At 39.1% G+C, this 142,715-nt stretch overlaps 15 protein-coding genes across 22 annotated transcripts in view; 5 read left to right on the top strand and 10 right to left on the bottom strand.

Annotated features, from left to right (window-relative positions):
* Positions 1–4,910: 4,910 nt before the first annotated feature.
* Positions 4,911–5,978, bottom strand: LOC141907074 (mu-type opioid receptor-like). Its single transcript, XM_074796643.1, has one exon. It carries the CDS (start codon positions 5,976–5,978, stop codon positions 4,911–4,913), a length of 1,068 nt encoding a protein of 355 aa, XP_074652744.1.
* A 9,372-nt stretch (positions 5,979–15,350) lies between these two features.
* LOC141907263 (uncharacterized) lies at positions 15,351–16,244 on the bottom strand. Its single transcript, XM_074796859.1, has one exon. The coding sequence runs from the start codon at positions 16,242–16,244 to the stop codon at positions 15,351–15,353; it is 894 nt and encodes a 297-aa protein (XP_074652960.1).
* A 6,767-nt stretch (positions 16,245–23,011) lies between these two features.
* On the bottom strand, positions 23,012–24,756 carry LOC141907262 (uncharacterized). Its single transcript, XM_074796858.1, has 2 exons — positions 24,576–24,756; positions 23,012–23,883 (listed from the first exon to the last, which is right to left on the bottom strand). Exons 1-2 carry the CDS (start codon positions 24,754–24,756, stop codon positions 23,012–23,014), a joined length of 1,053 nt encoding a protein of 350 aa, XP_074652959.1.
* A 4,667-nt stretch (positions 24,757–29,423) lies between these two features.
* Positions 29,424–32,551, top strand: LOC141906647 (myosin-2 essential light chain-like). Its single transcript, XM_074795925.1, has 6 exons — positions 29,424–29,479; positions 29,567–29,594; positions 30,333–30,473; positions 31,093–31,257; positions 31,498–31,575; positions 31,657–32,551. Exons 1-6 carry the CDS (start codon positions 29,477–29,479, stop codon positions 31,683–31,685), a joined length of 444 nt encoding a protein of 147 aa, XP_074652026.1. The 5' UTR covers positions 29,424–29,476; the 3' UTR covers positions 31,686–32,551.
* Positions 32,552–32,775: 224 nt separating this feature from the next.
* LOC141906649 (myosin-2 essential light chain-like) lies at positions 32,776–34,792 on the top strand. Its single transcript, XM_074795926.1, has 6 exons — positions 32,776–32,900; positions 32,993–33,020; positions 33,368–33,508; positions 33,916–34,074; positions 34,148–34,225; positions 34,622–34,792. The coding sequence occupies exons 1-6, from the start codon at positions 32,898–32,900 to the stop codon at positions 34,648–34,650; spliced, it is 438 nt and encodes a 145-aa protein (XP_074652027.1). The 5' UTR covers positions 32,776–32,897; the 3' UTR covers positions 34,651–34,792.
* A 500-nt stretch (positions 34,793–35,292) lies between these two features.
* LOC141906646 (uncharacterized) lies at positions 35,293–55,402 on the bottom strand. 4 transcript variants are annotated; one of them, XM_074795923.1, is made up of 9 exons: positions 46,170–46,805; positions 43,713–44,453; positions 42,970–43,026; positions 42,588–42,700; positions 42,418–42,507; positions 39,926–40,015; positions 37,610–37,699; positions 37,408–37,503; positions 35,293–37,147 (listed from the first exon to the last, which is right to left on the bottom strand). In XM_074795923.1, exons 1-9 carry the CDS (start codon positions 46,558–46,560, stop codon positions 36,995–36,997), a joined length of 1,821 nt encoding a protein of 606 aa, XP_074652024.1. In that variant the 5' UTR covers positions 46,561–46,805; the 3' UTR covers positions 35,293–36,994. The 4 variants fall into 4 exon arrangements, with proteins under 4 accessions (XP_074652024.1, XP_074652025.1, XP_074652022.1 ...); XM_074795924.1 differs by lacking the exons at positions 35,293–37,147; positions 37,408–37,503; positions 37,610–37,699; positions 39,926–40,015; positions 46,170–46,805 and adding exons at positions 40,358–41,713; positions 41,854–41,913; positions 54,968–55,402; XM_074795921.1 differs by lacking the exons at positions 35,293–37,147; positions 37,408–37,503; positions 37,610–37,699; positions 39,926–40,015 and adding exons at positions 40,358–41,713; positions 41,854–41,913.
* A 7,088-nt stretch (positions 55,403–62,490) lies between these two features.
* LOC141907294 (sialin-like) lies at positions 62,491–73,884 on the bottom strand. 2 transcript variants are annotated; one of them, XM_074796897.1, is made up of 10 exons: positions 73,841–73,884; positions 68,958–69,045; positions 66,159–66,304; positions 65,754–65,841; positions 65,291–65,511; positions 64,954–65,103; positions 64,741–64,873; positions 64,462–64,607; positions 64,170–64,262; positions 62,491–63,826 (listed from the first exon to the last, which is right to left on the bottom strand). In XM_074796897.1, the coding sequence occupies exons 2-10, from the start codon at positions 69,016–69,018 to the stop codon at positions 63,632–63,634; spliced, it is 1,233 nt and encodes a 410-aa protein (XP_074652998.1). In that variant the 5' UTR covers positions 69,019–69,045; positions 73,841–73,884; the 3' UTR covers positions 62,491–63,631. The 2 variants fall into 2 exon arrangements, with proteins under 2 accessions (XP_074652998.1, XP_074652997.1); XM_074796896.1 differs by lacking the exon at positions 73,841–73,884 and adding an exon at positions 69,868–69,956.
* A 1,885-nt stretch (positions 73,885–75,769) lies between these two features.
* Positions 75,770–78,273, bottom strand: LOC141907164 (uncharacterized). Its single transcript, XM_074796737.1, has 3 exons — positions 78,152–78,273; positions 76,084–77,025; positions 75,770–75,880 (listed from the first exon to the last, which is right to left on the bottom strand). Exon 2 carries the CDS (start codon positions 77,020–77,022, stop codon positions 76,147–76,149), a length of 876 nt encoding a protein of 291 aa, XP_074652838.1. The 5' UTR covers positions 77,023–77,025; positions 78,152–78,273; the 3' UTR covers positions 75,770–75,880; positions 76,084–76,146.
* Positions 78,274–78,989: 716 nt separating this feature from the next.
* Positions 78,990–86,847, top strand: LOC141907163 (cilia- and flagella-associated protein 91-like). The gene is made up of 16 exons (XM_074796736.1): positions 78,990–79,224; positions 79,646–79,722; positions 79,805–79,962; positions 80,497–80,586; positions 81,063–81,307; positions 81,757–81,934; positions 82,241–82,336; positions 82,448–82,509; positions 83,229–83,740; positions 84,036–84,182; positions 84,375–84,596; positions 84,761–84,909; positions 85,069–85,160; positions 85,430–85,749; positions 86,137–86,188; positions 86,305–86,847. Exons 1-16 carry the CDS (start codon positions 79,152–79,154, stop codon positions 86,631–86,633), a joined length of 2,802 nt encoding a protein of 933 aa, XP_074652837.1. The 5' UTR covers positions 78,990–79,151; the 3' UTR covers positions 86,634–86,847.
* A 362-nt stretch (positions 86,848–87,209) lies between these two features.
* LOC141906804 (homeobox protein PKNOX1-like) lies at positions 87,210–94,796 on the bottom strand. Of its 3 annotated transcripts, none has more exons than XM_074796187.1 (10): positions 94,761–94,796; positions 93,589–93,773; positions 93,081–93,161; positions 92,531–92,702; positions 91,566–91,928; positions 91,050–91,170; positions 90,516–90,643; positions 90,306–90,382; positions 89,488–89,810; positions 87,210–89,151 (listed from the first exon to the last, which is right to left on the bottom strand). In XM_074796187.1, exons 2-10 carry the CDS (start codon positions 93,750–93,752, stop codon positions 88,955–88,957), a joined length of 1,626 nt encoding a protein of 541 aa, XP_074652288.1. In that variant the 5' UTR covers positions 93,753–93,773; positions 94,761–94,796; the 3' UTR covers positions 87,210–88,954. The 3 variants fall into 3 exon arrangements, with proteins under 3 accessions (XP_074652288.1, XP_074652289.1, XP_074652290.1); XM_074796188.1 differs by lacking the exon at positions 94,761–94,796 and adding an exon at positions 94,383–94,479; XM_074796189.1 differs by lacking the exon at positions 94,761–94,796 and adding an exon at positions 94,173–94,183.
* A 188-nt stretch (positions 94,797–94,984) lies between these two features.
* LOC141906923 (origin recognition complex subunit 4-like) lies at positions 94,985–99,351 on the bottom strand. The gene is made up of 12 exons (XM_074796416.1): positions 99,235–99,351; positions 99,035–99,125; positions 98,823–98,898; positions 98,655–98,740; positions 98,276–98,324; positions 97,792–97,940; positions 96,907–97,080; positions 96,487–96,573; positions 95,979–96,087; positions 95,738–95,833; positions 95,540–95,604; positions 94,985–95,234 (listed from the first exon to the last, which is right to left on the bottom strand). Exons 1-12 carry the CDS (start codon positions 99,336–99,338, stop codon positions 95,052–95,054), a joined length of 1,269 nt encoding a protein of 422 aa, XP_074652517.1. The 5' UTR covers positions 99,339–99,351; the 3' UTR covers positions 94,985–95,051.
* Positions 99,352–99,603: 252 nt separating this feature from the next.
* LOC141906935 (sperm-associated antigen 16 protein-like) lies at positions 99,604–104,260 on the top strand. The gene is made up of 15 exons (XM_074796432.1): positions 99,604–99,647; positions 99,914–99,991; positions 100,124–100,313; positions 100,387–100,524; positions 100,774–100,881; positions 101,082–101,269; positions 101,587–101,741; positions 101,840–101,973; positions 102,273–102,416; positions 102,582–102,682; positions 102,774–102,858; positions 102,980–103,106; positions 103,201–103,266; positions 103,467–103,658; positions 103,856–104,260. The coding sequence occupies exons 1-15, from the start codon at positions 99,605–99,607 to the stop codon at positions 103,964–103,966; spliced, it is 1,860 nt and encodes a 619-aa protein (XP_074652533.1). The 5' UTR covers position 99,604; the 3' UTR covers positions 103,967–104,260.
* A 2,715-nt stretch (positions 104,261–106,975) lies between these two features.
* LOC141906851 (CREB/ATF bZIP transcription factor-like) lies at positions 106,976–107,956 on the bottom strand. Its single transcript, XM_074796290.1, has one exon. It carries the CDS (start codon positions 107,939–107,941, stop codon positions 107,318–107,320), a length of 624 nt encoding a protein of 207 aa, XP_074652391.1. The 5' UTR covers positions 107,942–107,956; the 3' UTR covers positions 106,976–107,317.
* An 899-nt stretch (positions 107,957–108,855) lies between these two features.
* Positions 108,856–116,310, top strand: LOC141907879 (acyl-CoA-binding domain-containing protein 5-like). Of its 2 annotated transcripts, XM_074797634.1 has the most exons (11): positions 108,856–108,944; positions 109,730–109,850; positions 110,459–110,531; positions 111,219–111,260; positions 112,223–112,553; positions 113,196–113,452; positions 113,698–113,803; positions 114,315–114,521; positions 115,300–115,550; positions 115,654–115,766; positions 115,865–116,310. In XM_074797634.1, the coding sequence occupies exons 1-11, from the start codon at positions 108,875–108,877 to the stop codon at positions 115,875–115,877; spliced, it is 1,584 nt and encodes a 527-aa protein (XP_074653735.1). In that variant the 5' UTR covers positions 108,856–108,874; the 3' UTR covers positions 115,878–116,310. The 2 variants fall into 2 exon arrangements, with proteins under 2 accessions (XP_074653735.1, XP_074653736.1); XM_074797635.1 differs by lacking the exon at positions 111,219–111,260.
* A 10,630-nt stretch (positions 116,311–126,940) lies between these two features.
* LOC141906793 (uncharacterized) overlaps positions 126,941–142,715 on the bottom strand; it is an 18,496-nt gene continuing 2,721 nt past the window's right edge. The window contains exons 2-3 of the mRNA XM_074796164.1: positions 139,365–139,406; positions 126,941–129,444 (exon numbers count right to left, since the gene is read on the bottom strand). Of these exons, the coding sequence (XP_074652265.1) occupies positions 129,119–129,444; positions 139,365–139,406 (368 nt within the window). The 3' untranslated portion in view covers positions 126,941–129,118. The remainder of the gene's footprint in view (positions 129,445–139,364; positions 139,407–142,715) is intronic.

Below are 142,715 nucleotides of genomic sequence, written 5' to 3'. Positions count from 1 at the left end.
ATCCTTGTCCTAATTATTTGTAACGCTCGGGGCATATTATGTCGAATACACAAAATAGGCAGAAAAAATTATACCGAAGCCCGTTAGAAAGGTTTTTGTGAATTATCAAATGCACTATAAATCTGCTTTTAATTCCACTGTCCTCAATACACCTTTGTAGAAATATTGGTTTAATCATTTGCTGGGATTCTAACAAAAACCATCAACGAAACATGTGTAACATTCACAATCAGACTATGTAGCTCGCCTTGTTGAAACGACTGTCAGATATTTCAGCCAGTGAAAAGTTCGAAAGTTACAACCGCGAGAAATCGATCGTTCGACCACTCGTTTCCATCGGTTGCTTTGCAGTATCGTACATACATGATTAACCGGTTTATACTCATTTGGTTTCGTTTAGGTCGAATGATGAATACAATCTATACGTCAATTAAAATATAATTAGCCACGTATTAAAATCTTGGCACAGTTGTTTCGAAAAGTTAACGTTGTTTCAGCGACCAGCTCAATTTCTTACTGACGGAAGATGTTGCACTAACAGCTTTTTAACGTAGTGCGTAATCTATCTTCTAATATACTATCGTGGTTTTTCTTCACGGCTTTTCTTCATCGTGGGTTCTTCTTCACGTTGCTCGGGTATTGGAGAAAAACCTTTTACAAAAATAAATCTGACATGGCGTGACGTTATCGTATCAATTAAGCTGATTATTTATCAGACGCAGAAATTTGCACATTATGTGATTTTTGGTTTTAGGAAAATCGCTGATATTCTAAATCCAGAACTCGTAGTAAATGTTAAAATGTTAATTCAGTTTAGAAAATCAGTGCATTGCGAGGCGATAGTAACTGTGGATGCGTTGTGGAGCGTGTGGAAAATGCAGGATCATTTTGGGTCAATCCGTATCTTCCCCTGAAAGTAGATGGGCACACGATCTCAATACTTGATCTGCAAATTCTGCCATCTCTATATAGAACGTGTAGCAAAAACGATCGGTAATCAAATAAAGAAATCAGAATAAAGTGAAATTAGAAGGTCCGCATTTAAACATGGACTATGGCGCGTCTCCTTGCTCAATGCTGTTCGGCTATAATAGAAAACACTTGGTTTCACGTCCCTTCGTTTTAGAGTCCATTATTTAAACAAGTGCTCTTTCAAAATTCAGAAATTTAGAATTATATATAGAAATTCGTACACTGTATTGAATTCGCGGAAAACTTTTTGACGTACCTCAATCTCAATATCATCTCCAGAGTCTTTCATGTACGTAAGTTCCAACGGGGTTATATCTACTGAAGGAAACCCACCGATGATTAAAGTACAATTGTCTGGACGCGAAAATCTGAATCCCACACTAGAAATACCTTTTGCTAAAAGGCCTGCAGCGCATTCGAGTATCGTTGACCGGTTCAACTGTTGCGTCCTAGCAGTCACTATGAAAACATTCTTTTCGACGAAATATTCTCCCCTGATTGTCGGCGAATCCTCAGCAGAAACAACAACGGCAGTAAAGACGATCAAAACGTACCAAATGGGTGATGTAAAACTGCCGCTTCGGTGATACACGAATGCCATAGTTGAATGCGTGTGTTTAATTCAAATAACATGAATAAATATCGTCGGGTTGCAGAATAACCCTTCTGATTTTTTCTGTTTGATTTTTACAACAGTATTAAGCAATGATGTTCTAGTTCACATCTATAGTATCCACCAGCCTTTTCTATGTTATGCTAACGTTGTTGGCACCAAGAAAAATGCCTCGTGGATGATAATCGTCTTAATAAAACGATGATCATCCACGAGGCATGTGAACAATAGTGTTGATAATTAGTTTTACAAACTATTGTACATTAGATTAATAATATTTGGAAATGAGTTGAATTGAATCATTTTCCTCGAGGTATTTCGTTTCCAAATTATAAACAGATTCTATTCAACAAAGCACTGGTTTCATATTTGTCAATAGACATTTGAACTGATGATAAAACTTTTATACTTATTGAGAATTAACCCTGGGGGTAAAAAAAACCGTCCAATCGGCTCCGATTTTTGAAAAATATTTCAGTATACAATGCGCAAATTTTTCGATGAGCTTGTTCCAATCAATTTTATTCTGTACGCTTTATAACAACAACAATCTGTGCGGACCAGAATTTCCGAAATCTTTTTCAATTAATGCAACACATCGTTTCTGAATCATATTCGTTAATCAACACATTGAAATTGAATTTAAAATCTTTAGCAAGTACTAAAACATTCGAAGATGTATGTAGTGATAGAAAAATTAGTTTTTAATTTAAACATGAAACATAAACATAAAATTAAATGTTTTTGCTTCGATTTTGTTTCGTAATTAAACAATACAGTTGCTTTAGCTTTGATACACTAAATCCCTATGAATTTAATGATTAAAACTTTAAATCGCGGTATTACGATGTCTATACTTTTCAAAACATATATTTCACCTCGATAACAATGTTGAAGTTATCTCGGTCCTATTGGTAGTATGTCAGGCTCCGTAGTTGCTGAAATCGCCAAAGCTGAAATTAAGAACGGTTGGCTTCAATCACCGAGCTAAAAAGATATTTTAAGGCTAAACGAAAGTGGTACCTTGTTTCTCCTCATTGGCCGGGTCATTTTGTAAAATCGATATGAAGTTTGTGGTCAGTTCATTTCTATAGCAGCCGGGTGCGTATTATGATGAGATTTATCATGATTTAAGTAATTTAGAGGGTAGATAGGCGGCCGGCCGGATCAACAAGCTAAGCAGAAAGGAGAAACAATGTATCAATTTTTTAGCCTAAGTCAAAGCTTTTTTATACTGCGCATTTGAACAAGAACCAATGTACTTATAATAAGGCATAAGTATTAAAACATGAACATACTCAGTATTTTAAACGTAATGATAATGAAATCTGTAAAATTTTCATACCTAATTGTGCGAAAATGTCGTATTTCAAATACACCGATTCCGCAACACCTCCCGGTACCAGTAATGTGACGTCACCACCTACGATTAAAACGCAGTTGTCCGGCTTCGAGAATGTGAAGCCCAAACTGCCAAAAACATTCTGTTTCAAAAACGCCACGGCGCATTCCAAAACCGTAGACCCACTCGATGTAACGTTCACGGCTAATGTTGTGCTGACGTTTGCCTTTACGAAAAACTGGCCTCTATTAGTTATAGTAGGTAAACCATCGAGAATAAGCGGAGAAACAGGAACGATGAGCGCGGAGATACAGATAATGTACCGAAAAAACGTCGAAAAACCGCCGCTTCGGCGGCACGTGGAAAGCATGATCACAGAAACAGCTTATACTGCGATGAATTTCAAAATAATGTCATGACTATGATGCAATTCATCTTATTCATTTTAACAGCAAATGCCGTTAATCGTGCACGTCTATTTGTTCCGAAGGAAATAATAGCAAACATCTATTCGTTTTGCCAAAATGAACTGTTTAATATTTCATATTGCCAACGGGAGGTTTTTGATGAGCAGTGGTACTAATGGAATTTTATTATTATATTTTTCTCATCATATTATATTATATTGATACCAATGTTATTATCTATTATCATTATATTTCGATATGCACAAACGTGATTATCACAATGGTAAAACGACGATCCTCCTGCGTCGTCGCCGTTCACTGCTAAGTCCATTATATCGGCACGATTCGTTCATTGGAAACAACCAACTCAGAACAGTACGGTATGAATCATTGGGTTTTAGAATCTACCAGTCTGTATGAATGAAATTGAATGAGGTTCGTCGTTTGTCTTCTTTTTTATCGTCTTACGGTCGTTTCCTTTCGAATCTTCGCGCTACAAAACTCAAACCTGTTCGCGTGCGCTACGTGTGAAGCTTAGCACCGTGAGTCCCTCGGCGTTCTCGGGCTCCCGTGGGGCCCTTATTGATCTCCATCCTCCTCGGCAGGGATTCGAACCTGATGGCATCGAGATTGCCACGGTACGAAACCCTGCCACGCTAGACCGAGTGCGCAGCTTAGGTGATGTCATTATTAGCCAATCAGATATTCCGTTCCATTTTAGCCCGGGTTCGCCCATTTATAGTTCTTCCGTGAAATTTACCTCAGCGATTATACAACGAGCAATCTGATTGGTGCCGCAAGTTTTCGCGCGGCAAAGCTGCGCATATACCGCGCACCCGGAAACTTGGGTACAATCAAAGTAGAGATCTAATTGTGCAATGCCAAGGACTAGCCCCAGTGCGTCACCTAGTGGCAGAACTATGCACTGAAAACTATGTTTTTCAACAACATGACCTTGAGGTTGACCTCATAACCGAGGAACGGGGTCGAAATTCAAAAAGTTGTCTCAACAAAATCTGGCTATTGGCCATTTTCAACATATGCAAAATGCAATGGGAAGTAATGGTGATTTCGGAGTTTGAGACTGAGCCCGAGCCGTGGTCTCATGTGGCTTGTAATGCTGAGAGTGATAATGAAATACATTGACTACCTGAAAGATTTTCACAGTGCGCACGAAGGCGTTATATCAAACACAAAGATCCAAAACTACAAAGAAGAAATTGTGTTTTTCGTAATATTTCACTATTTTGAAATGCATCGGTATTTTGATGAATGCATAAAGGAATGAATGCTATCTTCTGAAATCTAAAATTTAAAATAATTTTCACATTCAGTTCACTGTTTCACATATTTATTGACAGTTATTTATGCGATGACGTTAACGCAACCAAACATGGCATATTTCAAATAACGTACATGTAACAATAAACTGTTTGTGTGACACATCTTAGGACACCACTTTTTTAGAATTTGATTGACTTTAAAATAATGATGGACGATACTATTAACATTTTTTTTCTAATAACTACTACGATTGTAAATTGTCATCAGCATCAGACACCTGTTACATGTATGTTTAGCTGTGAGAGAAATCCTCCGTTGTACCTGGCTGGCCGTCACAACCCCCGATCGTTGATTGCGCGGCAGGTTCGACTCTAGACGGTTTTATGCGCAGCACGAGACACAACTGCGTTCGAAATCGGCGTCCACTAACACAGTATAGAAAAAAGTTTATCGCGCTGTTCATATAGCTCAACATCAGGAAGAAAGCCCAAGTCAGCTCGTCTTTAGCCCTTTCGTAGCCTTGGGTTGTGTACCACAGAGGTTTTAGATTTTGGAACAGGACACTAGGGAATGTCGTCATGAAAAAAGCGATCGTAACCAAAATCATGATAATCGTATTACTGGACATTTTGCTGTTTTTGCTGTGGCTTCCTTTGATTTTCGTCGCGAATTTCAGTTTTATTATGATCGAGACGTTACAAGCTGTTAGAATAGTCGACGGAAGGATACTGAAGTTGCACATATCCCACCACAACCAGACGTTTTCCCAGTATTCCATATATTGCGGTAACGGGGCGCACGAACCGTCGGGGCCGATACCTTTCAAAACGATCAGTTGACTATTCACTCCACAAAGGATGACAAAAGTCACCACTACAACAATCAGAGCTGATTTGTGCGTACAAACGCGTTTTACAGTAAATGGTTTGAATACGGACAGTAACCGCTCTATCGAGACCGACATTAAAATCCAAGCGGAAGTATCCGTCGTTACGAACTCCACAAAGTGAAGCCATCTACACGTGAAGTTGCTATAATCGTATCTCTGGTAGCCCATGATTGTGAATATCATTTCAGGCAAGCAGGCCAGGTACAAAACTCCGAGATCCATGATGGACAAGGCGCTCAGATAAGTGGACGTTGTGGACTTCCTCATTTCTGGACTCCGCATTACCAAAAACGATAGCACATTCCCTGTTGTTCCCATCAACATAATGACGCTACCCAAAATGACTTTGATTACAAAAGCCGCTTGAAATTCGACGAATGTTTTGTACGATCTTGTGAAATTTGCGGTCACGGTTTCGACAGACGAACCTTCCGTCGATGACAGCATCTCAGTCGGCGATACGGTCGCCATGGGAATTACAATAAACTAAGCGGAACAAGGAACATCTAAATTTGCACCAATACATTCATTTGCATTAGTATCGAACGCTCCTTTGAAATTCTACATAAAACATTAGACTAGATATTGATCATTTCAGTGTTCGTTTGTTTTGAGTCCAAACTCAACATGATACGTGATCATTCACGTTGCGCTCCGCACGAAAACGCACATCGCAAAAACCCGTGTCAACCGATTTATTAGCGTGTTCATCGTTCGGAAAGTTCCACGCGAGCCGTCAATTCATGCGATTTGTCTGGTTTCGTCTGCTATAGTAATTAAGAATTCTCGTTTTGTACGATGACTTGTGATTTCCCTGTCAATAACTGCATATCTGTACGACATTTTCCTGTCACCTGACGTTTAAAGCAGTTCCCGGCGGTGATAATCGATGAAGACTATTGACTTTGAATTGATACAGCGAGTTGAAATCGCCTGATTGTCGAGTGTCATCGCTTTCTAATATTACTGTCAGAGTAACTACTCCGATGCGTGTTTCCGTATTATTATATCACCGTACACGTCACGTCCGGTTGCGCGCACCGATAATCTCGTTCATTATATGGTTTTATGTAATTTATAGATGACACTATCATTATTCCCGATAATTCATGAAAAAAAACATCAACGTAAACTTGAAGTCCTTGCCTCACTGCTGTCTGTGGCGTCAGAAAATCGTTTTTCGCTGTTTGTGTCGTCTCTGCGACCAAGCTTGAGATTCATTAAGCGTAGTACATTTTAGTTTGAGTTTTGTATGAAGTTTACTTCATTTTAACTGATGGACATCCCACAGCGGCGATCACTGATACCAACTAATCTGTAAATGAATATGCGGAAAGGTTAATATTATCATAACATATCACGAAAAACCGGTCTGGTGTACGCGTTAAATAATCTTATCTGAAACCAATAGCCAATTTCGAGGTGTTGTCAATTGGACACCCCGTAGCGTTAATAATATACGATATAGATATTCGTTACAAGCGATCACAATCTATATGTAATCGTCATGTTCGTTTCCTACGTACTAGAGTGAACCCCCAATATACGGCCCTCCCATATACCGCTACGCCCGCCTACCGCCAGGTTTTCTCAATGTACATCTCAATACAAATATAGTAAAACATCCCCGATATTCCGCCATACTCTCTATACCGCCGAATCGTCCTGCACAGATGTGGGCGGCATATCGAGGGCTGACTGTATTTCTATTTTCAAATTTAATTCACAGCATATTCTTTAAATTTGCTGCATCGATGCTAATAAAATCACCCGATTTTATTCTTATCTTCTAATAAATTTCGATATTTATAGCAGCGTTTGTTTGCTCTCCTGAGGCCGTTTCGTGTTGAAGATTTCACGCCACTTAAACTTGCTATTTTGATCCAAAATGTTACTAAATGGGGAAGAAATAGGATGATACACAACACTGCTTTCGAGGATCAACTGGGTGAACAAGGGCGGATCCAGGAGAGGTGCAGGGGGACTATAGTACCCCCTGAATTTTGTTTTGTGCCCCCCCCTCATTTTTCATTTTGATAAGGAAATATGAATTCCCTCATGATAGCCATCAAACAGCCTTGGAGAACATCAATATTTCAAAAATTTCCGGGGGAGGGGCCCCACACCATTTTACGGCTTCGTGCCTTAGGCGCTCGCCACATTGGGGTGCCTTTCGCGATTACTTTTGTGCCCTTCAGTGCCCTGGTCCCCCATCTTTTGAAAATCCTGGCTCCACCCTTGATGTAGCGTGGTGAATGTGTGATGTATACCCATTTCGTGTGGTTTTACGAATCAATTGATTCGTGAGTTGCTTCATATGGCTTCCAACAGCTTTCATCTACCGCGGAATCCCCGGGTTGTTGACACGGATAGCCGGGTTAAAAGCAAGGCACTTCGGCTTTCAAAACCGTGAAAGCCTTTTTCATCCAACGAAACTAATCCGCAGAACTTATATCTCTCAAACATTTCCAAGAAATCGTAGACCTGCTGTAGTCTATGATCGTATTCACTCTTGATGTGAACATGCGTCATATTGACTGTAAAAATAACGGTCAAATGCGACTTTTGATTCAAATAGTTTGTGCTTGACAGACATTAAGACACGATGTGACGTCACATAAATAAGGACTTTCATGTTGCGTAGAAGACAAAGGACATTGGCAAGTATATGATAGAAATTATAGTAATAACCCAGAGGTTCATTGATGCAGATACTAGTTACTATCTGCTAGCTTGAAATTACAATTATTCAAAACAACAGAACGAATCCAGCATAGAAACACCCGTAACCTCCAGAGATAGCTAAGAGCTAGTATACATTTTATGGCCCCGTCGTCAATGTCAGACGAACGACTATTATCGCTTCGGGCGTGCGACGCAGATGAGACAAGAAAATAATCGGGATAGCGGTCTTAAAACAAATGATGACTTATTTCTTTACGTAAGCGCGGCATAAGAAATGAATAGATCAAAAGGCAAAGATTACCAGAAAGACCCTACCGTGTGATAACGACATGAATGTATTTATTCCTCGATTCCTTATTCAGATGACCCTTTGATAGAAAATAAATATTTCTTCCCGTTGATCGTCATAATTTCCGTTATTCTTGGCATTCGCTCTTATCGTTGTGCGTGACCGTCTGACTGTCGAAAAGCTTCATTTTCACATAGTGGCCACGACGCGACGATCGCAACAAAAAAGACTCTTGCTAGAGTGAGCTTTTTAGTTTGAAATGAATTCGCACTTACGATATGCCTGATGATAATCGGATGTAGTTTAAACCCGGGTGCCATCAGTTATCTCTAAGGTAACTAGATTCACGGTTCATATTGAGAGGCGGCTTATCTTTATAACTCGTCGGCGAATATTAATAGAAATTGTCACGAAATTGTCGCATACCCGCACAGATCGATATCAAGAATATCATATAACCATCAACAAAAAGAATAACAGCGAAATGCAACTGAATTATTAAGCATATTTCTTTTGCATACGTTTCCACTCTGCGCCAGTGTTTAACGTCACACCCACCTATTGCCTACGAAGTTTGAACTGAACGTGTTATGAATTTCGTGTGAGGAAGCAATCAACAGTTCGGCGTATTCCGTACAAAACTCTTGTAGAAATGGTGAATTGTAGTGAGAAATACAATGACGTCGATTACATTAAGAAATTATTGACTTGTATTAAATGGAATTACACGCGGCCACACTTTCTATGGAAGTTTACCCCGCTCAAGTCTGCATCGACATTTTTGCCGTATCTAATACATTAGCGATCCATTCTTATTGGTAATAACTGTCTTAAACATTTAGAAATAGCTGCGGTCAGATATTCCACTGAACCATCCTACGATGCATGTGTTCGCAATTAAATCATTAGATTATTGGCCTAAACTCGCCGATAATTCAATATGCCACGATATGCTACGATATCCATTTATTCCTGCCATGGAAAATGAAAAAGTAAATTAGACTTGTTTTGCGAGCTCGCGGATTTCTCCGTTTGTCTCGCAAGTTACTGATTGGATCGATCAGCCTCTAGGGATCCAATCATTCGCGGCAAGAAACCTTACGGTAGAATTCGAAAGATAAATCTATCTATTGTCAATAGATGTGATTGATATTATGAGGACAATACTAACTGCTTAACATACATATTTGATACATATGTCTATTTTCTTTTTACAACATGTTGAGAAGTATCTCCAAGTCCGGGTCTTATAGTTCATATAGAAGTTAATACAAAGATGAAACATTGCTAAATAGTGACATAGATTTTTTTAAAATTGAAAAACGCTTCTGTCTAATGTTTGGATTATAAATATATCTTTTATTATCGTAGACCTGCAAATCGACATCGATCGCTAATTCTCGAATTTCGGCAGGAAAACGAAAACAGCATAAACAGCAATCAGCATTAGAATAGTACAACCGGCGAACGACAATTTATTGATAGTAACTGTGATGCTCGTGTTCGTGTTTTTGTCGAAAAAGTCCTACTTTTATGTCGCTCGCCATAAATCTTTATTGACCAAGTTTATTCATGTTTCAATTGAAGCAGCTTTTGAATTGAAAAAGCTTTTAGAGCTTTTTAAAATAGGATTCGCTAGTACAGAATCGATAATGATGTTGATTGCCACGTGATTAATGGTTTTAACTGGGAAATCCTCATCCCTAACAATCTGCGCGAACAGCTTGTGTGTATTTTCGAATTTTCGCGCTAACAACTCAAAACTTCACTACAGTTAAACGGCTTTTCTCAAGCCGATCGATCATTTAATTGATTCGTGTCAAAAACGCGTCGTCAATAAAATAGCGCATCGCCTGAAAGTCTTACGATATACTTACCGCGCAGAGACCAAATAGCTACCAAATGAGAAAAAACGTTAAATACTACTCCCGATCCATCGATCAAAGTCGAATGATTTCCTTCGAGTTGTTGACTGTGAATATCTCCCTAACGTCGCTGTGCATCCACTTTATATCTTATATTACAGAACGCGTGAATTTCGCGCACTTGTTCCGACGTCACGATATTTCCGGTACATGCTGGTTGTCGATAGGTTGGAAGCGAGTCGCTACGTGAATGACGTCGACGTGCGAGCTCATCCGTTGATGCTAACGGCTCCGATAGCAAAATACCCCGATAAAATGATGTAATCGAAAACTAGATCTTCGATTTTTTTGCGAAATACCTAGATATATATTGATATATGATGAAATAGCGTGATATTCATTCTAGCAAATAATACGATTCGATTTTTGTTATTGATATGAAGATAAATCAATTTTCAAGACCGCTGCAAACACTTCTCGTGGATCCTGTTTTTCGACTGTATATCCTATATTCAATCTATCTACCTCTTACGTAACACGATTTACTTTAATTCCACATGAAATTTTTGAATTAATGAATAAACAGTACAAACATTAAAAATTTAATGATATCAAATGAGAGACCGACTTGAAACAACTGTTTTCTTTTTTGTACAAGAAAGCAGCCCTAGAAAAGAAAGAACGTAGAATAAAGAGAAAGAAACTGAATAAGAAAGTAAAAACAAAATATCACAGATTAGATTACATAGTGCTGTCAAATATATACATTTTTAAAGTGACTCATGACGTTTGGGGGTTGCGAATATTGGTAAACCAGAGAATACACTTTTTGAAATTATTCATTATCTTTTCTAACTTATTCCACCTAAAGGAAGGATAGGGGACCTAGAACTTAGGCTGAAAATTTCTACAACTGGCCCTGGAAATTTGGAATGTTTGAATTATGAAGATTTCTAGTTCAACGACTGTAAATTGTATCAACCACCGATCGCGCGATGAAAATGATGTAATCGAAAAATTGACCTTCGATTTTTAAGCGAGATACATTAGATTCATATTGATGTATGATTAAATAGGTGTGGTATGTATTCTAGAAAATAACGTAATAATAAGATATTTTGTGACTGATTTGAAGATAAATCAATTTTTCAAGACCAATTCAAACACTGGGATCGTGTTTTCCGACTGTATTCAATCTATCCGTCTGTTATGAACGTAACCCTAAATTTACAACAAAACACGACTGCGATGTACAAAAAAAAAACAATTACTCAAGCTTCATTATTCCGTGAATAAATTTGCAATAATCTCGAATGACACTAAATTGCAGATGCGGAAATGAATGAGCTTATTTGGGAGTCGAGAGAGTGAGAGAGAGAAGGAGATGAATTGCGTGAGTAATGTGTTGTCCTCACATCAGGTGATTGTGAAGAAAAAAAATACATTAATATTTCTGTAGTTAAAAAGGTGATTTATAAACGTACCGCAAATTTATCATGCCATTATTTCACCGTCTATCGTTTAGAAGTCTACTACCTGTAGTAGTAGTAGAGTGATTAACATGTCACCAAACGATTGCTCCCATGTTTTACGACGATCGCGCTCGCTGAGAGCTTGTTTACGTTCAGGTATGATCTATCTGCTTACCTTGGAGTAAGTTACCGTACTTATTCCGAGGTGTAGTAACCAACCAGCGAGTTAGGATCGATCTAAGAAGATTTGGATGGGGTGACATCTCTCTCGCGGGTTGTGAGCCGATTTACACATGCAAGAGGTCGTCCGTTTCCGTGAAAATGATTACCGCGCGTTCGTTCGTTCGTGCAATTTTATGAGCCAATTTGTCTGGCTCTTGGTAAACAATTGTCATTTCTTTCGTAGTAATTCTTACGGAAGAGAACTAGATTTTTGAAACGAAAGTTATCGTTATATATAGTAAGAACTCACGCACGAATTCATTGAATGTATTACTGCGATTGAGAAAGATTAATACGAAGGTCATTCCATCCAACTTATCGAGATTAATAATTAGCTTAAAACGAAGTATCACTATTCGTACGGTTGAGTCACGATACCCGTAAAATGGGGTTCGATCGTAACATTATCGCGGCCCGACATAAGCTAGTCTGTAGACTTTCTGGCTACTTGATACTCGATATCTTGGCGCAACAGGCATCGCATTCGTTAATGCCGGATGCAGTCAAACCGAAAATTTGAAATAGACTTAATCATTGTTGCCTTGTCGTACATCACAGTAGACTAGACACAAACCGAGCAGAACATGAAACTTATGTAACGACAAGGACTGCTAAAAACGAACACTTACCCTAAAATATATTCAAACTGATATTGCAATCGTATTCGTTGTGAATTTCGCCAACCAGTTGTGGATTATAGTGATGTGGTATATTTTTTCATTCTCTCAACAATCTGAGTACTGAGCACGAGGTTTTCTTTTTTTCCCGTTGACGGGGAGAGGAGCCAGTGTAGAACCAACCGTTCGCCAAGAAGTTATACCGTCACCAGGGTTTTGTCGATGCGACGGACGCCGAGACACGCCGTATGTACGTTAGGTGACATATTGATCATTGGCTTTCTTCGATGAAAATCAGTGCAGATTTATATATGAATTAATCTGTACGCACTTCGCGAAAAATATCGGTTGATTAGTTTTTCTTGTTATAAGTCCTTAGCGAACAAGACAGAACTAATTTGGTGCTTTCAGTTTGTGCGATCTTGTGTATACGACTGCTTCATATAAATTACGGGATGCCGGCTTTCATATATCGTTTTCGTGTGTGTATTCATAAGCGCAAGCTAATAAAAAATTCCAAATGCACCTATGCTAAATGATCTAATTTTTCGTTTTCGTTCATTATTTATTACTTCACATTTTATTTTTTATTTGTATTAACAAACGCGAGATAATTAGATATTTCCAACGCAACTACGTAGGCTATACCGAACGACGAGGACTTGTACATATTACGTTTACAAAACATAAGGGGAAGTGTATGATTTACACATAAAAGCAGTATGATTTGAGTTCTCCGAACTGCATGTTCGGGAAAAAGCCATGTCGTGGAGTCGTAAAACGACTTAAACCGTAGAATAACTGTTTTTCATTTCAAACAATTACCACGCATACGGCCGCCACAAGTCTCAAATCGTGATAAGACGTTTGTCATCGAATGCGAATATACATGGTGACGGCGGTAATAAAGACAAAAAAATGAATTTTGCTTTGCACATGCTCCCGTTGCGCCGTTAATCAGCTTGTTAAGCACAGTTGCGCATCTAAAAATAGACATTTCCCTGCCTCGTAGTAATTACTGTGGCCGCCGACGTCTTTTGATTTTCTATAGTTAACGTGTTGATGAAAACGTCCCCGTTAATTGGCGTTATCAAAAAAAAAACAATGTCGATTTTACGCCATGTTATGACCTGTTACACTTAACGGTGTCTCGCCGGATGCTTATTATTATTAGTCAATAAGTAATATGAGCTAATATATATGTGACCGTTCCGATGTTTAAGATACGATCACAGTCGTGAGAAGAAATCATACAAACGTACGTTTCTAAAGTTGTTGAAGTTGTTAAAGTCTACGGTGAACAGATTTGCTCAGCCCCTTAAAAATGCTGAAGTTTTCTTTTCAATGTCGGCAACAAAATATATTAGCTTTTCGTCGCGAAATACAATTCTAGAACGAAATACCAAATGTTTTATGGCAATGTGTGTGCAAGGGGCAATCCCTTCCTCTAGTAATGGCAAATCTTTAATCATCGATATTGTTAATCCCCTAAAAATCGAAGCCTGCTAACAAATAAAATGCTAAAATATGCTGTTTGCTACTTCCTAATTCTTTCAGACATTGCAATTGATTTTACCGATTTGCCGTATCTACTTTACCCATCAAAAACGTGTTGAGCTACACATTTTCTCCGTAAACGTTAATTAATTTCAGCTTTTTTCATTTCCTACGCGCGCATTAAGATGCGGCGGCCATGCGCGAAAACAATGACTACCGAGATTGACCGTATCACGCGCTCAGTGACGCGTACTAATCGCTCCAATCGACCAATGACGGATATTCCACGTCAAGAGGGCACAATAGGAAGACTGATAATACGACGCCGTTCGTTATCAATATCGGGCCTCCTTCGAACGTCGAGCGGAATAGATAACGAAACGGCGAACATGTTCATTACCGGTTCGATGGGAAATTATGACTTGGTTGATGGATAGCTTGAATTGGCAAGAAGCACTAATGAAATGAAGTGCTAACGAACAGATTAATAGAACATTTCGTAATGACTTCTACTCGTTAGTTCTCATTTGTGTTGGACAGGGGATAATGACGGACAAAAATAACCTATCTTAATGGTGAAATATGGCTAGTTGATCGAGTGAATGTTATGTATAATATAAGCTTAGTTAGTACGAATGTTTAATTAACTCCGTTTATTCGGAAGAATCTGAGATAGTGAAGTTAATAAACAGCTCGTTCAGCGACTTGAATGACGGTTGCAAACGAACCAATCAAAACGTCGCTTCCAAAAGTAACGGCCGATTTATATTCACCAAGAGCAAACGACACAATTTCCATGTGTCAAAATATCTTAACAGGAAATATATAGATAACATGCGTATGTTAGAATATCAGACATTTTATGTGGGGTTTAGGTATATGAGGAAATGAGAGGCAATATAGAACCTCAAGTTCAACACATAGACCCTAACGTATTACGTTAAAAGAACAATTAAAAACATCCGACATCTCATTTTTAAAAGGCACTTCAATATATATCGCTTGCACGTGATACCGATAAAATCAGATTGATCTTGATTTACAATATATTGCACGATGGAGATTTAATTCAAAACACAATTCTCGCTGGAAGAAACGAATGTCAAATTCGCCAAATCCTAGATTTGAATACTAACCGGAGAAATAGTTCGCCTTCGGGGGACATTCGTTTCTTTTCTTTTTTTACAATTTTGTTCTTACATATATGTTGTTTCCATCGCAAGTGAATCTGATATCTGGTTCCTGACTCTGGCGCCCGATTCGCCGTTTGAACTAATACATCGTTCGTTCGAAATTCTGCGTTTACTACTCCATTTAGGAAAAATAAGCTTGAGAAGAGCTTCGCGCACCTCTCGCCCTGTCAGATATATGTAGAAATTAATGGCGAAGTTGATGCAGTATACCGTGCGACCGTAGTCATATATGACTCCCAGAGTCGCCTTCCAGTCAGATCGGATGGCGAGCAATAAGGCCGCTATTCCGAGTGGTAGAGTCATTACCAAAAACATAACTGATACAGTCGACAATATCAGAGTAGCGTGTAACGCCTCGGACCTCCGGATTCTGCTCGTTCCGAATTTCGACTTTTTCTTTAAGATCGCTATGATCGAAACGTTGAAAATGAACACCAAAGAAGCGGGTACGTGCATCAACAGCGATGAGGCGAATATAAAGTTAAGTTTGTACGAGTGAAGATCGTAATAGCAGCCGAAATCGTCATCGAAATCTATCAGAAAAAGCACGTAACTCGTCGTCATACACGAAAAGGAGACGATCATAAACATAATTAGGTTAGTGATGCGTGGAGTAATGGTGCGTTTCACCGCCAGGGGGCTATTCACAGCGATAAGTCTTTCCAGTGATATAACGCATATGATCCAAGTGCTCAACGTGACAGCTGTGAAGAACACGTATTCGACTAGCAAGCATCCAGTCCTCGACATGAAAATAACTAACAGATCGCCGGTCACCTCGATACCGATGAAGTTTAACCAAACTATCAGCGACGCGCTTAGGACGATTTGGTCGGTTACGGCAAGCATCGCCAAATAACGGCTGTACGACTTCCGGCGCATGTTACTCGACAGCATAACCACGAATGACGTCACATTACCAAAACTACCCAGCAGTAGCAATATTGGAAATCCCCAAAGGAAAAGCCGCCGAGCGCCTTCTGACGTCTCTTTCGTGGGGAAATGTTTCATATATTCCATCCAATAAGTTCGAAAGCGCGTTACATTCGACATTTCGAATATTTGAAATCAGAAATTCCTCAACCGCCGAAACAATATTCTTCTAAGGCTAATTTCGCTCTACGAATATATTTCACAAAAAAAAACATTATTTCTCGGCTCAAATACATTCCTGTGACGAAAACCTGATCGCTGTCTTATTCGATTCAACTTTAAAGCTCATCACGCTGTTGATTGTTTGACGAATGAATCAGATAGGTTGTACTGTTTTGCGCAAGCAAGTTTCGTAGTCAATGGATGCAGATTTTAGACAATTCCACACGCACGAACGATGCATTTGTCGACTTCTAAAATCGCGTATACTTCGATTTAATCAGATCGCCTTGCTTCCTGTCTCACGCGCGCGCGTATATCACTCAGGCATCTGTGTTTGAAATGGCAATTAGCCCCACCTATAGAGTAGAGACATATGTAGTCAGCGTGATCACAGCACGGGGTATCATTTACTTATGTAAATCATACAAGAAATTAAGAAAACTCATGCGAATATTCTCTTGTAGGTTTATCTAGATCAGGCTTTTCATTTTACTAAGTATAATGACTTGAATTGTAATTTGATTATGACGGAAAAGTAAAATGTTTTTTCACTAGCTGAAATTGCTACGAAACCGATCTAACTATGCCTAATTTTCATCCAACGAAGATGATTTCAAAACTAACTAAAAATAAAGCAAAATCAAAAGCGCGCTATATATACACATACCAATCTAAGATTTAAAAACAAAATCTATTATTGGAAGTTTCAAAAGATGTGACGTTTCAGTCTCAGGATGAGACGTTTCAGGCAGGATGATGACGATAGACTCCATCCACTATACGTCAAGTTCGCGTTATATCCCAAGCTTTTATCCCAGGCTTTTATTCACATCTAGATTGCCCGCATGCGACTTACGCGATCCTATCCTTAAACACCAGTTGTTGATAGAGAAATCGTCTCTTTCCGCCCACGTATATATACGGCACCAGCTTCCGCCTTATAATTACAAAATCGTTATGTTACCGGACGTTTGGTCAACAGCCTGTCGGTGCAACTGTTTACGGTTTGCCGTCCGTCAATGTTTAGTTTACCTAAAGTTAATAACTTCTCGTAAGAAATTCATAAATCTACAATGAATTATTTGTTCAGGTGATTATTTTGTAATGGTACGCCATCTCGCCAGTGCGTCAGTACAGTTCGCGTCGAGTTGAAATGAAAGCCGCTGTTAGAACAATTCCTCTTATTTCCAGAGGCGTTTAGTCTATTGTCCATACTCTAGTTCATCGTTAGCATGCTTATTTTGATATCAAGAATAAGTATCTTATTTCAATAAGTGAGATTGATTTATGATTTCTTAGCTCTTAGAATATCTATTTCAAATAGTGTTGCTGGATTGAAATTGTAGTTGGCATCCTTTGGTTGTGGTAATTTGAATTGAAAAAAGCGATTGAAATAGAAAGATCCATTTTACTCTTCTCAAAACATACATTTCAACGAGTATGTCTAGGCTTTTTCAGTTTTTTTATCGTAAGTTCTCATTGTCACCTCTGGTGGCGCTTGATTTTGGCAATGCACGCAGCAGCGCTGTGTTTATTGTCGGAGTGTCGAAGAGAAAAGAGAGTTAACAGAAAAACCTTAGCAGATAAACGTTAGGAATTACATTCTGTTGTCGATTCGCTCCGCTATTGCAATCAGTAAGTAAAACTTTTCATTAACACTTTCAATCGTTCTTGCAATTTTGCACAAATATTTTTGTTATTGCGAATATTTTTTTTTAAAGTTTCATAGGTTTTACAAATATTTTCTCTTGTTTGTCACACTAAGAATATACATTCATTAAGCGTGATACAATCATACAAATCTAATACATACGCATATAATCACAAAAATAAGATCATTAGTGTATAATATCCTGCTTTTATCATACATAGAAAAATTGATGCTGCCAATACATTCATAGCATATGATTTTTTTCGAATACTGATCGCGAATTGAAATAGAATTGAACGATAAAAACAATCGGCACACGAATTTGCCAAGCGATTTCGATCATTGTCATTTGACATTTCTAAACTTATATACGTAAATATGATTAGTTTGTGTCTTACTTATAACTATAACTTCTATGGTTTCGAACTGGCACTGGTATTTTGATTAATAAAAGGGCATCGACATTCCTTGTGAATAATGAAAGTGTTTCAAACCATACAAGTAATTCGTAGTATATATGTTACGTCAAGGAATGGAGGGAACACCGCTCGATCTAGCGTCTTGGAACACACGATTTTCTCTTGCCGGTGGTAGTTTGTTGAGATGATTTTATCCAATTAAATTCCCATTAATGATTTATGACAGCTGCGAAGTGCTAAGAGTATGTTGCTGCTATCGAGGCTTTTTCTTTTTTAAGGCCAGATAAAGTCTGGAATTCGTTTCTTTCGCTCGTATGAAATAAGTTTAAATCATCAGAATGCAAACTCGATATCTTTTTTATGCTTCGTTGATTGGTAAAATGTAGGTCAGAAGCAAACGGAATTAATCATACTTCAATGCTCTTTATAAAATCCTTTTTTCCGCGATCGTTCTTCATTTTGACGACGACGTTTCTAACGAGATTTCCGCGTAGATAGTCCATCAGACAATTAGCGATGGTCCAATAATCTGATTTGACAAGAACCGCTCGTTGGAAAGTGACTAGAAACATTGAAAATACCGTGTAGAAATACTTCGCAAGTTTTTAACATGGGAAAACCAAATGGTGGAAGCAAATGCTTCGAGTAAAACACGTTTCACAATATACCAGCATTTTCGCATTATGGATAGATACGTATATCCAATTGGAAATGTATGTATTGTGACATCGCAAAAAAACAACTGGTACATTGGCACGTATGTAGAGAAGTTAGAATCTGATGATATCGATCATAACCTCTTGTAATTTGAAAATAGCACAACTGCGCAATTTTTCAACACCGTTAAAACCGTTAAAATATTGTTTATATGCATTGATAGCTAGTATGCCTTATCTAAAGGGTTCCGTGTGAGTCTATGTGCACTTGCGTCATTAATATTGTCGTTTCAAAATAACAGTCAAAATTGTGAATTTTGGCGTTTATTCTGTAATTAAACATGTGCACTACGTCATCAATATATCGGGGCTATAGACTGCTTGCCCGTCAATTCAATTCAAATATCGTTATTCCAATCCAAAATAACTTTATTAATCCTAGAATGATTTGATTTCATATAATGTTATTCATTGTCGACAATATGGTACAATGTGTTATTTTTCAAGGTGACAATAAACTTTCTAGTTAGTCTTCCAGTTCAAAATGTCACGAGGTTTTGTGATGAACGTAGCACTGTGCCAATGAACACATGATCAGCTCCTGAAATCACCATAGGCGACCATTATTTACATTATAAACCTTATTTGCGTCAGCGCACAATTTTACTTATCAAATTATGCGTTGCTGTTTTGTATTTATGGCCACCGGGAAAGTCGTGACACCTTACTGTTATCCCCCGGACGTGCCATCATTTCAGCCGTTTTTGTCACTTGAGCCGGGTGAAAATGATTTCGTCGAAAAGCTGTTGACACAATATAATTGAAAGTTAACATAATCGCATCATCGAAGTCAATGTTATCTATTGTTTGTTGGGGTCGGATCGGTGTCAGTGACCTCAGACTTTGTTAAGCGGATCACGCGAAATGTAACATTTTGTCGTCTAGTTTCTAATTTCCCCCGTGAACGAACTAATTGCACTTTGACGCCTCATTCGTAGAAACAAACGTTTTTTCCAATAATTGGAGAGAACGGAATTTTCACTAGAGACTGGGCATCCTGCTGTCATTTAGGGATATAAATTGAAATATATTTGTCTAAACGAGTACGTTTGACAAAACCAGGTCTCTACCATTCCATCGCCGCACAAACTAATCTAATCATACGTTTTATCGGATTAGAACATTTTTTATGACGTAATGGTAGAAACCTGCTTTTTGTCAGACGCACCCGTTCAGACGAATCTATATTTCAATAAGTATACGTAATTTCTGGCGAGGTTTTTATAATTCATAGATGAGGAAAGTCGCTTCCATCAGCAAATGAAATTAAAAATTTCTCTATTTTATAGTTAGCCTTAGATTTATAGTGATCTTCCACTGTATCGACTATTTTTTTCACAGTTTATTTATTTATTCTATCGTTTCCAGTGATTCTAGATGGTAGAACAGTTGTCTTAGCCCTCTGTCTGGTGATCGCTATCACAGAAACAACCGGTTACATGCTCGGCGAACGGCGACCTTGCGAATACGATGACGCCAATGCGTGCTGCCGCCAACAGGAAAACTGCAGTTGTGGTTCGGCAGACCGATGTTCTGGTGAAAAATATTTGTTTGTTAAGCTTTGTCAAAAGTGGACAGCAAAACACGAAATGATGAAAATGATCTTCTCGTAACGCAGACATGCGTTTCAATTTTGGATCGTTTTTCAATCGTCGTATTGCTTACCTAATTAAGGCTGAATATCGTAATTCGACTACTGAAAATTGCTAATTAGTCTCAAATCTGCGAATCATTTTACATCATATCGTTTTTCATTTCAGATGCCGTAATAGAACAGAAACGATTCAACCAATTTCCGCATTGCAGTCTCCGAGCGAAAGGTGGCACTTATTGCTGTAAAACCGGATACGCCTGTTTGTGCCGGTATGGATTCAGACGATGCTAACTTCACGTGCAAAATAAACTACGCTTATTGGCTCAGATCTATTCAGTTATTCAGAGATTATTGTATCCAATTAAATTCCCATTAATGATTTATGACAGCTGCAAAGTGCTAAGAGTATGTTGTTGCTATCGAGGCTTTTTCCTTTAAAGACCGGATAGATTCCGATCTATTCATCGATTTATCAACCTATCTTTGGACAAAATGTGAAAGAACAGTATCTACATTTGATTCCATTAGTTTTGTTTTTAATTACGCCTGTGCGTATACTGCAATGTGTTTATTACACTTAGTACATGGAAAATAAAACGCTTCATTGAAGAACCTCTTGGCCTTTTATTCTTGACGTGGTTTTAAACTTTAAGGAGAATTATCAATCCGATCATACAACTTGCCCAGGTTTGGCGTCGTTATTTCCCTAATTCCACAGCTGTCCAATAAACTAAAGAAAAATGCATGTGGTCTACGCCATGGACATTAATTAATTCATGTATGAAAACCGTTTCGTTACCGATAGTTCATATGAATATGGACACAGCGTGAACTCTCCACACTAAATGAATCCGTGACACGAGCCCAAAAGGTTAAGAAGATTAGTGCGTAACGAGGTTCTTTATGAACCGAATAAGATTTCATATCACATTATCATATATGTACGTAGACACGTTAGTGGTTGTCAACCACGGCTTGTAATCGACTTTGAAAAAATAACACTTATGAAGTCAGCATTTAGAATCAACAAACGGCAGAAGAAAGATTAAGGATTTTACCGATTATCTCAAAAGTTGGATATTAAGATCAGTAGAAGCAATGGCGTTCTATTTGACGTACACGAATATGACGAGAAACGACTTAAAGCATACGTATTTCGGATCAGGTCAGAAAGATCACCATCGATCGGACGGGATGCTTAGTTTTGAACCGTTCGAGTTTATGCGGCGACCCCAACAGGTGGCTACGTGGAAACGGAAAATGCTGCCACCCGGTGACTTCATGGAGCTACCGCCGGCGCCGGCGTTCGATCGCATATTCTCGCGTCACGAGATGGAAGAAGTCCTCGAGCGTCTTCGACGACCGACCTTTGCCACGAAGATGCACGTTGGTACCGAATCGTCGGAAGAAACAACCGAAGAGGAAGAAAAGCAACTACTCGCGACGCCCGAAGATCAAGAACAACTTACTGCTAGGTTAAGCCGGCCCACTGTAGCGAGTCAAATGCGTAGCTCTAGGGACCCGAACGTCATGATTTCAACTTCGAAAAAAGGCCTCACCGTAAAAGTGGATATCACCCAATAAACAGATAGTTTCTACGGTTATGGACTCAAAACGTGTTCAAACTATCGAGAACAACTAATGTTGCTGTCCCCTTTATTTTTGTTTTATGTAATAATGATAAACACTAAAGGATATTCGAATACTCCGTGGAGACATTTTTCAATTAGTTTATTCTGGTGAAGCCTATTGACAACTTGGACATGATCGCAAATTTTTTTAAGTATATAGAATATTTTGTATGTATTTTGTTTTGTTTTGATTAATATAGAAGTTTTACAGTCATTAATTCAACTTTGTGTCGGTCAGACAGTCGTTCCGGTGTTTCGGGGTCGGGACATAAATAGCGTTATTCTGGACTCAGCATGACACCTATACGATTCAAATAGATATATTCATTGATTTACATCGTTCTTTGTTTTTATTTTATACCTAGAAAATATCGACGCCAGTGCGCACAGAGCCGAGGTTAATCTCACAACACTTTTATTACGCGAGCTTATAGCTCTTGTGTACGCTAAGAAATTCCCTAAATCTGCCACCACGAATGATTAAAATGCATTCTACAATCTATCATTCTACGGTAAAAGCATCTTTTTCGATAACTATATCGTCTTGTTTGGCGGCTCTCAAGTTGCTGAGCCCTTGCTGGTTGTAGGTCTCGACATTGTTTTACAAGCGCTAGCTGCTGTTGAGCGAGGGTATATCGATCCGGCCGCGCTGGCGTGAAAGAATTTCAATGATTTGAAATCATCCGGATTGTATTCGTATATCAGAACGTCGTGTTTAAACCCGACGTCATATTGAGTGATGACTATTTGATTGAAAGGAGAAAATGCGATACATTTCGGAGCCGTCAAACCATCCGAGGGTAATATCGCTTCCCACAGCCGACCACTTTCGGCTAAAACGTAAATAGTCGAATTACATATGACAAGTACGTTGTTATCGCCGTCTATGCATACCCCCTGCAACGTTATGTATAGTTCACCTTGAATCTTGAAATCAGCGATGGAATAGAAATTCACGGGGCGACCGTCGAATCGAAATATCTTTATACAACTATTGCCATAGTCCGAGACGACGATTCGTTTGTCCATGGTAACGGCTACGTGGTACGGGTGGTCGAATTCCAGGGGCGAGTCGCCGTACTTCCCGAATTCGTTCGTTTTCGCGCCCGTAATACAGTTGATGATTACCACGGAATGTCGGTATAGGTCCGTACAAACGATTAGATTTTCAGCGACTGCCAATCCGTACGGGTATTCCAGTATCTTTTCTCCATACGCCGATACGAGCTCGCCCGATTGGCTGAATATTTTGACGCGCTGGTTCACGGCATCTGTCACAGCCACGTGATCTTCCGGTGTCATGGCGACGCAGACAGGATAGTGGAGTCGCAGGTCGGGGTCATTCGAGTCGCCGAATTTGCGCACGAATTCTCCGTCGTTGGTAAAGATTTGTATGCGATGGTTTTCCGTATCAGCAATGACGATATCACCTGGAAAATAGAAGCGAAACGAATCGGAAGTGAGAATAGATTATCTGGACATCAATGTGATGTACATCAGGGCTACATTTGCGCATGTTACATCAAGGAGGTGCGAGAGAGGTTTTCCGGGCACCTCTCAAGCTACATAATGTCACCGAACGCTCTGCTTGTTAATCTCATTGCATTCGAGAGATGTCTTGTAGATAACGAACGACATTTTTCCAGTGAGCTTCAATCACGAACCCCATCATAAATGTCAGAAAGTGTCAAACACGCAAAGCAAGCGGAACTCCTTTGTGGATCCCTTCGGTGATCACGTGTCGGGCTTATTAAAGATTGAAACTCAACCACAGAAGATAATGAAAACTAATGAAATCCTTCGACCAAAACACACGCGTTCATATCTTGTTTGAATATCATACAGCCAATTTTACATGAATAATCTCATTATCATTTTCAACATTGCTTCTCAAAACAATTTCAATCATAATTTCGCTGTTTTGGGCTTAATGCGAAATCGTTTGTGTAATTGTACACATAGATAGTGTGATACACTAGAAGTCAATGAGCCGTCAGAAATTGAACTGCAAAGGATATTATATGCGACCGGGTTGTGGTTCGTATCGGGCTCAAAATAATGATTAAGCTAATCCCAAAAGGAAACGATAATCAATGCTAGCGCACTTTCCCAGAACACCTACCAGTTTTTGTAACAGCAATTCCAGTCATCATGTTAAACTCCCCTTTCTTTTTACCGCGCCTTCCGAATTTTTTGATTAGCTTCTGACCCGGTTGGTGGGGCTGGATCTCTTGAGCCCCGAACAATCTTCGCAGAGCAAACATTCCGTTCAGATTTGCCACGCTATCTGGGCTATCTGTCATTGCATTTACGGAGCATTTCGCCACTGTTAGCCATTTTATGGCAGACGTTCTTTCTTTCTTTAGATGGCTTGTGGAAACATCTCTTATACTTTGCTAACAGCATTAGTTTTCTGAAATGGGAAAGTATTCATGAATGTATGATACACGTTTAGAAAATGTTTGTGTACATCCGATACACGTGAAGCTGTGTAATATGCACATTGACACTATGTGTGAAAATAATCATCGGATTCACAGTCGATATCTAGTGGTACTGTCAGCGATACCGGTTTATCAGTAAATGTGTTGTGAAAATTACAATTGCTATGCTACTGTCTCGATATGTGTTATAACCTTGTGTTACGAATCGCCAATCAATTAAGTTGGGGATATAACCGAAGCTTAAACTTGGAAAGCAATTATCTCACACTGATACTGTCATTAGAGTAAACTCTCATTCACACGTATCAAACCGGGTTTAATGAGACTATGTTCGATTTTCATCGCTTAAATGATTGTCTACAAATCCCACACCAAAACAACTTCAGATATTGGATTTCGGAAGCGTGTTTTAAGCTTCGATGTCAATAACTTGAAGGGTTTTTTTTAATTCAATTAGATCGCGTAATGATTTTCGCTAACTACTGATGTCATTTCGTTCGCTAATTGCCTAAATCCATCACGTCGTCCATTACTGATGACATAGAAGTCAATAAATTAGTCTGAAATACCACGTGCTGTTGAAAATACATCATGTTACCGTCGTCGAATGTGATCATTTCGTCGTTTCGAAAAATACCTTGTGGCAAAAAGCACGTTAGCTTACGATCGCTGTGTAGGAAAGAGACTGGGAGACTTTGTGTATGCACAGGGTTGATCGATGACAGTATGGAGAATAGGATATTTGCAGCAACGTCGATGCATGCTGGTGGTAAATACCTCCTCAATAAATGAGCAAACACAGACGTCTAGATCAACCTCATGGACCTTATTAGCGGACGAATACGATAAATCGCGTTTGCGTCTCTATTTGCTATTTGGCATTAGATCCATCACAAAGGCTATACGCATATAGCTTATTTCCGGCGAGAAGATATTATGGAACATGCTCATAATCTAGAAATACTAACCAATAGATCACTTTGATTAGCAGTACAAATGCTGATGGCGCGGTCAAGTGACTTATATAGTCACGCAACCTATCATCGGTATGTACCATAATTAGGCCAATAGGATTAAATTATCAAAAATCATCTTTCGAATAAATTTTCTAGCTTTCGTTTAGGTTAAGGCGTTGTCAACAAAACCGCAATAGTAAAGCCTGCTAGGTAATGCTAAACAAAGATGATATACAGTTATTTGTTATGCAGAATATACATTAGCCTAATGAATTATTTCGAGTATTCAGATTTTTCAGTATTGCAAAAGGATAGTCATAATGCAATGCAATTCATATAACGCTTCTACTAGCCGTATTCAAATCGGCTTACCTGTTTCTATCTTCGACGTCTATTCCAAAGGTGTCTGAATCATGTTTTAATCAACGGTATCACCGTGTTGACGTTGTTGGCATAAAACCACTCGTCGACGAGACTGGTGCCCAGAATCAATGTCGACACCACTACACTCGCATGTACTACTTCGTTCGTTCGTTTGCTGTAACCGATCGATTCAGTCTCCTTCAATATCCACACGCATCTTGCTTCGAGAGCAGCCTCAGACCGATAGATTGTTTTCATTCTGCATCGATGTAGAAGAGAGACAGAACGGAAAGCCGTCGTATTGGGGGAAAAATCAATGGCTACGGAAAAATACAATTTACATCGCATTCATCTAAAAAGGCAAACGTATTTAGCTATTCTTTCACGCCAAGAAATATCTACTAAAAGATTGAACAATGCCAATGTTCTCTTGCATCAGGACACGTTGTCACGTTGTATGACGAAAAAGAATCATCCGAAAATATTGTGGGAAATTCGAGGGTATGGTCTGTTTCGACGAATATTGTTTTAAAATTATCTGGAAAATTTCTTCAAAATAAATTCTGGAACAATGTGAATGCTAACAGGAAAAATCTACACCCAGTCCTTGAAGTGATATGCGGTGCTCTACGGTCCTAGTTAACTCAACCAGACACTAAGGATCTTGGTGAACCTTTTAATTAACCTACATTTTTGCGATGGAAAGAATCGCGTTTAACAATCAAAACTGTTAGCTCCTTCATTAGTAACACAAAATGAAAGATGTTTGTGCGATTCATTTTGCTTTGTACATTTGTCTATCGGTCGTTTCAAGTTTACGACGATCTAGCGGACAAAAGTTGCGGTATTTCTGCATTCCTAAACGAAGGATGGCGGTTCATTTATACGGTTCCCAACAGTTACCGATCTTCGCCCGATGACGCCACTGCAAACGCGTTATTCGATTGCCCATTTGGATTCTCGTCAAAGATTCCCATTAACATAGATTTATGGACAATTTTCGATGTCGACCGGTCATTTCCCGTGAGAAAAGGTATTTGCAATTATAATGTGTGGAATATCGACGATGAAGATTTCAGGTGTCATCCGTACACGAGAAAAAATGACCGATGTCGCTTAACGTTCCCGGATCCACTGGTAGGCTTACACGGCAGGATTATGTATGTATGGGAGAACACGGGAAAAGCTAATATAGTAGTCTCCGGGTTGGACCCGATTACATTAGAATTGTACGGCCCTGAAGGGCAGAAATCAACTGTAGCCGTGGAAAATGTCGGTGACTGGCAGGCGAATGTCGAAATCGACGCAAACACCAATTCCTCAGAAGGGGTATGGTGGATGTTTGGGAAAGATCATACATCGGCGAACGTGTGCGTATTTTCGGTTTACGTAAAGTTCGTCAAAACTCATTTCATTCGTGGTGAAACCTCGTGGTCGCATAAGTGTACAGGTTGCTTCGGCGTAACGAGATGGCGTGAAGAGGTCTGTTTCGATACCCGCGGTTCGGAAGGGGCGTGCGACGATGCTAACATCCCTCATTTGCGCGAAAAATTGGACGAATGCAGCCCGAGGAGCAATTCGAAGTATCTATGCAAAATAGAACCGGTGTGGGAGGATTGGTCAGATTGCATATGCGCTAGCGGAATCGGGTATAAATACAAGCGGGGTACGTGCACCGGTGTGCCGCCGTATGACCCATCCAGATATGTGTGTTCTACGGGAACGATCAGCGCAGTTTGTGAAGGACACTGTAAAATTATCCCGAATTGGAAATCCTGGTCACCGTGTAAGTGTTCGGACGATGGTAATCGAATCAAGGAGCGATTTTATGCCTGCGACGAGAGGGATATCCCAGCCGGATACGTCTGCGATAAGACGTATTTCATTGACATAAATCCACATGAAATAAAACCGTGTAACGATCCGAGCGTATCTTGTGAGATATCGGCATCCTGGGCTGAATGGTCGTCGTGTTCGTGCAAAGGTGGGAAATCCTTCAGAACCCGTCGTAAAAAGTGTCCGGCAAGTTACGAAAGTTATCAAACATGCACTGATCCGAACGAAGACGATATCGCCTTCCAGGAATGCGACAAGTACCAACAGGCAGTGTGCAGACAAACAATCGACGCAAACGATGGCGACGAACTTCTGAACAAAATATTACAGAAAGTCCAACAGCAACAGCAGAAAAGTGGAAATAGTCATCAGTCTAGTAAACAGAATCAGCATAAGAATCAAAATTCTAAAAACCGACAAACTAATCAGCGGGGACAACATAATAAGAATAAATACCACCGCCCTCCGAATCCCAACAATGCAAGGCAACATAACAGCGGGAATATAGGTGAAATCATACCAGCCGGTAGTAGTGACGGAGATGACGACGTCGATGATTTAGACCAGTTCGAATCATCTGCTTCAAGGTCGATACGGTCGTTTTACAATTTCCCAATTTCCATAATTCTTACAATATTTGTTGTGTTGTTTTAAATTGAGTAAATGGAATGTTAATCTCATTCCCGATGTCTTGAGTTTTATCTTTATTTCGAGAAGCGAAACACGTGAATACATATACACCAAGGGAATTTTGACAAACTGTAGTCCGAACTAGTCAACAAAAATTGTTAATCAATAATTCCATACGGTATACGAAGGTATGGGAGCAGTGACCCCGGTCGTCTCTGCCAATAGGGGTGTTTCCCACTGGTGTTTTGTGAACCAGCGTTCCCGTGTACCACTAGTTAACTCAGACAGAGCAGAAATCGTCAGTTTAAGCAATGCTTAAGCTGTGCACAACCTTTGTAGAAAAATATGAAACAAAAATGGGCAGTTATCATTGGAACTGTTCGATCGGCCCAAAAACAATCTCATGTAATTAATCATGTCATTTTAACACAAAAGGAAAATAAACTTCCGGACCAAAAAGTGCCATCCCTACTTTCAAGGTATTTTTCTATTCAGGACTCTGCTTCTGTATATAAAAATCAAACAGATCATCAGTTGACATATCAAATTAGCGGATGGTGAAATGTAAAGAAATATTGCCGAGGAATTTCGAAGGGCGCTATAAATCTTAGACAGTATTGGGCAATACGGCTAATACGGTCTGGATCCGCCCCGTCAATATATAGTTCTATTCTATTCTCTACTGGGTATGCGATATTACCGGAGTCGCCCGCTTGGGTGCTGCCACCTGGTAGTCACACCCACGAACTATAAACCCGGAAGTATTAAACGGAAGTGTCAAATAGAATTTCAGGATGGTAAATATTTGCTTTAGGCCCATATTTGGTATTTGATGGTGACATTTTATCAGTTCAACGCTTATCAGTTCATTCTTCTCATTCCAGGCGAACATGACAGAACAAGATATCCTCGGTAAGTGGTAAATCAAATATCAAAATCGATGGTCAATCATAATTAATTGAAGGAAGTCCACATTCAAATCATCAATCAAATTATTAATAGTCAGTCAGTCCATGATATGAGTCAGTGAAAGCTGACCCGTAGACAAGATTTAGAGAGTAGGGGTTATTTGATGTTAAAGGGGACTTTCTGGTTCCATCATGCATGGAAACTGCTTTTTTGCGTCAATGAAAGTGCCCTTTTTGTGAAAGTCGAGGTGCCCTGTGTCTATGTGAAGTGCCCTTTCATGGAAAGTGTGCCCAAGGTAAAGACGTAAAGGGGTTTAAATCAAATAAGTACATCTCAGAAAAAGGTCACTATCAGCCAAACCCCAGTAACCGGCTCTGGCTACAGGCCTGGACAGGTACTTGACAAATTCATTATGATGGTAAATAGTTTTTGATCCAGTATCTATCTCCAGTAGTAGCACTTTATTGATTCCTCAAGATGCGTTCTATTCGCGAGGGCTGTGCTGTGACACAACCAGGAACTTTTCACAATTAGTGAATGAATAAAACCAGTATCAATGACCAACCCTCATTATTCCCGTATAATAAGAAAACTGGTGCTAGATCCATACTGTCAACAAACAAGTCCCTTTCATGTGGATTCAAAAGTGAGGGTACCTTAACTAAATCATATGAAATACAATAATAAAGAATGATAACAATTAGAAAACTGTCAATCATAGGAAGAACAATTTATTTTCAGAATATTCGGAGGTGTTCAGTCTTTTTGATAACAAAGGTGATGGTAAAATATACGGTAACCAGTTAGGAGACGTGCTCCGAGCCATCGGTGAGAATCCAACTGAAGCTGATGTTCGAAAACACGGATTAGCATCGGAAACAGGTACCGTGAAATAAGTCCGAATTTCTCCCCTGTACAGCTACAGATGTTGATGATAGCTCAATCGTCTAATATTTCAACTTTGCTATAGTCAAAGGACGTCAGTCGGCCTAGCTCAATCAGTTTTTGTAGCACATATCTGATAGATTGACATATTAGAAGATTTAATACGAGTGATAGGCCTAACCTTCGTTACCAGAGGTAGGTAACCGTTTTCGCGTCAACCAACTGCATTTCAATGAAAATCAGTCGGTTTAAGTTTCCAGTAAGCATGTTCTCAAAAACTGGAAACTTGAACCGACGGATTATCATAGAAATGTAGTTGGCTGACGCGAAAACTGATACCTACTTCCAGTAACGAACGTTAGGCCTATAACCCGTATTAGAAAATGAGTAATGCTTGAAGGTCAACGAAATTTATAGGAATCACTAGCTCTCACTACTAGTGTATAGTAACTTCATCAAATAAATGAAACACTACTTTGCGGTTGTAGCGATAATTTCTAACAGAATTCAGTTAACCTACAAGTATTACGGTATTACCTGTTTTCTTATGCAATTAGATACCAGAGTTAACATTGCTATATCTACGAGACTATGAAATATGGATTTATTTTTTCAGATAAAAGAATAAGTTTTGAAGAGTTCATTCCGATTTTAGCGACCGTCTGTAAAAATAGGGACGGATCAAAAATCACGGATTTTATCGAAGGTTTCAGAGTGTTTGACAAGGAACAGAATGGTTTGATCAGTTCGGCCGAACTCCGTCATCTATTAACTCATCTTGGTAAGTAGAATTTAAAGTGTCATTGAAGAAAAAGTCCACAATTTTGATGAAAAACTAAGAACCTGTTGATGTTTCGTCACAATTTTTATGAGCCATTTTGAAAACTGATTTATTATGCAGAGTAGTTACGACGTGTGTTTCCTGTAGTAGAATGTAATATCAGCAGTTGATTGTATGAAGAGAAACCTAGTTTGATACCCTCAATGTATGAAGGCTCTAGCATGTTTCTTCTGTTTACAGGTGAAAGACTGAAAGATGAAGAAGTTGAACAATTATTGAGTGGTATGGAAGATCCACAGGGAAATGTAAACTATGAAGGTAACTGTGACGTAGTTCAGATAAACAAACAATCTGTGAAATTAGCCGAGTTCTAATAATCTTTTCATCTTTGTTTTGTAGAATTTGTGAATACTGTTTATAACGGTTAATTCAACAACGCAGATGTCATGAAAGGACTGAAAAATTCGAAAAACTCCAACAATCCCGAAACTGTGATCACCTCTTTGATAGTAGAATCAGAACGGAAGCCGGTTTTCTAATCTAAAACACATGATAAGATATTGTCGAGATAGATCTGATTGTTTCCCTTGTCAATCAGGTTGTGTCCATACATCGCCAGTTTGAAGTTTTATGTTCATTTCTGATATTCGTTAACCATTTCCCCTGAGCTTAAGTTTTACTGATAAGCATTTTTCTGACGTGTACAGTAGACTCCACCTTACTAAGTTTCATCGCATTTTGCTAGATTTGTGTGGAAAGGCACTGAATTCTTACTCTGTATCTGGTCACATTGGTTTGAATACCGGTATTCAATATCCAAATGCTATTGAATAAGGCAGGGTCTACTGTAATACTGTTTTAATTTCTGTCTCTGTGTTTGAGGATGCTATTCGTAGAAACATGTGATTCAAACATTTTGTGTGTCTCTTTAATTTTATCATATTTAGAATCGGCAACAGCTGAACATTCATGCATTTTCCACATCACCATCACCTGTCATGACTTTTCCCAGTCTACTCCTTCATTGACGCTTAATTGGTTACAGAAATGTATTATCTTCAGTACAATTATGTAAATAGCTTTTGAAATTGCTTTGACATGAGGGGCTGATACCTAATAATGCCCACGCATGCTTATTTTAAATGATGACCATGAAATGGCTTCTTGGAAATGGCATTATACGACCCATACTGCCATAAGAATTTGCCAATAGACAAGACACATACAAAAATATGTATATTATATTATCTTTTATATTATGTATCAATAAACTATATTATGACTAACGGAATCATGTATGTGTTAAGTTTGTTATTCTTACGATTGGAAAAGGTCTTTGAAGCCTTTAAGGTTCGCGGAGTTTGTACAGTGCTTGTACACGTTATGCCTGCGGCTGTGAAAAGAAAGACTACATTTCTAACCGAATTTCTTTTTCTTATCAAGGGGCGGAACAAAACTCGTGAAAAGAAAGTGACTAACTGTGCTTGTAATTATCCACTGCTCGTAGAGGGGCACCAAACATCGTGTATTGTAGGTGGTCGTTGCATTCTCGGAGCCAGCCTGTTTCCGTCTTAACGAACTAATTACCCACTGAAAACTTCAAGATCTGTGACTAGTGACGAAGAAGAAAACCTTTCAGTATGGTAAATATTCAGAAAGAGATTATTTTAACGATTTGCGGCTTTAAATATCACCACTATTATAAACTTATTAATCTCCTTTCTATTTTTCACAGGCAAAGTTGACGGATAAAGATTTAGAGAGTGAGTACTGCGGCGAGGTCAAAAATCGGCCACCCACCAAGACTAAGTCCAATAACAACACAAACTATCCAATTCCAAGCAAGCCAAGGACCATTCACTGACTTAATGCCAGTATACTACCACACACTACCTGTCAAAACTATTAACACCACGACTTGGCTTTGCTATACCTTACACAGCTGTTTTTACTAAGTGAGAAGTCCCATAATTCGCCTTATATCAATATGCCAGAACAAGTATGGGGCATCAGTGACAGTGAACCAACATCATCTGCACCTTACTACGTAGAAAGAGTTACATTCAAATGTTTTGTTTTTATTATAAGCAGATGCTACATTTTCTTGCAGTCCTAGAGGAATCGTTCAACCTGTATGACAGCAAAGGCGATGGCAAAATCTGCGGTTCCCAGCTGGGGGAAGTTTTACGTGGCTTGGGCAAAAATCCAACTGAGGCTGAAGTACGAAAACATGGATTCACAAATCAACCGGGTAAGCTGGGATTGGGAATCAATCATTTCCCAAATCAGCTGAATTCACTTGTGTAAATTTTAGGAAGTCGCAATATTCTTGTAAATGCTATATCGTGTATAGATCATTCTGATTGGACATAGGCATGTGCGCAGAGGTGACAGACTTTTCAAAATATTTAGAAGACAGCCAGTAGAGATTAGTGAAAATATGGGTTTGAGCCGACCTAAATCTTCCCTAAATGCTTAGATTTATAAACCACCCTTATCCTTAGATCCTAATTTAATTTTTCTAACCCTTATTTAACCCTAAGACTTAATATGTACATGTTTGGAGAAAATAGCATAATAGTAGCTAGCATTTACTAGAATAGTGCCATACTGACAAAACATACGCCTCCCTACTTAATGAATGAGCTCTATTTACAGATAAAAGAATATGTTTTGAAGAGTTTATTCCGATTTTTGCGAAGACTAACACAGAGTCACCGGATGCTGTCGGCTTCATCGAAGGTTTCAAAGTATTCGACAAGGAGCAGAACGGTTCGATCACTTCGGCTGAACTCCGTCATCTTTTAACTCATCTCGGTAAGTTGCGAAACAGCGTCGCGTTTGAACAAATTCACGATTCCCATTTGAAAACTCGAAATTCTGTTCACAGGTGAAAGACTTAAAGATGAAGAAGTGGAAATACTGTTGCAGGGTTTAGAAGATGCTCAGGGAAATGTCAACTATGAAGGTAATTGAATTTAACACTCAGCTTGCGATTGGTTAGAACTGAGTCTGATTATTTATGGTTTAATAACGGGTCTTCTAATTGCCACTTTTTTGGAAGAAATTGTTAAGGCCCTGATTTATGCTTACTTCTCACGAAAATCGTCAAAACATGCTGAAAAGTGTTACTTTTTTATCACTTCAAAGCCATCTTAATGAACACGTCCTAGTGCATGAATGACTTTAGCGATTTTTACATAGCTTATTGCTATAGTTTGACAAATCATTATGAGCTTACAATGTCTATCATTGGCGCAAATCACGGTTTAAGTGCTACTTTTTCCGCTTAAAAAGTGCTGAAAAGTTCTTCACTTGCTGCTACAAATGATGTTATTAATACGTTTTTTTTTTTCGATTGTAGAATTGGTGAATACCGTTTGCAATGAATGAGGCCCGAGTACGTGCAAAACCAACTACGATGCTGATCTGTGATCATCTCCTGTTTTTGTAGAATTTAAAAACTTTATTTAGAATTATATAACTCTTGTGTAGCGTAGACTTTTTCGAGTGAACAGAAACAATCATAAAATAAGTAAATTATCTTTTTATATATACATTATATAATGTATGATTGAATAATATATATTATGATAGAATTTGAAGTATTTTGTCGATGTGTATTGGAAAAAGGTCGTTTGAAGTTCAAGGCTTCGCAGTGAAGTCTGTCTACTAATGTCAACGAGGCCCATTGCAACTGGACTAGATTCACGTACCATTCGTTTATCAATGCATTCAAAATGGCAGATCAGGTCTTGCACGAAAACCCTTGTAATATGTCTGACCCCTGTTCATTGATATATTTTATCATGTCGGTCCGAGATTCGGGGAGTAACCCTCGATCACTGTACCTTTCAACGATGGTCTTAACAACGCAACTTTTTCAAAGAAATTCATTACAAATGTTTTTATTTTCCAGTTAAGTTTTCATAATAATAATAATAAATACACGTCAAATGTACACCTATTATTTTCAAGTTAAAACGACAGATATACAGTATATCTATATATATATATATATATATATATATATATATATATATATAGTTCAAAATTGACAAAAATACTCAACATTTTCCGCAAAGAGACCTGTGTAGTTTTAATTTATACAATTTGATACTTGAGCCGCCACCACCATTTACCTAAGGCCTTGTGGCGTTTAAAACGGTAACGTTACTGCATTACTTTTAGTTATCTTAGCTGCTACTATGGAACGTTTTGTTAGTCGATAAAACGGTGTTCATTACAATGAAATGAGAGGAAAACATAACGGGAACAACTATCTAATATATATTTTGTATAACAACGGTAGGTAGAAGAGGTATTGCTTATTTTCATTAACCAACCTGAGAATAATATTATAAAAACGTGTGTGCGGGATATTACATTTGTAAATTCTTAATTTGAATCGATTTAAACTGGATCCGATGAATAATAAATAATTTTGTCTGGCCGGCGTAAAAAAACACCATCGGGAGTTTTTGTGCCCGATTCTGCATCGATGATATTGCTTAGATTGACTAATATATGTTTGTTAGTAAAATAACCGGATTCATACGTGGAGAATAGAAGATATAATGGAAACCCACAGATTAAACGTTGTATTCAATCAAAAACCTGAAATGACAAAACGCCACCTGATGATGATCTCTAGTGAGAGTTCAAAACGCGCGATTCTAAATTTTTGATTTGATAAATTCTTGGTTTTAAAACCTTTAATCTGTACATCGTGGGTTTTTATTATATTATATATGTATGTTTCTTGTGGATTAAATGTATGGGGATAGAAAGACCGTTTGTCACTAGTGACCGTGGAATTATTCACTATAAAAAACAACGAAACTATATATTACGATAGATAGCTCTACTACAAACATTGATGATCCATGCAAGACAGAAAATAGTTGTCCATCATATGAAATTTATGCCCTTCGAAGTGGAATGCCTTGAGATAAACATTTGACTGCTAAGAAAGATTCGCTATACGGGGGACTTATACTAGTTAAATACTACACACTTTCTTTGAATGAGAGTACTTTGCATACACCACAAAATGGTCAATATATATATATATATACTACGTTACGTGCTACCTTAAGAGAGATATTTGACGACTTATTCATTATGTGATGATGCGACGAAAATTCTTGAAAAATTTGTTACGTGGAATTTCGTTCGAAGAATGATTCTCGCAACTTGATGATTGTTTTGTGGTCATCATATCCTACACCACGTAGTAAAGTCTATGAGTTACTATTCTCAAATATAACACAGACCTATATCAAGATACACGCGCTCAAGTAAGAATGACATCAATATATACAATTAAATTGGTATGTGAACGTTAGTAAACTGACTTTATCCTTCAAAAACGATATCCGGTTTACCATTTTTTATTTCGTTTATTTTTCAACCTTTTTTCAGAAAACTAAACTGACTAACTACCCTGCCAAGGGCTTATCTCAGTTAACTATATCTACCGATCTTATCCCGTGTTCGGGTGAAAATAGTACGATCTATGTAACCGGGGTCTGGATGATGTGCCCGGTATTTACAAATTTGTGAACAGAGAATAACCGTTAAATAAACCGGGAAAAGCAAGCAATGTTTAAATTTCAAAAATACGTAAGAATAATTCAAGAATAATTCGCTTTAATCCTGCTGGATGTGGACCATATTCTACGACTGACTGACGTGCGTACAAGATTATCGATAGCTGCCCTTTGAATTTATATTTCTAATTAGACGCGTCCACTTCTCCTTCCGTTCCTGAGATTGAACCGGATTTGGATTCGCGTGGACTTTTACTACTCTCTGAGACCGTTTTAGGCGCTCCGGCATCCGTCTTCGGTTTGGCATCCTCTTTAAATGTTAGCTTCACCGTCTCGATCTGTGAAGAAGAAATTTCCTGTAGTGTCGATCATTTATAAGTATTTGAAATAAGAGATTTCGACGAATAATTATCAAACTGCAAATTCAATTTGTCTTTTCAATTTCATTCATTTACAGGCCCACAGTGTAGATACACATATGTCCGTGTGCTTTCTGCAAACATTATATTATGAAGAATGTGAGCTATACGCGCAGAAACATGTCTTTGAAACAGAATGTTTAGAATCGTGGACTTGAGAATTTGAATAGAAGATATACCTTTTTATCACCTCCTCCAGGTTTATGCGTCATGTTATCCTTCGACCCGACTTTAGACTGGGCTTTCTCTTTGAAATCCAACTTTTTTGTTTCAATCTAAAACCATATATATCCAAACGTATATAAGTATATGATATGAAATAAAGAAAATTCATATGTATAGTTATTTTGCATTATAATTGTTAATTCTTTTAGAATTTACCTTTCGTTCTCCACCACCAGCCTTGTGTGTAGCGTTATCCAAAGAGCCAACTTTCGATTCAACTTTCCAGTCTAGTTTACGATTCTCAATCTAAAATATACCGTAGAACAATGTTAGGCGAGTTGGAGGGGAAATGTGTGATTGTTAACATTATAGGAATTTCTTAACATCTTCAAATAACTTCAAACCAAAACCATGGTTTTCAATAAATCCAGAAAAATAACAATTCGAACAGGTCTTCCCAAGATGATCGATGCAAAGGTACATACAAAACTGACAAAAAGTCACTTGAAAGATATTCCCAGGTTTGTTGTGCTGTGGAAAAAGCGGGAACTCATTTCCAGGAAAAAAAGATTTAGACAAAAATGTTTGCTGAGAATCGCTAGAAGAGGGACACGATGAAGAGAATGGGGGCATGCAATAAGATTCTCCGACAAGTTTTTGAACAACCAAGTAAAAATATCCGATGCCGAAGTTAAGTTCCAGTTCCATTGAGTTTCGCACAGAAGAAGAAAGCCTCTGTTTTCCGTGGGTGGTTTGTGAAGAGAGGTTGTTCTGAAAATACCTCCATATCTTCAATCGATCGCGTGTCCTCTGAGTTTTCATCGGACAGCTGGGTGTTTGTACTCTTACGTTTTTTCCCACGACCCATTAACTGAGCGATCTTAGATTCAGCTCGCCATTCCAGTTTTTCGTGAAATACATACTAAAAAATCATAATAACAAATCTCCAGTCAATTCTATAATTGTTTTGCTTTGGAAAACACCGTGACAACTGTGTCACAAATTCTATGGTTGGAGGGGGGTGAATCAATAGAAGTGTCGTCTCGATGTGCAAACTGAAACAAAGAAGTGATCAAGAATGCAAGTCTTATTTTCGCTTTCGAGTAACATCTTGTCTGAAGAGAATATCGGAACAGTTTTTGAACATAACCCTGTTATAAATCATGCCAACATACTTCGAATGATTCGAAATATTGAAATTTGGCTCAAAGCTAGGAAGCTATAGTTTTAAAGGATTGTAGTAATAAGATCGCGCGAGCTGTTTATAGTGAGCTTCTTTATAACAAAGTTTTTAATTCGATGAAATCACTCCACAACATCTAAATACAGAGCTCTTGCGGTCGTGCTCTTTTTCACGTGACGACGTGACGATGATATATTGGAAGTCAAGCACAATACGTTACGACGGAAGCAGTCATTTTGGAAAAAGTACTGGCTACAACCAAACCTGTTCTAACTTGAACTTGTTATAACTCAACCAAAGATAAGCTTTCAGGCTAAAAAATGATACCTTGTTTCTCCTAATCGGCCGAGTCATTTTGTAGACTGCGATGAAATAAGTAGTTCATTTCAATAGCTGCCAAGTCTGTTGTGGTAAGCTTTAACATGATTTCGAAAGAGAAAGTGTAATGTACGCGGTAGATTGGCGGCCGGCTCGGTAGAAATAAGAAACAAGGTATAAATTCTTTGGCTTAAAATCGTAAAACTCTTTTGTCAATTTTTTCTCATATTTGCCCGACGTCCAATACACAAACGACGACGCCATGTGTGCAAAATCTTAAATGCACACGTTAAAATGATACTAACCCAACAGTGATCACACAAAAACGCGTTTAAATAGATAAATGAATATACTTAGGTGGATTACTCCTAACTTACCTGCAACGGTAAAAAATTACCTTTTTCTCTCCACCTCCGGGAACATGATTCGCATTATCTAGCGAGCCAACCTTCGACGTACCTTCCCAATTTAATTTACGAGTTTCGATCTGTCAAAAACGTTACAGAATACTTTTCAAAAAAAAAAATCTGTTACACCACTATTCAAAATCACGTTTAACCAAAACCGAAACCGATGTTAGATTGCAATTAACACATTAGTAACTAATCAACGTAACGAACTTGTGAAAATTTATGGTTAGATTTTGAAAATCGAGTGTTAGTGAAACATCTATGTATACATTAGACAAACAACCCCGATTTCCATATACAATCCATATGTTACCTTCGCATTTCCACCTTTGGAAATGTAACTATTATTTGCTAGTGACCCGATTTTAGACGTTGATTCCCAGCTTAATTTACGCGTTAAAATCTGTCAAAATTCAGTGATTTTTTCATTGAAATTCAGTGTCAGGTAAAGAAGTAAGTTTTTTATAGGGCAGGACTCAGTGCGAGATGCGCCCAGATACAGAAACCAATCGGAATATACATATATACATGGAAGCATTCAAAGCGAACACTAATTTTTGCTAGATATGCCTATGTTGACATTGCATAACAACAACTTAAAAAAACGTGTGTTCCGCTCACCTTTTTCTTTCCACCGCCCGGTGTATGCTCGGCATTTGCAAGAGAGCCGACCTTCGATTTCGCGTCCCAGTTCAATTTACGATTCTCGATCTGCGAAAATATAAGTAGACAAAGCCTTGTTGCAATGAAATCCTTAGTACACTTTTCCATTTCACAGGTCGTCATTATCTCCCTAGGATACTTTCATACACGGCTCGAATCATAATTCGATCGAAATCAGTAAAATAAATTGTGAGTTCAATATGTATATATTACACTGGGAGTTAAGAAATAAAATTTCCTTCCCTGAACAAGAAATTAACAAAAACGTCATATATCTTATAAATAGTAACTTTCTTTATTTCATTTACAAATCAATAACGATGATGACAAAATTTATGATGAATTACAATTAAAAATACGAAAAACGTTTATTTCATATTTGAAACGTCATATCTTGTCAGAATGGATGATGGGTACAATATTTCAGAACTGACTGCATAGAAAAAGCATTTGTAAGTTTTCACAAATTAAGATTTAACGGTTTAAATCATTATCTAGTGATAGTATATGCCATAGGAACAGGCGGCAGGACTAAACACCCCCACTCTCCAGTATATGAATGCTTTAAGAAAGCTCAGCAGCGGCTTACCGAAGAAGGATTAGAATTCTAAAACGATAACAAGAAAATATGCCTATTTATAGAGATTTGCAGCAAGTCAATGAAAAATCATGACATGAAGATAATTTAGCAGTGTACCAACAAAATACTAATATTTCAAATGGAATATATGGTAAAATACGTGAAGACATCACCATCAATAGAGATAGAACGAAAAGCTCTTGAGAAAGACAGCGTCAGAGGAAATGCCATCGATATGATATTTAGATACTGGTCAACCATTGTTTCTGTACATCTTTTTTTCCACTTAACTAGTTCACAGTTCGAAATCGCTCTCCTGTACATTCGAGGAAAGAGTTGTAAAAGGAATTGTTGTACGAACGAAAATACGAAATAAAAAGGATGACGATAGCTCCTTTTCTCTAATTGTCTCAATAAATAATACGAAAAGCATCGATCGATATATATTATATTCATTTAGCGGATTCAAAATCACTTATTACGGCTTGAAAAGCAGTTCTGCAAGGCTATTTTTGATTAAGCGGCGAGCTCCTGGCCTAAAGACCAATCCATTAAGCCATGGCGACAGGACCCTTCGATAATAAATATTCAAAATAAATAACATTGGATTTTTAATATACTTTTAAGGGTATCACTAACATCAATCTTTTGACTAGTTTATAAATAATGACTGTAAAGGCGGTGCCTTGATAATTTCCAATGAAAAAAAAAACGATTCAGAATTCCTCAAACGGGTGTTGAGGCATGCCGTACTCATCCCAGAATCCGTAACTGTACGAAACCTGCAACAGCTCTCGCACTTTATTGTATTTGATAACGAACGGTAGATTTTCCGTGGCGACGACTCGCGCCAGTTGTCCGTGTCGAAAAAACCTCTCCAGCAACGGTCCGTTACTCAGTCCGTACATATCGCCCATCTCTTCGAAGAACACCTGTAATCGCGGCGATGACGTCAGATATATGGCCGAAATCGAACAGTTTTCATCCGAGGTTTCGGCGCGGTCGTCTTTTTCGGCGAGTTTTTTGATGACGTTGTAAACATCGACGGAAACGTGACGGCAGAAACTGTTGCTAAAACTTTGAGACTTGGAAATATTCGGAGTTATCATCGATAGGACAATCGTCCGGTGAATATGGTACAGTTCTTTCAACGCCTTGGGGAATGGCTGAAATGAAAAAAATACGGCGCCGTTATTTTACTATCGGTTATTTCCATCGAGAATACAGCATTTTGAAATTGAATTTCGAATTTCGATTTGTGCTTTGAAAATTCTTTGTTAGCTCAATAGGTGCAATAACGGCTGACCTGTTTTTGACTAGCCCAAGAATGCTTAGCAAATTTGAACGGAGGTAAATGTTCCGCATACTAGAAATAACAAAAGATGATATTTAACTAAAATGCGTCTTTTTATTCGAGATCATCCGCCATTTTACATTCTCCGACGTACGAATTATTGGTAATTTTGAAGACTAATCTGCTGAAGCCTACCTTGTTAATGTTGTCAAACGACACCGCAGAGCACAGTAACACAGCGACAAAATAGACCACCGAATTTCTGTAACCCGTTCCGTTACCAAGCAAAGTGCACGCAAAAATTACCGCCAATAATTCTTTTTAACTATAATTCAGTGCATTTTGTTGTTACCGCCACATCATAACAATTGTGACAATGTTACAGACATGCATATAAAACTAGCCGTATGTACAATGTTAGATATGATTTCTGCTTAAAAATGCCGGATAAAAATTTCCATGCGAAAAAACGTTAACATAAAAGCCTGATTAATACAACGGATTAATCGCCTGAAAAACAAATGTGTGTCCGTGTGTGTATGTGTGGCTTGGAATAATAGAATAAAGTTATATTACCTTTTTATCGCCTCCTTTCGGTTTATGAGTAGCGTTTTGCAGAGATCCAACTCTGGATTCGACTTTCCATTCGAGCTTTTTACTTTCAATCTGAAATATTCAAATAACACGTTAGTTGGGATTCCCCATTACATACTTTCACAGCTCATATCAATCAGGTTTATAAATACCTTTTTCTCTCCTCCTTTGGGTGTATGGGTCGCGTTATCTAACGATCCTATTCTTGATTTGGCTTTTCCTTTGAAATCCAACTTTTTCGATTCGATCTTCACATTTCCGCCACCTGTAAACAAGAATATGAATTTTTCACTTTCATAAATGAAATAGAGTTTAAATATTGAGTCTCGTCAATTGGACGTTTTTCGAATATAATCTAACATTTATTATTGCCCTGTTTGAGTTTGTCGGTTGATTGTCGTGGATTGAGTCGAGCAAAGACTCCATCAAATAAAACGTGAGTAAATACTCACTCAAAACGAATTAGCAATTGTAATTTTACTGCAAATTTACGCATTTGTTTGTATTGCGTACGTAATTATGTGTCTCTCTCACCTGGGGTATGTTTGATGTTGTCTTTCGAGCCGCATTTGCTCTGAACTTTGTCAGCTTCTGAAATCCGCAATAAATTATCACTAGGTTATTTCGTGCATACAAAAATACGTAAAGATGTGAACTATTTTCTAAATGATATATAGTGCCATGGAAAACCATTTATCAGTAAATTGGCTAATATTGAAAGCATTTTTTTCATATTCATAGTTATAGCGAGACCTACGTGCGACTTACCTTCTATTATTAGTATTCAAAAACGGTTTTTAGTTTATAAGTCGAAAAGAAATATATGAACATAAAACGCAGCATAAGCAGCATGCTAATGATAAAAACTTCATTTTCGATCTATCGCTGGTCAAAATAATCATGATTTAGACAATCAAAACTGAAGTTTTCAGATATACTAGGTAAACATTATTAAGAGTTAGATAAAACATAAGACATCAATTTACTGTCACGGAAGTAATATTCATGGCTGAAGACGTTCTGAATCATAAAGGTAATAATCTAAATCCAGTCAGTTGGGATTGGTGCATAGACTCTAAAACTAAGACTCGTTTTAGTGTCCATGGTACAATGACAAAGTACATGGTACAATTTCAAAGGGTGCATAGATTCCCAATTCGCAGAAACCTGGAGACCACTTCTCTGCGAAAGAGAAGGTGCTTTATCGAAAAAAAACAGTGACAGTGCGGCATGCGCGTGCACAAGAACACGAGGCAAAGAAGAGAAAATCTATCCACCTGATCTCGAATGACTTCTGGATACGGTAGGAGCTGTAGTCGGTCGCGGGGTCGGGGTCATTTTGGGCGAATGCGGTTTATGTGGTGTTGCCTTCACGGCACCCTCCACGGATGCTGAAACTGGGCGCGTTTTGGCCGGTGATTTCTTGGCGGCGGCCGCATCCGTCGATGCTGACAACGGTCGAGTTTTCGTCGGCTCGGTGCTAACCGATCGTTTCGGCGACGACTGAACTTGTTTCGGTTTCGGTAACCCACTCTTTTTCGGCGAGTCGACTTTTTTCGATGGAATGGTTTTATTACTACTACTGGCTGTTTTAGTCTCGTCAGTTTGAGAAGGTTTAGGAGTTGCCAATGGGTCAAATGCGTCTAATCCGTGTTCGGTCGAAGCCGTAACGGGGGCAGTAGCTTCGCTTTTCACCGATGCGGCTGGTTTTTGATCAACTGGGGCACCAGCGACTGTTGAAGGAACTGGCGATGGTGGCTCCCCTTTATCTACATTCGCGCTGAGACCTAACAAATCAGCCGTGTTTGACTCCGAAACCGATTTATCGGGTTCTTTACTGTTATCAAGTGAAAGTAAGTCTGCGGTAACATCCTTGTCAGTTGGTTTAACCGGTGCATCTATCGGAGCAGCAGCCGGCTGCGCTGCCGCGGTGTCGACGAGTAATTCCCCGTTTACGGAACCCGTCGCCGCCTGTTCGGAGGAGATATTCCCGTTTGTCAGTTGTTGCTGTTGTGCATCTGTAAACGAAATATAAGCAAGAACATTGTGTGACAGATGGAACCCTTTTACCACCGGACAGGTCAATGATTAGGCAGGGGGAAAAGAAACCTACTGAAAAATCCTATTAGTTCCTGCTGATGTTAGATTTACGTATATGAATACTGTATAATATAAATGATAGACCTGCTACTTAGAGAATCAAACTACGCGCTAGGGAAGGAGCTCAGAGAACACTAACTAATATAACTACAGGTTGAAATGCCTGGATTCAGATATAACTCTACATTATCAAGTTCATAAAGATAGAGAAATTAAACAAAATATTTTACATCGATTTTGCGAACATAAACAGAGTAAACTTAGGTTAAACTTCTATGGTTTTTCTTTGTCTAGGGCGACGTGTTGTAACCTGGTAACACTTTTTAGTATATAATAATATATTGAGGCTAATCCAACGATGAATTATGATTCATTATCCGGAGGAATAATTCTAGAAGGATTTGAATTTCAAATGAGAATTCAAATTAAACACTATTCCCTACTATAATCATCGGTGTAAATGTCACATACTGGCAAAATGACTAATTCCGTGAAGAATATATATATATCGTATTTGCAAATTGACAATAAATTATAAATAAAACTTTCAAATTGAAAATGATTGTTTTTTGGAATAAAAGATAAATTTGAAGACAATTACAAATGTTAACTGCCCAAAGCGAATTATAACACATAGATAACATTTTGGGACATGTAAAAATGGTTAACATCTCACACGATACAGTCAAAAATAACATATAATGATAAAGATGCATGTGTAAGAAATCACAAACGACAACCATGCATTGTATGATCGTATATTCAATAACATATATGTTATTATGCTGAAAATCAGATTACTGCCAGTTGGAAGATGTCAGGGTTAATGGAGGCTGGACGGAGAAAAATGGATGGTATACGATGGGCTATATTCCCGAGGAAAGGAAATGAGCGCTCAATCCATTATAAGTATACACACTGGACCTTACTTTCAGCATTAATTAACGGCCAATTTCAATCGTAGAAAGTATAAAAAGACTGCCTTTAGAAATTAACTGGAACTAGAATATAATGTCTATACACCTGTAAATTGTATATCTCTGATTCGAACTACGTTAACATCAGCTCTAAACAACAGGTTGTTGCATCCGTGCGGCTAGATATGTTCGTGTTACATCGGCATAGATATCTGATAGTCAACACCCCACACGCTAATAAATAATCTTCATCGTATTCGTTGAAATATTTCAGCAAACGAGATCGGAGCCGTAGCATATGACCATTGAACCTAAACGATTTCTGAATTCAATTATCGTTACGTATGTTAAAAAACGGGTGGCCGAATTTATTGCTTGTTGACCTGGCTATATCGAGTCCTAACTTCAAGCCTGAATTAAAACCGAGGTAATGGGCAGACAACCAAAACACTATTGACATTTCAATCACACGTATACGCTCCATGCCCATATAAATAATCCCTATAATTATATCCTGAAACTGTGCCAAACCGAATATTTAATCAAAACCGAAGAAGTAAACTGATCACCAAAACAAGTATTTACAACTCCTATAACCAACATGCATCATTATATGCCATTTATAACTGAGCCTATACCTCTAAATCTGTGTCAATACCTACACCAATCCTCACCTAAAGATGATTTATTTACGATCATGATAATAATTCCCCTCACCTGTGTCATTTTGATTAATGTCAGTTGTTTGTATAATAGTCTCCGATATTTCGACGTCTTCGATTGAAGCCGGTGAAGTATGGACGCCGGAAGTTTCAAAATCGATCTCTTTCAGCAGATCGCCAGTCACAACTTCATCGAGGAGCGGTTTCTCATCTGGTGGCGGAGCGGCCATTACGTCGTCCAGTGTATGCTTTATAACATCCGGTTCGTTATTGATGTGATTTGCATCTTTAACCATCGCCTCGGATTCTTCCGATTGGTGATTCGTGATTTCGGACTGGTTTTGCAATTGTTTTTTAGCTTCGTTCGCCAGAGCCTTACTTGCTTTAGCAGCTATACGATCTTCTAGCGCGTCCGTCGAAGCGTCCTTTGATTTACAATTGCCCATTTTTGTATAAGTTCTTCCCAGTTTTCAAACAAATCTAAGTCCGGTAGTGATTGTGACCGATTCGAATAAGTCACCAGCTTCCAATCAGCACATTTTAAAACGGCAAAATATAATGACCATCAATCAGAGCCAATTCGATATCTTGACAAATTCATTAGAAGTACTTCAATGGTCCAGTTAACGTCTTTAAAATTCGAAAAATCGAAACCGCTTCCGTGTCACGCACACGTCATGACAATCGTTATTCACCGGTGTGTATGTGTTATACACCTGTACAGCTTATTTCATCCAGTCATATTCGAATTCAAATTCAGTCCGATTTTAATGAACCGAAAATTATGCCTATTTCTTAAATTTCCCACCTGCTACATGTGTGTACGATGAATCATACATATAAACACTGGATTCATAGAACTTCATATGTTGACGATGATCGATGTTGTCGTCAGTTTATGTTTTCCGTAGAAGTAAATCCGTCTGCTATCCATAATCCCATAAAAATGTAATGATATACCTTGTTGTACTATTCTAAACAAATACTTATGTATCGCTCTCCAGTGGCACTTCTAGAGACAAACATTGAATTTAAAATAGTCGTCGAGGGTTTAAAAATTCATTCTTGATCTATTTTTCCATTAGAAATCGTGTTTTCGCTTCCTTCGACGGCGATCCTCTAGCCGAAAATACCACGCAAGCCTAGCGACTAACACTATTGAGAGTCTATTGAGACAGTATTCGACTATCTCGCGCTTAATTTAGAGGGAAGCCCCCTAGCAAGTCCTTGCCCATAATAAACATTGCTTGTGTGTGCGCGAAATAAAGACAATTCTTCCGGCCAGACTATTCAACTGATTTTAAGAGCTTTATTACCAGGTGGATTCAGAGGAATAATAATAGCGAACCATCGAACAAAACGTGAAAGCCTAGCCTAAAGTAATACTAGGTATGATAATTGCACATGCAAATAACAATGCGTACTATAACTATAACACTACACTTAACTTTACGGTGGCATTTTCTATTTTGGTTGGACTTTAACAGCGGTATCGGAGAGCTTAAGGGGATTAATTTGAAATCCGGGCTTTTTGATTGTGCAAAAGATTATATGCTAAGATTATCTTAATCTACGTTTAAGATCGACTAAGCTCCTGGTCTCGTCGCGGGCACGTTTTGAACGAGTTGCTCATTCGTTTTCGAGTGACCCGAGAATGAACCATTCTAAAAGAGTGTTCATTAATAGTCCGAATATAAAAAGTTGCCTATAAACTGTAAGGTGTAACGAAATAGCTTTCGAGTGCGTATAATATTAGGAACAAATTGTTAAAAAGCTCCATATCGCAGCTGACTGTAGAGAACTTGAACTTGAAAGGTTTTAATTACTGAGCCAAATTATCAAACCATAACATTCTATACTCACATATGTTGTCACGAAATATTAAAATCAATACTCATTATAATACGAAATAAACCCGCTTTAAATCCCACATATTTAGCGGATTTCAATCAAAGGATTTGTCGCAATCTACCGAAAACTTGAGGCAGGGGTTTGAGAAAATTAGAGCAGTGACCGAAACCAACAGTAAGGAGACAAACAGTAGATAGAGCGAGCATACACCAATACATCTTAAAAACATAAGGATTCCAAGATTCAAAAGCGAATTGAACCGATCTCAAGAGATTTTCTACCGATTCATATTTACCTCCATCTTCATTGCTGGAGTATCCCTCGCAATAGGAATCCTCGCTGTTATAGTACGTATCGTCAGTATCATCGTCATCGGTGACGTCTGCTTCGTCGTCTGCTTCGTCGTCGTCATCGTCATCGTCATCATCATCGCTATTTTCGATTAACGATGCTAACCTGTGATGCTGCTTCGCGGATGATTTCGAACGTTTTTTCTTAGGTTTTGCCGCCGATTTTTTTGCTCCGATGAGTCTGAACATATTTCCCATCTCGTCGAATCCTATAATGTCGGTCGGTTTTTCTTCGGCAACATCAGTACTTTCATCGGCGCTATGCGCCTCCTCTTCCGCAACGTCAGTATCGACATCCGTCGTAGATTCGCTCTTGTCCGTGGCATCGTCCGTTTTAGTTAGAGTAAGTCTACGTATCATCGAAACAAACTCCGCCAATTTGCTCATTCTTCTCTCGGGAACTAATTCAGGTTCCAAACCCATCGTCGTCGACTCGCTGTCTATAGAAACCGAGCTATCATCAACTGATTCAGTCTCATTTATTTCTTCGCCTTCATTCAATTCGACCGGAGTTTCTGTTGCGTTACTTTCCGAATCGTTTGTAGGATTTTTATCCCCGGTTATACTTTCATTTTCAGAAGTTTTTTCAACGTTAGCAATTAGTTCATCCACATCAGGCCTTCCATCGTCAGCGAGCTCAATTTCATCTCCTACCTCCTCGATCGCTGGTTTATCATATTCGGTTTTATCTTCAGCAGTTTTTTCATTGTCTTTGTCGACATTTTCATTAGTCTTATCACTGTCCGCGAACGTTTTATCATGGTCAACTCCTTCAAATACCGCTTTATCTTCTTCATCTCGTTGCTCTCTCATCTTTTCAACGTCTCGTCTATGTATGATAACATAATCTGGGTAAAGCTCGTCCAGATTTTCTCGCTCTTCTAGCTGTTCGGGAGACAACTGCGTATTGTTCGTAACCTCTAATTCTACCACCGGCTCGCTTATACCTATTGCAGAATCATCCAGTGGACTCTGATCCGTGAAATCGCGATTTTCCAGCTCATCGTTTTTCGTTTCCTTGTTATTGGTGCCAGCACTGCTTAACTTTCGTGGCTCATTGGTAAACATGGCACGACTTTCTTGTTTTCCTTCATTGGACTCAGATTCAGTATTTACTTTCCGTCCTTGTAACAGTCGCATAGCAGTTCTGAATGACGGCCACTTACTGGCCGACGGTATGTCGTACTTACCATCGGCGTTTGGTAATATAACATAACCATGATACATCTTATCACCGGCTTCATCGGTTATCGAGCTGATAAGGTATTGTGACCGATCAGCGACTGGAACGATACTTGGACGATGCTGAGACGATACGGAAGATGTATCTGTGTCAGATGGCGTAGAAAGCAAATCTTTGTTCATCGAATTCGTTTCATTTTCTTTCCCGTCATCGTTCGTTTCTACGGTATATTTCTCTCCATTCGGTTCAGCGCATAATCCGGAATCATAACTATCGTAAACGTTTGATAAATCCAGCTGACCGTCGTCATCAACGCCTTCCTTCAGCCCGTCATTTCGCGAACTCGTTCGGGTGTCAATGGCGTCCTCGTCTTCCTCGGTAACGGCTAATTCCACACGCCATTGACCGTCAATATCTTCAACATCGCGTACAATTATCACATGGTATTCAACATCTTCAATTATCGATTCCCTGCCGCCATCCGTCTGACCCCACGGCGGGAATCCGTACGCAAATATCATTGTTACTCTTATAATTACCGCTATCGAGTCTTTAGATTCGCTACATCCCGAATTACATGACCCACTGTCTCAAAACACATCTTCGAACTGAACATCGGAGTACGTTCCCACGTCCGTATAGTTTAATCACAGCAAATGAGAGAGTGTCTGGTTCAAACCTGTCAGTTTTAACCGCATTGAGAGAATTAATGTGCGATAACTGTAACAATAACGCGGGTATTGTTAACTACACGCATAAAACGTAACTTGTGATTTCTGCAATCCAAATGGTGTCCATTGTTAATCGAGAGAACTAGTGCCAATTAGCGCAACGTCACCTGCTCAATTAATTAGTACTTCAATGAAATCAATGAAAATATAGATCTAGGTGTTAACTAAGGGAAGCATTTCAGTGATCTAACTTAATCCTATTAGGCAGATATTACGAATTCATTATCGTGGTTTTAAATTCAATTACAATCATAAAACGCTATCTTGCAACCACAAAAAAGGCTTGTTTTACCTGTAGCGCAGTAATCCATCATTAACTCACGACTGCATTATTTTAACGAGAGAAATCCAAACCCTATTACCAAATGTTTCAGCTCAATATTTCATTGGAAAAAACCCGGCGCTGATTCGATATTGTAAACCTATACCTATAACTAGAATGAAAAACTATTGACGTTTTATACTTGATGGTCGACGTAAAACATGTCGAGCGTTTTCCATTTAAAATTATAGACTGTATTAACTGCATTGTTATATTTGAAACGGTATTTGAAAACGAGCCTGCTGTAAATTAACAGCGACGATGCACATCGCGCGGTGACGTACGATACCAGACGATCACTCACAACTTTAACTCGCAGTGATACTCAACAAAACAAGAAAAATCATTTAGTAATCTTCGATATCGCTATGGCAACTGGATCTTCATCCAGACTAGAAGTGGAAGCACGCGTGAGTGAAGATCGTCAACGGAAGATGAATCAAAAATCGGGTCACTTGACGGAATGATTGAGTACTCTTGAGTATAGTGCCCTGTTTAGTGCGTTTAAGCCTTTGTTTGATTTTTTGTTTGTGTGTAATTACAGGCTCCACGGGTGATATCTTTGTCTCATGCCAAAAAATTTGCCTGGCCATAGAAATTGTATTTCGTTACGCTATCCGCGCCTGTATTTCGCTTTTTACATAGCGGTTCTGGTCAAAAAGCAATCGATATCTTCTGATCAAATATTCCAATAGGTAGATCACTTACGAAAATGACCTTCGCCTTTGACGAGCCGGTGACGTCATCACTCCATCGGGAAGCGGGGGATAACGATGAATCGTGTGTAAATGAAATCATTCTGTGTTTGATCAGGGCGCTCACCCATCCTCCCTGTTGTGCTATAGGAGACAAATTATGAATCTCGAAATAGATCATATTACATAACAATACATACACATATAGATATAATCAACCTAGAAACCTACACTTCATGAATAATTAACCAATAAACGACTAATTGTAGCTCCCGACATATACATTATACTACTAGATAATGCATATATACAAGATACTAGTAAAGGTATCTAGATATAATATATTGGTTTCATTAATCACGCTGCGCGTCTATAATATTTGAAGACTGTCCAACGAATGTTTGAAGAAACAACTCATTTATATTTGAGCATCTAATAGGTTGTCAATGCATGTATCGCGATAAATCGACATCGTCAAGTCCAAGACAGATTGTGTTGATGTAACTGCCTTACGTCAGCTTTCGTGCTGAAGGGGCAGATGATTATAGACTATTTATTTTATGGCTGAATCCTCGGAGGAGGAGGCGGCGGCTGACTGCTGCATTATACGTGATAATTACAATTGCAGTGAGGACGCACTTGAATTACGCCATATGGCGTATATCATGACTGTAACAAACCACTACATGAATCTGTACGTGAATATCAATGTGTTCATTTCGATTCCTAATTTTCTCCTAGCATAGCAGAAACCCAGTCTAATAGCAAAATTTCTGGTCCATAATAACGAGAAATATCCCTTCGTTTTATGCAGTATCAATTTCTTTGATAATCAACTCAGTCTTACATACCGGTATACAGAACTCAAAGGGGTCTGTAATATGTATGTATCGGCGTATGTTGTAAAAAGATCAACATAATTTTCCTAATTATAGCCGTATTTTGCCAATTCCAGGTCAAACAATCCACTTACAGTGCACCGATTTGTCGATACAATGTCTAGATATAGAATGCTAGAGGCGGTTCGATTCGATTCACCACGTTTTGCTCGATGCAAGAATAAAAAACTGCTTTGAAGGAACGCGAAATAGCAAGCTTTCTAAAATTTCCAACTAAAGACTCAATTTAGACATATACGTAAAGCGGTAAAACGAACTCGAATCACCGAGTCATCGAACAAACAACCAACTGTGATTGATTAATACGGATACACATTTTTTCCCGAATTTGGTACATTTTTTAATATTATGCTGTCGGTATCAGTCTCTGTTACTTTTTCTACATTTTTAGAACTTTTTAAGAATCATCGTCACCAGAACAACCGAGGACGCGGGACGCTGTACGGATGCGAAACACAGAACAGATGTGTGGTGATGCTTGAAGCAAAAATCTCATTAATGAAACCGCGTAATCTGAGTTTGTCACTATAGCAATAAAGCTTAAATCAAACCTAGATATATTCATATGGTTATCAAACATCAGCTGGCAGAAAAATTTGATTAATTACACTCATCTGCGTCGATACATGAGAATTAAAATCTATCCTTTATCAACTGACATGCAGTAAAATCATGATGTGCCGGGGGTTGATTTTCGAAGCAAACAAAACGCTATAGGTTTGCATGATTAAAACCGATATCTATATAGACAAATTACATTACCTTCATTAACTGTAGGCGGCCCTTCTATAGAAAATTCCGACATTCTATTATTCAAAGATTTATTTAAACTATAGGAAAACAAACCGGCTCCTTGATCTTCAGGACATAAGCATATATCTAATGATATGCTATTAATCTGCTTTGAAGCCCCGATAAAATTACAAATATTATGACAGCGTAGGGGAATATCAATTTGGCTCTAATCCACAGAACAGCAGTTTATTCACCGTACTACATGTATTATCTTTGTTTGATATTAAGATATCCACAACTCGGAATTTCTCCGCGGGGCTAACCGTTCGTTTGGAAACAAACAAAACCAACAGTTTGTCTTTGAAAATCAACAAACCATGGTTGCCACTGGCCTACGTGGAAGTCTCCACTGAGAGCCACCCTGCCCCGTTTGTTTGAGTTGAGTAACTCAACTTTAAAAATTTGTTTCTTAATGGGGAATATTCCATTAATATATATCTCAAATCTGCAGGACCGATCCATAAAATTGACATTTGGCACTCACATGTACGCTGGGCTTGAACAAAGGACTATGCCTGCGTCCACCCAAGTGCTTCCATTTCCATAAACGTCAAGTGCTGTTCCATTTAAAACTGAGTTGGACAAGGTTGCCCTGATATAGATATCACGATCACGCTCTTTGTTTCAATAATAAGTAGATGCAATCGATTTGCTTTCAAAAAACTCAATTAGCCAACAAAACCAACGTACAGACGCAATAAGATATCAGGTTACGGGAGACTCTCCCGTTTCCATATATATCAAAGTCATTCAACCACCGATCAAAATGAAGGCAGTGAACTCTGGAGTAGATAGCAGTATTGAGTCACAATATGTATTTGATATAATGTTGCAGTTATGTAGCGCGAAAAAAGGAAAATTTCATTATAGTTTCCCAAAGGAGAAATATCGAGTCGTCATTTGTGTAATTGGGATGCTATATAGCCGGCTATATGTGGAGTCTTCATGCAACTGAGTGGTATTTTCAGTGAGCTAAAGTTTTCCTGCAGAAATGCAATTGCTGCAACCAACAGGGTTCGAACCCACAATGGAACCTTTCTCGCTACTGCTCTGCTCTGCGCCCTCGAGACTGCCCGAGTCCCCCTTTTCTCCGACTAAACGTCGGAAAGACGCTGGCTATATTTAGACGTAAACTTACAGCGTGCCGTGTGAAATAATTACAAGAACATCAATATAACATCATCAATAATAAATTGAGCGATAATGACCATTCGTTCTGCACTGTATGTATATAGCTACATAGTACTCAAAGTCAGTGTGTCCGACAAATGCGAAGAATTCAGTTTCGCAGATTGGTTTGCCCCTATCGGGTACAAAGGTAATTTTTAACAGGTCCCAGTTCACCATTCTATTTCTCTCAACTCAGTCAAACTAGTAAAGCCCGGTCACTAGCCGATTGAGCGCAAGCTTTCTAGTTCATTTTCACTGAAATCATTTCTCTTGATTCCGATTTTCAACTGGACGCTGCGCATCTTGAATGATAGTAAATCATTACGTTCCACACAGACCACGATCGAATTTGTATACCAAAAAGTCTGCGCAGAGATTGATAAAATAAGTACATAGCGCTGCAACGCTGATGGCTGTAACAGCATTAACAGTGACATCAAATCTGTGGCCTTGACGAGTGTAGCGTGTTACATTGCGGAACTAAATTCCGATTCAACAGCCATTCTCACAGATCGATAACGACTCGGCAAAGGAGATTCGCTACGGTGACATTATATTTACGGAAAATCTATTTTCAGAACAAAAAAATCAAATGACGCATTTGATCAGCTATGGGAAAAACACTTATTTCCACATGGAAAGTACGATGGTTAATGATACAACGTCAATTTATCACACAAAAAAGGATTACAAATTATTTTCAAATGATATGATTCATCCGTGAATTTGAATCACTAATCTGAATTCAGAGAGATGGGCCCTGGATGATGACACCTAAACTACTGGCAGTATCTGAGGCAAAATATAAAATGTAAACAAACCCCAAACCGATCAGTTATTTAGATATACGACTCTACCTTTCGATGGCGGCATCTTCTCCGCATTCGTTGCCATGGTAATCCCGTACAAATTTTTCACAAATATCCCCGTATCCGCAAACTTAAACTCTAGAAAATTGTGCGCACGACAATATTCTCGAAATATAAATCCTCGAAATGAAGTTTGATCCTTGTCGTTGGAATGCGGCGAATAGAGGATCCTCGTCGCCGGAGAGATGCAACCCGGGAAAATAAATTTATTATGCGAATTGTCGCTGCCGCTGCTGCAACCACCGACTGATGCTGCAAGTAATCGACTCCCCTACAGCGTGTAATGAACTGCGACTGAGCGGTGCTGCGAGGAACGCGTGATTACAGCTAGTAGGGGTAACAGGGTCTGCACAAAAATCCGCGTAATGACAGCTTGTTTTAAAAGCGCTAATCTTGCGGTTTGAATATGAACGTGGCTATTTACCCCCGGTAAACATGGCAAATTCTGGTGACTAAAATTCGAGTTTTATATCGCAGACAAAAATTATTCAAATTTCCAATTCATATGCATTCGTATCTGCTGTTTCATCGAACTGGTTTCGAATTACATGGACTATGTCAATAACCGCCCAAAACATTTCATACATCAGTTTCAAATACTTTGAATAAACCATGAATAATTGTCATCATTGTTATCGTATGCACAGACTGAAAAATGAAGCAGGTGTCGTCATCAATTTTTTTCCAATGGGGTTTATCCTGAAAAGATTCTCGGGCATCTAAATACATATCAATGAGGTCCATACGGTCAGTCTTGGTTCAATATTCTATGATAGATCTTGGAGTGGATAGATTTATAATGATTCAGTAAGTTCGTATTGCGGTGATCACTTATACATGTTTTTGTTATGGGTATTCATTTCAATCCGGAAAATCAGTCGTGCGCGCGCGTGCCCCGCGCAGTCTGTGACAAAAACGTGTCTATTTCACATATTTTCAGTTTCTATGTTGTTCTTTTGTCGATTGCGCGTATGTTGTGTTTATAGATGCATCGAGATCGCGTGTAACAGCTGTGAATGAAACAATAGCGCAAAAAACTATGATCCACATCCTATGATACATTAAAAAAAAACAGATGGGGCAAAGAAGATTCCAACGTACAAAAATCTTTGAAAGGAATAGAAAACATTATGACTGGAAATTTAAAAAATTGTTTATTTCCTGAATTATTTCCACTATATAATCTGTAACTGTAATTGTAATGTCTACAAAGTTTAATGCAAAAATATTTTCCATGACATTCAGAAGAAAAAGTACGAATCGAAAACATGTATGTGACTGAAATTGGCCATTCATTTTTTCCTAAAAAAATGAATGGCCCTTTAAGACACTTTTATTTACAGAAGGGTCATTCGCGATATTTCAGCCGCTGTGAGTATGTTGATTTTGAACAACTTCGATCCTTCAAAATCCGTATGCGTCTTGAGCACAAATGCGCCATCTATACGCTACACGAGAATGAAAGGATCTCGTTGCGCCAGTGTGGAATTGACGCATGTTCGTCTGTCGAACTTCAGGGTAAAACCGCTAGGACAATCACACTTGAAACTCCCTTCAACGTTCTCGCACAAATGACTGCACGGTTTATAATGGTCACATTCGTTCACATCTGAAACAAATCCACGACAAAATTGAAACAGAAGAAACCTTAGCGGGTACTGTTATTTGGTTTTATGTACGTAGGCTAATACGCACCCAACTGACAAATGACACCGAACCAACCGGGTGGACACCGGCACATATGATCCACGCAAACTCCGCCATTCTTGCACGCAGGAATACAAGTCGAATCTAAAGTAAAATTCGTAAAAATCACGCATATATACACGATTTTATTTCAGAAAGTATCTTGTCTTTGGATGCTGTTGGTTTGCATGCTATGATATCAGAGACGAAATGAAAAGTCCAAAAATATCGCGAGCTTTTAGAAAAAAACGAAGAAGTTCTTGAACTTGAATCAAGAATGAACTTACTGGAACATGTTCGCTTATCAGACTGTAATGTCGATCCTGGTGGACACAAACACTTGTATCCACCGTATGTATTGCGACAATAAAACTGACATAGATCCCCACCTTCTGAGCATTCGTCTTTATCTGTAATATAAACATGAACTGTTATATACTCGTTATGTACTGCTTAACTGCCAAGCTCTCGAGTTTAGTCGGTAACTTACCCTTTTGACAATAATCGCCTTCGAATCCAGCAGTACACGAACATTTTCCGTTGTCACAAGTTCCATTGTTCATACATCTGGGAAAACAGTTCACTTCTGAACAAACATAGAGAACGTAAAAAGAAAATCGTTCACAGCGTGACTCCAATTTCCAATCTTCACTTTCTGTACATGTACTTACTTTTGCACGACCGGCCATCAGCGTTTAACGTATGATCGAGTGGACATTGACACTGGTAACTACCAAATGTGTTGATACAATCATGTTCACACGCCATAGCGGTATTTTTTAGTATCGAACACTCATCGACGTCTTCTGCGCAAAATTCCCCTTTGAATCCGGGTGGACATCGACACTGAGCGTAAAAACACGAACCGCCGTTTTGACATCCCGGCTGGCAACTGTCGTCTTGTTGCGGGCGTTCATCTGGAACGCATTTCGGACCGCGTTTTGTGTATCTGAACGTCTCCCTGGGTCCACATCGTATAAACTTCTGATGTCTGGAGGAGATTGGAAGTCTGATTCTCGGTGCTTTGCGCTACAGGAATGCATAACAAATCTCATAAGCTTTAAGAAAAACCAACAGGAAAAAAACCAATAGAGTATCTGCCGGCTGGACTCAATTCTATGAGCCATTTTCAAACTACTCACAGGTAGTTTTTGAATTGTAAAATTAATAATGTCTATTGAAACCAATTGCATGGACCCTTTGGTGGTTCTCTTATTGATTCGATAGTTTCGACTATAGACTATGAACAAGTAAAGGTGACATTACCTCATCAGAAGGTGTAGAAATCTGACTCTTACACGCAGGTCCTGTACACAAGATTGAAGAGCCCCCGTGAGTAATGCGGATTGTCGATCCATCTTTAGTCGTTGGATTTGGATTGATAATCGTTGGATTCACGCGGTCTGTTTGTGGGCTACCGATAAAACCTTCGTTGTTATTTCTATTATTCGAATCGTATGTGTTTGTGGCGCATCCGGGTGACCTATCTCCACGACGACACCCTCGATTTCTCCGAGGGGGTGGGGTAGTGCGAACTGGTCTAACCGTTGATGTAATAACTCTATTTGGAATCACTCTATTCACCTGACCAAGATTTTCTTTGTCTTCAACTTGACCTGGATTCACTTGATCTGCATCCACTTGACCTAAATTCACCCGACCAGGATTCACTTGACCCCGATCGACTTGATTAGGATTCCCTTGACCCAAATTCACCCGCCCAGGTTTCACCCGACCAGGATTCCCTTGACCCAGATTCACCCGCCCAGGATTCACCCGACCAGGATTACCTTGACCCAGATTCACCCGCCCAGGATTCACTTGACCCAAATTCACTTGGCCAGGATTCACCCGACCAGGATTCACTTGACCCAAATTCACCCGACCAGGATTCACCCGACCAGGATTCGCTTGACCCAGATTCACCTTACCTGGACCCACTTGTCCCAAATTCACCTGGCCTGGATTCACTTGACCTCTATTCGGAGTTATCTGACCAGTCCATGGGACATTTACTGACGACCCAGTTTCCTTGTTTCTATCGACTGGGATGTTTCCACTGGTCGGGAAACCTGACCCACAAGGCAATCCACCACATCCTCCAGTTACCGGAAAACTATCGAATCCCGGACACCCGTAACCGACACATGGTCCCTGAGGTCTGACTATCTGATTCCCACCACAATTGCCACCTGGACATAAATCTCCACTAGTGGAACAGCCCGGTCCGACACACTGGAAACCAGTATGGATCGGCGCACTTTGTCCACATTCAAAACCGACACAAGGATATGTCCCGGATACTGGTATACCTAAACATCCTTGACCTTGACAGGGGGAATATCCAGTCATAGTTTGACACCCATACCCAACACAAGGTTTCATACCATTCGCGGCTGAATTAGGGTCGATATCTGGGATCTGGACTCCAGCGCAATCACCGCCAGTGTTACAACCATTTCCCATATATAGCTGATATTCGTTCCAAGAATACAATTCTCCATCGCTCGAACTACTACCACCACAACCACCCCCTTGATTGGAAGAACCATCCTGATTGTTTGTCGATTCTGGATCTATGCAGTCGGATGACCAACCTAATGGAATGACGTCAGGATACCCCGTACCCTGAGAAGGAATACCGCCCTGTGTAAACTGTGTCGCTAATGGGTCTCCAGTTTGCATTTTCTGACCAGGCAAACTTTGCCCAGTCGGAACATTTTGCCCGCGAGGAAAACCTTCCACTGTTGGAAAACCTCGTCCATCGGTGGGGATGTTTTGGCCATTTGGAAAACCGGGACCAGTTTGGAAGTTTTGTCCATTAGGATAACCTTGACCAATTTGGAAGTTTTGCCCATTTGGATAACCTTGTCCTGTTTGAAAGTTTTGTCCATTTGGATAACCTTGTCCAGTCGGGAAGTTTTGGCCAACCTGTCCATTCGTGAATTGATGTCCATTAGGAAAGTTTTGTCCATATTGGTCACTGGATCCCGTTTGGAAGTTCTGTCCAGTTGGAAAAGCTCTCGAAGTTTGAAAATTCGTATCGGTTTGTCCGGCTTGGTCGACAACTGTCTGGGTATAGTGGCCGTTTGGAACCAGTTCATCCGTCGTTAAAGTGTTTGAAACACCGCGAGAAACGGTCGGAATCCGACCACCATCACCCGTCTCAGGTAGATAAGTAATACCGTAGCTGACTCGGCGCTTGCCGGACTTAACGGTTCCGCTTTGATCAGCTCGTGAGATCGCCTCTGACGTTTGCATATCTCTCAGTACGCTGCTGATCGATTTCAGATTGATGTTTTTACACTTTCCACCGGCGCACGGGTGTCTTAAACTACGCAACGTTTCGCGATCGATCTTTCTCAACGGTTTTCTTCGACCCGATCGTTTGATCGTCGTGTCCAGTCGACGTAAAACTTTCAGATGCCTCCGATGTGGGTCTCGTACTCTCAACGCGCGCCTTCTACCCCGAGCTCTTTCCGTTTCTGACGTTTCCATTATTTCTCCGATCTGACCGTCAAAATCATCGCCAGCGAACATCGGTTGACCTTGGCCTCCGTGATAAACATGGCGCTGATTGACTAGAGTGCCCGGATTAGCATCTCTCCAACTCGGCTGAGAATCCTGTTGATCAGTGCAATTTCCATCTTTACAATTCTCATCTAAAAAGAGCATTTGATAATTATCATGCATCATTTCTGGTCGAAAGAAGGGACCATTTTTTGTTGTTACCGGCAATGGGTAGATGACGCATGGGGACAGAAATACACCAAACGTTATACGAGGTTGAGCTTAGAACACTGATCTGTTTATCGAAGCATTATCAAAACATGTCACGTACAACGAGAACTGTGAATTATACCGCTACAATTTGTATTCTCGATTCGCAGTTATCAACCGGAAAGTACGGACTAAAAACGACATTACCGGTTAGTTCGATTGGTTGACATGAAGTCGCATCGACCTGTAACTGGTAACCAGCCGAACAGGAACAACGATAACTTCCGGCAATGTTCAAACATCGTTGTTGGCACGGTACATTAGAGCTTAAACATTCGTTTATATCTGTAAAGATAGAGTTGAAATTGTTATCGTTCAAAAACCATATTATGCTGGTAAATGTCTAATCAGTGGCCGCCTCCGTGGACTCGTGGTGTCTTCACGTCAACATACCAACGCAGAATCTTCCGTCGACACTTAGATGGTAACCGCGGCGACAAGTGCAGTAAGCCTGGCCCATATAAATCGCGCAACCTTGATGACACCGAAGCTGCGTGCAAGTCCGTCTCTCGCGTTGTCTCATGACAGCATTAGCCTCTGGAAGTCTCGCCGCGTCGCAGGTCACCGATGATTTCCCGTCACGACATCTACAAGTGTCAGGAGCGGTACATGCTCCACCATCACCGCAATCAAATGTACATACGGCTAGAAAATATACAACAAATTTGAAAATAATGAAACTATATATGAACAGTCAATAATCATTTAGATTATGGTTAATGACACATCTGTCTTCTGTGATAATTGGAAGTCTTACGTTTATTGCATGGTCCATCCCTGCGTATCTGAGTCCAACCAGGACAACAAGTGAACATATGCCCGAATTTGCAAACATTTGGGCCCCTGAAAGTTTCATAGAGAGTCAGCAATTTTCTGTAGAGTAGGCTATAGAGATGTTGTCGAAATTAATGTAAAAGCAAGGAGATATCCAGCAATTTCTTTCAAGTATACAGTTGTTCGTCCACAAATAAAGGCCAATGATGTAAATCAAAGAGAATCATTACAGCTGTAACCCAGCATCCCGCAGGCTACGCTTACCTGAGCATAAAGAATGATTCTTTTCCTGCAGTTTGCGACTGTTCGCTTTCGATCAGATCTCCGCCACTTCTCGCCGATAATTCAGTTACCAGGGTTACCGTAAAACAGATGAAAACGATCCATATTTCTGACGACATTTTCTTGCACAAATCCTTAGAATTTTTCCGTTATAATAAGCGGAACTTTCACTCTCTTGCTAATCGTCCGCAGTTTTTAAATTCCTATATGTGTATCATATATGCACCTATATCCAGATAATGATAATGCTGGCCATATGTGGTATCATCTCATCCTCTTATGACCTAAACTCCTTCTTCGTGTTTATGTTGGCCGACTTCAAACGATCGTTTTACATATTTCCAACACTCTAGAGTATGTCAACATAAACTATTCAAATATAGTTTAAAAGATGATCGAAACTGAACGACAAAAACAGAAACGAATTCACGTATACATCTGATCTCAGCACGGTACTGCATAATGAGAATCTGTATCTGGGGTCCAAGATATAGGAAACGCAACACTGACCTACTGACATTCGCTAAACACATTTTGTTTATCAGATTTCGCTCTGGCACTCAGCAAAGGTCAGTCGATGTACGTGATAACCCCGAAATAGAAATCAAACTTCAAACATGCGTAATCCAACTCTGGGTTCGATGCCGGACACCAGTGACCAGCTAGTTGAATATTTCGGGGGTCACATTTCGAGCGTGATCTTGGTTTACTGACTATTAGGAAGAAAGAAGCAGGAAGCCCATGTCTTCGCCGAAATAAAACTCACAAGCGCGTTCCAATAATGACATAATCTCAAACAAAATATAGTTTTTTATTCAACGGAATTTGATCACAAGACAATAAACAATAAACGTGTATACATGAATATTTGATTTTCATAAAATATACATAGATCCTTTTTAATAATACAGTGTATATCTATATATATACCAATACATCAACAGAAGTGGATTGAAATTTCTATTCTAGCAAAATAGAGAACATTGGTGTCTTTACGTATGTCGTCCTAAATAATTTGCATAAAAAATAAAGTCTTTCGCGTTGTACTAGTAGAATACTGTAACGTGAAAATACAATCACAGTTGTTATTATCATCCCTCGATTAAACACCCGGATTACTATGTACACAAATGCAGCTTGGTAAGTATTGACCTCTAGTATTCTACAAAGTTTCAACATTAATCTACAATATTCCAGTTTCACGTCGACTATCAACCACAGTTTTCGTGAGACTGGAAAAAGTGACCATGACGTATCATTCGACATTTTGTTACAATCAATAACATTTTTTACAATTTAAACAAATTAGTTAGATTTATGTATGCAGACACATATGTAAAACTTAAATACTAGACATTATACAACATCGTCGTCTTTTCGGTCATTTTCTACTACATATGAAGGGCAATGGACCCCGAGTATGAAATCTCGATTGCTTTACTTCATGTTGTTTAAAAGCAGAATTTCCAAACAAAATACAGAAAATGAAAGAGCCGCTGGAGGGAAGTTATACGAAGTTCCAATAGATGATGGTTTGATAAAATAATATCACACGTTACCTACCTGATGTCATTAATTGTAGTACTTTGTACCAAAATTGCGAGCAGAGTTTCCTACGCAGACTCGGCTACCTGATGTCATTAATTGTAGTAGTTTGTACCAAAATTGAGAGCAATTTGACATTTTAAATACTAGTTAAATTGAAAATGAACTAGAAATTATTCCGATTCTGAGAGTTTTTTGATATTTTTGGGAATAATTGAGCTCTTAACCTGAGAGGAAAATAAATGCTCTTAAATTGTTATTGTAGCCAGGTCTGCTTAGGGCAACCGTAAGTATTTTCAATATGCATTCAGATTCTAAATCCTCTTTAACGTGATTGTTCAATTGGTCATTGTGGTTAGGCATGGAGATTTTAACAGTTCGGCAGTTAGTTCCAGTTGATGCTTGATCTATCTATCGCGTGGCCCCAATGTAGCTGGGAGAGACATTACTGCACTTATTTTTTAGAGTTACGAAGAACTTATTGATCACAATATATATCACTCATCACACAATAATGCGACAACAGACATTATCAACATTCAGCTGAAGGATCCGGCTCCAGTCTCTTCAGGGGAGAGGGTGGTTTCAATGAACGGTTTCATTCTTTTCGTCCTCTTCGTCTTCCTCTTCGACGTCGGTCAGCGTCGAATGGACCTCGTAGCCGTTAGCGATCTTGGCCCATTGTTGAGTTTCACCGGAAGCGAATATGACGTAGACGACCATTGAGGCCAGATAGATAGCGGCAGCGATGAAGAACACGATGCGCCACTCGGAAGCCAGCTGAAAAAAATGAAGTGATGTACTGAAAATTTTGTCAGCGGGATGACCTCCCTCTCGATTCCAAATCATTGTATACGATCAGGTGATAGCAAAACTACATTAAGCGGAGCACATCCGCTCAAAAAGTAATCATCAAAATTTATCAAAAATAGAATGAGACTTATGAAATATATCTAATTACAAAATAAACGCCAAAATTCATAATTGTTATTTTGAAACGTCAATATTGATGACGTAGTGCACATCGACTCGCACAGAATCCCTTGTATAACGTGTATCAAGTATGTATTTTTGATGATAGGTATATGGGGCACCTTCCAAATGAAATTATAATTTCATTTACCTTGTGTTGTACAATTTGCCCGGTGATAATAGGACTAACAATTCCTGGTATAGTCGCCACTGTATTGGTAATTCCCATCAATATTCCAGCATACTGCATAAAATAGATATCAATATATTAAAAATTCCGGTAATCTCATAAATCTGTACACCTGCTACAATTGGATACCGCATATTTCCGGTACAATTATCAGAATCGATGCGATATTCATATGTAGCCTATGTCACATTGCTGGAAGTTCATTTTTATGACAAACCAGGCGAAACAAATCGAATATACGTAGATTGATTACCTGAGGGGCGATATCTAGATGATTGACAGCGAATCCGGCGTAACAGAATCCTCCCAGACCAACTGCTAATGTCAACGATACGACAGCAGCGTTTATATTAGGGGTAAACCCGACTATAATCAGGAAAATAGCTTGACCAGAAAATGCTGTTGAGAAATAGAAATACGTATATTAATGAGAGTTTCTAAAAAAGGTTTTCATTCAACATGCAAAAGCAAATGTGCGCTGTGTGCGGGGTTTGGGTTTACTAGGAAGGAGTTACTGGGGAAATATACGTACCAACCGCGTTGAACAATTTGCGAACCAGAGTAGTTGAACATCCTAGACGTCCTCGCAGGCAGTCAGCGAAATTCCCACCGAGCTGAGCGGCTAAAGCCATCACCAAATACGGCAAAGCGGCCAGAAATCCGGACTACATTAAACAAAACAAATATCTTCGTAATTTACTTATTGAAGACATTATTCATGCTTTAGGTAATTATTTTTTCGTACCTTCTGCAGCGAAAAATGGAAAACATTGTTCATAAAACTCGGCAAGCCGGTGAGCAATGTATAAAATCCCCAGTTCTCTCCGAAATGGGCGACTGTAATAGCCATTACCGGTAGGGATGTGAAGATCGATTTCCACGGTGTCGCTTGACTCTAAAAGACAGATGAATATAATGAATATGTAACACAGTATTCGAGGTCTTTAATCATATATTGACGTAGATAACATCAGTCTGCATCATTAGTAAAGAACGTTATGTTCTATACTAATGACGCTTTTGGAAGCGGTTTTTGTAATATATCTTAAAGATTTGCAAAATGTATAACAAACATATCTTACATCGGCTTTTTTATCTGAAAATCCGATGCTATGTTCGATGTATTCCAACTCGAGTCGAGTGATTGAAGGGTGGGTCTGCGGAGATTCGGTAATCAACAAACACCAAACCATAAACCAAGCAATCGCTAATCCGCCGAAAAAATAGAAAATCGCCTCCCAGTTGAGGTGTTCGGCCATCAACCCGGATATTATCATAGCTACGACTGTGCCCGAGTACGCTCCTGCAAAGCAACATCACCAAAAGCCACGTTAAAATCTATCGGACAAATTGAAGGCTCACAGATGGATACAAGCAGTTCAAGATCCAATAAACTTCATTCCAGGCAACATTAACTAGCTTCTCTTGAGTTTTACTGGTTATGTTGATTTTCGAAAATTCGTTATAGGCCTAATACATAATGTATTATATAAAACATATTCAATCAAATAAGAAGTATGCATTATTGACTGTAGATTTACTTACCGGAGAATGTAGTGATAGCGAGTTTACTTCGTTCTAACGGTGGGGCCCATTTACTCCATAGAGTATGGATGGCAGGGAATGTGACACCCTTTAAACATAATATAAGAATTGAGTGTGAATTGAATTCGTATCAGACAAAGACTAATTGAACAATACATCTTCGTGGGATAATTCATTTAACCCAGAATTGCAATGAAATACAGTCGAAGTCCATTATAACGCCATCCTTTTTAATGCTACAGCCAATAAATAGTAGAGAATGAATTTGCCCAATGAAAATAAATTCAATGGAAGTACCATTCTATATAACGCCACATTAGTTATAACGCCACCATGTTCCCAATAGTGGCATTATGAAAGACTTTTACTGTATATATTTTTTCACAATTTGAGTGTTTCCCTAACCTCACATATTCCCATCAAAACACGAGAGGCGACTAACACCCAGACGTTCACTTTCGCCAAGACAGGTGTAAACAACGTCAATAAGCCAGTTATCGCGATACCTCCGCCGAATAGGTATTTAGCACCGAATCTTCGAGCCAGATAACCTGAAATATAAATACACCATGTATCTATTTATGTCAATATCTATGTAAGTGGATTATATGCGGCATGATTTTCAGTAATTCTATTAGGGAGATACGTGCACGTGAGGTTGAGTCGTGACAATCACATAGACACGAATAACAGCTTAGACTACTGGGGCCGGTTGCATAGTCATGGCTTAGTCTAAGACGAACTTAGTTATATAGCCAATCTAACAACTTAAGACCAGTCTTAAGATTTAAGACTACTTTTGGACTTAAGTCACGACTGTGCAACAGGCCCCTGGCGATAACCTGCGTGTATCGTTGATTTGGCGTTTCGAATATGTATTACACACACTCCCAATACGAACCAAAATCACTAGGGGCCGATCGTATTTCGAAGGCAAAAAGGCAATATACGAGGCGCCCCTCTTCACTGAAGTACACCAATATTTTTGTTGACGAGAAGCTTGATGGACTTGTACAGTTTAGTGCCCCCAGGATACACCCCAGCCTGTCAGTACGAATCAAAGCTAGCCTATGATTTACGTTGGGCATCATGTTAACTCGCGTTAACACTGCGAAACTGAACCCTCGAGATTAAATCTGTTGCCCCGAATGACTGAAGGTTTGCAATCTGATTCCAGAACATACTGGCGACGCCATATTGTGAAAAACGCTATAAAACTTATCGGATGCTGATGAACGCTAGACCCGTGCGGCGGAAATGAGCGACCGAGGAAATCAAAGCAATAACGAATCTACCGAGGAGGCGCGATTACCGAGAACGAAAGTAATCATTCGCCGAGGTAGAAATTAAATTTGAGCCGAGGATCGTTAAATAATCGTAATAACGAACTAACGTAAGCTGCGCGATACCGTATTTGTGGTTATTTGATTTGGTGCAATCAGAGCGTTGATTACTGCTCGGTTGATGAAAGCTGACCCAGGCTAATTAAACTGCAATGAAGTCGTATTACGCGCTGATGAAGTCTTATAGCGGCGGTTTCTTCCGAGCAGATCAAAACACATCTTTCGAATCTTCATCTGCCGGTGCGACGGCCAATTGAAGAATCTCCTCACGTTAATAGCGAGGATCTAACAGGTTCGCTAGCGGTTATTCGGTCTTCAATTGATTCTATCGTTTCGGATAAAATCAAATGAATTTCTCTCTGAAGTTAATCAAACATTAATAATGTGCGCCTATACCAAACACCGAGGTTGAAAGACTTCTTGATATTCCGTAGCTCGTATAAAAATACGTGTATACCCCAGAACAGACCTGATATCTTTAATTGTAGTAGTTTCCAACAAAAACGAGAGTTTTTTCATATCGAAAATAGTAGAAGTTTTATTGAAAATAAACTATAGAAACGATTCTGATTTTGAGAGTATTTCAAATATTTTAGGGAGAAGTTGAGTTCTAAAGATATTATCAATAGTACACATTTACCGCGCTCCATATACATTTGAACACGGTGAACAATAAACAGGGCTATGAAGTCGCTTAATATATTGCATGAAGAGAAATGCTTTTAACTGAGATCTTTTTTAAACTTTATGGAGTAGAAATTACTCTCAAATCTCTCAGATACGCACTGGTTATAGTTAGGTGTGTAAAGCTCTAATGTATAAGGGATGATTATCTAACGCAAACCACTGTTTGTTACATGTAAGTGCTTCCTTATTTATACCGATCGTTCGAAATTGTCTGAGAGATTATTAAGAGAACCTGAGGAGTGACGACCTATTTAGTAACTATGGTAACCCGACGGAGAATTGCGACCATCGAATCAACATCAGGCGTTGTGTTTGTTGTCAATGATTGCTCGTCTCACCTGTTGACATCAGAAACTACGTGAGGTTTCTTGTTGCGCGAAATGTAATTGACACGTGACAAAGACCAGCAGATAAGATACCCATATATTGCATTTTTGACGCCGTAAAAACCGTTAGAGTAATGTTTATATACATTGATACTAAGTGAGCGTTATTTAAGGGGTTCTATGTGAGTTGATGTGCACCACGTCATCAATATTGGTGTTTCAAAATAACAATTACAATATTGTGAATTTTGGCGATTATTTTGTAATTAAATACATTTCCTCTTATTCTATTTTTGATATATTTTGATAATCACTTTTGGAAGGATGCGCGCTACGTCATCAATATATCGGGTCTAGACTAGTTGCCGGGCAATACAATTATCGATATATTCAAACACAAAATAATTGTATTGATCCTTGGTACTAAATACATATTTCATATCTTATCATTTTTGTCGACAATATTAAGCGATATACAGTATGTATTATTTTTAATGGCGTCATAAACTTTAACGTTAGTTTTCTCGTTATTCGTAACCTTCCAATTAATCGATTCCACATCTTTCAACTGGAATTTATCCCTAGGTATTTCAGAATTTCGCATTTAAATCGGTGATATCATCGCCTACACGTAAAGCATCAAAATACGTCGCTGTCGGCGAGCTCTTATTACGTTTTTGAGATGAGATTCAGAAAAGAACAGATTACATTAATTCCTGATTGCGTGATTAGCATTATTCGATGGAGATGCGACGACAGTTCTGCAGCGTGTGATCAATCGACTAGAGACTAATAACACCAACTAGAAATTCATGAGACGAGAAACTAACGAAATAGCGCAGACTTACCGCCAGCAAACTGCGTTAGAATATATCCATAGAAAAATGAACTTAGGACGTATCCTTGCATTTTTGAATTCCATTGAAATGGTGCGATCTGAAAAAAAGATACTTATTTGAATTTCACTTATTTTTTAAGATATGCCCCAGGATATGGTCTTTCAATCTCTTCCCTAGTTTCTCGTATTCATGTTCAATTCACATAACACATTTTTTCGTCATGATTATGAACATAAAGACGTATACGAAATGAAAAAAGTAATTATCAGTGCCACTGTATTACGAAATGATTATTGATTAAAAAGGGTCATTTCTATTGTCGATAATCATTTCATCAGCTGTACCATGATTGTTCGGAATGTGTGTATAAGCCTATATAGATGTAAGGGGACTTCAGCAGCACCTGCTATTTCATATAAACATACATGTAGACATGTCCAAAATCATTTCATATTGATATACAGAATGCCTATGAAGCTGATTCCAATGAGTTATATACAATGCAGTCGCTTGATTGGAAATAATCTGCAGAATAATCATGATTTTTAGAGCATTTTGAGAGTAGGCTAATAATACCGTGGTCATAGATAATTAGTATTCTATGAACTTACAATCTGCAATATAGTTTATTACCCCAATAAAAATGCATTTGCACCGAGCACAAAAAATATGTTCAAACATAGCATATGCATTACAGACACGGTAAAGAAGAATTACATATAAATCTTCTGAAACTATTGGAGACTAGACGGACATCGAGAAAAGATTAAGTAGATTCATGTACTATAAAACGTTTTAGATTCCATGGAAAACAATGAAATGAATTTTGATCCTTGTTGTTAAAAACGGAATAATGGCATTGGTATAGTGTAAGTCAGGCCCCGAGTATGCTCAGTCCTGATGATATGGTGTCTCTTACCCGTTCTTTGACTGTACCGTTGACTGTAACTGTACGGTTGTTAACCATGGCAACAATCGCAATGCTTAGATTCACTCGTAAAGAGTAAACATTCACTGAAAGAATAAGGCGCAGAAATAATCATTATTTCCCACCAAATTTCATACCGCAACACCTGGTAAAAAGACAGCTATTTTCCGTCGATGATGATTGCGAACTTCATAACAAGCATATGATTTTCAGCCGGGTAACGCGGCTCAAGGGGCAGCTTCTTCCTTTATCATTGTTACTTACTGAATCCCATGAAAGCCATTGCTGCTAGAATGTAACGTTTAGGAATACAATTCCAACACGATCCGTTCGTTTTCTCGTTATTGTAGCCCTGATTCATCGACTCGTCGTACACTTTACTCATCGGTAAAATCTTTTTCTCCTCATCGTCACCGGCCATCGTTGCAGCGGTTCGAACCTCTCCGACTGTCACCACAGCTATACCTACAGCCAGAAATATAGCAATTCAAAATTTCTAAAATACATGAACGTAAGAATAGGTTGTGCTTTTAGAATTGACGCTACGAGCGCGTTACCGGCTATAAAAACGACATTGATTAAAAATACCCGTTAATGACAAAGTTCACATCAAACAAATCCATCCGTAAATACACTCAAAACAGAATCCAGGGTCCGTACCATTTGCAGACTTAGATTTTCCAAGGCTGATCAATATTTCCATAGTAACTCAGGAAAGCAAAAGATGTATCCTAAAATGCCACCATGATTTTTTTTTTTGATGCAGCATATATCAAAACCAGCAGAAGTTATCCAGATAACATTTCTTAGATTCTCTGGCTTTTTCATAGCTTCAGAGAAGTTAGAAATTTCATAACTTTTACAAGCCTTAAGTATGGTGGCTGATAAGGGCCATAGCGTAAAATTCCTGGTATGTAAATGAGGGCGCCAGAACGCCAGAACGCAAAAACGAAAAAAAACGTCCAATTTTCTCTAAAAGTTCGTTTTGGCGCGCCAAAACAAAGAAAATTCCGTTTTGGCGCCCGCGCCAAAACGAACTTTCATTTTGGCGCCCCCGCCAAAACGAACTTTCGTTTTGGCACCCCCGCCAAAACAACGAAAAACGTCCAATTTTCTCTGAAAGTTCGTTTTGGCGCGCCAAAACGGAGAAAATTACGTTTTGGCGCCCCCGCCAAAACGAACTTTCATTTTGGCGCCCCCGCCAAAACGAACTTTAAACCACGTAAAATAATTCCATATATACGTAAAATATTTTCATATATGCAAATTTATGCAAATTACACACAAGATCAACGCGCCAAATTGAAAAATAATTTTACTGTGGTTGAATGCTTGTTTTGGCGGGGGCGCCAAAATGGAAATAACCGCGCCAAAACGAACTTTTCTTTGTGAAAATGAAAGTTCGTTTTGGCGGGGGCGCCAAAACGGAATATTCGTTGTTTTGGCGCGCCAAAACGAACTTTTAGAGAAATTTCGACGTTTTTCGTTGTTTTGGCGGGGGCGCCAAAACGGAATTTTCTCCGTTTTGGCGCGCCAAAACGAACTTTCAGAGAAAATTGGACGTTTTTCGTTGTTTTGGTGGGGGCGCCAAAACGGAATTTTCTTTGTTTTGGCGCGCCAAAACGAACTTTTAGAGAAAATTGGACGTTTTTTTTTCGTTTTGGCGTTCTGGCGTTCTGGCGCCCTCATTTACATACCAGGAATTTTACGCTATGGCCCTTATCAGCCACCATACTTAAGAAAATAACTACTAATTTCCGCAACTATTCCAGGATTTTAAGGACTAGTACGAACCCCGCGAGTCTAAATTTGAGATGGTGCTTCAAACCAGTAATCATACTGTCTCGTTGTAACTGTCAGATTATATAGAGCGAGTTTATCACTAAATACTTCTGACAAGTCTGACAAGGCTGATGTCCACATCCAATTTGTTTTTCTCCGAGATCAATCGCGCCACAATCACACGAATCTCCCTGTTGGCTGATAGCACGAGAAAACAAGCTATCATCAAAACGATGTTGTTCTTTTTTATATTATCCAAGCAATGAAATAGACAATTAGACACCTACTACATCAAACCGGTTTTCACCATTCACGAGTTAACGACCAGGAGCAAAGAAAAACATTAACTAAATTGTTAGATATCTTGTGTCTTGTAAGTCTTTATAGGCCGGATTAAAACTAATATTAGATGACATATTGATATAGTACGTATACCAAGGAACGTCACTTATAGGATATTCAAAGGGGGTAAGAATTGATAAATGGCACATGGAACTATGCCATACTTTGCACCGTATCCGCCAAGCGTCGAAGGCAAACGAGCATTTCTGAATCCTTGAAACTTGAATGTTTTTTATAGTCTTCTTAATTTTTGAAATTCGAAGCTTGTAAATCGCGTTTTTTACTTCGTAATGAAAAATGTTTGTGAAATTTCCGGAATGTGAAAAAACAAAATTGATAACTAAGGAAAAATATGTGGAACTTGGATTTAGAAAATGGTAGTCGTCCGCACCCCTGACCCCTCTGCTGGTGACGCCCGTGATATCTAACCTTGGAGTATTCCCATGGGACGAAGTCAAAAGTAAACTCTCATCGGGAGCATGCCAGCTTTCAAACGAAATCCTCGATGAAAGATTTTCCGCTTCAGTTGTAAAAAAGAGAAATCTGTCGGAGCCTATGAAATCGGGGATTCAGAAAGTTGCAGTAATCCCCGCTGCCGATATTGAGCAAACACTTTTTTACGTAATCAAAATTCTATTCGAGAAACATTCGGTTGATTCCGATGGAGTTCAGTTCCCGCTTGAGTTGAAAAAAATGAAATAGCTTTCTTTTTCGCAGCATCCACCGTTTTTTTCTTCTCCAAACGAACAGATGATTGATGATACACATTCACTCGCTACGTCAAATACGGTTTGCATGCAAATCAACGCATCGCAGTCACACGGAAATTCCATCTAATTCGATAGCTGATGAAGTTAACGACCATCAAAGCACGTTTGGACAGTGCAGATACGCTAAGTACAGTTTTCTGTGCGGGACGCGATAAATGAAACGTTTTTCATTAACGCCCACGAGTCTTGTCTGGCTCGGAGCCTTCCTCCGAAAACAGATTTATTAGATTTAGCAAATGCAATTTTCGGCATAAGGCCTATCGCAGCGAAATATCAAATACGATTTGATACGTAGTTCAAACCGACATCATCGACCGAGACAAACATCAGTCACTAACAAACCACCGTTCTACCGTCATTAATAAATTGGGCACCCCGTTTAACTCTAATAGAAAACCCTAAAATATCTGGTTTATTCAAAAAAGAAGGCAAGCCCACTTTTGTCTTAAGCAAACGCCACGCTTCAATTGTACCAGTAGCGTTCAAAATGTAAAAGGTTAAATTCATAGTGTCTATGTCTATGTTTATGTAATTTGTCAATCTATGTATATGTATTCACACATGAATTGTAATTTTGTAAAAAATTTTCTGTGCCCTAAGCAAAATAAACTAAACTAAACTAAACGTAAATTTGAATTTTGTGGAGATAACCTTATATCGTTAATTTACGACAATAGCCGATGCTCAGTCAAATCACTAAACCAGTAGAGTACTGTCAAATCCTTGTCCCTACAATGCGTGCATTTTATACTACATCAGACAGGAGTTGATCCAGCAAAATTGGAAGGCTGGGATCCACGGCAGAAACATAGAAAAGGCATTTCTCGGCGGGATAAAACAGCTATGTCAAACGCTACAAGCGGGATCCTATACTCTTGGTGTTAAGATTTTTATGAAAAAAATACGTCCTAAATGATGCCGAGAGGATGGGTGTCAAATTTGCAAGTTTTAATTAGTCAGTCAGCGATCTCGGTGCTCGGACCCCCCGAAATCCGCCGGGCCCTGAATACATTATGTGAAATTAAGATCTCAGAATACAGACATTAAATACTATGTACACATATACATACCTCGCTTACGGAGAAAAACAGTGAATTACTATAATCAAGCGAACCATATGTTGTCAAACGCACTGACAAACTAAAGCTTTATTCACCGCACAGTTACCGAGTGTACCAGTGCTGCCACTGTATGTCAGCATATTATCTAGACTAGACTACATCACGTATTGATGGCCGAGGAGGCAAATTATCGATTACTTTTCAGTTCACGCTCTGCAACTATTGAATGTGTCGTGAATTTCATCCCCATAGAGAATTACAACCAAGAACTACGCGTAGTAACACGGATCAGCAAGCTATATTCATCGATGTAGCTTAGGAGCAGTCCAAACAGGTCGAGTTATTTCCTATTTTCGCGACATGTTTAGCAGGGGCGGATCGAGGGGCCTATGCGGCCCACCGATATTTTTTTCCAAGTTGGCTTAATTAAGTGTTGTGCCAAATCATTACCGGTGATTTTGTTCCAGATGCTTAGAAAATGATGTATTTTTTCAAAATTTTCTTTGGGCCCCGAACCCCTCGAGGGCAGCGCTCGCGTTCAGTGTGGGGGTCTCGGATTTTTTGCTCCCCCCATTCAAAAATTCCTGGATTCCCCTGTTTAGATATTAAGTTTATCCGCGGTTTTAGAGAATTAATTGAATAGTTGATTCGACAAAGTCAAAGGCGGAAAACTGTTCCTTATTCTACGCTATCTAAAAGCACCGTGTATAGTGACAATTTTCATACTGAGAAAATAAGCGAGCCTCTGCGACAAAACAAGAAAACTATCTACTAACTTGAAAGTTTATTAACGCCTTGAAAGATAACTACATGTATGCTTTACATAATGTCGACAAGCCTACGATTATACAAAATAAAGGATCAATAATTTTTTTCAATTTGATACATCGTTTATTGATTTGAATTTACCGGCAACCATTCTGGCCCCTATTTATTAACGAAGTAGTGCACATCCTTTCAAAAATAATTAATAATCAAAATGAAATAATAAAATAATTTTTCCCGGAATATTCCGTGACTCGATTCTAAGGCGGGATAGCTACGTATCTCAACATATTCTTCCGTGACTTCCCTGTTTTTTTAGTTTGTTTTTTTTTAAACAAATGGCCACCCTGGTCATAATGAGGATAAGCCTACATATGAAGTACAAATATAGGCATACTGTATCCAAATCCAGTACAAGCAGTATATAGACTAAAATGTTAACATAATCACAATTTCATTTTTGACACTACACTCCACAACGATTACATATCAAGTCATAGAATAAAACATCAGCAGGAATGCTCGTTAAAAAGATGACAATTTTCAAGTTTCAGCATCATTGAATTTTCTGATTAAAGTAGGCAAACTGTTCCAGATGGTACTACAAAAAACTGTGTAACATTTCATGTAAAAACTGTGTAACAACATGTGCGCCATTTTGACTTTAGCTTCAGTACGTCTACATCCACGACAGTAAGATATCTTCCTATCGACGTGAACGTGTTACCGATCGAGCAGCTCTTTCTCAATATTCAGTTCATTTCATCCGAGACAGCCATGGATTGAAACAGTCATGGAATTAAACCATTAAGTCATGGAATTAAACTGCTTATTAGACAAAATTCGTCTCCCAGAGGCGGCGGAGACGTCTTGCTTTTGAAAGTGAGAGGCGCCTTCGCAACCCCTGATTGGGCCAGACTTATTCGAAAATATCAGGTGGGTATGATAAGTTATCAATTAAACGGTATATATGAGAATACTATAAGGTAATTTGCCGTTTTACGACTTCTGAATAAAACGTGCAGAAATCGTATGGCTTTGGCCTGAACTTACGGATCATCCCGCTATACGGGATGAAGAGTTTTGATGGGTTCAGTTCGCGATTTTTATGTATGAAGCATCATAATACTGTTTAGCGTCTGGTAGATTTGATAATCGCACACTCGATATATTTCAAAACGGAATTAATCAAAAACCATGAGCAAGAAAAATATAAAATATCGTCTGACACTCATAAGCGGAATTTTATGAACAACCGCCTTTTTAGAGCATGTTTATGCTTAGGCTAAACAAAGATGATACCTGGCCGGGTCATTTTTGTAAAATATGATAAAATTTATAAACAGTTCATATCAGCCGGGTCTGTTATGGTTAAATTGATCACGATTTTAAAAAAAGTAATGTATAGGGTAGATAGGCGGCCGGCTGGGTCAACATTTAAGCTCAGCAGAGCGGAGAAACAAGGTATCAATTTTTTTTAGCCTTAGCTTATTACCATGCCACGAGAATTACACAGCATAGTTCACTAGAATCACACGTATCACTATTAGCTAAGTATCAATCATTTCCATGCTTCCGTAATAAGCGTTTCTGTACAATCGTCCTAATGTCGAATTCAATTTCTTGATATCTTCCGCTGTGTGGTCTTTTTCGTAATGCCTAAACCACGTATGGACAGCGTAATTATTGCTGAGATCATATATTTGTCCAGGTTTGTAAATCCAGTCGAGTTCCCGCCAGTTTGGCCGATGAAGAGACGTTGGCTCGACGTGTAGCAGATGTGGGTATTTGGCGGCCAGTTTAGCGGGCACCTCGACGGAATTGTAAGCCCAAAAGTCGGTTTTAAAGTCTTTGTATGAATCGTAGAACATCCTCATGAACGACGAGTTGGCCTTAGATATGATGATACCGTTACAGAGACGGTACTCCATTTCTAATCCCATAGTAGTATCGTATAGACGCAACGGATCGAACGATTTCACGATGACTACGTCCAAATCGGTGTAAACACCGCCGTATTTCAAAATAGCTTCCATTCTCACGATATCGCTTTGGTGTTCGGCTGCTTTCACCGGGATACCAAACACAGTCGTCGGTTTCTTGCGATATTTCATCACTATATTCGGAACCATTTCCAAAGTTTTATTCCAGAGCGGACCCTCGGGGTATTTCTCGTACCAGAAATATATCTTGTCCGGTTTGTTGAACCGATGAGCGCTCAATACGCTGATCATGTGATGGAAGCGCCATGTAAGTTTGGTCGGATGGTACCACGTGTAATGCATATAGTTCGGTACCTGAAATTCGTCAGATGGAGTCATCGGCATCGGGTTTGAAAACGTCACGTTGAGAACGAGTTCAAAAACGAGATAAGCGCACAAACACACCACAACAATCACAAATCCTCTTACATTTCCTGTAGCCATTTTCTGAAATGGAAAACAAAATACAAATCTACGCATAAATAAGGATAGCAGAATTTGATAAACGATCCAAATGATAATATTTCTATAGTTGGTACCTATGGCCTTGTAGCCTTGACCTCTGCTTGTCGTTGGTGGGCGTTTGAATTGTCCGAAAAAAACACACGTAGCCTTGCCTGAACCATTGTAATTTTTTCTGCACTTATTCCGTTGACGAAATCGCGATATTTCTAATAACATGTGAAGTGAATACTTTTCAGCTGCTTGAATAATGCAGTAGGCTAAACCTTGCGTAAGATCGGCGAAAGTTCAATAAGCGCTTTATCAGATGAATATTGATGGTTATCGGTTTTTTTTTCTTATCTTTTTCAAAGAAATTTATATATACACATACCCCGACCCCTGTCCCTGGTTCTTGAACCGACGATAATGTCAACAGTCGTTATTTTAGTTGTGGTTATACATGTAGTGTTCAGAAAAATAAACCCGAAATATTGCCGTGTTTGTAAATCATTTCATGTAGATGTTGATTTAGTTTTTCCGTTCACAGAGATTTTCAATGACCCAATCTTGTATTTGATCAAACATGACCAAATCACACTACGCATATCCCTTTCAATAAGCTCATGCCTCTGTAGTAAAAGAGTAACATACGTTTTTGAATGATGCCAAACACTAACCGGACAAGGCAAAATATGATTTCCTTTATCCCGCATAGCTCGAAAAAAATCGTCGTTACTCCAACGCTGTTTAGAAAGGTTTAGAACGCGGTAGAATCAATGATTAGCCTATATTTGATCAGATTCTTATTTGTAGGTTAGATGCACAAATGGGTTGATGGTCTGAAAGTAAAATGACACTCGCTTTCGACCTTCGGGGGTTTGTCGTTAGGACGGTTAGTACTTGGCTAGATCTATAAAACAGAAAACTTGGAAAATATTAGATCCATTCTCTGGAAACTCAATGAATAGATAGAAGTACTGTTTTAGCGCAGGTGCTGTAGTGTCACTATCGATCATAATTTTCAATTTCCTACACAGAGCATGCGCACTGCGAACAAAATGGTGGAAACACTCTGTGAAAAAAATCGCCACTCAGCGCGAGGGATACAAAAAACGAGACCGCTTTTTACCTGTCTTGTGTCGGACTTCTATTCTAATCATCTCCCGTTCCACTATCGGAGCCACTGGTCTAGATTAGTCTAGATTTAAATTTGGTCAACCGTTACATCATCATCAGCAACGGGATTGTGATTACAGCATGCATCTCCCCGACATTGATCGATCCATCCTACATACTCGTTAGACGTTAAATAATTGAATTTGAATTGAATCCTTCAGCATAAAATACAGCCTGAGCGTTAAAAGAAAATTCTTTGTATTGACACGATGAGGCGACCTACTACAGAAGCCCGGTCTTGTTCGCTTGTTTGCTTAAAAAATCTATCACATATATTCATTTATTTTTTACCATTTGACTTGGTGAAAACATTATCCGTGTTGAGACGATGATTATAGCGATAATCCTTCGAAAATGATATTAAGTCAAAACTACCCTACACTGCACAAGTGCACAGGCTCAAGGAAACATTTTCGGACTTTTTTTCGTCTTTTTTTGGGTCCAGCACCATAGAGACGAGGATATAAACTGGAGGCATTTGTGATCGCTTTCTCGATATCATTCGATCTACAATGGAATCCGAATGTTTGACCTATTTTAGGGTTCGTTTGTGTAGCGTTTCGAAGCGGGTGGCTTTTTTGATAAAACAATGAGCGCGAGACGAGGATGCCTTTATTTTTTGAGTTCGAATCCCACAAATTGTCGCATATCAACGGGAACGGTACAGAGATTTTTGCAGTTTACTTTACCTAATACAATATTAGGTGAACTGCATAAATCTTCTTCTTGGCACAATATATATGTATATATCTATTTGAAATACCTGAATCCGTAAAATGCGACAAAATTCTGTGTCGACATTTCAGTTCGTGATTTCCCTTGTATGACAAATGTTGTTGTTGTATCACTATGGAGACAGTGGCCATTTTTCTCTAAGCTGGAGATAATTGACTTGTTGATAATTTGGCGTAAAATGTGATTTTTTCTATAGATATATACACGAAATCAGCAAAATGGCTACACAGACGCAAGCAGTATACAGATCGTCGACGATGAATCCCGGCAGAACTCATGACTATCTGTACGGTGAGTAAAAAGCAACGATTGATTGATTTGCCAAGAGGCAAATTCAATTCAATTTTCCAATTAAAAACAATTTCAACTTGTCATCATATAGAAAATAAGATACACAAAATTTGTAAAATTGTCACGTTGGATATACCCCATTCATAGTTATAGACATGACTAAAAACAGTCTAATTAGTTAGTACAGCTAAACAACAAGCCACACAAACGAAACAAAAAGAGAAAAAGTCACACTGACTCAAACAAATTTGAATGAATTTCAGGATTATGTGTTGTGAAACAGGCATGTTGATCAATGGTTAGGTTAGGGACATGTACCTGAGAATATTGCCTCATACTGAAATCTCCAGTACTCGCTGTACTTGTGTGTATATTTAGATTGCAGATTACCCTTATGAATTGCCTATTTTCATATCTTCAGACCCTCACTTTGTCAGCTCTAGTGAACGAGACCATGCGCGTTCTACGTTTAAGGCACACACAAGCACTGACCGTGTCGTAAGTACCTCCTGAATTTAAAAAAAGATTCTATTAGCTGTATTAGTTAATCTGATCCTAAAATCGAAATCTTCCTCTACAGAAACGGGTGCCGATTTTCAAAACGATGTTCAGCGAACTTCGGCATCATCCGCGATTCCAAATGAGACTGGACATAACCGATCCGGTGCCGAGATTTATCGACCGCCAGTGGAGAGGATACGCCGAACAGCAACGAGCAGCTTTGATACGCCACACAACGTACGTTTAGGCAAAATGTGACAATGATTTTATAAGGTTAAATCCAACCAGGCTGTTCACACCGCTTTGCAGGAGAGCAGTAATGCAGTTGTAGTGACTGGGACTGATGAAATTCACCTGTTTCTAAATTGAAAATAATGTCTGTGTCAGTTTACAATCTGCGTGTTAAACTGCATCATACATGAGAAGATTTGTAAAGTTAACCTGGTTTAGAGAATAAGTAACAAGACGGGTAGTACTATATCAGGCTATAGGCTATAAGGTTAACTATTTATTTGACGCACAAGCTATCTACCCGATGAAGCTTCTACTATTCATTAGTAGCAAAAGCTTGTGCGTCAAATAAATAGTTAACCTATATAGTACTACTCGTCTGGGCCCGGTTCCACAGTTGTGAGTTAGAGTTAACTCTGAGTTAACATCAGTTCATTTTCAAAGTTTTAACTCTAGGGTTAAATCTAACTCAGAACTGTGGAACTGGATCCAGGTTATTTATTGCATGTCGGCGTTTAAATGATTTTCGTTTGGTTTCAGTTTCAACTATGACCCGACTATTCAGATTCCTCAGCAGCACATGGCCGACCCGAAAGTTCTCGGCATCAATCGTTATAAATACTTCAGAAGGTAACCATTAAATCTCCATTTCATAAATTCATTTGTCAAAGGTAGACTTCGCTCAAGTCGGATCATTTGGGACCGAAAAAAATGTGTCAGACTTGAGTGATATCCGAGTTGGATGATATTTATTTCATATTAAGTGTCGCGAAAGATACCTAACAAAAACATCCAAGTTGATCGGATCCGACTTGGGTGGAGTCTACAGTAAAAGATATGACAAAGAATTCACAAATATTATAATTTTACAGTTTTAGGGAAGAGACGTCAAAAGTCGTTTATAATGCCACTGTTTGGGCTTTTAGCCGCCAATGAAACAGATGGCATTTTGTTAATTTTGTCTTGATAAAGAATGGAATTTCCATTAAATTGAGCAAATTTGCTTTCGGAAATAATGTTGGCGTTAAGCGAGCAGTGGCACTTAAAAAGTATTGACTGTAACCTTGACTGTATTTATCTTACACTCGTAACCCGCTCAATTTCAGGCCGATTATTCCGTTCCTTCAGCAAGTTCCGCCGGAGGTTCTACTCGCGACAGCCCGTCAGGACCCGCTCGGCGGTAGTCCCGATCACATGCATATCGAACGACCTCCGACTCCGTTGACTCGGACCGTTGAAATACAGACTGATTATCGAGACGGAGAAGCACAGACCGATCCGTATACACCTGAATACGTCGTACGACCCGGTTCTCAACCGGAATTATTAACGCTCGCTACTTTGTCTTACGGTAACTTCATATTCCACATTCAACTGTTAACTTCTAGATGCATTACCTTATACCATCTCACTTTTGTCGGGACTTTGATCATCAGAATGAAAATTTCAAACTTAAAATCCCACATTATGAATAGAAAGAGTCCGAAATGTTTCCTTATGGTAATATTTGATATGTTATACTAGTCATCTTCCGAAATAATAAAGAAGACTTAAAGGATGTAGTCAAGACATGGAATTGATATTAAGGAAACAGGAATGCTACAGTATTCCTGAAGATGACTACAGTATTAGTATAAAGGTGAAACGTTGAATAAACTACAAGGAACCATTTAGAACTCTTATTGTTCTTAATTGGGTTTTATGATATTTACAACAAGCGCAGAATCTTTCATCAATGGTTTTCGAGCTTTATAGATGAAATAATGCTGTATAGTGTACGATTGATTTTGTGTTGATCAGGTCGTGGTTTACCAGCTGGACTCGCTGAAGTCGAGATGATCGAACGCGCGCGAGCCAAACGAGAATGGGAAGCGACTTTACCGGCGCTGAACGATACCAGTCAACTGGATAAACGACGCAAAATGATGGACGAAATGGAAACCAAAGAGTGGGCGCTACGCGAGCAAGAAATTGAGAAGTAAGCACAAGAATCTCTTTATAATAATAATAATGATAATAATAATAATAATAATGTGTCTCATATAGCGCTAAATCCAGCCAGGCTGCTCAGAGCGCTTTACATTTTTCGGTATTATTACCCTGGCCAATTTTATACTCTAACATGTATCAGTCATCTCTCCCTGGGGAGAAGTAACACCGAGCTGCTAACAAACGCTCAGGAGTCATCTTTATCTATTTTCTAGTAACCAAACTGTCGGTTTGAACTCGATGCAATTCTGTTGTATCATAAGTGATACTGAATTTGCTATGTATTTACTGTTAGATTGCAGGAAGCTCGGTTGGACGTTCTGAAAAAACTGTTGAAGCAAAGAGAGGAAAATCACCAGGAATTGAATATCAAACGCTTGGATCGTTTGTGGTTAGTAGAATATTGATAATCGATTTGAGAGTCTTTAGAGTTTTCCATGCATTGACTTGAAAACACTGTCTGTTGATGATCATGTGGGTTTTTAATTTCGTATTGAAATAGGTCCAAAAAACAAGAAGAAAAAGAGAGAAGAGTGAAAATCATTCGTAATGAGCACATCAAAGGTGATTAGAAAATCCAGTCTTTTTGATGGATCAGAAAAGCTTTGTCACAGATTTGCAACAGATATACTGGCAGTTAACTTCTACGATGACCCTAATATCTATGTAGTGGAGCATACATACAGAATGGCCATAATTGATCTGCTTTTGGGGATTTTTCAATGGTCTAGAATATTGAAATCTCCCTTAGTAAGGTCTAAGCTATTAACCCCTTTGAGGTTCATAGCTATTCAATACAGCTATTCTCTTAGGGTTTTGGATGTATATGTTTACATTAACACTCATTACTGAAGGGTTTCAGACGTATTCTTAAACGTATTCCTTGCTATTATTTTGTTCGCTTGACATCCGATAGACATCGCTAGGGTCTTCATTCTAAACATCTATGTCAGCTCTGTGTAAAGCAGAATTGAAAAACATGAATTTTGTGCAATTAATTGAAATCTTGGGATAATTGACTCCATGAACAATTGAAACTTTGAACGGGCGAAGCTTACATATTTTTATTCTAAGTAACGAGACGAGTAGTACTGTATAGGTTAACTATTTATTTGACGCACGAGCTTTCGCTTCTAATGAATAGCACCTGATGAAGCTTCTATTCATTAGAAGCGAAAGCTCGTGCGTCAAATAAATAGTTAACCTATACAGTACTACTCGTCTCGTTACTTATTTTAAACCTGGTTAACACGGCTACCTTACGAATATTTTTATTCTTTCAGCTTTGAGGAAACTCGCTAAGAAGAGACGTATGGTCGAAGGGAAATTCGAAAGACGAGACGTCGTCAATGAATACTCGGGATACGGTTCGCAAGTTTACGCACCTCTCACGCGAATCGGTGTATTCCTCGACCGCGGTTCCGAGCAGTACGTCGTCAAGAGTCACTACCTGAACAGCTACGAAGGTTTACTCGAATTAGAAGCGTCGCTGCCCGATTACGTCACGAATCCTCGCGTAATGGCGCCCAGAGCGAAGACGGTCACGAAATCCGGCTTCATCAAGCGTAAATACCGGCAGGAAAACGAACTGGCCGAAATTCACCAGGTGATCAAACATCACAAAACGGTCGGCGAAGAGGAACCGAAACCGTTACGATTTTTACAAAAGATCGAGAAACCGATTCCGCGACCTCCGACGCCGACGATCGACGTACCGTCCGACGCGGAGGAGGATAAAGAGCTGGCGATTATCTTCCTGCAACAGGTCATTCGAGGACGAGCTATCCAGAATATGGTTGGTATTTTTGTGCTCGCTAAGACATTTTCTTTCAATTGCTACTTGGAGTACGGGTCTGGAAGGCAAACGATCTCAAAATAACTTTTTGCAAATAATTAGTTAGGAAATGAAGGCATGATTAGAATTATATAGAATAAATGGACGAAAAACGTTTTCCTTTTTGAAATGATGTTTTGGCAAAATTTGGGGTGGCAGAGCTTTACTCCAAGTAATTTGAAAAACGTCTAGCAACTTTGCATAATGCGGTAAAGATTCAATTCAATTTTTAACTGTTAATGTTTCGATTTTGAAGATGTTCGAAGGTAAAGAAAAACGTATGGAGTTGATTAAAGAACTACGCAGTACGCACGCTTTACAAGACGCCGAACAACAAGTTAAAAAACAGGAGAAACAAGCAACACTTGCGTTGCAGAGACAGCGCCGTTTACATGAACACAAGGTACAGAAATAGTCTTAAAAGTATGCTTCCATCATCTTGATAGGATCCAAAACCCGATAGGAGGGCAGAGAGTTCGTAATCTAGGATAGCTTTTATTTAACCAGAATAAGTTCAATCATAATCTGCCTTGTTTTCTTCAGCGAGCATTTAAAACAGAATACTTATACTTAGAATTACTGAAATAAATTTCAGGAAAATCTGATAGATGAAGCGTTAAGTCAAATGGAAGGTACGAGTCTCGGCGATACGCTGGATTTCCTCAGTAAGGAGTTAATCCGTCTGCAGGAGGAGCGTCGAATTCACGCGTTCGCTATGCTCGCCGAACGACAACGACGCATCCGAGAGGCCGAGGAGTCCGGACGACGACAGGTGGAAGAGAGACGACGACGAGAGGAGGACGAAATCTTTAAACAGGTAAAATATCAGCCGAATTAACAGATCGAAAAAGGCGTTATTTCAAAAACTGGTAGTTTGGTGGTATTTTCATCGAATTTGAGTAGAATTTTGTATATTTCCTTTGAATTTGAATAATTTTGCATATTTATTGATGTTAAGTGATGTTTCAAATTAATTTACAGGTAGTGAAAGTTCATCAAATGAGCGTTGATACGTACTTAGAGAATGTAATACTGAATGCTGTCGATACGACGGCTGATGCACAAGCTCGCTCGGAAATACAAGAAACGGCCATCAAAATCAACGATATCGCTTATGATATGGAAGACAAGTAAGCATGGTACTCTCTTTGTACCGGGAAATTGCAGAAAACTGCAATTATTATTAATTATCAATAAATTACTCATAAAATGCTTATGAATTTTGAATTGCTGTGGGAACAATGTGGGAGAAAATGTTTTTCTTAATTTTCTGCCTCATCAATTTACAGACGAACCGAGTTGATATCGGAAGAAATTTGCGCCGAACTGACGCACTGTTTCCTTCTGCCTGAAGTGCAAAAACAAACGATTCGCGAAAAAAGTAAGTTCTAAGCTCACAGCTTAATCCATTTGTCTTTTCATCGAATACATTTCTCTTTTCATAATATTCCAAAATATTGAAGATTTAACAACAAAAATCACTTGACGTTTCAAGTTGCTTCTACCCATCTACCAGTACCCATTCTACCAAATATGTCATTATTATGATTTTAATTGTAGAATCTTCAATATTGTGGGTCTATTGTATACATTACATACACACTGTCAGTGTAGATGGATTTTTTACTTCATGTCATTCCCGATTTTCAGTTCAAAGACAGCAAAGAAAATTTTTGTTGGCCGCGCATAGCGAAATCTTCAAAGACGGCGAATCAACGATTTCGCAAAACGCAAAACAGAACACAAATCAGAACGCTCGTCCGGATTCAGTTCAACGACCCGCGTCTGCTCAGTCACGTTCGGCGTCTGCGGCGGCTGAGAAACCAACGTCGAGACCGAGTTCTCGCGTGTCGGAGAAAATTCCCTCGCGACCGTCGTCGCAATTATCACACACGTCGGAAAAACCACCGACCGGCAAGAAATCACCGAGCGAACGCGGATCGAGAAGAAGCTCAACTGCTTCTAAACGAGTAAGTGACGTTGAACTATTTCGACATGTTGATTTCTGACACAACTCATTCACGCTATAGATGATAAGTTAGTCCGTGCTAATATGGCACTTAGAATGGACCAATTCAATGCCGAGGGTCGTCACACATTTTTAAATCAGGTGATATCACTTCTCCAGCTAAATGTAACTCAGTGATTGGCTGGCAATTAATGAAAAGTTTCTATTCACTCATGGATCAGTGTCTTTTGTTGGTCTAGATTAAATTCCAAATAACATAGTGTTAATGGGGCTTATTGAGAGAGTAGGGAAGCATTATAGTGCATATTTCAGGAAGAATCTAATAATTAGGAAGACATAAAGCCTTGAATTTTTTTATAATCAGTGCTTAACTATCTGTTATTTCTAGGATAAAACTGAACTTCAAGGAAAAGAGTTACAATTAGAGATAACAGGTCAAGGTAAGCAGTGTAAGAATGCGCATTCCAACTTACTTCAATCACCGAATAAGACTTTCTAGTTAAGTTTTACAAGAGAATATTTATTTGTCTGTAAGTTATTTATTCGTGTTTTATAGGTTCTTCACGTCGTGATTCGGCATCCTCAGAAAAACCTAAAGACTCCGGTTCGAGACGAGGTTCAGCTTCATCAGAGAAACACAGCGTATCCGGCGGCTCGAGAAAAGGCTCCGCGCACCGAGTTCTAGAAAGCCCGAAAACCTCGCGTCGAGGATCGAAACAAGAAGCTGAGCAGGGCGTGGATTTGGAAATTGACGCCCGCAGTGCTCCGGGCACGCCCAAAGAATCCGGATCGCGTAAAGGATCACCGCGCTCGGGAAAAGACTCTCGTCGAGGCTCGACCTCTTCCCAAAAATCCGATAAAAAATCCAAATCTCAAGAAGACTGATCTCAACAGCGATCGTGTCGAAATATTTTATGTTCTTCTTTAAAGGAAATTATTGAAAACTCAGTCTTCTCTTGTATATCTCTGTGTTTGTGTCGTCTAGTTATAATCATCATTAATCCGTCCATGAAATCTTTATATTACTAGAAAATATGAATAATTAATAATCTGTGATAAGTCTTGTTGATGAATGCATTAATTTTATGATGAAAATATACGGAGCGATCTTCCAAGTCTTGTTGTTGTGCATTCTGTTCAATAAATACATCTATCAGGTGGCTGCCCCTAGAACACAGAAAAGGATTTGCTACTTCACTTTCTACAAATAACTTCATTCACTGATTGAAGAGATAATACGCTAATTTTAAGTACGGCAACCAGAAATTTCCCAATCTCTGAGGCGAGAACAGTAAATGATTCCTCTTACGCTAAGAGCAATCTAGGTGAAAATAAGTGTCCAATCTTGGATTGAAACTATAGCTCGAGGAAGAAGTGAGTCTACTCTCATTCTAAGACCAGTCCTATTCAAACTGAGAATAAACACGAAACATTTTATTCGTATATATCATAATCCATTTATTTTTCGAGCGTATCAATATCAAAACAAATCATATTTGTTCACATGGTATCATGATTTATTCATACGTATTTACAAAACGCTTTAATTTGAACCCTGTCTTGTCGAAATATCTAACAGATTTAAAACTACATAAAATATGCATAAAGAAAGATCTTGCCTCTGATCTCAAAAATCTCAGATCGAAGTACCTTCATTTTTCCATTCATAAACTATAATTACATATCGGCATTAATTTTTACAGATTATATATAAAAAATGCTGTATTTACAAAAGCACCAGCATGATTGTTGAAATTCCAATGATTTCGGAAAGCAGTTTGTACGCACTTGATACTAATTATCTATTAATCGTTAAATCGTAGCAGAATATTCAATAGAATTCACACTAAGATCTTGCATTTCACTCGATATTGCCTGAAGAAAATGTAGTTTTACAAAATGTAGCTCGAAATAAAACCACGTATATCATTAACACACTACTCATAGTCTACAAGGAAAATAGGAAATTACGTAGTACCAGCTAAATATTACTAAAATTACAATTATTTTTGCATAGCGTTCTTAATTGGAATTCTTATCAAAAACTAAACAATATCAATCGAAGTATTAAATTCGCTGTTTGCTTCTGTTTTGCGTAAACATTTTTTCCCACCGAATGGAACACGATTACGTATACTACGCCGCTACCGTAAAACAGAAGAGAGAGAATAAGCAGAAAAATACTCGTAAAGCTCTGTAAGAAAATAGCTATATATTACAATGAAACGAACCCCCAGTTCATCGGGAGAAAACTATTTATTTACACCACTACGCCTAGTCGCGAAATATAAATGCAAACTACCGGTACACGTCACATGTACTCTTTAATAGCTACGTGAACTACAAATCTAATGATGACAACGAAGTAGAAGCGGCTTAATCCGGATCATTCGAGATCTGTGATGAAATCAATCAGGTTTATGAGAAATCCGGATTTCCGTAAACATAATATTTCTATATGCTGGTACATTTACGTATACGCGGACTTAGATGAAAATCCGGATTTAGCAGGATCTACTGAACAACATTATACACAGTTAATCCTCGTTAATACCTGTTTTAGACGTAACCCGTTTATTAATTATGATGATTTCCAGCATGTCCCAGCGGAGATTTAATACGACAATCTCACTTTTGCCCACAAGATTTGTATTGACGAGGTCCCGCTTTAGTTTTCAACTAGCCATTCATATTTACACCAGAATAGAAAAGTAATCTATGTATTTTGTATACGTTTTATTTATGGCACTTATGAACAATAATAATCACCAGTTACATAATACGTGTACCTTGTGTGGGTATACAGAGTAGGTATCAATCTGCTATCCAGACATTCAGAGGCCGATTCCAAACAGAAGATTGGTAACTTACTTAACAGCAGGGTCCGATCTACGGAATGAAAGCCACTTGCCCGAGGGCAAGCATATCTGAAATTTCGCTTGCCCCCTGCAAAAAATACTTGCCCTTCACAGGCAGTCCGATTGGTGGCACTATCTTCCGCTGTATCTAGTGGGAAAAAAGCTTTGTGACATAGAATTGCACAAGCCCGGCGGACAAGTGATGATTACCTGCTTGCCCTGATGAGAATATACTTGTCCCGGGCAATCGGACAAGTGCTTAGATCGGACCCTGTAACAGTGCGCAGAATTTCGCAATTCATTCGATATTTGCTAGTCAAATCTCGATAGACCACCAAACTCTCTCATTCAATCGCCTAAACTGGATCCGGTGTCGCTGTTATCGAGTACTAGTCCATGATTAGCATTACCGTTACCCTGTGAAATACTGCTCAATAGAATAGCCTGTGAACTACCCTGACCGCTCAACATCGGAGATAATCCGTCAATTTTCACCGATATTCCCGGCGTGTTTGTATTGATAAGATGTCCGTCGGCAGTCACCACTGAAATAAACAACCATTCAAGTATATTCGTCCGGTTCATCAATCTGGGGCCAGTTGTTAAAGAGTCATAATATGAATTGTATTTGGAAAGTTTTTAACTAATCCAAGCCGAGCAAAGTCTACTGTAGTGGCATTTAAATCTTACAGATCAGGGGATCCAAAGTTCCCTGATTAGATTTTAAGATATCCTCAATGGGGATTTTCCTTCTCAAGAGGTTTGTTGTTTCACTCATCACCAGCAAGAACAACACATAGACAAATTCCCTGATTTTCAAGAAAACTCAATAAAATATGCCTTGACCTGTAATAAACCCGCAAACCCTTTTGATGACTTACGCGTAGTTCCGGGTATGATCATCTGACCTTGCGTAGTCTGTTGTACTTGGTTCAAGGCCGCCTGTGACGAAAGAGCCTGAAGTTGAGCAGCCGCTGACCCGACGGTCGTATCGGACGTCGGCGTTCCCGGTTGTGAACTATCGACACTATTCTGATCGTTACTACTCGCGGTCGTGGATAGCTGCGGCGTAATGTTCGCGATACTATCCGGCCAGAATCGATGCAGTGGACGATTTTGCGGTCGATTCTTTTTTACTTTCGCCTGTTCGGGGTTACTGGCGTCGAGCATCGGTTGTAAAATACGACGTCTCGCGTTTATAAACCTGTGAGATTAAGATATATAACTTGAATTCATCTCTCAGTAAACATTTAAATCCTAATAACTAGTGTCCTCCATCAAGGTGCCACCACTTTCTACCCATTTACAAATTTCCTGAGTTTTCCCTGATTTTTCTATGTGATTACACAAAAATCCAGACAACTTTTCAGGTTTAAAATGTTATAATTCATCAATTTTTCATTGAATCGCGCACTGATAAAGAAACATGCGGTCAACTGCCCGAGTTTTCCAGGTTTTTAGTAAAATTCCCTGGTCTTTTTCCAGATTTTTTCTGATTTCCCGAGTTTTCCAGGTCGGTGGCCACCCTGTCAGTGTTCTACATTTAATGCTGGTTTTGGAGTTGCATTCATTCTTTAGTGTACGTTGACGTGGAACATTAACATCAATTCATGTAGAGTAGCAGCAGTTTTTTGAACAGGGGTGGCTGATTTTCAGTAGGGCTGATGTAAAATCGTAAACCTCTGGAAAATATACTTACCAATTATTGACTTGTAAAAGCGATAAATTCGTTTGCGAAGCAATTTGTCGTTTTTCATCTTCAGTTGGATACGGATGCTGAAATTAAACAATCAACAATTTACCGATAAATGAGATGATTTTCAATTATGATAACTGTAATATATGTCATATCAATGTATTCAACTATTAGCAAGCGGAGAATATTCAGAAAATTTCTTTCTAAACGAACCACTATATGTTGGAAAAGCCATGATTTCATCACTTGCGTCGCGTGTTTCGGTAAAATTCCGCGTTTCGTTTTCTTTTTCGGGTCATCGTCGTCGTCTTCGAAAACGAACGCGTTCTGAAGATTTGGACCTGAATGAAACCGAAAATACAACATTTACACAATCATTGCCAACAGTAAGAAAAGGGATATATGTTTTTCACCATTGCACCACCTATTAACCCTTTCAGTGCTGACTAATTGATATCTTATAGTGCTGGAGATAATTTGAATATTTTGAGAAATCCCACCCTAGTGTGTTGAATAACAGGAATACCACTGTGGTGCGTCTACACCGTGGTGCGGTGTATCGTTAGTTAGTTAGTTAGTTAATATTTCACTATGTTTGACTGGTGCTGCCATTTTTCAAGAGAGATAATTACTAATTACTAACATCAATACACCACAGTGCGGTGTACTAGCAAAATCCATCACCGATTCATACACCGCACTGCGGTGTAGACGCACTGAAAGGGTTAATAGAGTGTTTAAACTAACCTGTACTTGTAACAGTGGAAGATGAAGGAGTTGAGGTGACACCTATTTGTGAAAGCGGCGTACTACCGTGGATCACACTCGCTTGTGTTACTGCTGGTTGTATAGGTGGTACAGTCTGTATCTAAAATTTAGATGAAACCCATCTACAACATTCAAATTATACAATTCTACGGAGTTCGCATCTTCTCGGGATACAAAACCCTCATCGTAAGTGTATCCCGCTCCCAGTTTGCCTTTGATTAAGGTTTCTGATCAAAAACATAAAGGAAATTGCATTAATGAGCAAAACCCACAGTTGTAACCGTTTATTCTTAACAATTTCAAAGTTTTGACTAAATCTGATGAAGTTTAGTCAAAAGTGTCAGAATAAACCGTTATATCATCAACTGAAAGTTTTGCTCATTAATTCTGAAATACTGAGATTAATATCAGTCTACCAGTCACAGGAAATTGCCTTGAGTGCCACAGTACCATTAGGTAGCATAAAAGTTTGAATGAAAAGTTGAAGCGTTTTACCTGTATAGGCTGCGCGACGAGTCCTTGCGGAGTTTGCACCATTTGATAAACCGTTCCGCCGGAGATGATCTGACCTTGATTCAGACTAGCCGGCTGCGCGGCCGAGTTCTGCATAACGACATTACCGGCGGGAGTCTGTTGACTGACGGGAGCGATCGACGACGACGCGCCGGTATCCGCGCCCGGAGACGTACACTCGAACTGCATCGAGTCGTCGCAGTCGTTCTCCGATCGCAATAACTGCTCGCTTTGTAATTTACCCTTCAAACAGCTGATGTACCGCGTACAGAAATCTTTGCATAGTTCGTTTACTTTTTCCAGTTCTAATAAATGAATTCTCAAAACTTGGATCGCTTTCACCATCTAAAAATCAATAATAACCATAATATTTCGTTAATAGTTCTTCCGATGCTCAGAATGAAAAGTTAAGTCCAAAAGGGTAATTTTTTGATTTTTTAGAAAAATTACTGAAGGACAAGTATCTTGTCAAAAATCTTAATTTTTTTTCCTGATTTCTGGAGACATGCATTAAGAATTTATTAGATTTTACTGGGTCCCTACAGATCAGTAATTCCTGGATATAAAATCTTGAGAAAGCATCTGCATCACTTTCATATACCAATTTACTCCTAAATCGTAATAACTGTTAACTTGGTAAACCAGTAATTCAGTGCTTTTGTAAGCAATTTTCAATACTTAACACTACCTAAACTTTGTTTCTTATTTGGTGACTGCCTTATTGGGTAAAAAGAAAAATCCAGGTCCCAACTGTTTTCGATTTAGGGGTATTTTACTGTACAACTGCAAACTTGAAGGAGTTTTTGGCATTTTGTTAAAAAAGTTTCAAACATTTCCCGTTATGATTTAAGGGATCAACAAGGTTCAACTACACACTCTGAGGACCTACAGTTAGACAGTTACAAACTACTTGTTGAATCTAAGAAACTAAACAGAATTTTACTCACCAAATTATCGAGTTCAGGTTCGTCGCTGAAGAAAGGTTTTCGTTCTTGTTCTTGTTGATGAACGAAAGCTTGGATATCGACGTCGAAACTGTCAGCAGTCGGACAATCGGGCGTCTGAGTCGCCTGTTCGCACTTCTCAAATAACAGAGCCATCAACGGAAATAAAGGATGCCTGAAACAAACAAAAAACAGATTGTTGAAGTTCGCTTTAAATAATCCCACCATCAGAATGCGAAATCTGAAGAGGACTAGAAATAGGATTAGTCAAAACGTCGAAAAAACTACACTAGCTCAAGGAAACAGCTTTGGAATTTTCATTCTAATTGTAGAAATTTTATATCATCTTGACAACACACAAAGTGTTTCATCAATAATTTGACATACATGGTTAATTTTCTCAGGATTTCAATGACTGTTTGAATAGGAGTTAATCAACTCAGGAACTGGAGACATCTTAAGCCATCTACCTCTTGCTGGGTTCAGTGTTAGCCTGTTTCTGGTCTTAGCTAGGAAAGCAGTTCGGGGATATGGACCTATGACCAAGCCTTACCTGTAAATAGCTTGTTTGTCCGGTTCCAGAACTGTTTCCACCTCTTGCATAGGTACAGAGGACGTAGATAATTGAATAAGGCTGAAATTAGATTTACACACTTAGCAAATTATATAAAACTGAAGGGATCAAAATATCACACTGACTACGGCTAGGCAGGTTTCGATTGAACATATTCCGGTTCAGAAATGAAAATTACAGATTGAAAACTCTCAGTAGACAGTTTTCAATAATGATAGACATCACTACCGGGTATTAAAAGTACCAAAGTAGTGCAAAACCCATTAAAATTGAAGGATGCCTTGTAGCGCTTTCAGGAGAACATGTAGTTAATGTGTTATGTACAACACAGATAGAAACACCCTACTGGCAGCGTCTATCAGGTTTACAGATCATATGCTATATCGGAATAGGCAGAGCGTATTCTGGTCAAAACAAACGCACTAGAAGAGTATTCCAAAATAGAAACCTGCTGGATCTGCACTTGAGGGACACTGGGACACAGTACCTTCCGGGCTGAGCTGCCTGTTGCATGTCCGGATTTTGAAGCTGTTCTGATTTCGTTATTTGAATGACTTGTGGTTGTAACTGTTGATCTTGTCGGTATCCGGCCAGTGATACTGTTAGGGGTATATGTAACGCGCCATGTAAACCTCCATGTTCCTGCATCATCTGTCAAATGTGACAGTGTCACTGTAAAAAAAAAAAACAATTCGATATTTTACATCAGATATCAGATAGTTAAATAGAATATATCAATAGGTTATCGTCAAATACATACAAAGGCCTAAAACTGTTTTCACTTTCAGCAAAAACTATACAAAACTTATAACAATACACATTATGCGTACAGTGTATATAGAATTATTGATTTTTAGAGGAGCTAGTGAGTATAAGAAATGGTCATAAGCTTCTTACAATTAGGATCAAATACATAGAAAACTACTGATTCTATTCTATTACTGATTACCTTTACCAATATAGTCAATTAAAACAGTAACACATATTGAATTGGTAATTGATAATTTAAGTGACTGTACGGGTGAAAACTGAGAATATTAACTTTATTTAACAACAATCAAAATTCTTTACTCTAAAATCGTTACTTCTATATAAGAGGCTTTTGATCTATAATAATTGATTCGTGGTTTGACCATCAGAAATATGGAAATGTATTCAATCAACAAGTGACGATATTGAAGTGGTGACACTTGATTCGATGATAAGAGAGTATTGTGTGTCGTGCGCGTGTAGTACGGTGGAGTAGTAAACGACAAACAAAGCTTTTCCGCGTTTTATCACCTTCAAATATTTAAAATTATCAAGCGTCTGCTTTTAGGAGGTACTGCAGCAGCACCCTGCCATCGTATATCTCTGTCAGTGTAAGGCTGACGTGTGACAGAACGAATAATTAGCAATAAACACGGCGACCACGACACATCACACATAAATATACACGTCAGACAATGAATCAATCGCTACAAGACACTGCCCCTTCGGCGGGCAGGTCAACCGTTTATCGTCGCCTAGCGGCCTAAATAGGCATCGGTTCACCTCGAAATAGGCTTCATTTCATAGTTCACGATTGCCTTTTTGCGTAAAAGTTATTCTAGGCCCGTGTTATCGTCGTCTAACGGCGATATTCGAAGCGGATAGATTTTGAGTGGCAGCTAAACTTACGATCCGACGCTGTCACTCTTCGTCAAAATGGCGGCCGTCAATTATCCCTGATTGACCCCACCCAATCATCACGTGGTGCGTTCGTTTATACGTCACGCGCACCTGCCACCGACGAGGGAATCCCGAAGCGCGCGAAAATCCATTGATTTGGTTGGGTTCGAATCCTCATTTTGAATTCTACTAAATACCTCCAATGATATAATTAAGCAAATCACAACATTTATTTTACAAAATTCAAATCACTAAATATACAATGAAATAAACAAATCACTTTTGCCTCACTCAGCCATCTCAAGCCATAGCCATACTTTTTGACCATTGTTTTATCTCAGTTGGACAGTTTGGATACGATTTCACAGCTTCATCGATTTGTGTCCCATCTATGAGTAAATTCATCGGTTTGAATTCTTTCTGAGTTTTTGTACCGCCATCAGCCGGCCGTATTAATTCAAGCGCTACCAAATGTTCGTAAGCCTGAAAAACATTATGGAAAAACCAATGAAAACTTGGGAAAACCAAGATCTGAACGCCATAAAGCCAAACAAACATTATTCCTTAGGGATCATTCATTTATTACGTACGCATAAAATTTGAATTTTTCAACCCCCCCTCCCCCTCTGTACGCAAAATCGGCCATTCTTTCATATATATTAAGCATTACATTACGCAATTGCACAGACCCCCTCCCCCTCCCCAAATGCGTACGTAATAAATGAATGACCCCTTATAAATAATCAATGTCACCTCATCAAATAATCTAAACATAGAATGAAACATACTTTTAAAACAACTGCTCTTTCAAACGTCTGCATAGTAGATTTCTTCTGAGAAAACTGCTTATATTCTAGGGAAAAACAAGTTCCAGCGAATATTAGTTTAAATCATTATTTATATACCTTTATACTCAGTATTTATACATCGTTCTTACATCATTTACAGGCAGTTACAACATTTAACAAGTAGTTTTAGATACTCACTGTCATAAACCATCTCAAAATTGAACGGTTCTCCTTCGTAAATTTCATCCAAATGTTTCATCGCGATCATCAAACATAATTCCAGAATTGAAATACCTGAAATCAGTAGACAATTGTATCTGGAATTCATGAGAATATCAACTCTATGTACATTCGACTTCGTGAAAATTCCGTAGAATTCAGATATAATTGAAAATGAATTAAATTTGACAATGTAGTTAGACTTTAACGGTGCACTTACCCTGTAGCATTGATGACTTAGTATCGTGTGAAAGTGTTTGTACAGCCTCCAAAAAATCAGCAGCTTCCAGAAATGGCTGATCAACATTTGTATTGAATACTGGAAAATACTACAAAAGAACATTTATTACTAATAGGCCGCTTTGATAACTACTTTTCTCCGGTTCCCATAGACAAGTGAATGTCTGATTTGAATTGAAAACACCCACAATTAGAAACTTAGAAACTCCATCAGCTATTTTCAGCTTCGAAAAGGCCTCATAGAATTGAGCCAAAACATAAATGCACCGATAATCATTCTTTCTAATTATTGGGTTTAGTCAGTTTGAAATAATTTTTCCTCATTTCTGCTTTTATCCTTACAATCAACCATTTTCAACGTATAGCTGACATTTTCGTTCTATAACATCAACAATAGCAATTTATAATGACAGACTGATGGATGACAATAACTACAGACATACAGAGTTCTTAACCTTGTGGCGTAAACTAAGAACTTTGTTCCTTACCATAAGAGCCTGTAATGCTCGAATGTCTTTTGACAGATGATACTGTTTTTTTAGGATATCAACAACTGCAGAGTCTTTCCGTAATTTCTGAAACGATGACCATTTTACATATAACATACGGATAATAAGCTTCAGAAGACACGACAATATATTCAGTGTAGCACTTATGTGTACCAGTAGATAAATAGTAGAAAACTCCTACAATGGAATTCAATGCAATGAAGATTTATTAAAATTAAACCACAATGTTTAGGTTGTTTATAATCAGGAAGTTTGTCTTCTTGATGATGGCTGACAGTCAACAGCCGAAAGGTGGTGGTTCTGTTTTAAAAATTCTAGTTTTATTGCATCAAGTTTAATCATTGAACTTTCTTATCAATTCTACAGTTGACATGGATTAAAGTGTTTCATCTGACTCACATGTATGTGGCTATTCCATTTCTTAGCATATGATTTATCAGTGAAATCAGCGGGTAACGTGAGATAGCGCTCGAATATATCACAGTATTCCGTAAATGAGAAATTGTTGAATAAATAAATCTGTCGATGTGAGAATCTTGATTTAACTCGCTTTTCAAGCAGCTCGGTAACATCCTGTAAGAGTAGAGGCACAGTTACAAATTCATGAGGATTGTATTCTGTCATTCACAAAATTAAGACGAAAATATGAGTCCGACCGAGGGGAATACAGTTAAACCTGCTTAACCCTTTCAGTGCTGACTAATCAATACCCTATAGTGCTGGAGATAATTTGAAAATTTTAAAAAATTCCACCCTAGTGTGTTAACGGGAATACCACTATAGTGCGTCTACACCGCAGCGCGGTGCATTGTTAGTTACTAGTATTTCACTATGTTTGACAGGTGCTGCCATCTTTCAATAGAGATAGAAATTAATTACTAATTACATCAATACACCGCAGTGCGGTGTACTAGCAAAATACATCACCAATCTATACACCGCACTGCGGTGAAGACGCATTGAAAGGGTTAATCCTGATCATTGAGGACAAATGAAACTGAAGACAGGTTTTAATTCGTCTATCATTTTTGGAATACTCTTATAGCAAGTTAGTTTTGACCAGAATACGATATGCTCTACGTATTCCGGAATGACTGTCTGCAAACCCGAGTAAAAGGCCAGAAAGAGAGTTTGTGATCCAGAATTGATATTCTTCAACCAGATAACTTTCGATTGAAACCTGCCTAATCCAGTTTATGAAAAATTCAGATTAGATACATTTCACACATACACCTATGTCTAGGGGGAACGTACATAGATGGAGAATAAATTGTTCATACTCACAAGTCTACATGTCAATCCAATCACACAGATCGGTGTTTGAGCTGATTGCGATACATCGAATAGATTATACAATAAAGTCTGATTCTTGTGGAACGTAAACAAATCAAACTCATCCAAAATGAACACAATCGATTTACTGCCCTGATTTCCTGAAAAAGTGATACAAATAATTGATTATACAGTGGATATAACCTTACTCGGTACCGGCTGACTTGGAACACAGCACAAAACGTTTATCAATATAAAATTGATTCTACAACAAGAGTAAAACAAACCAGATGAAGGGGTCATTTATGACTTCTTTCATTCTTATAGTGGGATATGGTTACAACACAGTCAGTGTTTTCGTTTATTAATAAATTGTGAAAAGATTCGCTAGAAACAAGTTTCAGTTATCAAGAGATGTCTGGATGTTACAGTAAGGTAGAATCTCATTTTTGGAATTCTGGTTAATTTCATGATTAGATTCTAATTTCATACTTACCACTTTTCAATGACTCCAATAAGAACTGTAAATTTTCTGCAAATGAGCCCTAGAATAGTACAATACAATCGTACATCAATATGTGATAGAATTCGGAGGGCCCGATTGTACAAAAATAATCAACTTCTTTTGACTTCATCCAGTGAGTGTGGCGTATCATCGTGAATTGAAGAACTACCAGCCACTTTAACAGGACTGGGAAATGCAATACCTAAACTGTACAGTGGAGAACCCTAATTTACCAGCCTCGGTTTAAAGTTAAAATTTGAATAATGCAAAATTTGCAATATTATAAGTCATACTTTACCAGCAACTATTTCACTGGTGCTGGCTGCAGCTAGAGTCTAGTCAGCCAGGTGTTGACCTGGATTATACTTACGAATACTTTGTCTCCGACTGTATTTTCTAGTTTTAATTGCCGAGTTATTTCTTTCAACGCAATTCTATCATCGGTCTGAACCAATCCTGTGAAATCATTTTGAGACGGTTATTCTCTATGAGAATTCAGACTTGCGTCTGATGGGAAATTGATAAAGGGAATTCTTACCGTTCAGTTTCACTTCCAATAGATTTTCTCTCACTTCTTTGTTTTGTTTTAGCTCTTGTAAAATTTGATTCAGAATCTGTAATGTATTGTAATGAATTGGCTTACTTAAATCCATGTGACACCACGCAAAGTCGAGGAGTTATTGAGGAAAGGATCGGCACATTTGATCCTTCCTATCCTGACCATTATTGCAGGAATAGGTTGAAACTCACCACAGTTTTGCCACTGCCTCTCGGTCCTATCACTAATAATGAGTTACTCTCACCCACTTTAGCCGTTCTCTGTATCAAGTCTAATAATCGACTGAAAGTGAGTGACATGACAGATCAGATGTTGAAAATTTGAAGCGTCTGCATTTTTCGCAGAGCGATTTTTGCTATTTCAAACGGAAAAATTACAAACTCTTCCTTACCTTTGTTCTTCGTGACAACATTTAATTTCGAACGGTATCCTGTGCTGGCATATTCGTTCTCGGATTACTCTTTGGGCTTCGGATATTGAATCTGGGTCGATCATTTTGTGTTAAACTTTAGAACCAGGGACATTAAGCGCTCAGGGACGGCTTTGTAGTTGAATTGAATTTGATCGACTTTTTCTACCAAATGGAAGTTTAGAAATAATCAGAACATGCACTTCGTAACATTCATCAAGGTAAAACAAAATTCTTGACATTCAAGATATACAAAAACAATAAGAAAAAGAGAAAAGTTGATTGGTGTTAATTTTTGTTATAGCCATTGCGAAACTTTGTTACGCCGTTGCCAGACAACGCGTAAAACAAGATGGCGACCGATGTATTGGATGGAAATAAATTTTATCTGCAAAGTATCCTTTTTATTTGCCACACCAGCAGGTTTTCGGCCCATCCGTTTTGTTACTTCCTCATTTATAAGTACTGCATATTTGCTGCATATTTGGCTTTTGAAAATGTAGCATGATTTGGCCCTTGTAAGTTTAAACAATTTCTAAAAAGACTAAACCAACAATGAACTTTCTTCAAATCAGTCTTTTCAGAATATGATATGATTTTGAACTTCTTTCGTTAACTCAAACAACAAGAAAGTTATTTTTCTTTCACCATCATAAAATAGAGGAGCAGATAATACAAGATTTAGATGAGGATTATGAGTATGAAGAAGTCCCTGTCGATGATGACATTGAAGTTGAAGGTAATTTTAGCCTCCCTCGGGTGGCCTTTAGTTAAAGTTTAGTTTGATATCCTACCTCCTGGCACAGATAACTAAGGCAGGTCTGATTTTGGGTTAAATTATAAATTGATAGCATTGTTCTTTTTTACACAGAGGAAGAAGATCTCGACGCAGCTGTGCGAGCGATTCAGGAAAAATCACAAGACGAAGAATCAAAGATTCGCAAAGAATCGATCGCCAGGAAAGAGTTATCGCATCGTCCCGAATTAATTGATGATTTCATGCGAAATTTCTTAGTCAAAATGGGAATGATGAGAACTTTTGATTGCTTTCAAACTGAATGGTAAGATCAGACCGTAGACACTTTCAAAATTGATAGAAAATTGTGTTCGATAATTTGTTGTAACTTTTTCCAGGTATGAATTACAACAGAAGGGTTTATTAAATGAAGAAGATGTTGATGTTGTCCCTGATATTTATATTCGTAATCAGCAACTCGATAATGAAGTGAAATTCCTACGAACTGAACGTGATCGATTCAAAGATGCCGCTGTGTAAGTTCCCACCTAAGGTCGCGGTTGCACATAGAGTCTGAAGATCTCCACAGTCGACTGTGGTAATTGAGGATTAAAATTGTGTCAATGGGGGAGGATCTACTCTAGGAAAATGGAAGGGGAAAAAGGGCATTCCAAAACAGCTACGCTGAAGGCCACAAGTGGGATCCACCTCAGTCTTGGCATAAGACATTTCGTAGGGGTCCAGATTGCTCTCATGGTGTACTTACTTTTTATCGTAATTTCCAGGAAAACGAAGGATATGTACGTGAAACTGAGAAAGGACCGCGATTTCCACAGAATGCATCATAAACGCGTCGTACAAGAAAAAAATAAACTCGTCACTGACATTAAAAGGTAGATTTTGGAACTGATATGAGATATAATTGCCTTTCGTTAGCTCAAACGTTCATGGCTTCATATTTTTTTTGACAAATTAAAAGATATTTCCTAGGGTTTAGTAGTTTTAAACCAAATCGTGTCATTACTTCCAGCAATGAATACCTTATCGGCAGGTAATATTCTACAGCATAATTACGTTATGTTTGATATTCTAGAATCAAGAAACATTATTCATCGTATGAACCAGCATTACAACAACTCAAAAATAAATACGAGGTCGCGATGAAAGAGAAAATGTTGACGAAATTGGAGCGAGATCGAGCCGTTGGACAAGTGGTCGGTTTACAGAGTACTATTAAGAGTATCAGTACTGGTGGTAGTTCACCAGCTAAAGAACATACAGGTATTTCAACACCAAGAAACTCTATACAACCGCTTAATTGGGATCAGTTGAGAAATCGTCCGGCTTATGGGAAATCCAGATTGAACATCATATTTTTTATACATTTATGTAAAGGTGGACTGTAAAAAATATTTGGTAAAAACTGATCCAAATTGAGTGGATTTGACTGGACCTAAATTTGTCTTCCCCATTTGTCTTGCATGTTTTGATACTGGGATATGGCTTTGATTTTGTACCCTCAGCTATATGTGACGAGATCCTGAGGTTCAGATTAAAATTGATCTATTAGAGTTTGAACTGTTTTGATTTATTTGTAGGAATGACGTCCATGTCGTTCCATTCATGTCAGAAAGGACAGGAGATGTTTGTGGATAAAGATGGCCGTGGACCGAGTCAACGAGCGCTGGCTGCTGCTCGCTCGTATAGTAACACTTCAAAATACTTCTTCGAGGAAGGAAAACGACATCCGAATGTACGTTTAAAACTGTTAACGCGCATCAACGCTCGACCTTAAGAAAACTTGTCAGATTGTACCCATGCATGAATTCTTATGTTTTTTCTCTTTTCCAGGACGCAGAATTTCCTATCGATACTCGTGTGAATCCGCTTCTATCGCAGATTAAAGCGCCACCCGGTCATCTCACGAGAACGGGTGGTTTCAGATTGTCGAATACATTCCAGGCCCATTCGCTCGCAGTCAGTGGGTAGGTGTTCGCTTACTGAGTTACTGATTTACATTTTTTCACACCTAACTTTCATTTGAACAATCGTCACTGATCACAATCTGGACAGATCAATATCAAAATTCTAAAATTCCAACAAAGCTTCTGAGCTCCACGGTATTTGGCTTAAAAAAGGGATCAAGATTTCTTGAATTTTCACTAACTTTCATAATTTTTCACAGATTTTTCACATTTTTTCAAGCAGACATCCATTTTTCACATCAATCTCTTGTCATGTATTTTGTTCTGTGGACACCACTGATTGTCATTGTTTGTTTTAGAGTTGCCCTTCATCCGAAGAAACAGATCCTTTGTACGACCAGCGACGATAATTCATGGAAAATGTGGGCAGTACCTAGCGGCGATATAATAATGACAGGCGAGGGACATTCAGACTGGGTTTCATCTTGTGATTTTCATCCTTCGTAAGTACAGGCAAATACGTATTCGGATATAAGTATTCGGCTGTATAAGTATTCGGAACCTATTCTCAAGGGTTCACTGTGATTAGTTATGCCGATTAAAGACTTCTATTCTAAGTATTCATCAGACTTGTAGTGAAAATCAGTCTCTCATCCTCGGATTTTTAGGGGTACCCGCCTTGCAACTACGAGCGGAGATACGACCGTGAAAATCTGGGACTTCGGTAAAGCGAAATGTATCCATACATTCACAGATCATACACACGCAGGTTAGTTTACATTCATCGCGTAACGAAGGCTTTGTTTGAACATATCCGGTCTCAAATATTATGGGTACTGAATTGTTATTTGATATTTCAGTGTGGTCATCGAGCTGGCACACTTGTGGAGACTTCCTTGCTACGGCGTCTATGGATAACTCTTCTAAGATCTGGGATTTGAACAGGTTTGTTCTCCATCTGGGAGTGTCAATTTATACAACTTCAGGTCTTGATTCATATTCATCGCAAAACTATAACTTTGGGACTTTTTCATTAATCTTGAAATATGTTTTTTTTTCGTTCCAGTTTGAGATGTCGTTACACATTGCGAGGTCATGCCGATTCGGTTAACAGTATACAGTTCTTACCCTTTTCTAACATACTTTGTACAAGTTCTGCTGATAAAACATTGTCATTGTGGGATGCTAGAACGGTTAGCACGAAGACCTTAATCCTCCATAAATCCTCCATTTAGTTTCATTTGACTACTTTATTCACTAATCTTCTGTAAACCTATGTACTTTCAGGGCCTGTGTGCTCAGACTTTCTATGGACACATGCACTCAGTCAACAGTGCAACTTTCAACCTAAAGGTGAGTTTACATCAAGCCTTTTAAAACAAGGGAGATTCAAAGGAGGCATAGCCCCTCGTCACATAGAAGTGAAAACAGTGTTGTAGGGTGTAGCCATTCCACTGCCCACTAAATTGCTAGTCTTATGGAATTTAAACTGAATGTGCCCCGACCCCTAGTCAACAAATGTGATGGCAAGTTATCTTATTGAATTTTTACAGGGAGATACAATAGCATCATGTGATTCGTATGGAGTCGTAAAACTGTGGGATATTCGAACAGTTTCGCCGATGTCTAGTATCGATGTCGGGCCGCATCCGGCCAATCAGGTGACGTTCGATCCGTCTGCCGCAGTACTGGCAATCTGCAGCAACGACGGCACGATCAAAATGTATGAACTAGCTACAGGACAGGTATGTACCATTCTGAGCCCGGTTTAGTAAACGAATAGGGGAAGATAGGGTGAAGAAATGATTGACCTCGAAATTATTGCATATCACCAAGTGTTATGAAAGATGCGTGGAGAATTGAAAGCAAGGGTTTCTTGATTGGATATTTGAACTTAGTCGTGTATGCTTAAGATTTGCTGAAAAAATGTCCTCTTTTACAGGTGACCTGTCTAGTTGGTCATGAAGATGCAGTACAGGCATCCGTGTTTGATAAATCTGGAGAATTTATGGTATCAGGAGGTAGTGATTATACAGTTAGGGTGTGGTCGTAAAGTCACCCGCCACAGAGACCAGACTGAAATACTTGAGAGTTGCACAAATAAAAGGCTGCGTCTAATTATTTAATATTTTTTCTATGGACACTGATAGCACTTGTGATTGAACTATACCGTCGTTGAATAATACTAAGCCGTCCAGCAAGATGATTTACCTACAAATATTATCCGTCCATATGAATTAGTGAAAAAAGACTTGTTAAAAATTACAGTAGAACGACGTAATGTTTGTATATTTTAAAAAATGCATATAGTTTATCTATTTATGTTAAATCAAATAAAATCCTTTCCGTCCTGATTAATTTGTCACTACTTTATTCCAATTGGCAATTCATTGAAAGGATGACTCATCACTTTCAGTTTTAATCTGAACAAGAATCTGACAGTCACTGCTGTACTTGATACGAGAACCTACTTAAAGGGTCCCATGGATCCAGAAGCTTGCCATTATCTTTTGAATCTCTAGGCCACCTTCGGTTTTCTGAGTTAGTCGAACTTAACGAAACCGAATGTCCAATAGTCGGAACTATATTCCGGAAATAGTTCGAAAATCAAGCGCATTCGGTTATTAGTTCCGACCACTAGTTGACTAGATACGAAAACCGAATTTGGCCCTAGAAATCTCCAATACGTCCCAGTTATCGAAAATGAGTGATCCAGAAAGCTTACCATCGACTTTTGCATCTATTAGCAAGTTTGAGAGCCTAGAAATCTCCAATTATTGAGAATGAGGAAGTCCTCAAACACTGACGAATGTATTCAGGAAACAAGACCTCGTGAAGGGATTTTAATCCTTTAAATACGCACTTTTCGATAATCTCAGGGGTTCAGGTTATTCATAGATTCAACTCACAGTGATCGAGTCTTCATCCAGCAGGGATCTCCAGGTGATAGTGGCCAAATATTCCCTATGAGGTAATGGTGGAACAAAAAAGCCAATAAAACACTTCAAGATTATCGTAGTTAATTTTCTCGAATAAATTTAACTTTATTTCCCTGTAAAATGTAATGTACAAGTTTCCTCAAGTCGATCAAGTTGCTTAGGTCTGAAGAACTTACAAAATGTTAAGTAACTCCTCATCTCTGTTATTCCACAAATTTAATTCAGGTATGATACACAGTCCATGTTCTTCTTCATACATACATTACCCATTTAGACTGCTTTCCACTACTGATGAACTAGCAAAACCAGTATAATCGGTTGAATGCTAATTGAATGCTACATCAACAGACCAACCTGATCAGAGTAGGGGAAGCTGCTATACATGTATTTCATAATTAGTTAACTGTCCACGAATTCAGCGCGCTAAAAAGTGAATTTTTTTCATCATAGCTATCAGCAGATCGAGTAATGCATTTATAATAAAGAAACATGGATTGTACACAGTTACCAGCTCATACACACACCATCCTCTCAACCAAACACACGACCTTACAGTAAGCTGTATGATCTCTTCCTCATTCTCTTGCCTCCTTTCTCTCCTCTTTCCGTGTTTATCTGAAGTGAACCAATATGGATACACTAATAACTGCAAAATAAAATCTAGCAAGATTAATCGGCTCAACATAAAACGTTTTCATGATCGTAAAATACTTTCACATATTTATTTTTTTTTCTGTACACATTATAGTAATATAATACATATTTACAAAATAGATTATTAAGTCATAAGTTTCAGCACATATTTATATGAAATCTGTATTAATGCGTTGCAATGCTTCATAGGCTATCATCAACATGCAACTTAACAACAGTTATTTAATCAATTTATCCCATAAACTGGCAGTTCCACTTAATTTACTTCATTATCAATGATTACTTGATCTTCAAATCCGTTTTCAAAATTCATTGACAAGCACTTTTCGCTTTCGAAGAAGGCAGAATTATGTAATGGAGTTTCGATTACTTTGCAGTCTTCCCAATCAAAATATAGAGATTAATTGAGAATTTGATACCCACAAACCCTTTCTTGAACCAGTGATACCCGAGGTTAAGGATCAAAGACATTCTAAATCTTCAATCAACTCACAAACTTGGGCAGTTTTGGAGTTACTCCAGCCCAGTTTAGGGAAATTGACATAAACTCTACTGAAAAAGGGAAGCTGCAAATTTTCACCAAAGAACGCTAAAAATTAAAACATACAAAACAACTTTGTATAGGTATTACCGTTTGAAAAATTTAAAATCGCATCGGATGATTATCAGGAATCGGCAACTATCGATCTGGGTAACAAACGCAGACACCACCATCTCTCTCTCTCTCTTTCTAATCACCGCCACAAAAACAAACATGAAATCTGGTATTAATATTCGTGTTACACGACGATCAACGCAACTTCATCGTAGTTCAGTTCGCTTCAAACTTATCCACGATGGATTTACTACTCGGAACCGCGATGAATGTTACGCTGATTTTTTCCTCTAATTTCATTCAACGATTTAATACCGAATCCAGTGAATATAGTACAAGAGCGAAACCTCTCCATAATCAGATAAACTAAGCCATAATGGGTAGCGTTATTGTAACAGTAAGACTCTTTAAAAACTAGAACAATGTTCAGAGAAATTTTAACTCTCAGTCATGAGCTAAATTAGTTAATTAAAGAATATCAATTATATATGTAATATCTATCCTACAGTAGAATCCACTTGGATCAATAGGGACCTACAAATGAACTGCATATATTGTCCAGAGTAGACGAAAATCCCGATTAAGCAGGTTTAACCGTATTACTCTTGATTTTGCAGTTCTAACAGTCCTAATACATTTTTATCTGATAAACTATAGGAACTTTGAGAAGCTAAAATCATCAAGAGTCTACTGTATATAAGAGATTTCATCACATATGTACAATCACTTGATTCGGTATATATCCTGAAATGAAAATGGCATCGAAATCTTACCATTTAAAAATTCTGAACGCGCACACATTTACGTTGTGCAACATTCGATGTAGAATGCCGTGTGCCAGGTGTGTGTGTGTCGAAGTCTCATACTACTGCAAGGTAAAGATATAGTTAGAAGCAAAAGTAAACAATACATCATCACAAAATACACCGATTTACAACAATTCAATGTTTTTTTTCTATTCTTTTTCTCAAGTTTGTCTTTTTTGAATGTTTAAAGTTAATGAAGCTTTTCTCCGTTTTTATTGTTTATCTTTTTTTCTTCTATATTTTTTTGCCGATTTACTGTTTTTAACCAGCGAAGTTCACACTAATTTCCCCTGTTCACTAAGCGCTATAGGAACCGGTGAAGGTGTCCCAGCGCGCTGTGATTAGTTGTACATGTACCACATGTATTTTCAACACACAAGAAACTTTCCTTTTCAAATCTCTGAATCCGATCAGCGATCATCGACGGTCGAACGACTTCGTTTCGATTGATTCGAACACCGCGAACAAAACTCCAACGACACCTCGTCGCTATCGACGTGTAAACAAACGCCGCCGGTCGCGGAACCGACGCGATCGCGTTTCAAATAATCGTGGTCGGCGTCGATTTTACGCTTCTGTGAGAACGCTGACGACAAGTGAACGTTCTTCAAACCGTTTATATTCTTCAGAAGCGACGACAATCGACTGTCGTTCGCTAGAACCGACTTCAAGTAAACGATCTCCTCCTCGAGAGATTTACGATGTTTCTCCCATTGTTTTTCGCGTTGTCGCAGTTCGACGTTTTCCGATTTGAATTTCGTAACCTGCGACTCCAAACCCTGGATGTATTCCTTCTTCTTCTGGCGATTTAAACGCGCTTGAATGACGGTCTTCGTCGTCTTATCGACGCCCGGGTCTTCGACGATTTTCGAATAAACCGATTTCGGGGCTTTCGGCAGTTTGTTCTGGTGTTGATTTTCCGTCGTGTTGTCGGCGAGTTTCAACACGTAGCCGTGATCTTTATCGGCGCTGGTCATCGCGACGACCGGTCTCGCGGCTATTCTACTCGAAACGCGAGTACGTGGAACAAGCATAACTTCATCGTTATTATTATCATTACCTTTTAAAACGGCATTTTCATCCACGTTATCTTCCGAAATCGACGAAATTACAGGATCTACTGATAACAACGCCTGTGAATAGTTGCCTACAGAGGAACAATTCAAATTGGAATTATTTTCCGCATACGATGATGGCAAGCACTGATTTTCAGGTTCTATTATCTTCTTAACGTTATTGTTATTTAGCAATTCATCATTAAAAGCCTCGGGTACATCAAATAAATCAGCAGTTAAGCAGACATCGTTAATTAAAATATCGTCGATATCTTCGACATAACTACCTGTACCGCTGTCGTCGCTTTCAAGCGAATGCGTCGGGGAAGATGTCATTGTCGGCGGCCAACTTCCACCACCAAGAACCAGAAGTTCAGCGTCGGCGCACTCTCGTTCTAGTTCGTCTAGAAGCGATCCAGTATCGTAAACAGCATCCATGATTTCGCCACTTCAATTGAGAATCGGTTTTAAGATTTTAATCGTGGTTTGAATGTAGAATTTCGATGTTTTTACGAGCAAAAGTCGACGCGTCAACAACGAAAGTAGCAAGAAATTGAGCGATGTCGGGCGGAAGTGGCGCAATCAACGCGATGATTGGCTAGTTTGACAGGTGCCCGTATTATGATTGGTTGTTCACTCCATTAATGACGTAATTTGGGAAAACGCATCTAAAACGTCCTGGAACCTGTTCACATACAACAGAAAGTTCACACGCAAATAAAGTTCTTATTTATAGAAACAGAGTTGATTGCATCTGTGACACATGTGCCATCTTTTATATTATTAATAAGATCTTAATTCACAATTTATTTCAGAAATCATTAAACTCGTTTAATTCGTTTAACGCGTAGTAATAATTAGTAGTAGCACACCATCTACCGGCAAAAGTTGTCGAACCAGGAAGTAAACAATATGGCCGCCGCTTCGACGAATGAGAAATTCGACGCCGCAGTCAAAGTTATTCAGAGTTTACCAAAAAATGGTACGCGCTCGTTACTTCACCGAATGATAGATGAAATATGTAGCACCAGCTGCTTTTATCAATAACATCATAGATACTGAAACCCATAAAATGATGTGGAAACCTAACATGAAAAGTGTGACAATTTTACTCGTCTCGCTCGTCCACCGTCCACACTCACTCACTCACAACAACAGAAAAAATCTAATCATGCTTTTCGTGTTGCATTGTATGGTTGCATCCTGTTCACGAGATCACATGTCACTGCTCCAAGATCAAAGCTACTTCTAGGCATGGTTTTGCCGATCTGGACCCCTTAAAGCCTTTTTTAACACCATCACCTCTAGCCCTAGCGCCACGCGCGCAGGGCATTACATATAAGAAGCGGGTTCGATGTTTCTTTTTCCTAACGGGGGAGAGACGAGAAGAACCTTCAACCAAGAAGCTCTGTTGCGACCAGGGTTTGAACCCATAAACCCTGGGGATTGATTGACCAGTGACCGGCGGCTTAAACCACTCGGTCACTGCACCTCCCTTATAGCGTTGCCATCGAGGTTGCCCTTTTTAAAAAAGATTGATGACACACCTATGAATTTGACATCATCCTTGGAATTTTTTGATGTAATGCTTTGAAGAAAATATCAGTCTGCATCTGATCGTGGAACCTCACTGGTGCCTGGTGGCTTTCAGCATGGCTGCTTGAACTGCCTTGCTTTTTCTTTTAGACATCCAGTTTCCCTGATTACCAAAAAATCAAAAGTGTTGTTTGTATAAATATCTGATTGTCAATTTTTATTTTTTTCCAGGTACTTTTCAACCGTCTCATGAGTTGATGTTACGTTTTTATGGCTTCTACAAGCAAGCAACTCTAGGACCATGTATGGTTCAACGACCTGGATTCTGGGATGTTGTTGGGAAGGCAAAATGGTAAATGCATCCTTATTACTCGAAAATGCTGCTCAAAAGTTGAAGTTAACTGACAGAAAGATGCCATGGTGACAATTGAAATTGCATTGATACCAATGGTTTGTCCACCAATTAGTTGACTCTAACCAACTTTTCAGCAACTGGCCCTGATCATGGGTTCATGGGTTGAGACACTGCTTGGGTCCCTGGCAAGATTGTAGAGTCAGTGTTAGTGATCCTCGTTGACATAAGCCTCTCCTCGCCTATAAGTAATCACCTACCAGGTAGATTATTCCTGAGCGCTTAATTGCATAGATGAGAGGTAAAGGCTAGGGTAAGACCTGTGCCACTTGTACTCATTGTGGATGTTTAATGAGAAAACAGGAAGTACTCATAGGTTAACTATGCACTAGTAGCGAAAGCTTATGATTTCTATAAATAAGATCAGTAAAGCTACTAGCCTACCTCTTTTTTCATTTGATTTGATTCCAGGTTAACATGACTCCTCCACAAATTTTCTCATCGAATTATGGATATTGAAATACTCCAAAATTATAAACATTGTTTCATTAACTGTTATTAAGTATTTTCATAAATTTGTACGTTCTCTTCTTTGTTATTTTTTACAGGGATGCGTGGAATTCATTGGGGACTATGCCCAAAACGGAGGCGATGTCAAATTACGTCGAGGAATTGAAGAAGGTATTGAAACGCATTATTTTTTAACGTCTTCAAATTAGGCTAGCATGTTGGTATTCTCTTATCACACAATGGTGCGTTATCGACCTTTCTGTTATCATGTGTATTATTTTCGATGTTATAAGTAGCCGTTCATAAACTGACTGACATTGAAAATCATGTTGTCAGAAATCGATATCAAATTCTCACGAAATTTTGGTCGGAGAAACAGAGCACAGTTGATCCCATCCTCCTTGAACAATGGACAAAAATCTATTGCTTCCAACACTTCACATACCAGTATATATCTTCTTTTTGCATTTTAACGCGTGGGAGTTCTCAAATTTTCACTTATCAACAACCAGTATATACTTTCTTTTTGCATTTTAACATGCCGATGTTTTCAAATGTAATGTGATAACATTGACTCAGCTTTGATGCTCTTTAATATGCTAAGAATGATATTGCTATATAACAGGGGTATCATAGATATACATGTACTGTAGAAAAATTGGATTTATGTCTAATAACTTGTATTAATTTATTGAAACCATCAATAAATCAAATTTTCTGATTTTGGTAGAAACATCCACTGTATGTCTACGGTAGTATATTTTACGCATAGTAGTTTGTTTTTTTTTTCCTTTAAATGACTGTACTGTCTCCAGTTTTGCTGTGTGTGTATATATATAACATACATATGGCTTTCAGACTCTCAAAGAAAATCAGGAAAAAATGGCGGCTGATCCGAAGGTATGTATGTCATATATATAACACAGCTACCCTGCGATGAGATACCTGTGCCATCAGGTGGTGACCCTGGTGGTAAGACATTCTCGTTGATAATCAAAGATCTAGGCATCTTCGATTACCTTTTGCACTCTGTCTAAAATCAAATGCATTTTCGTAATAGTCCTACATTTGATATAGTCCGTGAATCTCTTGTCTGGCACCATACCAAAACCTTGTGGGTATCTCATTTCTCCCCGAGAGACAATCAAACTTTCGTCTTCTCTCCCTATCTACATATCTATGCATTTCATAAAGAGGTATGTACATGTCAGTAAGTTGTCACTCTTTATGGCTTTAAGAACATTCCATTTAACGAAACAGTTAATTCACACAATAACTTCCAATTAAACTGCTATTTTCTTGTGTAATCCTTTGTTTGTTAATGTTCATGTTCTTTGTTAATGGTTGATATAGTTACCGGTACATACGTTTAGTTACTTAGCAGTCAGGTCATACATAGGCCCTCTTGTGCTGAACTCCCTGTGCAGTTTACTAACCCCCAGGGTATCATGGTTTCAGGAGAAAGTGTCAACATCTTTAAAAAAGAAGAATTTAACCCGTTAAAGGTTTTGAGCGTAAATTCACGTCCAATACAGCCATTCTCTTAGGGTTTTGGATGTATATGCGTCCATGTCAACACCTGTCACCTGAGGTTTTTAAACGTATTCGTACCATGGCAGCTCCGTGCAAGGTGATATTTTTACCAGTGAAAAACATGAATTTTGAGCAATTTGTTGAAATCCTGGGAAAGTGGAAACCAGAAACAATTGAAACCTTGAAGGGTTTAAAAACCTAATTATAAGCTCCCATTGATATACTGTCTATATTGTTATCGACGAGTCACGATCTGTTCATGTGTTCAATGATTTCTGATGGTTTCAACGAATTGACTTTTGATGATGTGACCGTCATTCTATTTTCAGATTATCGAAATGATGCCTCAGACACCGAATGTAGCCGCATTTATCGAGAAACTGGGAACGTTTTACGAACTAGTCGACGTCGACACGTCGAATTTACCAAAAATGAACGGAGACGTCATAAACAATAATAGTAAAAAATCTAGACCACACGACAACGACGACGACGACGACGAAACGACGATGAGCATCAATCACGTGAATTCGATCGTCGAGAAACACCTGAATCAAACTAATCCGGGTTTACCGTCGTCTGATTTGATGTGCGTCGCTCTTATGGAGGAAGAGGCGCGCTGTTTAGAAAATGTAGTCCTCACAAACCACCACAATACAGGTCAGTAAAACCTCCTGTAATGAACCCTTCTCCACAACGAACGCATCCCATAATGAATAATTTTCTTTGGAAGCTAAATTTTCAAGGATCTCTTGATTATTAAGTCTCTACAATAGACATTTTTCTGGTACAAGATGAACATTTCACCTCGTTACAGCGAGCCGTGCCCATGTCCCAGTATGTCTGGACAATCAAAAGTTGTTAATCGATAAGTTTTCGATGTTAAAGCATTCACTATCAACCAGTATGTAATGGTTTATTACTAGGTAATCCAATTGAATGGTTATGTATATGAGTTCATACCTCTGCGTAGAGAACACCTTTCCAAAGTGGACATTTTTTTCCAGAACCGAGAGTGGTCATTGAAAGTACGGTTGCATTAAAGCTTGGTTTTCATTTGGGATCATTCATTTATTACGTACGCATGAAATTTGACTTTTCCAACCCCCCTCTGTACGCAAAATCGGCCATATTATCATATACATTAAGCATTATAGTATGCAATTGCACTTACCCCTCCCCCCTCCCCTAATGCGTACATAATAAATGAATGATCCCTTTGCTACAATGTACATAGAAGAAACCTCCTCCCCCTCGACTGAACTAATTCAAAAACTAAAATTTGATGCTCTTTGTCAATAGAAAATGGTTCTACGGACTCAAACCACCTTCATATCAATGAAAATGGAGATGATATGATAAACAGTAGTGAAGATGAGCAGAAGGATGATACTGATGATGTGACGAGTGGTGAAAACGGTCATCACGATCAAAATGAAATCGTTCAGTTGATTTCGTTGCCGATTAAGTCGAAAACGGCTCCTTCGCCCGAGCCGGATACTGCGGTGAAATCAGACAGCGAAGACGACGAATTCTGTGATACATCAGAGCAACTACAGGTCAGAACTAAATACTCAAATATTCATATCTTTTGATCAAAAACATAAAAAACGATTCGGGAATTTGAATTATATACTCCCGACCGGCCTTCTATCAGATTTACAGATTAAGATTTTGCCAGGCCGGAATAGGAAGAGCATTCTGGTCAAAAAGAATGGGATAGAAGAGAATTCCCGAATCGGTAGAGACCATTCAAAGCCTGCCTCAGTGTATCATACTGGTATATTTTATGATTTTTTCGTAGATGCCGCTGTTAATTTCAGCGAAAACGCAATCAGAACATACTGATCCACCTACTGGACATAATCAAAACCTTACGATAACTACTGCCCAAATACATTCGAATACAAGTAAGTTTGAAGCTGACTAAATACAGTAAAACTTGTGCAAGTCCAATTGGTCTAAATGAGAAAATCAGTGAAGTAGGCTGAAATGGTGAGGCCCGCAATTTTCCCATTCATTTTCCTTATACCTTCTGTCTTTACAGCAGATTTTATGTCGACGCTCACCTAAATCAGGCAAACGTTTTATCCCCAAAATGCTGAAGTGAAGGATGCTTGTTATCGTTTTTGCTTTATATAGCACCTTCATTCCTATGCAGAAAACAGGCTTTACTTAGTATACTAGAATGTATAAAAGCAATTAATCCACATGGGCAGGGAAAAGTTAATTTACTAATTTTAATTTGCTAATTAGATGCCATCATTCAGATTCCCAAAAAAGTCCCTTAGTCCAACTTGTTCGCAGCCAAGTTCTTCTAAGTTGAACATATTTTGTCGGTCCCAAGTTCTCAGGCATGCACAGTTATTATTTTTCTACCAAAGTTTCGTTTGTAACAATGAATTTACCTTTGTTTTGCAGATGGACATTCCGTGAATAATCGTGTGACGTTTTCATCAGCTGATCAGACTATTTCTACGCCTCAACACCAGGCGGCGATGTCCGATACGATATTGCATCGTGAAGCCATCACTCAACAGCGAGGGGGCGGAGATCAGAAAATAAACAATCGCGCACAATCATCATCTAGCAGATCGTCTGGGTCCAATCATGACACTCAATCAACCAGTAAATATTATCCACAATTCTCCTAGTTGTAAATGACAACTCCACAAAAAGATGGATTCATTTGCACTACTTCTAGGTTTACTAGATTTATTTGAAGTAAAAGCTTATGCTACCAGTGTATAGTAGCTTCATCAGGTAAATGAGAAATTTAAAAAAAATATAAATGTCCCTCATTTACCTGATGAAGCTATGTACTAATAGCTAAAGCTTGTACTTCAAAATCTAGTGAATCCTTTAACTACTTGTCGTTGTGACTCCTTCACAACTCTCCTCATCAATGAAAAATCCTGATATGATAATGAATCTGATCAGATAATGTGAATCAAGAACGAAGAATTATCTATTTCATACTGGATATAAGGATCTTTTTGTAGAAGTTCATTATGACGAGGTTATACCTTGGAGTAATCATTCAAATGATTACTCCAAGGTTATACTGTATAGCATTCCCCAAACTCTGCTTTGCTTTGTATTGGTCAACTCATTCAAGTCATTGCCCTTTGAATTTTCCCCGATTCAGTGAAATATTTACAATATAACCGGGTAAGGCTGCGATTACTTTGTGTAAAGTCGGGTACATGTCACAAATGGGGGTGTAGGTCTGGGAGAAATGGCCGCGTTGCAGAAGGTAGAACATGTGCGACTAGAATCGCGACCAGTCAATAGCAGTCATAAGGGTGGGTAGTGAGCCACTAAGCTGACCTACGTCTGCCTATGATGACGCGCAAAATGTCTGATTACTACAATCTATTAATCATTATGTATTTGTGTTACACAGGTAGTTCACGCCAGAGCCCTGAACATACTGCAGGATTAAATGAGCCGATCGTCGCCGGCGGTGGACTTCCTCCTCATCAACCCGGCGGTCAGTTACGCTATGACGTTAACGAACAGATCACGACCGCGCTCGCTCAATTACAGTTAGATATGAATCACGTATTGACCAGACTGAATACGCTGGAAACGTACGCCTTGTTACAGAGACAGGTTTTAACCGAAGAAGCCGAACGAGAAAGACTTCGTAATCACGTTAGTTTCTGCAGTTTTAAAAACTGGCAAACGCCCCTAATTTCGTAGGAATTCCAAAGTGAATTGACATTTAATGAAATTATTTTTCCCATTTTGCTTGCAGAATGTTCCTTCTTGGTGGCCGTTTAACCAAATTTCCGGAAAAACCGTTTTGTTTATTGTTGTTTGGCCTTTTGTCGTGCATTATATCATTAAATTGCTGTCCAAACGTCGTAGGTATGTATATGTACTTCATCTGAGGTCAAACTCGGTGAAATATTTCCGTTGAATAAGCCCTTCAAAATGCACGATTTTTGTTTTCATTTGAATTTCAGGCCGTTGCGATGATGAAGCCCTGATAGTTAAGTATGTCTCAAACAACGTGATTCGAAACGCCCTGCGCCGCTCGGTTAGGATACTAATATATGCACATATTTCTAGTCATTTCCGGAGGAAACAAATTATGTGTGAATAAAAAGATAATTCCATGAACGATGTTTTTATTTATGAACTGTTGAATATTATGTACAAACTATTCAATTGTAGACGTTATTGAATAATCAATCTATTTATAACTAAGTTTTAGATTTTATTGAGACTTAACCGATGAAGTGGCTGAGAATAAACAGCTGGCTCGAAATGAAGATTCACATTTTGCGGGCAACAACAATTTTCTACAATGTTCGCAGTTGTATTGTATTTAGATAATGTATAAATGTACGTATGTATAGCGTGAAAGCGAATTGACTGAATTCGATCAAATTCATGTTTAAATAGTTGTTCGAACTAAATAAAGATTAACTTCAGTAATTTCTTTGTGTAAATTACATTCTTTTCTTATCAGCCTGTGACACCGTTGAGGTTTGATGTCGTCGGTGAATGTATGTGAATTCGACCGTGGGTGCAAGGCTCAAGTGGTGTGTACCAAATATAGTATATAGCATCAAAACAAACACGTATTTTTTTACAACAAAATATGAAATTTATTAGAAAATATCAATAAACTACTATTTTCCTTTGGATTTACAACTGGACACTGACGTTGAAACATTTCTGTTCTACACGATCTCGCCCAGATCAGACACTAGTCAAATTTGGTCACACGTTAACCACTGACTCGATATTGAAAACAATGTCGATCCAGGACCATTTACACAATTTGACGCAGCCAGCTGGTCCGACGTGCTTGGTCAAATCTGGTCCGTGTCAAACAGATGCGAGTCCAATATAGGCGCCAATGTGAAAGGTTGACCCGAGCCTAATATTAGGCTCGGGTCAACCTTTCACAAATATTTGGCACGGACCGTATTCATTTTTCCCGGTTCAAAAATGCTCGTGTGTTATATTATATGAATGGCCCATTCTACCGAATCAGATCTTCGACATTCACTTTGAAGCATCTTTTACACTACTTTACGAGCGATTTCATTGCAATCAAATGTTGATGCTCTTCTGTTTTGGGCCTTATCGGATTTAGCACAAAGAAACACTTCAAACTGATACCTATAGCCAGTAACAATTCCGAAACACTGAAGAACAAGTCCAAGCCATAAAGAATGGCCATAGCGGTTGAATTTGTATTATTGGGATCCACGCAGATAACGTTGTACCAATCAAAGTTCTCATCGGGTAAGTCGCCACATATAACGTCTTTGTAGAAATATCTGCAAAAGATAACATCGTCTTTGACAACGTTTGAGACCACAGGCTATAGGAACACCAAATCGAATCAATCATACGCAGGTCCAATCTCTATTTCAAGTCGAGTCCATTTTGGTTCTAACTTCCAACTAAAGACTATTAACTCTCGAGGTTAGACATAATTTTGGACCTGAAGCTTACGAACTGTTTTCTGATTAGCATTTCAAGCCCATACAACGAATAGACTGATAATATTAAGAGTGAAATACCTGTGCAGAAGAATTGCAGCCGAACAGACGGAAAACACACCCATTATCATCGCCGTTATCGTCCCTCCGATACATATATGAACGGCGCTTTTCGTTGACGTTTTCCCGGCCCAGATCGTCGAGAATCCCGCTAGCGCAAAGAAGAAACCGGCCCAAATGCCGTAATGAAATGGATTGCCGAAGAATCGGACAGTTTCGATAATTGTCTGAATAGCGAGGCAACATGCGCAGATGACTTGAAGCGAACCGACCACTTTGAATAGAGCGGAACCGACGTCCAATGTTTTCGTGTCTTGTTGCGGCTCCACAGTCATTTTTTAGGCATTTGCTGTAATTAGAGTTGCATAAATAGTCTTCATTCATAAGTATTTAACCATTTAAAATTGATATATCAAAAATGTATAGTTGTGTCACCTGTCATCGGTATAAATGAGATAAATTTGACAAATGACAGCGAATAATCAGGATTATCGAACACGGACATTGCGCTTCTGTCACGTGGGTACTGATAGTTATCGCGATTTCACTGTTTTTCTTTCATTTATTCAAAATTCAAATGACGAAAAAGAACTCGATTTTCATTCATACTTACAGAATGCGGTGATGGTTTTGTGTTTATACGTATAGCTTCGAGGTCGCATCCACTTCAGTTATAAACTACAGCTCGATTTTTAAGTTGTAACATTTTCCAAAAAAAAGATAAAGTACATTACTCAAGCGCGCACCATTAGATCAGTAAAGGTGATTTTCCATTACGTTGTTCGTGTGATCTGTCCGATTCGGAGGTTTTTCCATGTGACTTTGAACACACTTTCATTGAACAGGAATCCGATTGACCGGCATATGAGTCCATACGAGAATTTGGCCCGGACCTGTTTTAAATGGATTTTCGTAATTTAACTGCGGTTTGCATTATTTCAGAAATACTGAGTAACACGTATTGGGCGTGTTCGCTTTATTCGCACAATAGCCTTTTTGCACAGACATGACTATCAAAATTACCGAACAATCGTGATTTATGCTGTATAACTTTTCTGCGTAGGCATGATAGGCTATCGACTTCAGGGGCACCAGGTTCGATCAAATCTGCAACTTGTCAGAATATCCGTATTCAGACATATTATAAAACACCATAACTCCCCAATCTCATCTGTTGTCCAAATTTTTTCTTTCTTCGTTTTCTTTTCCTTTGTTTCTTTTTTTATTTTGAATATATATGTTGCAACTGATCGTAAAACATTTTCATTTTACGTTATGCAAATAAAGATTATTGTTTTAGATTATCTAGCATCGTGTCCCTCTAGCATAGCATCGGTGCAAATGTGGCATTTGCCATATTTTCTCATGGTCCGTGAAACAAGAAATCGTTGAACCCATAAGTGAGTTATTGTTCAGTGATTCGTTTACACAGCAGTTGCCAGTGAAAACGTGGACACTTTTGAAAAGGCTTTCTCGCACCTCCCTTGGACCCATCGCACTTGTTTGTTGTGTATTTAATCAGCCGAGGCGTGTGTACACTTGCGTGACATTACTGGGTCCTCGCATCAGTACTTAAAAACCATAGGGATGATCACCGTGATGTGACGAACGCAGGAGTGTTGCACATGTGGCCACTGAAAACGTTTCACTTTCAGTTCGTGTAAAGTGTGATCAGGCAATCAGAATTATAGATTTTTTTGTTTTAATTTAAAGTCATTGTCGTTTCTTTGTATCATCAGTCGTACGTTAAACCGAAACTGGCATTTCAAGATAAAGAATTTCATATCAAATTCCATTCTTTGATGGATTTCAAAGTTTTTGCTGGTCTTGGGCAATTCGTGTACGTATGTGCACCTTTACACCTTTTGAACAAAGTAAATCAATTATCACGACTGATATGCGAGAATTTGAAGATTCAATATATTTGCTGCTGATAAATGATTGAATTTATTTCGGATATGTAGGTCACATTAAAATCCCAAAATATTTCAAGAACAAAGTAAGTGCATCATTTTGTTTCAAGTCATTCATATATAGCTGCCTCCTAAACTGAGCTAGCTGATCTTCCGTAGCTACCGCTCGTAACGTAGCTATTTGACCCTCCATAGCTATCATTTGTATCGTATGAACTTACGTAGCTATCTGAACCTCCATAGCTGCCAGCAGTATCTGACCCGCCATAGCTACCAGATGTAACGTAGTTATCTGATCCGCCATAGCTACCAGTGGTATCGTAGGAACTTACGTAGCTATCAGATCCTCCATTGCTACCAGTGGTATCGTAGGAACTTACGTAGCTATCAGATCCTCCATAGCTGCCAGCTGTATCTGTATCTGACCCGCCATAGCTACCACATGTAACGTAGTTATCTGATCCGCCATAGCTACCAGTGGTATCGTAGGAACTTACGTAGCTGTCTGATCCTCCATAGTTGCCAGCTGTATCTGTATCTGACCCGCCATAGCTACCAGATGTAACGTAGCTATCTGATCCTCCATAACTACCAGTTGTATCATAGCTGTCTGATCCTCCATAGCTACCTGATGTAACGTAACTATTTGATCCTCCGTAGCTACCAGTGGAATCATAACTGTCTGACCCGCCATAGCTACCAGATGTAACGTAGCTATCTGATCCTCCGTAGCTACCGTTGGAACCTACGTAGGAAGAAGATTGGGCTATCACCGCTTGGTGGTAGCACCCTGAAATATCAAATTTGACAATGTTCAGACACTTATTCAAACTTATTGCTAAATAGTCAAAAATTTGCCTAACACGAATAGTGGGGAAGAAAAAGAAAAACGTTGTTGCAGTAAATCACGAATCAATCCCCTCATTTAAGCTACTACTAATTAGTAATAACGTTGAATATCTTAAAAATGAAATATTATATACAGTATGTTTCAAATACGTAAGTAAGCCTTATACATGAAACTGTTATTCTTTGATAGCTTTTACCTACCGAGAACAAGAACAACAATAGCAACTTTATTCATGTTTTCTTCACTGTGTTGATCGACAACACGACAGTTCGACGCTGTATTTTGCGAGAAATGAGCGATCGGTTTTGGTTTATGGTACTTAATATATTTTTTGAACTCGATGGGAACACGTATCATCTGTTTATAGATTATGGCTAATAATTGATGCGTTAAACGCCTGATTGTTCATTCAGTCCACGTGTCGGCGTGACCAGACCATGTCCACGGCATTTGTTCCATCGAAAATGTGTTACTTTGTATGTGTATCATGTGTGAAATTGAAATAGTTCGTTCAGTTTTTAATTTTGTTGTAGGCTAGATTCAAATCCTCACCCGCCATCTCTCCGCTTCTACAGATCACTAACTTCACTAAACCGAACGAGTAGGTGATATATAGCGCCGCAGCCGGGCCCGTTCACTGGACATCCCATTCAATTTCCATCTTCATGTTCCCCGGCCCGTTACGTTTCTTTAATGAGACTTGGTTCCGTATTGGGCCTCCTAGGTCGCCGCATGAAGGTTCTTGTCTCCGATCCTGGGCTACTCAAAGATCATCAGGCCTAGCTCAACAACAGCCCCAAACAATCATTCAGGTAGGGTGCGGATCCAGGGGTTGTTCTAGGGTTCCCAGAACACCGTTGAGATGGCCTACGTTCGTCAATAGCTACTCATTCTGTAAGGGATTCATTGCACATGTGCCATTCAGGGCACATTTACCCGAGATCAGAAGGGTATAGATCGGTGTGAAGGGTAACATCATCCACCAATGCAGTCATATGGATGGAGGCCACGATGTTGAAACCGTGTATTGGGTGTGACGGGCAAAAGACGTTAAAACCCATAACTGGGAGGGACAAACGATCAAAACTTGGGTGACTGATAAACGATGATATGGGTACGAGAGCATGATAAAAGAATATGGGTATATGGCAATTTTATGTCACAAACACATGCGAGGCACTTGCAGTCATTCAGTAACGCAAGTCGAATAATGGTGATGAGGGATCGGAGTTTACATGGTGTCAAAAATATGGGTACACCTCCAAAACCCTACAGAATGGCTCTAAATTCCTTAAATCGTCCAAAGGTTTACTGCCCTTCGCGTGAACTTCGCTCTGGATCCGCCCCTAACTGCCGACTACAGTGTTCATTCAGTTAACCTGGACATTGGCAACCTTCAGGATTATCGGTATTGGGAATTATATTGACCAAGTTTTTGGTCACTCGCAAAATAACGCGCATGAGCCCTCGTGGCGCAACGGATAGCGCGCTGGACTTCTGGAGGCTGTGGGTTCGAATCCCATCGAGGGTGGCGAAGATTGTACAGTTCTTTTTACCGAAATTTTGGTAATTTTATTTTTCAAAAAGTTAATGAATGTGAAATCATCTTGCAAGACGCTTACGATATACGTCGTAATACATACCGTATATGGTTCTAGGGATTCGAACCAACCTTTAAATATTGACAACCATGTTACTCGATCGTGCTGCCAATAAGTCGCTGGATAACTGGTGAACTAATCTGACCCGCCTCGTGTGGGAGGATCTTCAGAAACGACTGTGCTACAATCAGACTGTGCTGCCACTCGATCTCTCTACCAGTATTTAAAGAACTAACCTGAACCTTGGTTTTGCGAAACGTTTTCACTTTGAATTTTGGTTATATGTCATACACAAGTAATTTTCTCACAACTCACGGAGGATTTGTGTGAGCCGCCAAAATAATATGTACTAGTTTTTAATGGTTTTCACGCAAAAACAATGACATTGGAAAATTCAATTTCTTTATAAAAAAGTCCATGATAGGTTGAGTCAGAGCATGGACCTCATGGGCAGAGTGATGGCGGTCAACTTCTGGATAAAGCCATCGGCAACTTCAAAGGAAGTACTCAGCACCCATCCTCGTTAATCATCCTCCAAGGCCACGACAATTAACAAAGATTCGCGTCGAAGATCGTGAACGCTTGTTGGGTGTAACAAATTAGGGCCATTTGTATATATTCTACAAAAGGACAGTTGGAGAGGGGACGTTGTGTGTGTTTCGGATTTAAAAAAAACGGTTTTTCCATCAAGAGAATTCCGTCGAAATGTTGGAAACGATGTCATTGGATTGAATACTAAACTGAATTCTAAACTTGCATGGCCTTATACACAAAGGCGTCATTAATAATGACCTACAAGCACTCGCAGTCGTAAATTCGGCAAACTTCAAAGCGTTGTCTAATCGACAGTTATTGATGACTAATAATAGCGGGATGATGACGTCGTAATCTTATTAGCATATTAGCATACCAAATCCCACCCTCGTTGTAGCAGAAACGCGAAGAAGCACCCATCGAGTCCTTATTTCAGCAAGCAAAGATTACGTGTTGGTATCTTAAATAGAGCGGATACGTTTCTATCAACGTTGATTTGTAGACATTAGTTAAAAACCTAAAGATAACTTTTCTGTGCAAGCTGAAAGTGTAACAACATTACAGCCGCGCGCTTCTCTCATTATGTACGCAAATACATTCAAACCGTCTACGTCACTCAAAGTATATCGCTGCCGGCCAATGAAAGGACGTGGTCACGTCCCCGTACAATTTTTATACGAGTGAAAGTTCTAAAACTTATTTATGTAAATAAAGACGCCAGTTTTATGTGTTTAATGGTCCTATAGCGGATATAAAATGAACCTGTCGGATATTTCAGACAGTTATGTTTTGCGCACCGTGCTCGATGGATATCAGTAAGTGAACTGTGGAATATCAAACTGGGAATAAAGCGCTGCTCGTGTTTATCAAAATCGCTTTGGAAAATACTCTCAGTGGATCTTGGAGTACTCAACCTAAGCGTGGATCCGCAATTAATGGAATACATATTCGAATACTTTCTACGTAACAAAAGTGAATTCTTCTCGAATGTGAAAATCAATGTTTGCGTGTACAACGCTTGATCAAATTGTGAATATAAGATAGGCCTAGATGGTAACATCCCTAGGCCTAGACAGGTCACTATTTCAAGGCATGGGCAAATGTTTGCCAAAAATATTTAGCCATCCCTGACCTCAGGAAATCGTAAGTATGACCCATGCGAGATGTACAACCAACATATATCTCGAAGGATTCAAATTAAGCCGAGCTCGGGATTTAGTTCTGGATTCTACCAAACCGTGGCACCACAAGTAGCTTGGCGTGAGAATATGTTGATGTCGGCGCTGTTTGATGTCGACCGTCTCGGGGCATGTTTACAAACTTATTGTGTATGTCGAGAGAATCCGTGTTGTTATCTCGCAAGGTTTGTACGGGATGGTGTTCCATGGTATGTGATTTTAACGCGCTGTCGGCCTTTTGATATGTACAAATGTTAAGCGGCGCTAGAACCTGCCGAGTTAGCTCTGTAAATAATCATCGTCGATATCTTCAGATACCGCAACTTTCATTAAAACACCTTAATGATTAATCCAAAGGATTGCTTTCATTCACTGCTGTACCGTTTCTGAGTGTTGGGATATTGAAAAACATTGTCCACACACAAAATCGTGGATGCTAATACGAGTCCGTGACATAAAAACCTAAAAACCAATAAGATAGTCTCTGCTACATGTAGTAGTAATATTTAACAATCAATTCTTAATACAGAGATGAACATTACTGGAAAACTGATATTAAACTCAGATTTAACAAATAAAAACCCACAGTTGATAATCAAGCGTTTATTGTCTTGATTTTATTGACAGTTTCGTTTGTTTATCTAAACTCCACCATCAGAGAAACCAAAATGCTATTCTAAAATGAACTGTGGGTTTTTACTTGTTAACTGAGACGACCAATTTCTACGCAAAATTTTTTTACGTCCGATATAAAGTATACGTGTAGCCGATAGGCATTAGGTCCATGCTCAAACTCGAGCGCGGTTTCACATCATGACGGAAATCTAAGCCCTACTATCTAGATAATTGAAAATAATTCAAAAAGGTTCGAATTTTGAATGATTACGGATTGAACTGAAGCCACGCGTTCCCAAATATTCCCAGGTTTACTTGACTTCTGTGACGGCGCGTCGCCGTTTCGAGTATTCCGCAACCCCTTTAGCGCGGCGCCACTGGCGGCAACATCAAAGTTATGCTAATCACGTCAATGTCATCCAATGAATCGATTGCGCTGAATAGGTCATGTCTCATTTGACTGCGTCAGGATAAACACGAAGTAGAAAAAAAGGTTTTTTTCTAATGATGCCGAAAGAAAAAAAATACAGATTTGAAAACGCGTAAACACAACGCGACACGTAGTCTAATGATTTTCTTTCGAACAATTAAAAAATATGAAAACTCAAAGACGTCTGGCCCGTAGTCATCTGTGAAATTCGTGTCACGTATGTCCATGTGAATTACTCGAAAGGGAACAATACGAATCGAAGACCACAGCGCATCCTCGCTTGCCAGCTACTGGTCGCTCCTGCGAAAGGGAACAATTCAAATATCCCATCGAAGACCATAGCGCACTCTTGCTTGCCGGGTCCTGGTTGCTCATGTAGAAACTCACGCCAACACTTTAACGAGAGGCGACTACCGAGGCCATGACAAAGTGACGATGAGCAAAAGCCTACTTGAATATTCCTCACGGTTCTACAAGATCTGACACAATAACTGGGTTAAAATATATTCCAAGATACGTCGGAATGTATCATAGGCCTGAGCCTATTCGTAATTTTGGTTATCGCACCATTTCCATCTATTGACTCTAGGCTTAGGTCTGGTAATTAGATCATGTAATTATAGCGGTTCTTTTATGTGATATATAGTTTTAAAAATCCGACACGCGGCTTTTTTGATCGGTTTGTTTTGACGGGCACTTGCATAGCTAATTATGCGATGAAAATTTGTCGTAATTACGGAGAGAAATGACCCTCAAATATTTAGTGTTCGCCGCACGACCTTTACACACTGTGTCAGCGGTTATTCTAGAAATCAGCTTCAATTTAGCTACAAAAACTGCAGCTTTTAATAACAACGTAATCAATTAATTTTATACGAACAGACGACTTTGATCCCGGCTGTTGGTAATTTTTGAAGAAATGTGATTACATGCTGTAGACTATTAAATACATAGCATCACTACATAATGACCAGCGAGTTTGGAAACCCGTAAATGTTACGTATATTTTTCCGACTCAGATGGTGTCGCCCCCTGTATACACGAAGACGAACGATTTTGACAGCCTTGTGTGTGAACGTTCCTGATGGCTGTTGCGAAAGTTCGGTTGAAAGTTTATCAGTGCTTGACTGACAAGAACAAGAGGTTCTCAGACAGATCCAAGAGCGCCGCTATTCAACTGGATACTATAGTGAAGTATTGTAACTGAGCGGGATAACACAAGCCAGGTTAGGTTACCATATGCTTTGTACGCGAGTATTTAGGGAAGAAAAGCAACCGGGCTTTTTACACGACACACTAAACTGAATTAGTGATTAATGAGGCCATTCACACTTTATTCAAACATTTCAGAAACGAAGGAATAACGGTCATGTTTGTAATTGTGCTACTGTTCAAATAATGTATATATATGTATGTATGTATTATATCTGATTTGAAAAATGATATATGTTTATTTCCATGCTATTGAGGGAAACTTACAGCAAAACCAAACATTAATACGCTGTGCATTTTTTTCTGTAGTTTCAAGTTATACCGGCTACGGGTCGATAAAAGTCGGTGTTATATCTGACACGAATTGATACATTCGGTAATGGCGAGTGGCGAATATACCAAACATACCAAGACCTGGAAAGATATTTCTTATTTTTGACAAACACTTAAAATAAATGAAACGCAATTCCCCGGTCTACGATTTAATCCAATCTAAAATACGGCGTATACTTGCACAACGCGGAGCGGATCAAAGGAACGGACAAAACGATGCGCACTTCGCTGTCATGTTCCCCAATTCCCTAATTGGCCGTCTGAATCGTTGTTATGAAATTATACAATTTGAATTCGAAGAGCAGATGGTCTAACTTAGCGATATCTAATCAAATATTGTGTGTAGTGTGTTCTGTGTACAGACGTGTATTAATATCATCGCCGAACACAACTAATAAATGCAGTTGCATGAACAAACATATTAGTCATTTATGCCAGTTTCGGATCGCGGTCCAGGATACATCTGCTGACCAAGGATTATCGTAGATTAACGGATCAACGTTTGTCCATTTGGTCAAATTGCCTTCCTGATCTTCAAACGTGTCTCCGACTGCATCCGATGTGGCGCAATGAACTACTACTGGCCGGGTGTCGGTGGGTCAATGGCACAAGTCGTCTGCATGCATCACTGTCTACCAAAACTGAAAAGTCTGTTGATTTACCGAATCAAGTAATACAACAGTTAAGATGCCTTGGTCAAAGTCGATAACATTTTTTCATCAATTTGGCAAAATTAACTTTATGTTATGTTATGGTCGAATAGATACTTATTTTGGAGCAGAAGCACATTCCCCACACTGAATGTACAAACCTATAGAAGAAGGAATTGAAAATTACATTTGTTTGCAGTATTTTATTCATTTTTAAACCATCGTATTATTGGAGTCATGTTGCCCAGTGCACAACATACTATAGTGGAATACAAACAGCGACGTTTCGGTTTAAACTTTAGATTGACATTTTCAATAACGATACAGGGTATACGCGCATTAGAATTTAATAGAGAAATGTGTATTACAAAATCTAAAAATCCAGATTGCAAACGCAGCACTTGACAATAAATGTCACGATACCGTAATGAGGACCATTGATAAGTATGCGACATGGCGAGCAAGGATTCCTCCTCTGGCAACCGAGGTATTTGTGAATCGGGTCATTTATCTTAGAAGTCGATAAGCCATCAGTACACCATTAGACCTCGAACATCGAACTTTAAATTTGCTCCAAATCCAAACACTATCAACAAGGTGTCTAAAAGAATGGCTGACTAAACAAAAAAAGTATTTGGCATTATTTAGGAGAAATATTGTTCGAGAAATAAAGAAAATACTAAGCATCGGAAACAAGCACACCTGGTGGATCCTTGGCTGCCACAGGAGGAATCCGCAGCTGCCACAGTTGCATCGACAGCGCTTGTCACATAATTACTGAAATTCTATACAAATATCGCCGGTCGTATGTTGTATAAATCTATATACACAACATATCGCACATAATTTTCGACAAGATTCGAAATACACATATACTTTAGTACATGACGTATGTACAGAATGAACACGTCCACTTAAATAAATACCTTTATATATACATATACATACAATTCATATATAATTTGATATAATCTTACTTCAGACATATATATACATAATATACTTCTATATAAGGTTGTAAAATACGGTTATGCTGCACCCTGTTTGTGTTGTATTTTAAGACTGGAGATACAAAGTTTACGACGATACGATAACAAAAAAGCCTCGAAAAACATAAAAATAATCGCGAGAATCTCGCGGGAACCGATGTATATAGAATTTCCCCAATATATCCAGGAAGGTTTTTTTTTCAAGTGGGCTGTTTCAGTACAGTGAAAAAATGTTTTGATGCAGTCCAGGGGACTATTGAATTATATGGAGAACCACTGAATCCGAATTATATTGGGAAATCTGTTTGTAAAAACCCTGTTTGATAGACTGGTATACAAGAATATTAGAGAGTATGACGTACAATACACACAAAGCATTGAAAAAAGCAAGTCGGTTGGCATGGGGTCGCGTGTATGCAACAAGCACGCACCTGAGTTAAAAGATGTACATATCAATTGGTCACAAGATTGAACTTATTCTTTAATTCACTTACATTTTGTTAAAGTTTTGGCTAGAAAATTGATACCTTGTTTCTCATTTCTGAGCTTAAAAGTTGACCAGGCCGGCAAAACTCTAAAACGAAATCTTTATAGAGTCCATGATCAAACTAACCAGAACAGACCCGGCAGTTAAAGAAATTCAAAGAAATTTTTATTGCAGTTTATAAAATGACCCGGCCGATTAGGAGAAACAGGTTTATCATTTTACTTAAATCACGAGTTTTAATGCGATGATACACAACAAGCGGGCGTATTGAATTTCAAATAACATGGGTAACAAATTATATTTGTTTTATACGACACACACGGTGTAAAGTATATAATAGAAAATGTGAAATGATGACGGAACGAAAATATCTTAAACAATTAGAAACAAAACAATATTCGGGCTAAAGTTTGTGTCAGTGATTACTATAATCAAACCGTTGTGTGCACTGTATTTTAAGAAAACAACGGGGTGCGACCAATAAATACATGTCTATATTTACCTACATATACGTCCATCGTATAACTGACTGAGTTTGATATACCCCGACTGATTATCGGGCACCGAATGAGCGGGCAGAAGTGTAAACCATACCCAGGAATATGCTGTGCAAGCTGAGAAGTGAACTCGCGCGGTTATCTACCGCGTTATGACTAGTATGATAATATTACATATTTTAAAACCCATCTGACGGATTCCTTTATCACGTGGGTTGGGTTGCGTTCTGTACACAGGATATAGAGCCCCAAACTACACCTTTCGGACTACCCTAGACTACCCATATCGGTATAGTGCTCCCTACGATAAACCAGGTGCTGCAGTTATTCAAGAATATTTCTCTCCGAAAATGGCAGTGAAATTTTCGACGCTTCGCGTCAAACGACGATTTTACGCGTTGATCGTTCGATTTAATCCTCATTGACCGAGTTCGAATTTTCGTTTTGACTATTGTTCGAACCTTCGCTCGTATTGCCATTAGTCGTCGACGTCGTATTCGAGACCAGCCCTTCCTTCATCCGTTTCTTCTGCTTCATCCGTCGATTTTGAAACCATATTTTGACTTGGGTTTCGTTGAGTCCGAGCGCCGCGGCGATCTCGATCCGCCGGGCCCGCGTTAGATATTTATTAAAATGAAATTCCTTTTCTAGTTCGGTTAATTGTTTGTTAGTGAAGTTGGTTCGGCCTGTGTTCGGTTGATGCGGCGCGAATCCGTAGTGATCCGTCGGGATTTTACCTGCAACGATAGAAAAAAGTGAACAGCAAAATTAATGAACGTAGTTCTCGTGAATTATTACCACGCAATCACATATCATCAAAGAAAGAAGTCGAAACATAATTGTCGACAATGGACTTATGAAAACAACCAGCGTCAATACAATGATAAGGCTACAAGGGACGGAAAGTGAGTTTTGTTTGCTTGTTATTAATTTAAGCATATGTCAGCGTCGATCGCCTGTCACTTGGCTCACGTCACAGGAAGTGATGTTGAGTAGACAATGCGGGCCAGTACGTGACCATAAATGCGATGACTGGATTACTGTCCAGGTACATCTACAACTTAACGCCGCGCGCGTCCTATTCTCGTTTAGCCCTTACATGTCCGCGCGCAGGCGGCTTCATCGCTAAAAGCAGTTCTTCATTCTTCACCTCGTTTTTGAGACTGGGATTTTTGTCACTACGGAAGCTGGACGTGGTTGTTTCAGCAATTGGACGTGACCGACATCGTAGGTTCGTCATCAAAATGACCGCTCACGACTAGCGCGGTGACTAAGAAGTATATACAGGCATTTGACGCGAGTCTTTTCCAAAATATTCTTATTGACATATACTTGATTAGGTTAAGAGAGAGAGGGGAGAGGGAGAGGGGGAGAGGCAGAGGGGGAGAGGGATAGGGAGAGGGAGAGGGAGAACCTGGTGGATCCTCACTTGCCACAAACCGAATCCTCAATCGCCTCAGTGGCATTGTGGGGAAAACATAGAATTCTTTACTTGTGTGACGGTCAACCTTTCATTGTGGGTGGTGTGTATACGTGTATTCCCAACTGGCCACCGACCGAATAAGAATCAATCTAATTACCAACTAACAATACCGATATAAAACAAATACACGCATGCCGTATAGCGCGGCTAATGTTTCTATATTAACCATGTTGTGTGTGGTCGGATGATTATAGTTAGATCACCAATTAACATCGGACCTAATCCTACTCTAAACTTACATATGTTATACATTTTATATCGTAGTTTAACACGAAGGATGGCCAGTCCCACCAACGCAGCCGTGCCGGGAGAGGCAGGTATATCAATAAAGACAAACCATGTTCGTTTTGAAGAAAACCGCACTTATATACGGCGTATGCCGAGCGAGTACAGAAATGCCAACAGGGATCCGCTTACGAAAAAGCCTTATAACTGAAAACACATTAAAATGCAACATTCTTGACAAAAAGGCCGGATGTGATTTGACTGACTCAGTTGACTGTGGTTTGTTATGGAATCGCGTTTAGCTATTCATTCCGCTTTCAATTGATTTCCCCCAAGTCAACAGACCCAGGCGTTTCCTTTTATAACGTGTTAATAAAATCATAAAACGCTTTCACTGTTTAATGTGTTGATTAGAAAGGTTTTCTTCGCCGAGATTATTGGTTAATTTAAAGACGATGTTCCATGTGTCACGCAAAGATATCAAACCGACCGTTATATCCAGCTTCGTAAAAATCAATTTAACTCGTCAAAGATACGACGAAACTTTCAGTGAAAATGCCAATTAGCATACGTAACCAGCCGGGGATATCAGACGTCTTTACAACACAAAGCGTCAGTTCTAACGGGGCAGTTTCACCTCGAATGAGAACACGATTCCTTGATCTATCCATGGACTCTAAGGCCAATCTACACTCAGGTACTAACGGCTTTTTGGCGCCTGTATTTTGAAACGCGCGCATCTAAACGATTGGATTGAAGAGTGCTGGGGTAGCGAGGTTTTCGGTTACACAAACGTTGTGGTGTGGGGGTTGTACTTCCGTTTATCTGAAAAGTCGGCGTTTGGAAAATTTTTCCTTGTAGATTGAAGATTGAAGGATAAGTTCCTCTCATGTAGATGGGCCTCAAATCGATTTTTAAAGTCTACGATCTAACGAAGTAGGGAAGCTTCGACCTTGAATTCGAAGTAGTGTTTAGAAGGGAAGCGAGGTTTTAAGATTACGACAAATTGTGGATGTGACAGTTACAGTTTTGTTGAAAAAAAAAATGAAAAACATATGGGATATGGCTCCACAATTTCTCGTAATCTAAAAGCTTCGCTTCACTTCAGACCAGTAGGAATAGAAATACAGATGAATGGTCGCAAATTAGCAGAAATGTTGGTCTGAATCGAATTGCCGGGGCAATTTTGGCTGAGCCTCGGATGAACAATCTTCCATCCAGCCTGAACCGGCTAGCGACTGACGGAGAAGAGCACGATTCCTGAACCTCGAGAGAATTAGATCCAAAATCTCGGTGGACCCGCCGAAGAAACAATATTCTCGTACATAATCAGATCGTTTGCCGATATAGAAGATTACCAAAAATCTCCGTCTAAGAGCGACTACCGGCGTCTCGATAAAAAAACCCCGCGCCTATTATGGAAATAAGCCGCGACTTCAAAGACGCCGACATGGCGGCGAATTAGCTTATATTGATTTCGATGGATTGTCGTGATGCAACGACGACTAAGCGGGATTGACGGGTAGATGACCCGTGGGATAAGTAGCTCACTATAACGGCGACCGACTTACGTAATTATACGACATACACACGGCGTATCAGCATCAGTTAACCGATAAACAGAATTTGCTCTCAGTGAAAATGGACTTCATTACTTCATCATTTCTCGTTCTAGTCAAAAAAAGCTTTTCCGTTCAACTGGAAGAGCGTAGATACAGTTTTATATGATTGGCGTCGTGGAAGATAGCACGGTCGAGCGGACATACATGACGGAGTACGTCAGTGCCGCAGTCGATTGGGAGATAAGGATAACGGGCTATCGAAACAGGTAACCCGGGCTACCTCCGATGTCTACCACTTCTTGCGCAGATCAACGCGATTGAAGCATTCGGGGAGCTCCAAGGTGAAAATAGTGGACAGCCCCATTTACAATGTGGAATATTAGAGAGATTTTGGTTGCCAGATTTTGGTTTCGAAATCAGGAATACACAGTATTCAGACACTGCAAGTTTGACTCGGCAAAATTTCCGTTCGGTAAAAGCCTTTCGTGAATGGGCCTGTCCAATGTGGGATAGCGCTTCTGTTAAAGCCTTTTTTTCTGAATATACAAGGGACAGCGCGAAAAGTGATTGCCGAGTATCAATATCAAGATGCAACAATACCCGCGTAGCAACACAATGAGTAAAGCTCGTCGTCACAACTCGATAGCTCTAATTAATTTTCATAGGATTTTCGCTGATTTCGATTTTCATCGGTTCACGCTGTCATTTCTCATTTACCCAGACGCTCAGTCGACCACATGACAATTGTGCGCAGAAAATATGCTTTCACCATTTATAAATTGATGTTTCAATTAGCGCACTGTTTATATTGAAGGACCGCTTCTAATACGGCCAGATGCTTCGGCATACACATTACAGAATTAAAAGCTCTCGGCTTATGCCCCGTATCAACAATGTTCTAACAGGAAAACATGAGGTTTTTGCTTTCAAATTGTCGAGGGAGAAGTCGGGGCTGTATTTCGCGTGGTGACTGAACAAACATTGGGTCGACTCGATACAACACTTTATTTAGAAGGGCACAGGGCTCACGAAGATCAATAAAGCACTGGATGTCCGAGTGCGTATGAACGAGAGATCTTTATACACAGACTATTTTCCGAGGATGCCTTTACCGTGGGAACTCCACAACACGGTTCGTAAACACATCCACCTCGTACAAGATGCATAAAATCACGAATTCTCCCTTTAACCTCTGCACGGATCTCGTCACGAGATGGTGTCGCACGACCTCAAATCGCCCAGCCTGCTAAATAATTCAGTTCGGCTTGTGTATGTGAACCTTTCAAAATTCAATTTAGCCTGCACAAACTTGTTGGGAAGCTTAAATAATAAATGAAAGCCGGGCTAAGATGTAATTATGGACGCATAGCGACTTAACGCCGACACTGGCACGACCAAAGACCTAACATCAAACACCTTCATACACAAGTATCCATACTAAAATTTTATTCTGTCGTATCTAGCTTCGTATATATATTTGTTGGAAAGAAACTGAAAATGTTTCCAACTCCTGATTACATTGATAGAAACCGCTGAGAAGCATAGAAAATATGAATAATATAGACAACTCGACATTCTAGCCGTATTTCACGATGATAATCGCTAATGAAAAGCGTCGATTTCCATGCAGTGGAGTACGATGAACTCCCGGAAATCATAGGGATCTATCACGTCAGTTGTGTAATTCCTTTTCGAGCGCTAGAGACTATAATAGCTGTGTAGATATCATCTCGTCCAGTGACCATGTTCAATACGACTGTCGATCACTATCACATCAGCGGCAACTGAGACTTCTGCTGTAGTAAACAATTAATGACCAAGCGAACTCAATGTCCAACCATCGGCAAATCGTCGTCGTCATCGTATCGTCGCGGTATAAAAACCACCATTTTGAAGATTTTCCGGTCCATCTCGTAGCGGTTTAAAGCTGTCGCGCCTGCTCGAATGAGGACCGTTCGCAAAAAAATGCGAGCGATGCAATTAGACGGTGTTCATCCAGAAAATTAAGGAGGTAATTGCGTTAATCACAACCTTCATATACTGTGACGATGTCTCATCTTGCAGTAATCATTTCCAAGGTCTCATATACACTGACTGCAATATAGCAGCGCCTACACGAATCAAGATAACGGTCCATTGGAGTCGTTCTGCTTGGTATCGATAAAAGGAGAGAATGGCCGGGAATTCCTAGTTCTGGTCAGTTGATTTCGATCCCAACTGACTGTGTATCTACACATATATAAACGCTGTAAAATGATGCCCAGAACCGAAGTACATAATGAAGAATCAATTTGCCAAATTGCGTTAATTGTTCTAAATGTAAGGCGTCACTTGGTCTAATAAAGTCACTCACGAAGTCTAATAAAATTCTCCGTGAGAAAAAGGTGAAATTGTCAATCATCGGGTAGAATGCAGTGGTTCACAGGATATCCTGTCAGTATTCTAGGCTTGTCATGTTTGTGACAGTGCCCACGTTCAGTTGTCATTCAACGACGTCACTTCGCTCGGTATCGCGACTGTTGTTCGTAGACTTTTGACAATGTCAATGGACACCGACTACTACAGCAAATAGCAAGAATACGAACGTCTCAGAAGTTCTTCGTCGTTGTATATTCACACACACAGACGATATGGAATGGCAATGGGAAGATCAACTGATGAGCGTGGCGGATATGATGAGAAAATAAGCCCTTTACAATCGCAACATTGCAGCGAATCGAAGATATCTGCAACTCGTGCTTATAGTTCATCTGATAATGATTCAATGAAGTTTGCATGCATTACTGATAATCGCATGATGTTACCTTATGTCGCGTTTGAGCTCAATTTCCCCAGTTTATCGTGACGCTAATAACATTTCTTTCTTCTTTACGCGCTGATTACAGCGACGATTCCGATGATTGAGGCAAACTGAATTAAACCCGAATCGGGTATAAATGAAAGTCACTGCAGCGGCGACTGAAGTCAAAGATTGATATTCGAACTTTCTTTGTCACCGAGGGGTACACGTGAATAAAGTGGCAGGCTTGAGCGGAAACGAAGCCCTGAAAGTCTGGCTCCAACTCAGTAATACTGCACTTTCATGAAATTTTCAGGGTTTGGTGCTATAACACATATGGCTTCACTCATCCAGGCCCTTTTTAGAGATGGCCGAAAATGGCGACTGAATACGATATGAATTACCGATTTCAGTGATCTTAGTCTCTTGCTATGAGTCTTTTCTATACATGAAGTTTCTTGACCTTGGTGACTTTTCAGCTGGCGCTCTCCGATTTTCTTCATTTTTTTCCGATGAATCCGAAGGGGAACTTTACCCGGATCTTTTTCTCGATGTCAAATTCTGACATGCAAATGAAACAAAATGGAACTCAATTACGGTGCTAATATTTGTCTTGTAAGTGCAATCTCCCCATTGGTGACAGTTGTTTGTGGTCAGACGGTTTGTTTTACGGCCATTAAGAGGCAATAAGGAAACAAAGATGGCATATTACTTTACACAGGCGTATGATGGATGGACGCCGGTGAAATCCGATCGCCGGCACCCTTACGCGGTACGTGACAAAACATTAGTAAACGACGAAACTGGCAGGAGCCGAGATTGAAGAGCCCTTAATTTCCAGCGCGATGAACTAAGAGGTTTTCGTTCTCGGTTTCAATGTTTTCAACAAACATTGACAGACGGGAAGAAAACACTCGTTATAGGCCGGCTTGGTGTTCTGAGGTGAACCTGCAGCCTGTGAAACTATCCCCCTTTAGACATTCACCGTGTAGTCTAGTGTGGACGATCACTTAAAAAGTGTGGTGAAAAAAGGAGCGATCACACGGAGACGATTTGGCCCGAATCAAATTTGGCCCATAGAAAACCAAAAGAAAGCGAACTGAGTCACTTCTGGAAACAGTTGATACGGCTCAAAATTTGGCTCAAACCTGGTCCGACGCTTTTGGTCGGGCCAAATTTGACCCGGGCGCGCGGGCCCATTTGGCACCCGCGTGAACAGTGTTGTTCCAAATTTGGCTCGCGCCAAGTGTGATAGAGCTAAATTCTCCATTTTAAAATGTCCCAGGTGGAGTGGAGCGACGACAAAAAAATTGGAAAAATCACAATTAAGCGGTGAGGGTGTGGATCCCGGGTCGAGGTTGAAATCTCCATTAATTCGAACTAGAGATTAAAGCTTGAATAAGATATGACGGTACGGACAATGAGGATAGAATCATGCGTGTTTTAAGGCACTATCCGATTCAAGATCGGATTGACAACTCCCCAGGTCTAACGTATCGTCGTGACTTCCCTGTGTCTGATTCGCCGTTGTTCGCGTCCCCAGCCGACTGACGGACAATTCTCAGATGGCATCGCGCGCATTCTGCGATACAATAACGCGATTATTAGGCGAATAGTACCAATTAAAGCATCGATACAGATAACTCTCTTGGACGTGCTCAGTTCCGTCTCCCGGAGGTAAAAAAAAACTCGGCGATGAAATTGCTATTACACAACGACGGCATACGGGCACTTTCAGACAAATTGCGTGTCATATTCGATCGGAGTTCAGCCGTTATGGAAAAACGTCATGATTTTAGCGCGAGGTTTTTAGTATAATTACAAAGCCGGTCTGAACGCCGGTTATTATACACTTATCAAATGGTGACACTTAAATTGGAGATGATGTCCTTCGTGCACCCACGACGACACGCCACAATCTACGTAATCTAGTCTCCCAGTTACATGGTTTAATGCCAACGCGTGATAATTCCATGAAATGACATATGAAACAATAGATCTAACCATCGAGACGTCGCTATACGCTCGTCGTTATACAGCTCTCACCGAGAAGCGACGGGTTTTTCATTTAAGTCGAAAATCCGTTTCACAAGAACGTTTTACAACTCAATATCCGCAATAAAAACAAATTTGCCTATCAATTAACTCGAGAGAATCGCTCTGAAATGAGTATATTGTCTCGAAGCCCGCGGCTAAGTACACACACGCTAACGATATCGTGTTATTACCGAAGGTATCATAATAGGTTAATGAAGCCTGGTCGAATAGTTAACTTGCGTCGGCGATGCATCGTGCCCGCGGGCTATACGGCGACGATAATGCCACCGTTCGCGTCAGTCGACATCGCCACCGATCACACAGTTATACACGACAATAGATGGGATGCTCCGATACTTCCGTATCTGCAATTGATACGGGCAATTCGAAGCCAAACACGCACGCCACGCTCTACATAACAAGAGGGGTAGTTAAAAAACACCCGGCCCCACGCACGCTCACCTGATGGGATGAGGGATTCATAGAATCCATATATGTAAAATGAAATAATAATTTCTTCGTTGTTTAGACAGTTGAATGGTGATTGTCGATGCACTGCTGGTACAATGAACCAAAGCCTCCGATAAAAAAGAAGGCCGCTGGATGTACCAAGTTCCACCCCGAGTGAAAGTAAAACCCAGCGACAGCAATATTTTCAAACACGCTCCTTCCCATATACATACACACGCGAGGACAGCAGGGCAACGATATACGAATTGATTAAAAAACAATAATGAAGTAGTCGGTGGAGAAAAGGACATGCATAATTCAGCAGCAGAGAGCGCGGGCACCGTCGCGGTTAATAACCGTACACGGTGACCTTGGAACGAAATTAAAAACGGATTTTAATTGTTCCGACGCCAAGGAGAGGGAAGCGGATTGCTCTTTTGAAATGAACGGATGCAAGTTGTCAGCGTTATTTCACGTCAACGGTTGAATATCTCACGCGTAATCTTCCCACTTCGATATAAAACACGAATACCACGTGGACTGGCTGGAATTAATATAGGGATCTATGTAAAAATCGTCCAACATTTCTTAAACATCGTTGATTCATATCATATATATATATGGGAAAGCTTTGGTCAATCAGAACTTGGAGTAATAAGACTGGCAGTCTTGCTCTAAGATCAGAACGACTTTCTTTTAAGCCCAATCGATTTAGCGCCACGCAGGACATTTTCAGTAGGTTTGATGTTTCCATTTTCCCAGCTGAAAGGGGAGAGACCGGAGAAGAACGACGAAGATACCCCGTCGCCATCAAGATTGACAAGAACAGCGACCAGTGACTCGAACCTCACTATATAGCACGCTCTACACCACTCTCATTAGGACAACATAATCGAGGAATCGAACGCTTTTGATCTTACTCCCAATACCAATAAATATAGGCCATATTCACATGTTTCCGATGTTCGATACGGTTTATCTGTCACGTTAAAATATCCCCGATTGATTCTGTAACCACCGGGATTAAGATATTTACGAGTCAGCATCGAAGATGCGATTTCGAACGATTTTTACCGTCGTGAGTAATACATCTCTTTCCTTTCTCGCTAATACTCGTGTTCATTTCTATCGGTTTGTCAGACTCGTTCTTGCAGGATTGACGGCTGCTGGAAGCTCGTATTGTCCCGCAGACAATATTTACTGCATCTGGTATTAGAATATGAATATGAAGTAAGACAGCGTCAACTTTGATGTGGTGAATCAACGTTGACAGCGAGCACAATACTAATGAACACGAAGACCAGTCAGTCGCTGTAGCTAATGAAGAGAAGACACCGCGTGAAAAAGCCTTTATACGACAATACTCCTCGGAATTACGTCAAAACCAATGCAAAGAAACCATTTACTACAGCGGCCAGATTTAGCGAATCATGTAGTTTATACTCAATCTCTCTCTGCGTCTCTACATTACATTACCACGGGCTGAGTCGATTGCCTCGGAATATCGCAAGCCCCGGACACTATATTTCAAATGTCTTACTCCGTAATAACGATCCATCCCCTCGGAGAAAATTCATTGCCCCCGCGAGAACCGAGGCAAGCGAAATCTACTTGAAAGTGCATCATCAAAACCTTAACAAGTGAATAAATCTTTTTGCCTTCTACTAAATGATTCCTTATAGTAGTGAGATACGTAGATACATGTACAGTTTTATTACCGGTATCTCCAAAATGCATATATGTTATGTTTATATACAACCTGTTATGTTTTGTATGTAAAATTATAGTATTTTTTCACACGGTACATTGCACGTCATTTCCTATGTTACGGAACAGTGAAATAAAAGTTCAAGTTCCCCGAGAACTTCAAGACCGCTTGAACCGCCTGTGATGGCAAAAATGCTGATTGAAGCGAACAGATGAATTTACCGGCAGATGTAACCCTCTAGCCTCAATGATCTGTGCACATGGTTAACAGATTGGTAATGATAGCCGATACGCTTGGCGGTGTATAACTATGCAACTATTTCCTTGTTACGAGTCGATACTATACCATAGTAACAACCGAGACCCATAGTAAAGCGGAATAGCAATTTTTTAGCACGATGCTGATTTACTTACCCTGTGTTATATAGGCCATTTTCTGGTGATTGTTAATATTCCCTGCAAAGAGAAAAGAGTGAATCGTTTTGAATAAAAAAATCTGCGAATGGCAAAAATGCTACTATAAAAGATCGAAGTAGGTTTCAAAGTAAGTAGTAGAATTTTAAACTGAATATGCCCTAATTTCTGCATTTAGAACCGGACAATGTGTTCTTTGGACTCTCTTTTGACTCGGTAAAAAAATTATAGACATAGTGTTCGGCGGATTTTACGAGCAATTATCTCAACTAATTACTGGTAGGTGGGTTGAGGGTTTGGACAAAAAGTGAACTATTCATCTAGTTAGATAATCAGTCTGTAATAAATCAAATCGCCAACTGAACAACCGAAGCAAAAGCAAATCAAATCAAAACTTTATTGACTAGTATCGCAAATATGTCATTCTAAGGAGCACAAGAAAGATGTACAGAACAAAAGTCAACGGTTATATACATTCGTTCACAAATTTCGCTAACTTAAACACGGTGGTGGAGCAAGTGTTATTGACAAGTGCTAGATATTGATAAAATCCGACTCAACCGTATCGTATAGATATAGGTTTCTTTGTACAGTATGTTTTCTACAGTAAAATAAAAAGCGGAGTTCATCTTCTATGGAGCCACAGATATATAGAAGCCGAGAGGCGCGTTGATTGAATTTGAAAAATGAATTTTCACTGACACTTGACGCCGCGCGAGGATAACATTAACGCCAGTTGTCATAATTACGTATCGCAGACCGGTATTCATCAATTAATATCCAGTCTCTAAAGTGGTTGCGATCCATTATATGGCTATCGAGTAGTATTTGAAGTCGATGCTTGAGTATGATTTATGCTCGTACACGAGTGTTGAGCGTTCTAAAATCATTTGCCCTTTATTGGCAGGTGATGATGATAAATTTGAACACAGGAGTAATTCGTATATAACATAGTAACAGCCACTAAGCGATGAATAGCATTACAGAGTGCTGACGTTAGATCAAACAAGACAGAAACAACATGATTTCTACGTTGATTCCCATGAAATTACTAGTTTCCTTTCGAATATTCTACTGCACGCATCTACACATGCTCATTCATCACATTTCCCACTCGTTTAAGCGCCTTCCAGCTATTAGGAGAGATTTCAAGGTTTACTTTCCTTCTTAGGCTGGAAGGACACTGAGATAAAGCCAACCAGGACACTCTCGCCACTGCGGGATTCGAACCCAAGAATCCTGGACCGACGAGTCTGGTTCTGTTCGCAACGTCTACACTTCCACCTATTCGCTAGGATGTCGCACGAGACACACTCATAATCGCCGCGAGCTATTGCAGCCACACTGATAACTGTTTCAAATTAACAACGGAAAGGTAACACGTCCCTTTAGAAGCATATAAATTGCGATAAACTGGAGTAGATTTGATTCTTTTCTCCCTAGTGAAGGTGGTTTGATTGCTGGGCATGGTCATTTGACAGGCAACATGCATCCAGTACACGAGACGTGATTGCCTGCGACAATGCGCATAATGAAGAAAAATCCAATACAAATCTTCTGAGTAAGAGCGAAACAATTAACTTCATCTCTTTGTTCTCGCCGATTTTAATCCGAACAATGAAAACCATTCGGAGAAATGGCGTAGAAATGCTAGATGTGCGGATAGGAGGATGTATAAAACACGACACTTCCGAGTGAATTAGATGAAATAAAAAGAAAAATACAATTAAATCCATGCCCCGCTGATGTATAGGAAAATACACAGATTATTAACGACTCCTATCAAAGATTACCACTGATGAAACACTCTGTGCTGTGCTGTGGTGATAGCATAGAAAATCCCACAAGAATAATGAAATATAAAATCTAAAATATTTCTTGCGCTCACTTCGTGTGTGTGTTGACTATTAGGTTGAATTCGAAACGTCGAATGAATAACTAGCTCAAGAAACATTTCGGACTTCATTTTTCATTATAAGTGCGGGATTACCCATATTTTCTATCAAAGTTTTGATGAATAAGGAATAAAGAAAACCGAGTTTTAAACATTTTGTTTCCTGAGAACCAAATATTTGGTCAACAATTCAACAACTACTATAGTTATACAAGGAAGATGGTTAAAATGTCTATGCAATCATCTAAGCAGAGACTTAAAGAAATGAACATTATAAGATCTTCAACCTACAGCACTTCAAAATAATTTGGGAGTTTTTCTAAGAATGAATTGTTTACTACTAGACAGTGGCGCCAGCTACAGTTGAGTAGAGATAACGATTTGAAGCCACTCGGCAATTTGCAACATTTAGTTGAACTTTCAAACTTTTTTCGAGATTAACCGCGCGATGGCTGGAATGAAATGAGTTTTTTTTCCAGCGCGTCGATTGCATCAGCAAATTAACTCTAAACGCGGAACAGCGGCGCGGAATCATATTTCAAATTTCAATTCAACAGCAAAAATTGTAAATGACGCTCGAGTAACTCTTCACGCTCGACGCAGACAGCAGAAAATGACTAGATTCCAAATAATTGTAAATATCAATTATTTATACACATGGTGACGAAATTGCCTCATTAAAACGTTAAAAAGAGTTCATTTCGACCCGGGATTTACGATGAAAACCGGTCGTGGAAGATTAATTCTGCGTCGAATTGTCATAATAACTAAATTCAGAACGTTGCCCGTAATCGCGAATCTGATATTAGAAAATTAAATTTTAATTCCGGCAATAAAAAAGACACAGTTGAACGATTTCTGCTGCATCGTATGTTCCATTGTTCCCAGCACAATGTGTCGGATTTGTTTTCCCTTGCGCCAGATTGAAATTTTGCAAGCGTCAGGTTGTTTTCCTATACGCAGAATCTATAATAACATAGTATATAATAATTAGGCAGCTTTTATATGCTTTATTCGATAAGCACAATGTTATTGCTCGTCTGGAACCAAAAAGAGAAAATGCGAATTGAAAAAATCCTTTGATTTCAATAGCCGAGGCATGTTTTCCCTATTGATCATACTTTAATTGGTCGATAGTTTAACAAATAATTGATCTGCGACTACAGCCGTGATTCACGCAGGCAGAAATCGACGCGCCTAGCAGAGAAAATGACACGGAATGCAGGGACATCGGAGCTTGTGGTTTCGCATACGCTGGAAGATTATCGCGTAAAGCAGCACACGCTAATTAGACAAAGTCAATATTAATACCTGTCCTATTCAATAACGTATACAGAACGTCACCGAGTTCAACAGCATTTTTAATCATGATTTTTGTTAGATTACTGGTACATGTACGTAGTAAGTGGTACAATTCCTGTATTGCACATGTACACACGATTAGTTGGGACAGAATT

This window comes from Tubulanus polymorphus, chromosome 6 (genome assembly GCF_964204645.1).
Source record: "Tubulanus polymorphus chromosome 6, tnTubPoly1.2, whole genome shotgun sequence".
NCBI classification, from domain to species: domain Eukaryota; kingdom Metazoa; phylum Nemertea; class Palaeonemertea; order Tubulaniformes; family Tubulanidae; genus Tubulanus; species Tubulanus polymorphus.
Note: the sequence above shows the minus strand (reverse complement) of the source record. Positions and strands in the feature narration are given on the sequence as shown.

What these genes read in the sequence shown, in the direction of transcription:
- LOC141907074 (XM_074796643.1), bottom strand. Translation starts at nt 5,978, where the DNA reads ATGGCGACCGTATCGCCGACTGAGATGCTGTCATCGACGGAAGGTTCG.
- LOC141907263 (XM_074796859.1), bottom strand. Translation starts at nt 16,244, where the DNA reads ATGCTGTCGAGTAACATGCGCCGGAAGTCGTACAGCCGTTATTTGGCG.
- LOC141907262 (XM_074796858.1), bottom strand. Translation starts at nt 24,756, where the DNA reads ATGACAGATAGCCCAGATAGCGTGGCAAATCTGAACGGAATGTTTGCT. An exon ending in AATTGCTGTTACAAAAACTG is followed by an intron (nt 23,884 to 24,575) that starts GTAGGTGTTCTG and finishes TCTATTTTCCAG; the next exon opens with GTGATATCGTCATTGCTGAT.
- LOC141906647 (XM_074795925.1), top strand. An exon ending in GACAGAACAAGATATCCTCG is followed by an intron (nt 29,595 to 30,332) that starts GTAAGTGGTAAA and finishes ATTTATTTTCAG; the next exon opens with AATATTCGGAGGTGTTCAGT. An exon ending in CGGATTAGCATCGGAAACAG is followed by an intron (nt 30,474 to 31,092) that starts GTACCGTGAAAT and finishes TTATTTTTTCAG; the next exon opens with ATAAAAGAATAAGTTTTGAA.
- LOC141906649 (XM_074795926.1), top strand. An exon ending in TGGATTCACAAATCAACCGG is followed by an intron (nt 33,509 to 33,915) that starts GTAAGCTGGGAT and finishes CTCTATTTACAG; the next exon opens with ATAAAAGAATATGTTTTGAA. An exon ending in TCATCTTTTAACTCATCTCG is followed by an intron (nt 34,075 to 34,147) that starts GTAAGTTGCGAA and finishes TTCTGTTCACAG; the next exon opens with GTGAAAGACTTAAAGATGAA.
- LOC141906646 (XM_074795921.1), bottom strand. Translation starts at nt 46,560, where the DNA reads ATGGGCAATTGTAAATCAAAGGACGCTTCGACGGACGCGCTAGAAGAT. An exon ending in CAGAAGTCATTCGAGATCAG is followed by an intron (nt 43,027 to 43,712) that starts GTGGATAGATTT and finishes TGCGGATTTCAG; the next exon opens with AAGCTGACAAAGTTCAGAGC. An exon ending in CCAAAGGAGGAGAGAAAAAG is followed by an intron (nt 42,508 to 42,587) that starts GTATTTATAAAC and finishes TGAATATTTCAG; the next exon opens with ATTGAAAGTAAAAAGCTCGA.
- LOC141907294 (XM_074796896.1), bottom strand. Translation starts at nt 69,915, where the DNA reads ATGGTTAACAACCGTACAGTTACAGTCAACGGTACAGTCAAAGAACGG. An exon ending in TCTAACGCAGTTTGCTGGCG is followed by an intron (nt 66,305 to 68,957) that starts GTAAGTCTGCGC and finishes TTTATATTTCAG; the next exon opens with GTTATCTGGCTCGAAGATTC. An exon ending in TTTCAGATAAAAAAGCCGAT is followed by an intron (nt 65,104 to 65,290) that starts GTAAGATATGTT and finishes TCTGTCTTTTAG; the next exon opens with AGTCAAGCGACACCGTGGAA.
- LOC141907164 (XM_074796737.1), bottom strand. Translation starts at nt 77,022, where the DNA reads ATGGCTACAGGAAATGTAAGAGGATTTGTGATTGTTGTGGTGTGTTTG.
- LOC141907163 (XM_074796736.1), top strand. Translation starts at nt 79,152, where the DNA reads ATGGCTACACAGACGCAAGCAGTATACAGATCGTCGACGATGAATCCC. An exon ending in GCTCGCTACTTTGTCTTACG is followed by an intron (nt 81,308 to 81,756) that starts GTAACTTCATAT and finishes TGTGTTGATCAG; the next exon opens with GTCGTGGTTTACCAGCTGGA. An exon ending in TCGTAATGAGCACATCAAAG is followed by an intron (nt 82,510 to 83,228) that starts GTGATTAGAAAA and finishes TTATTCTTTCAG; the next exon opens with CTTTGAGGAAACTCGCTAAG.
- LOC141906804 (XM_074796187.1), bottom strand. Translation starts at nt 93,752, where the DNA reads ATGATGCAGGAACATGGAGGTTTACATGGCGCGTTACATATACCCCTA. An exon ending in AACCTGAACTCGATAATTTG is followed by an intron (nt 91,929 to 92,530) that starts GTGAGTAAAATT and finishes ATTGATTTTTAG; the next exon opens with ATGGTGAAAGCGATCCAAGT. An exon ending in GATCATACCCGGAACTACGC is followed by an intron (nt 89,152 to 89,487) that starts GTAAGTCATCAA and finishes TGTTTATTTCAG; the next exon opens with TGGTGACTGCCGACGGACAT.
- LOC141906923 (XM_074796416.1), bottom strand. Translation starts at nt 99,338, where the DNA reads ATGATCGACCCAGATTCAATATCCGAAGCCCAAAGAGTAATCCGAGAA. An exon ending in GAGCATTACAGGCTCTTATG is followed by an intron (nt 96,088 to 96,486) that starts GTAAGGAACAAA and finishes GTTCTTTTGTAG; the next exon opens with TATTTTCCAGTATTCAATAC. An exon ending in AAAGAGCAGTTGTTTTAAAA is followed by an intron (nt 95,235 to 95,539) that starts GTATGTTTCATT and finishes AATGTTTTTCAG; the next exon opens with GCTTACGAACATTTGGTAGC.
- LOC141906935 (XM_074796432.1), top strand. Translation starts at nt 99,605, where the DNA reads ATGGCGACCGATGTATTGGATGGAAATAAATTTTATCTGCAAA. An exon ending in CATTGTGGGATGCTAGAACG is followed by an intron (nt 103,107 to 103,200) that starts GTTAGCACGAAG and finishes ATGTACTTTCAG; the next exon opens with GGCCTGTGTGCTCAGACTTT. An exon ending in ATGAACTAGCTACAGGACAG is followed by an intron (nt 103,659 to 103,855) that starts GTATGTACCATT and finishes CCTCTTTTACAG; the next exon opens with GTGACCTGTCTAGTTGGTCA.
- LOC141906851 (XM_074796290.1), bottom strand. Translation starts at nt 107,941, where the DNA reads ATGCTTGTTCCACGTACTCGCGTTTCGAGTAGAATAGCCGCGAGACCG.
- LOC141907879 (XM_074797634.1), top strand. Translation starts at nt 108,875, where the DNA reads ATGGCCGCCGCTTCGACGAATGAGAAATTCGACGCCGCAGTCAAAGTT. An exon ending in GTTGTTGGGAAGGCAAAATG is followed by an intron (nt 109,851 to 110,458) that starts GTAAATGCATCC and finishes TATTTTTTACAG; the next exon opens with GGATGCGTGGAATTCATTGG. An exon ending in ATACATCAGAGCAACTACAG is followed by an intron (nt 113,453 to 113,697) that starts GTCAGAACTAAA and finishes ATTTTTTCGTAG; the next exon opens with ATGCCGCTGTTAATTTCAGC.